Raw genomic sequence first — 144,179 nt, 5'->3', positions numbered from 1 at the left:
CACCGTCCCATAAAAAAATCAAAAAAAAATTCCAGAGTGCTCGTCAACCTTTCTGAGAAAGAAGGATATGTAAATGCCTGTCCCGGCTCACCCTGCATCATCGTGAAGTCAGTGGGCGCAATTTGAAGAGCAGGTTTCTTAATCGAAGCTCGAACAATTCTGACAACTCTTTCTAAAGTGAAGCTTCGGTCGAAGTCGCGAAGTCCTTTCGCTGCCCCTAAAAAGTTGATTCTTGCGCTAGTAATTTTTTCCCGGCCCTCTCGGTTTCTCATTTTTTATGACCCCCATTGTGAACTGGACTCCAGTATATATCTATCTCCATTGTTGCATGTTTTCAGACTCAACCTAATCGATCACTCTTTGTCTCTTGCGCAGTTAACTAGCTTAATTATTATCTTTTGCTATATGATATTTAATACTTTCATTAAAAAATGCTCTAGAGTTATTTTTCCGAGTGAAAACAACTCTGATTCATTCGTTCTTTCCTCCACGCGTTTCTCATTCTGGCTTATTTCTTGCTTGCTGCGAAGTATGTCTTCTCGCAAACTCTCTCGTTTGATTTCAACAGCTCTTTCTATTTCACTTATCCAAGTCGAAACCTCATTACGTGGTTTTGTTTGGGATGACTAGGAAAAATCTATTTGGAGCTGTTTCAGATTACGGCGAGGGCACACTCTAGTTTGTTTACATATGGATTGACCGGCTATTCAAAAAGGCACCATATGAAACCAAAATGAAGTTTGAAGATATCACAAACTTGCATTTCTCAACAGCGAACTGAACCAACTATAAAAAAAACAATACCAAAAAACATGTTTTTTCCAAAAACAACGCAGTAAAATGATTTTTACAATTTAAAAAACTTTTCTGCCTCACCCTGGTTAGTTGGCGGTGTAGCGGATAGGCATATGTGCCTATTAGCATGCGATAATTGCTTTAACAGGGTGAGCTTCAGACTGTTGCAAATTTTTCCTGATTTAAAAATGATAGTCCTACTTGTTTCGGATTTTCATTTAGTCTTAGATAAATCTGATTTTCGGCGAAACTTTGCTTCGACCAATATGCTATGACATAGGTATAGGATCTGATTCACTACTCTCCCCTATGGTACGGGTATCTTAAAACGGATCTCCCGCCTCTCTAAAGAATGAGTTAAACAGTTAAGCCAATACAATTTTGGCACCTTGTAACGAATGTCTTCCCCCATATTGCAATAGGGAGAGTGTTGACAAGATTCTAGTTACCTTTGATCAAAAATCCTAATTTTAATTTCATTTCATAGTCTTGAAAATGTCTTTCTTCTTCGTCTTTCAATTCTCATATTTTAAATTTCCATCTTACATTGAGATAGGACAGATACAAAACACGCTACACGTTTGCTTAAGGTGACCAGCACAACACACAGTTTATCATATGCAACTAAGGGCGCCCGCCAATTCACTTGCTGCCATTTATTTGCCACTCCGATGCACAGATCAAAGAAAAGCCCGCATATTCACACAACACAGAGCAGCACAGCAAAAAAACTCAACAGGACAGCCAAAAACATTCTCAAAATGAGTTTAATCAAACTGCAAACAACTTTGTAATGCTGTTGCTTTTGTTCACCCATCTTCTCCATGACCCTCGACAAGGCCTTGTCCATTGATATCCCCTTGTTGATCAAGTGTGCCATGAATGATGGCGTCGCTCTGTTTGTGGCAGACAATTTCGTGCTAGTCGAAACTCTTTCCGCATACCTTTGTCTCGAAGTTTCATCGTACTTCGCTCCCACCTCTCTCAATGTCATTCGTCGCTAGGTGGCAGATGTCGCTGTTACTCCAGCCTGGCTTCCAAAACTGGCTGTTGCCTAGAAATCACTTGAATACTGCATTGTATTCGAAGCCGGACTAAAGGCTTTGACCGAGCCAAACTGATTGGAACAGCAACTTCCCGTGGTAACGGGCATCTCCTCTCCCTGGGTCAAACCGATAAAACTCAGTCAGCTGTAATCTATAGTAATCTTCTTCTTTGTTCTGATCAGCTGCTTTGTGAGTGTCAATCTCATTGCGAGCTCACCGTCCCATAAAAAAATCAAAAAAAATTCCAGAGTGCTCGTCAACCTTTCTGAGAAAGAAGGAGATGTAAATGCCTGTCCCGGCTCACCCTGCATCATCGTGAAGTCAGTGGGCGCAATTTGAAGAGCAGGTTTCTTAATCGAAGCTCGAAAAATTCTGACAACTCTTTCTAAAGTGAAGCTTCGGTCGAAGTCGCGAAGTCCTTTCGCTGCCCCTAAAAAGTAGATTCTTTCGCTAGTAATTTTTTCCCGGCCCTCTCGGTTTCTCATTTTTCATAACCCTCATTGTGAACTGGACTCCAGTATATATCTATCTCCATTGTTGCATGTTTTTTGGATTCCTTCTTGATAGGTAAATAATGACCCTTCCCGATTCGGACTCATCGGATTGACGAATTAGGGTTCTTTTGGTTTTGAGACCCTCCGGATCGAAAAAAGGTATCCCTCCATTTTTTTCTATATCAGACCCCTCAGGATTGAGGAACACGGACCCTCACAGACTGGTAAATAAGGGTCCTTCTGGATTGGGACCCTTTCGGATTGGCAAAATAGGGATCCCTCCGGATTGGTTAATTTTTTGACCCTCCGGATACGTTCGAATATATCAAGACACCTCCGGTTACGATCCTAATACTCTTGATGTTTAAAACTAACCAACTGGGAAGGATTTTTTCCGGTACCAAAATAAAGTGCTTATTTTATATAACTCCTTTAACTGGGAATGGTGTGTTAGTAGACTTATCTGCCGTCTTCGTGCAAAGTTTTGAGGATCTTGATCATTTTTTTAATGGAAACCAAGTAGAAAAGCCTCAGTCAATCGTTGCTACCCTTTTGCAGTGGTATAAAAGCTTTCGGAGCATTTTTCTATGAATCGGGAAGGGTCTACTTTTGATACCGGTCTTTTTGTGAATTTTTTGTATAAACAATTTTGTGGTATTTTCTTTCTCCAAAAAATGATAAAAAAAACAAGAAAACTTATTAAATTTCTAATCTAACGGTACAAAAAAGAACAAAAATCGAATTCCGACTCTTATTTTCTAGTAAGATATCCGCACAGAATTTAATCAGTTGTTGCGGCTATGTTACTTAGATTACAATATAACTCACTTATTTTGGATTTTCATCGGTATTAAAATATAGATATTTAGATTTTTGTTTGTTTCAAAATATCAAGTTTTTGAACTAAATGTCGGTCTGTTAATGGCTTGTTGAAAATAAAAACAGAATAGAAGTATTAATACGGGTAGTAAAAGTGAGTGGTATACTAATAGTAACATATTTCTCGGAGTAAGTTCAAAATTTGAATTAGGCTCCTTAAGCGGAATTTCGCAACTCGGTGAGAAGTTACTTCAATCCAGTCATTTTTGTGCCGCATATAGGTTTACATTGCACTTTCTGTAATAAAAATGACACAAAACTGTTTAACGATCCCAAAAAATTGTTGTTGTTGTTGTCTTTGTGGTTTTTTCTGCTGCTCCTTGCACTGGATTCGTCTTCTCCTTCTATCAGTTGACCCTCTCGGATTGATTGAAACTTAACCTAACGTGCTAAAACACGCAAATAGCCCTTTAGTACAGGTTCAAAAGAAGACACTACACTTTGATCGTTACAATCAGGTTTGATATAAGTGAAAAAAACTAACAACAACAAGCGTCGGCCTATTTGTGGCAGACAATTTCGTGCTAGTCTAAACTTTGTCCGCATACCTCCGTCTCGAAGTTTCATCGCACTTCGCTCCCAACTCTCTCAATGTCATTCCTCGCCAGGTGGCAGATGTCGTTGTTACTCCAGCCTGGCTTCCAAAATCACTAGAAATCACTTGAATACTGCGTTGTATTGGAAGCCGTTCTAAAGGCTTTGACCGAGCCAAACTGATTAGAACAGCAACTTCCCGTGGTAACGGGCATCTCCTCTCCCTGGTTCAAACCAATAAACTAGCTTAATTATTATCTTTTGCTATATAGTATATAATACTTACATTAAAAAATGCTCTAGAGTTATATTTCCGTGTGAACACAACTCTGATAAATTTATGACATTACAGCGTCCTTTCAATTCATGCACAGAATTGGTTAATTCTACCGCAATGTTCTACCTCTTCTACCACAATGTTCGCTGAAGTTTACTCTAGGTTCTCGGCTGGCTTGCAACTCTTGAGTTCATCCTGTCCCTTTTTTTCAAGGCGTCATCTAACCTGTCCATTTTGGGTGAAGTGCTTCTTGCCATCGTGACCTCTAGCCTAGTGTCAACAGTCCCGACAGCTTGCCCTTGTTGAATCCGATGTTGCTCCATATCTTCGCTCAACCGTTGTCAACCGTTCAGCTTCGCGAGTCATTCCCGACAAGTTATTGGCCTCGTATTCATTCGTTCTTTCCATCACGCGTTTGTCATTCTGGCTTATTTCTTGCTTGTTGCGAAGTATCTCTTCTCGCAAAGTCTCTAGTTTGACTTCAACAGCCTTTTCTATTTCACTCATCCAAATCGAAACCTCTTTACGTGGTTGTGTTCGGGATGATTAGGAAAAATCTATTTGGAGCTGTTTCAGGTTACGGCGAGGGCACACTCTAATTTGTTCACATATGGATTGGCCGGCTCACCAAAAAGGCACCATATCAAACCAAATGAAGTTTGAAGATATCACAAATTTGCGTTTCTCAACAGCGAACTGAACCAACTATAAAAAACACAATTTTTTAGGCAAAAAACTTGTTTTTACCAAAAACAACGCAGTAAATTTATTTTTACAATAAAAAAACTTTCCTGACCCACCCTGGTTAGTTGGCGTTGTAGCGGATAAGCATATGTGCCTATTAGCTTGCGATAATTGCTTTAGCAGAGTGAGCTTTCAGACTGTTGCAAATTATTCCTGTTTTAAGAATGACAGTCCTACTTGTTTCGGATTTTCATTTAGATTTAGATAAATCTGATTTTCGGAAAAACTTTGCTTTGACCAATATGCTGGACACAGGTATAGTATCTGATTCACTACTCTCCCCTATGGTACGGGTATCTTAAAACGGATCTCCCGCCTCTCTAAAGAATGAATTAAACAGTTAATCAATACAATTTTGGCACCTTGTAAGGAATGTCTTCCCCCATATTGCAATAGGGGGATTGTTGACAAGATCCTAGTTACCTTTGATCGAAAATCCTAATTTTTATTTCATTTCATGGTCTTGAAAATTTCTTTCTTCATGGTCTTTCAATTTTCCTATTTTAAATTTCCATCTTACATTGAGATAGGACAGATACAAAACACACTACACGTTTGCTTAAGGTGACCAGCACAACACACAGTTTACCATATGCGACTAAGGGCGCCCGCCAATTCACTCGCTGCCATTTATTTGCCACTCCGATGCACATATCAAAGAAAAGCCCGCAGATTCACACAACACAGCGCAGCACAGCGCAGCGGAGCATAAAACTCAACAGGACAGTCAAAAACATGCTCAAAATGAGCCTAATCAAACTGCAAACAACCCTGTAATGCTGTTGCTTTTGTTCACCCATCTTATCCATGACCCTCGACAAGGCCTTGTCCATTGATATCCCCTTGTTGATCAAGTGTGTCACGAATGATGGCGTCGCTCAGTTTGTGGCAGACAATTTCGTGCTAGTCGAAACTCTTTCCGCATACCTCTGTCTCGAAGTTTCATCGCACTTCGCTACCACCTCTCTCATTGTTTATTCCTCGCTAGGTGGCAGATGTCGTTGTTACTCCAGCCTGGCTTCCAAAATTGGCTGTTGCCTAGAATTCACTTGAATACTGCGTTGTATTGGAAGCCGTACTAAAGGCTTTGACCGAGCCAAACTGACTGGAACAGCAATTTCCCGTGGTAACAGGCATCTCCTCTCCCTGAGTCAAACCGATAAAGCTCAGTCAGCTGTAGTCTACAGTAATCTTCTTCTTTGTCCTTATCAGCTGCTTTGTGAGTGTCGATCTCATCGCGAGCTCGTTGACCCTTAAAAAATTGAAAAAAAATTCCAGAGTGCTCTTCAATCTTTCTGAAAAAGGAGGAGATGTAAATGCCTGTCCCGGTTCACCCTGCATCATCGTGAAGTCAGTGGGTGCAACTTGAAGAGCAGGTTTCTCAATGAAAGCTCGAACAATTCTGACAAATCTTTCCAAAGTGAAGCTTCGGTCGAAGTTGCGAAGTCATTTCGCTGCCCCAAAAAAGTAGATTCTTTCGCTAATAATTTTTTACCGGCCCTCTCGGTTTCTCATTTTTCATGACCCTCATTGTGAACTGGACTCCAGTATAACTCTATCTCCAACGTTGCATGTTTTCAGACTTATCCTAATCGAGTTATATTTCTGAGTGAACACAACTCTGATAAATTTATGGCATTACAGCGTCTTTTCAATTCATGTACAGCAGTGGTTAACGGATTATTGATAAAAACGCTTGCATTTTTGGATAAACGGAAAATTGAAAAAAATTTCCTCGATTAATTTTAACAGCTCTTTCTAGTTCGCTCAACCTGATCGAAACCTATTGCTCTTGTTCTTTCCTTTTTTCAATGACCTTTGTTCAGGCCTCATCCAGTGGTATCCCATTATTCATCAAGTGTGTCACGAGTGGTCGCGTCATCCTGTTCGTGACCGACTTTTTGATGCTAGTCGAAATTCGTTTCGTATTTCTCTCTCTCGAAATTCCACCGTTTTTTGCTTCCACCTCTCTCAATATCGTTCCTCGCTGGGTTGCAGAGGTTGTGATCAATGCGAGTCGAAATCTCATCACAAGCTCTTGCTCGAAAACGGGTAGAAAATTCATAGAGAGCTCTTCTGGAAACCGCAAAATCATGTCACTGCTCCACAGGAGTAGATTCGATCGCCGGTAGTCTCATCAGGGTCACTTTGATTTCAACTTCTTCAGGAACGTCGTTGTGGGCTGAGCTCCGGTGTAACTCTATCTGCACTCTATCACTGATTATTGCTCGTTCACTCAACCAGCCTAATTACCATCTTGTGCTACGAAATCGATGATACTAACACAGCACAATAATGTGTTCTTGAAATAATTGTACGAGTGACCACTTGTGGGATAAACTTAGGACAGTACAGCGTATTTTCATTTTAAGCAAAGCGGTGGGTAACTGATTTTTGAATAAAATGCTAGCATATTATGACGATATCATGTGTATATGAAAAACAGTAAGCTCGCTATCAGATTATGATGCAAAAACTATAAATTTATTCATTTTGAAAAGAAGAAGGAAAAACATATATGTGCGTTGCAATCACTCTGTCACAGTTTGATATTCGAACTGTTTCTAATGATTAGGCCTTCTCTTCTCAGTGCAGCATTAAGAAGATAAATGTTGATGGCAGTTATCTTTTATCTCGTATTTTATCTTTTATCTCGTATCTTTTATCTCGTATAAGTGAGCGTATTTTGTACCCCCCGAGTTTTGTAATAAGTATCTGCCTCGGGTTTGCCCGAACTAGGCTTACTAAAATTCTCAAGGCAGCCAGTTTTCCCACCAAAAAAAGTTTCGGATTCCAATCCGAAGTATTTCAACAGTCTCTTTTTTTGATGATTTGATTTAGAATCGCAAATCTTGGGGTTTGGTTTTGTATCAGTTTTAATTCAATGTCTGTTTTTTTTTTCAGTTATGGACAAGTCACAAGTGCAGGCTCTACTTTTTGTCGGTATGGATCGACTTATGTGTCCTTATATCCTAATAAATTTAATTAATTTTTATTAAGTGTACTGTTTTTGCCCTCCGGTGGCGACTTTTTCGTTTTACCTACGGTGAAAAGTTGTTTTCCACCATTCTGCATGGGCATAAAAGGACGCTTCCAGATTATGGCCAATCGGCATTTGCGAATGCAGATTTTTCCGGGTCAATTAGAAAAACTGGGGCCACTCCGGATCAACAAATACGTTCTTCTTCGGATTGGGTTCCTTCCTGATAGGTAAATAATGACCCCTCCCGATTCGGACTCTTCCGGATTGACGAATTAGGGTTCTTTTGATTTTGAGACCCTCCGGATCGAAAAAAATTAACCCTTCAATTTTTTTCTATATCGAACCCCTCAGGATTGAGCAACACGGACCCTCAAAGACTGGTAAATAAGTGTCCTTCTGGATTGGGACCCTTTCGGATTGGCAAAATAGGGATCCCTCCGGGTACGCTCAAAATTTTTAGACCCCTCTGGAACGACGAATACGGACACTTCGGGAATGAGACCCTTCAGGATTGGTAAATGAGGACTCTTCAGGATTGGTAAATGGGGTCTGGGGATACAGCCATGAGCTCACTATTTTGCATGTAACTAAGCTAATTTGCGCGTTCTTGCCGATAGCCCAAAAACATTACTGATTTTGTCGACCCGATGTTAAAGCACCACACACAGATCTGGCTTTGGTAGAGACGGTTAAAAACGTATGAATCTGTGTTTAGACGCTAACCAGTCGTTTCATAACCTAGCTTCATTTTCCGTCGATATGTACTTTCGGGCGAAAGTTACAAATTTTTCCGTCGAGCAGTTCTTGCTGACAAAGTTCGCCGATTGGAGATCCTAATATGAATTCTTCTTCTTTTTTTCGGGCTTATTTTTCCAAATTGTGTTAAAATTGAATTATACTGCGTACTCGTATTCGGTCCCAAAAACAAATTTCTCACTTTTTAGTTTTGAAGCTCAGGCCGTAAGTTTGTTCCATTTTTAGAATGTTTGTAAGGTCCTGGAGTACCGTTGTGCCATTCTGCCAGATGGCACAGCACAACCTTCCGGCGACGTAAAAAAGAACGACTAAAGGCCTTATTGACGAAAAAGTATTGCGAAGGAGGGTCGGAATATTCTAGAATTTTTATTTTTAAAATTTCGATTGGAAGAAGAATATTTCTCAGAAATACGAAAAACGGCCATTTTGAGCCGAAAAGTGACGAAAATCAGAACAACGACAGATATAGTGAAAAACAGTCGTACCAGAGACGGAAAATACGAAGCCTCTTATCGCGGCAACAACACACGATAAGGACCTTAGCAACAGATATTGGTGGAGAAGGAGGCTTCAGTGGGGGAAGAAACACACCACGGAACCCTCCCGGGACGCAAATCAGAGGAGATAAGAGCGTTATCGCCGGAATATCACGGCAGCGGAGGCTTGGTCCCCCAGAGACTGTTCTATGTGAAGGGACTGTATAAACTAACTTCATAGCTACTGGAATGTGATAGATCTCTTAATTAACACCGTTATTGTTTGATATTTCAGAATATGAGTAGCTAGAAAGAGGAAAGGGTCAATCCATCTCCAATGGATTTAATATAGAACTGTCACACAAAAACATATTAAAATAGGTTGTTTGAGCCGTGTTTTTAATGACAATCACGTAGTCTGAGGATCCGAGACTCAGCTATGTGGTTGTGTTCGCATGTAAACGAAAGCTGATCAAAAGTCGTTTGACTGATGGCCTAAAAATGGTAACTTTTTACTTTGCCCTAGACAGACCAGAAAATCAACTGGCAAGGTCGAGACGGTGAAAAGCGAGTAGGATTAAGGTAACTGACGCCTGCCAGTCGTTAATAGGTACTTTTTCTACGCTCCGTCACTGTGTAGTATTTGGGCGAATGTTACATAGACGTTTTTATGGCGCTCCTGGGTGGGCCTGTCAAAGGCATAAGACCATCATGATCAGCAAGCGTTTCAGCGACGAACCATCCGCTCCGGGCGTATGCCCAAGTTAGAGGCCTTAATGACCGTTATTGTACTGGGGGGAAGGTGCGTACCCTCCGTCCAGTACTATTTAGCTTTTTAACTTAGTTAACACCGAAAATTCCGGGGGCCGGAGGGTTAGGTGGGAAGTCATGAACCCGCTTGTCCCGAGGTCCCGGGACCAAAAACAATTAAAGAGAAAGCGTAAAACCAAACAAAAATAGTGCATAACCAAGAAAAAGCCAAAACTAAATTTATTTGAAAACAAAAAAGTACAAAAAACAGTAAAAAATCCAAAAAAGACCAAAAACAGTAAAAAACATAAAGTGACAGTTAATATATTATTTCCGGACGAGGTGTGATCTGACCTTCCTATTTGTTGTTGTTTCAGATTGATTTATATCGTTTCTGATAGAAAGATTGTGTGTTTTGGTGAAGGGTTGGATACCCTCCCTCGAGTGTAATTTGAGTGTTTAAGCACGTTAATGGTGATTTTGCCGGTGGCCGGAGGGTAGAGTGGCAAGCTGATCAACGTGTTCCACGCTCAACAGGGACATCAGGGACAACATCCGCAACGACTGTTGGGTATCGTTGAAGCAATTTTAGTATCGTTCGGGTACTATTTCATTAAAACTTAAGTGGTGGGGGGCACGATTGGCGCGGTCCGATTGTACCCTCCATCGATTACAAATTTCCGAGTTAAGGGTCTTAATTCGGGTTTTTTGGTGCAAAGGAGGGTATAGTACTATTCATTAACGACTACTAATAGGTTATTATCCTAATTACATATTACTTATCTCCTAAATTAGACCCAAAAAACACCCAATTTTGTCGAAAATCATCGAGTTTCGATCAAACTGTAGACCCCCTAATTTTTGGATATCCGAGCTTTCCCGAACAACAAAAAGCTTTTATATAGGGAGTAGCTACGTAGTTCGATCCTCCTAACTAAAGAAACCGCGTGAGAAAAGACTCAGTAGAAGTTGAAAAAAAACCAAAATTTTTCGGTCAAAATTTCGATAATTTTCTGAATTTTGTCAATCTGTTTCGGGGATCGAGTTTTTGAGTTTTTAGAGTTAGAGCAATAAACTTTTCTAGCATAACGTGCTCGGTTACTAGAGAAATTCTTGAGTAACCCTCCGATCAGCTCCGTAGATAGAGCTAACGACTTAAGGATCGGAAAAGGAAGGAATCGGAGGGTCCAAATTTGATATTTATTGGCCAAATTTTTGACTCCAAACCAATTTTGATCCGGTTTTTTTGCACTATTCCAGTGCCGTACAGGGCTACTACGCTCGTTTTAATTATTTTTAGGCACTTTCGATAGGAATTGCGGAAAAAGTTTCTCAGAACCTATATAGGTGGTGAAAGAAGGCCATTTGGACAAACACGTTTTTGGCAATTTCTCAAAGACTAGTCATCCGATCGGGATAATTTTGGTACCATAAGTCGACATTTTGGACCACTTTTCCGGACTGCAACCGTGTTTGGGTTGATAATCTCGAAAAAAAATTTTTTTTAGAATTTGTTGGTTCGGAGGGTCCAAATTACAGGCAACCCTCCGAGCGGCAGAAAATTTTATCAAAACATCTTTTTGTTCAACTGGGAAGGTTGACCGTGTCAGCCAACCTAGTTTTAAGTCAGGTAGACCGCTTTTGGAGACTTTATTGCGGTAACATAACCTTTTTTCTTGATTTTCGAGGAACCCTCCGAGGTAACCCTCTGGAGTCAGCTAAGGCCCTTAGCAACCCTCCTTAGTGGAAAATTTCCACGAGGTTATCCAAAGAAGTTAAGACAGCCCCCTGATAGAGAATTTAGCTTGTTTTGACGCTTCCTGAAGTCAATTGAAGGCCCTTCTGAGTGAAGCTCAGAAATTTGAAAATTTTGGAGGTACCCTCCGAAGTAACCCTCCGGAGCATATTAAGCATCTTATTGACCCTCCTTAGTAAATTTAGGGGGACCCTCCGAAGTGACTCGGGTGGTTAAGGTACCCTCCGAAGTAGGCTAAGTGTCTTAACAACCCTCCGTAGTAACCCTCCGGAGTGTCTTAAACCTTCTAAACAACCCAAAGTTAGAAACTTGAGGAAATCTTCTGTGGCAATTTGGGAATAGGAAAATATCCATTTAATTTAAATCATATTAGGATATTAGGCGCGCTTATTAGGATCATAAGAGCCCATTTTGACCCGGAAACTTGTGATCAACTTTGGATTCTAGATCGGGTGTATCAGAATTACCCGAACAAAATTTTTTTATTGTAATTTTGGTTGTGTGGTTGCCCTGAGCTACTTAATAGGAAAGTTCGGGCAATCCGGGAACTAATAAAGGAATACCTCGGTGAGTGTATTAGGCAAATACACACTCACTTGAGAAGAAAAGTTGTTCCCCACTCTCGTGCACTTGGAGCAGTCCGGGTGTGGGAGAGCTTTTTCATAGACTTTGGAAATTTTCGATCAGAGGTTGCCTTGAGCCGTTTAATAGGACAGCTCGGGCAATCACAGGGCACCTAAAAGAAGACTTCGGTGGGTGTATTAACCAAATACACACCCACTTGAGAAGACTGTGTCCTGGGCTTTGTTCTTTCGGATCGTTCCGATTGAGGGAAGTCTTTTTCTTTAAGACTAAGTTTTATTGATCTGTTTCTGAGTCATCACTGCTTTTTATCAAAGATTGTTTAATTTTAACAAAGCAGTGACTTGATAAATTGTGTGGCGATAAATTGATACTGACAAAAGGTCGCTGTCACCTGTAGGATATTCTTATCTGATTATCTATTGTGTTTGGTGTGTTGATTATATCTTGTGAAAATTTTGTGATACTGTTATAATATACGACAGGGTTGAGCTAGCATTATATCAATACTGAGCAGGCCCTGTGTGTGTGTAACTCTAACGGAGTCACTAATATTGTCATTGAGAAATCTAAGAGACACTCTTGATACTTACGAGATCGAGGAGGCAGCGTTAAGTAATTTAACTTGAATTTGTTTGCGGTACGTGTGCACCGCCATTAAATCATACGAAAATTGTTTTTGTAACAAAGCATGCAGCGCAGGGACTCGTTAGGATCGACTACTAAGATTCCCAGGCTGAGTAAGGGCAGCACGCGAAAATTTAAAACTAGGCGTAGCCAGTCCTCGTTTAGCAGCGCCTCCGACGTGTTTGCCGAAAACGAATCGACTAAAGGTCAACCTGATCTTTCAGTGAGCGAAATGAGATTGAGGAGCGAGAAAAACATCGATGGCGATCAAAGGCGGAGCGCCGAAACCGGAACCGCGAGCGAAACGCTTGTGGACCCCTTTGACGAGGAAGAACAGACGCTCATTCGACCCGACTTTGAGCCGAGCGAGGACCTCGAGCGGGAGGAAGTCGAGAGGACGGAGGAGACCTCGGAGCGTTCCGAGGTCGAGCCGCGAGAGGAAGTCTTATTCAAGGGAATGTCCAAATCGGAGACCAAGAGTCACAGGTGGAGAGGAGAATACTCACATTCGGCTAGTACCCACTCATCTCTGGCCAAGCAGAGCAACAACGCAATGATGTCGGGTATAAGCCCGAGTGAAGAACAACCGGGTTCGAAGGCCAAGAAGAGTTGGAAGTCATTGTACGACGAGCGCATGGCGTCACTACCAACTGTAGATTTAACTTCCAGTTATGACTACCCGGAGACATCCCATCCGGATGTGAACTTCACACCGTGCCCAAGGAACGATAAGAACAGGAAGGCGTCATCAGCCTCGCCGACCAGGCCCATGTCAGATGGGATAACGATGGGAGCGTCATCAACCTTCGACAGATTAATGACGTCCATGAGCAAGCAAAAAGGCGGTGCGTCATCAAGCACCAGGCTGCAGCCGCAGTTGACCTCATCTTCTCTGGGACTAACCCCGTCATTTGGGGCCACTGGCGACATAAGTGACATGTTCGCTGGCGTAATGAATGGTCTGGATGAACTGAGACGGGACATGACTAAAAGAATAGATCAGGTTGATGAGAGAGCTCACAAGGGTCAAGAGAATCTGAGAGATGAACTAACGCACGTGAAGTCGCAGGCGAGGGTTGATCAAGCTCAGTTGATTCGCAACACCGATCAATGCCTGGCGGAGAGCCTGGCACAGGCAAGCAAGGAGTCATACGAAAGAGAGGCTAGGATGACCAGAGAGATCGAACGATTGTTGAACGATCATGATAGTACCTACGCCCACACGATGACTAGCCTTGAGAAGAGGTTAGATGCAAAGTCTGACTTAATGATGCGGAAGCTTGACGCGATCCTGAATGGGAGTAGTTGGCAGGAGCATTCCAACCCAAGGGAGCGCTCACGCCATGCGAATGTTGGAGATGGTACGGGCAGCAATGCCAGAGCCCAGCAAGGCTCGAGTACGAACTACGAACCTAGAAACAAGGAGCGGCCAAGGGCAGCCCCGCAGAGGCCTGGCTGGACGAATCCAGTCGCGCCGGAGGCAGATGCCACCCCGGAGACAAGGTTGCCAACCGTGCCACAAGTCAGTTCAGTACCATATCTGACTACAGTCTCACAGGACACAACGATGTATGCCTCGATGTTTGAGCCTCTGAACAGATCTCTCGAAACATTCATCACCAAGCTCTCGAAGTCAACCGAGAGAGGAGAGAGGTCAAGAAGGACACTGAAGAAGCCGAAGTCATATAAAGACGAGTCAGACGGCTGCAATGATACTTGGATAGAGGTGATGAAGTTACACTTTGAGGAAGAGAATCTCTCCAAGAAACAAGAGTGCAGCGCGCTGACGAGCAACCTGGAGGGTACTGCATTAAGTTGTGTAATGGCGAAAAGAGCCAATGAGAGAGACAGCGCTCGCAAGATATTCGACATCCTGCTGAATCGTTTCGGCTCTGGAGTACAAGGGCACCAGGCTATGGTGAAGTTCGAGAAGAGGCGTCAAAGAGATGAAGAATCAATTGATAAATTCTTGGACGACCTTGAATTGCTCAGGAGGAGAAGCAACCCGGATGAGAGAATATCCGAGCGAAACTTGGCAATTGCTTCGAAGTTCATGGATGGAGTAAGGAGTGAGGAGTTGAAGACGATGTTGGCCACTCACTTCACCCTGTCGCTTGACCAGGTACCCACGCCTGACGACTTGCGTATGAAGTCACGCGAGTATTTACTCATAAAACCGAGGGCGCAAAACCGTTACAGCAATTATGGCAACTATAGCGGGACAAACACTGGTGCGAATTCCAGTTGGTACAAACCTCGCGATGACATGGACAAGAGGAGGTCGTGTGCGAATTGTGGTTCGATGGACCATCACATTTCTGCGTGTTCTGCATACAAACAGAACATGAAGGCCATAGGCTACTTTCTCGAGGACGCCGACGCGACCGACGAGGATCATGAAGAGTACGTCAGAGGGCTCATCATGAAATATGGTCCGAGGTGTTTCTTCTGTAATTTGGAGGGACACTTCAAGTCGGATTGTACTCAATTTTGGGACGCAGTAGCGGACGCGAAACATCCCCGCCACGAAGAGGCGCTTTCGGGTATCAAGGCTAGTCGAGCACGTCTGATGAACGAGGCTGAATCTCGGAGAAAGGAGACGACACCGAGCACCTTCACGACCAAAAAGGTTAAGACATGGCCTGACGAGGTGGTAGCCTCGAACCTCGAAGTGAATATCAACTTGAAAATCGAAATTTTAAAAATAGAAAATTTCACAATACTTCGACCCTCCTTTCAAGCACTTTTTTGCTGTTAAGGCCTTTTCTCTCTGATTCGTGCTTCGTCGGAAGGTTGCGCTGTGCCAATCTTGTGAGAAGTGGATCCAGATTGGCACAGCGCAACCTTCCGACGAAGCACGAATCAGAGAGAAAAGGCCTTAACAGCAAAAAAGTGCTTGAAAGGAGGGTCGAAGTATTGTGAAATTTTCTATTTTTAAAATTTCGATTTTCAAGTTGATATTTCTCAGAAAGACGAAAAACGGCCACTTTGACCAAAAAAGCTGATAAAATCAGAATAACGCCAAATAGTGTGAAAAACGGCCGCACAAGAGACGGAAAATACGAAGCCTCTTATCGTGGCAACAACGCACGATAAGACCCTTATCGGCGGATATTAGTGGAGAAGGAAGCTTCAGTGGGGAAGGAATATTCCACGGAACCCTCCCGTACCACAAATTAGAAGAGATAAGAGCGTTATCGCAGGAATATTACGGGAGCGGAGGCTTGGTCCCCCAGAGACTGTTTTATGTGAAGGGACTGTATAAAATTGACTGTGTAGCTACTTGGATGTCGTGAAACTTTAAATTAACACCGGTATAGTTTGATATTTTAGAATATGAGTAGCTAGAAAGAGGAAAGGGTCAATCCATCTCCAATGGATTTAATATAGAACTGTCACACAAAAACATATTAAAATAGGTTGTTCGAGCCGTGTTTTTAATGACAATCACGTAGTCTGAGGATCCGAGACTCAGCTATGTGGTTGCGTTCGCATGTAAACGAAAGCTGATCAAAAGTCGTTTGACTGATGGCCTAAAAATGGTAACTTTTTACTTTGCCCTAAACAGACCAGAAAATCAACTGGCAAGGTCGAGACGGTGAAAAGCGAGTAGGGTTAAAGTAACTGACGCCTGCCAGTCGTTAATAGGTACTTTTTCTACACTCCGTCACTGTGTAGTATTTGGGCGAATGTTACATAGACGTTTTTATGGCGCTCCTGGGTGGGCCTGTCAAAGGCATAAGACCATCATGATCAGCAAGCGTTTCAGCGACGAACCCTCCGCTCCGGGCGTATGCCCAAGTTAGAGGCCTTAATGACCGTTATTGTACTGGGGGGAAGGTGCGTACCCTCCGTCCAGTACTATTTAGCTTTTTAACTTAGTTAACACCGAAAATTCCGGGGGCCGGAGGGTTAGGTGGGAAGTCATGAACCCGCTTGTCCCGAGGTCCCGGGACCAAAAACAATTAAAGAGAAAGCGTGAAACCAAACAAAAATAGTGCATAACCAAGAAAAAGCCAAAAAAAAATTTATTTGAAAACAAAAAAAGTACAAAAAACAGTAAAAAATCCAAAAAAGACCAAATACAGTAAAAAAAAAAATGTAAAGTGACAGTTTATATGTTATTTCCGGACGAGATGTGATCTGACCTTCCTATTTTTTGTTGTTTCAGATTGATTTATATCGTTTCTGATAGAAAGATTGTTTGTTTTGGTGAAGGGTTGGATACCCTCCCTCGAGTGTAATTTGAGTATTTAAGCACGTTAATGGTGATTTTGCCAGTGGCCGGAGGGTAGAGTGGCAAGCTGATCAACGTGTTCCACACTCAACAGGGACATCAGGGACAACATCCGCAACGACTGCTGGGTATCGTTGAAGCAATTTTAGTATCGTTTGGGTACTTTTTCATCAAAACTTAAGTGGTGGGGGGCACGATTGGCGCGGTCCGATTGCACCCGCCATCGATTACAAATTTCCGAGTTAAGGGTCTTAATTCGGGTATTTTGGTGCAAATGAGGGTATAGTAATATTCATTAACGACTAATAATAGGTTATTATCCTTATTACATATTACTTATCTCCTAATTAGACCCAAAAAACACCCAATTTTGTCGAAAATTATCGATTTTCGATCAAACTGTAGACCCCAAAATTTTTGGATATCCGGGCTTTTCCGAACAACAAAAAGCTTTTATATAGGGAGTAGCTACGTAGTTAGATCCCCCTAACTAAAGAAACCGCGTGAAAAAAGACTCAGTGACAGTTGGAAAAAACCAAAATTTTTCGGTCAAAATTTCGATTATTTTCTGAATTTTGTCAATCTGTTTTGGGGATCGAGTTTTTGAGTTTTTAGAGTTAGAGCAAAAAAAATTTTTGTGTAAGGAGCGTGCTAGCATAACGTGCTCGGCTGCCAGAAAAATTCGTGAGTAACCCTCCGATTAGCTCCGTAGATAGAGCTAACGACTTAAGGATTGGAAAAGGAAGGGATCGGAGGGTCCAAATTTGATAGTTATTGGCCAAATTTTTGTCTCCAAACCAATTTTGATCCAGTTTTTTGCACTATTCCAGTGCCGTACAGGGCTACTACGCTCGTTTCAATTATTTTTAGGCACTTTCGATAGGAATTGCGGAAAAAGTTTCTCAGAACCTATATAGGTGGTGAAAAAAGGCCATTTGGACAAACACGTTATTGGCAATTTCTCAAAGACTAGCCAACCGATCGGGATAATTTTGGTACCATAAGTCGACATTTTAGACCACTTTTCCGGACCGCAACCGTTAATGGGTTGATAATCTCGGAAAAGAAAAATTTTTTAGAATTTGTTGGTTCGGAGGGTCGAAATTACAGGCAACCCTCCGAGCGGCAGATAATTTTATCAAAACACCTTTTTATCTAACTGGGAAGGTTGACCGTGTCAGCCAACCTAGTTTTAAGTCAGGTGGACCGCTTTTGGAGACTTTATTGCGGTAACACAACCTTTTTTCTTGATTTTTGGGGAACCCTCCGAAGTAACCCTCCGGAGTCAGCTAAAGCCCTTAGCAACCCTCCTTAGTGGAAAACTTCCACGAGGTCATCCAAAGAAGTTAAAACAGCCCATCATAGAGAATTTAGCTTGTTTTGACGCTTCCTGGAGTTAATTGAAGGCCCTGCTAAGTGAGGTTCAGAAATTTGAAAATTTTGGAGGTACCCTCCGAAGTAACCCTCCGGAGCATATTAAGCATCTTATTGACCCTCCTTAGTAAATTTAAGGGGACCCTCCGAAGTAACTTGGGTGATTGAAGTACCCTCCGAAGTAACCCCCCGAGGTAGGCTAAGTGTCTTAACAACCCTCCGAAGTAACCAACCGGAGTGACTTAAACATCTTAGCAACCCTCATTGTTAGAAACTTGAGGAAACCTTCTGTGACAATTTGGGAGACGGGAAATATCCATTTAATAAAGACCATATTAGGATATTAGGTGTGCTTATTAGGATCATAGGAGCCCATTTTGGCCCGGAAATTCGTGATCAACTTTGGATTCTAAATCGGGTGTATCAGAAGTACCCGAACACGAAATTTCTTTGATTGTGATTTTGGTTGTGTGGTTGCCTTGAGCTACTTAATAGGAAAGTTCGGGCAATCCGGGAACAAATAAAGGAATACCTCGGTGAGTGTATTAGGCAAATACACACTCACTTGAGAAGAAAAGTTGTTCCCTACTCTCGTGCACTTGGAGCAGTCCGGGTGTGGGGGAGCTTTTTCTTAGACTTAAGAAATTTTCGATGAGAAGACCGTGTCCTGGGCTTTGTTCTTTCGGATCGTTCCGATTGAGGGAAGTCTTTTTCTTTAAGACTAAGTTTTATTGATCTGTTTCTGAGTCATCACTGCTTTTTATCAAAGTTTGTTTAATTTTAACAAAGCAGTGACTTGATAAATTGTGTGGCGATAAATTGATACTGACAAAAGGTCGCTGTCACCTGTAGGATATTCTTATCTGTTTATCTGTTTTGTTTGGTGTGTTGATTATATCTTGTGAAAATTTTGTGATACTGTTATAATATACGACAGGGTTGAGTTAGCATTATATCAATACTGAGCAGGCCCTGTGTGTGTGTAACCCTAGCTGAGTCACTAAGATTGTCATTGAGAAACCTAAGAGACACTCTTGATACTTACGAGATCGAGGAGGCAGCGTTAAGTAATTTAACATGAATTTGTTTGCGGTACGTGTGCGTCGCCATTAAATCATACGAAAATTGTTTTTGTCACAAAGCATGCAGCGCAGGGACTCGTTAAGATTGATTACTAAGGTTCCCAGGCTGAGTAAGGGCATCACGCGAAAATTTAAAACTAGGCGTAGCCAGTCCTCGTTTAGCAGCGCTTCCGACGTGTTTGCCGAAAACGAATCGACTAAAGGTCAACCTGATCTTTCAGTGAGCAAAATGAGATTGAGGAGCGAGAAAAACCTCGATGGCGATCAAAGGCGGAGCGCCGAAGCTGGAACCGCGAGCGAAACGCTTGTGGACCCCTTTGACGAGGGAGAACAGACGCTCATTCGACCCGACTTTGAGCCGAGCGAGGACCTCGAGCGGGATGAAGTCGAGAGGACGGAGGAGACCTCGGCGCGTTCCGAGGTCGAGCCGCGAGAGGAAGTGTTATTCAAGGGAATGTCCAAATCGGAGACCAAGAGTCACAGGTGGAGGGGAGAATACTCACATTCGGCTAGTACCCACTCATCTCTGGCCAAGCAGAGCAACAACGCGATGATGTCGAGGATAAGTCCGAGTGAAGAACAACCGGGTTCGAAGGCCAAGAAGAGTTGGAAGTCTTTGTACGACGAGCGCATGGCGTCACTACCAACTGTAGGCATAGCTTCCAGCTATGACTACCCGGAGATAGCCCATCCGGATGTGAACTTCACACCGTGCCCAAGGAACGATATGAGCAGGAAGTCGTCGTCAGCCTCGCCGACCAGGCCCATGTCAGATGGGATAACGATGGGAGCGTCATCAACCTTCGATAGATTAATGAAGTCGATGAGCAAGCAAAAAGGCGGTGCGTCATCAAGCACCAGGCTGCAGCCGCAGTTGACCTCATCTTCCCTGGGACTAACCCCGTCATTTGGGGCCACTGGCGACATAAGTGACATGTTTGCTGGCGAAATGAATGGTCTAGATGAACTGAGACGGGACATGACCAAAAGAATAGATCAGGTTGATGAGAGAGCTCACAAAGGTCAAGAGAATCTGAGAGATGAACTAACGCACGTGAAGTCGCAGGCGAGGGTTGATCAAGCTCAGTTGATTCGCAACACCGATCAATGCCTGGCGGAGAGCCTGGCACAGGCAAGCAAGGAGTCATACGAAAGAGAGGCTAGGATGAGCAGGGAGATCGAACGATTGTTGAACGATCATGATAGTACCTACGCCCACACGATGAATAGCCTGGAGAAGAGGCTAGATGCAAAGTCTGACTTAATGATGCGGAAGCTTGACGCGATCCTGAATGGGAATAGTTTGCAGGAGCGTTCTAACCCAAGGCAGCGCTCACGCCATGCGAATGATGGAGATGGTACGGGCAGCAGTGCCAGGGCCCAGCAAAGCTCGAAAACGAACTACGAACCTAGAAACAAGGAGCGGCCAAGGGCAGCCCCGTCGAGGCCTGGCTGGACGAATCCAGTCCCGCCGGAGGCAGATGCCACCCCGGAGACAAGGTTGCCAACCGTGCCACAAGTCAGTTCAGTACCAGATCTGACTACAGTCTCACAGGACACAACGATGTATGCCTCGATGTTTGAGCCTCTGAACAGATCTCTCGAAACATTCATCACCAAGCTCTCGAAGTCAACCGAGAGAGGGGAGAGGTCAGGAAGGACACTGAAAAAGCCGAAGTCATATAAAGACGAGTCAGACGGCTGCATTGATACTTGGATAGAGGTGATGAAGTTACACTTTGAGGAAGAGAATCTCTCCAAGAAACAAGAGTGCAGCGCGCTGACGAGCAACCTGGAGGGTACTGCATTAAGTTGTGTAATGGCGAAAAGAGCCAATGAGAGAGACAGCGCTCGCAAGAAATTCGACATCCTGCTGAATCGTTTCGGCTCTGGAGTACAAGGGCACCAGGCTATGGTGAAGTTCGAAAAGAGGCGTCAAAGAGATGACGAATCCATAGATAAATTGTTGGACGACCTTGAATTGCTTAGGAGGAGAAGCAACCCAGATGAGAGAATATCCGAGCGAAACTTGGCGATTGCTTCGAAGTTCATGGACGGAGTAAGGAGTGAGGAGTTGAAGACGATGTTGGTCACTCACTTCACCCTGTCGCTTGACCAGGTACCCACGCCCGACGATTTACGTATGAAGTCACGCGAGTATTTACTCATAAAACCGAGGGCGCAAAACCGTTACAGCAATTATGGCAACTATAGCGGGACAAACACTGGTGCGAATTCCAGTTGGTGCAAGCCTCGCGATGACATGGATAAAAAGAGGTCGTGTGCGAATTGTGGTTCGATGGACCATCACGTTTCCGCGTGTTCTGCATACAAACAGAACATGAAGGCGATAGGCTACTTTCTCGAGGACGCCGACGCGACCGACGAGGATCATGAAGAGTACGTCAGAGGGCTCATCATGAAATATGTTCCGAGGTGTTTCTACTGTAATTTGGAGGGACACTTCAAGTCGGATTGTACTCAATTTTGGGATGCAGTAGCGGACGCGAATCATCCCCGCCACAAAGAGGCGCTTTCGGGTGTCAAGGCCAGTCGAGCACGTTTGATGAACGAGGCTGAATATCGGAGAAAGGAGACGACACCGAGCACCTTCACGACCAAAAAATTAAAGACACTGCCTGACGAGGTGGTAGCCTCGAATCTCGAGGCAGAGTCGTCTAGCCCACTCAAGGTGGATTACGGCCTGGCGGCGAGGACAGCGCTGCAGAATGTCAAACAGGACCTATCCACGAAAGAAATGGAGCAATGGGTGAGGTCGGAGCTGGAAAGCACAGATCTTCGGGAAAGTTTTAATGTTCTGGGTAAAACGACGAAAGTAGAAGACAAAGAAGAACCCAGGAAACAAGGACTAAAACTGAACTTTATATCTGGTAAAACTTTCGGCATGACGAGGGAGGGGACCAAAATAATGTTCATCATCTCAGTTGCAGGGAACCAGGTGGTCAAGAACTTGAGTGAACCATCCGAGATTACACTAGTCCACCTGGACATCTATGCCGACTACCTGAAGGAGAAGGATCCCAAACTGGACTCCAGGGTAGTGCGAGCGCTGCTCACAACGGGAGGTCCGAAGCTGATGAAAGTGGACGGACATTATATCGATGTCCATGGCCCTTACCCGATCCTGATGAATGTGGATGGCATCAATATCTACACGAAAGCTCACATAACTGATGCGAACGATCAGATTGGCCGGATATACATTGGTCAAGAGGAGCTGAAGGTTAGACGAATCTGACACAACGCGATGCTCGAACAAGATGCGGTGCATATAGGTTGCGAGGCCGATCTGGCTGCGCACGTGCTGGACGTGCAAGGCAGACAACTTTCAGTAAAGGGACTGCTAGACACGGGAGCAGTGGTTAGTATCATGCCAGTCAAAACTTGGACCGACATGGGTTTCGAAAGGTCGGATCTCATACCGACAAACATCAGGTTGGCAGCTGCCAATCAGGGAGCGATCTATGTGACTGGACGAACCCCGATCATTTCACTGCAGCTCGGAGGAAGACATCTTTGGATGAGCTTCCTAGTAGTGGAGGCTTTGGACGAATCCGATCAGTTCATCTTAGGAAGGGATTTCGTGCGTAACTTTGACGTCAATGACGGGTTGATTAGGATCAAGGATCCTGAGAGAAAGTATGAAAAGAGACCCCTTAATAAGATCTTAATTAACCAGGCCAAGGTGCCGATTTTTCTGGATCGAAAAGTTAGATTAAAACCAAACCCAGCCGTAGTAGCGACGTTTAGGATGAGGAACTTGAATGAACTCAGCAATGACAGACAGGTGTGTCTGGTACCATATCCAAACAGTAGAAGCTCGGCTATTTTAGGAAGAAGCTTCTCACTCACTCAGAGCGGACTGTGTGTGAGTGTGTTATTGAACACAGAAGCAACAACAGTGACAATACAGAGGGGAAAGAAACTTGGCTACGCTTTGCCTCTGAACACAGACTTTCAGAGTGTGGAGAACTCGAAAAAGTTTGATGTAACTAAATGTCCATTACATGCGAACCAAGAATGTATAATGAAAAGAGTGAATGAATTGAAATCTTCTAGGAAATTGTTTTCAATGAGGTCGGAAACAGATGATGGGCTGTCTAGTTGTTCCAACTTTCCTGAGAGGCCGACGGAAGCAGAGTTAGCAGCGGATAAACCTGTCCTACCTGAGATAGAACATCTGAAGGGTAAAATATCAGACAAGGAACTAGATTCGCTCAGAGCGGTGCTAAATCGGAACGCAGACGTTTTTTCGAAGCATAAGGCCGACATAGGTTGTTGTAATTTTGTAGAACACGAGATTGAGATAGAAGAGGGCTCGGTACCTCATAGTGAAGGGGCGAGAAGAATGACCCCAAACAAGTCAGAAGCGTGTAGGAAGGAGATCGAGATGTTAATGGAGTACGACATGATCGAGCCGTCGAAGTCCCCATGGGCTTGTGGCGTGGTCATGGCGAAAAAGAAAGGGGGACAACTCAGATTTTGTTGTGATTTCCGTTATCTGAACGCAGTGACTATAAAGGACGCATACCCGATTCCCCGCATCGATGAGAGCCTATCCAAGCTGGGAGACGCGAAGTTCTTCACGACGTTGGATTTGGGCTCTGCGTTCTGGCAAGTGCCACTCAGAAAGCAAATATCGAGAGAAAACAGGCTTCGCGTGTGAGCTGGGATTGTTCCAGTGGAAGAGGATGCCATTCGGATTGTGCAACGCGACGGCCACATTCCAGCGACTGATGGCCCAGGCACTCACGAGCGTCACTAAGAAATACGGGAATCTCATCATGTGTTATGTTGATGATGTCGTGATTGCAACACCAACCTTAGAAGACCACAAAGAGAGGTTGGAGGAGGTGTTTTCTTGCATGAAGCAGGCGGGTCTGAAATGTAAACCCTCTAAGTGTGAAATCCTCAGGGATTCCATAAAGTATCTGGGCCGCCTGGTTGACAAACATGGAGTGAGACCAGATCGCGAAGCAGTTGAAGCGGTGCTGACCTGGAAGGCACCTAAGACAGATACACAGCTAATGAGTTTTTTGGGATTCGCTAATTATTATCGAGAGTTCATCAAGGGGTATGCTGACAAAATATACCCCATGCAGAGGTTGATGAGAAACAAAGGCAAAAAGTTCACTTGGACTGATGAGGCACAAGTTTCATTTGAGAACATCAAACGTGAACTTTGCGAGGCACCGGTCCTCGGCATGCCAAAAGAGAATGGGATATTCGTGCTGGATACGGATGCATCAGTGGTTGCGATATCGGGCATACTTCACCAGGAGCAGGAGTGGAACGGAAGAACGGTTCTTCGCCCGATAGCCTACGGGAGTAAAGTCCTGAGTGATACTGAAATGAAGTACGGCGCACCAAAAGCGGAGATGTTTGCGGTGATCACTTTCGTGGAAAAATATAGGGCTTACTTGGGGAGTGCTCCCTTCAAGTTACGTGTGGATAATCGTGCCCTTGCCTGGCTGAAAACCTATTCGATGGACCAAAGTTATATTGGTCGTTGGATCGTGCGCCTGGATGGATACCACATGATCATAGAGCACCGTACCCGTGACAAGCACCAGAACGCAGATAGCCTCAGTAAAAAGACAAAATTTTATGAGCGCCTCGAGGAGAAACAGGCTAACCAATCAGAAATCAAAGACGGATTTTCCTTTCTGGACAAAGAAACCTACGACAAACTGCCACTTACTAGGTGGTTAGACAAGTCAGGGCATCCTATACCCGGACACCCTGACCTTCCAGTGGAGACGGCTGCGGAGATAAAGCTTTTAGCCAGAGGCGAGCCGGTTCCGTTGGATCTGCTAGTCCGATCCAACTTGGTACAGCAAAAACTTACCAGACTAGGTATAAACAGCATGGCTCTATTGAACAGGACGGTGAACGTGGCGCCGGACGTCATGGGCAAGCTCCGTGACTTGTTGGACAGGGAAGTGGATAGGCATGATCGTGAGTGGATGGAGACCATGCAGTGGTTGGCTGTCACCGAGAGAACAGAGAAGAGGCCAGTGTCCATTCGCAGCCGAGGCGTTGAACGGGATTGCAGGTCGATAGTCAACCAACTGGTGAGCTCGATGCCGAAGGAGGTTTTATTGAGAACTTCGTTGACTGAATATGGAACACTGAATCAGAACCAAACCACTGAGGAAGTCAGGATCAGGTCGAAATCTAGCTCCACGAGGAGAGTGCATTTCACGGATGCAAAAGAAGAATACGAGCCGAGCCCAGATTGTTCGTCCGTGAACGAGACAATGTCCGGGGAGTCTGATACCTTCGAGCCAGTCAAGGACGACTCGTCTGAGGAGTCAGACACCTTTGAGCCTATGCAGGACGACTTGTCCGGGGATACGTTGACGAGACCACCCAGGGGCAGAATTTTGTCCGGGGAGTCGGGTTCGAAGCGACCGATGGACAGAGTTTTGTCCGGGGAGTCGAGAAACATCTCAGACAACTTGGAATATGATGTTGGGGAATCAGTCGACTCAAGAGTTGACTCGAGGCCCCAGTTCTGGGACAACACGTCTGAAACAACTTCCAACTCCGATATGTCAGAGATCGCAATCCACTCCTTATTGGTAGACTGGAAGCAGCGTGGGCTGGACCGAGAAACACATCAGGATCCAGACAGGGACAGATACAACTCAGATGAAGAGGGCACTGTGGTAGATAATGCCGCAGACGAGCTCGAGCTGATAGCAGTTTCGAAACGCCCAACCAGATTGCTGCCACATGGTACGGTCGTCCATACCAATCTGGAACCATCTGTGCAGGAAGCGACGCCATTGAAAAAGATATGGTGTGTCAAGTTGATGGACGATGCTCATGCTGCGGAGATAATGAGTGGGCAAATGAACGTGGTAAAGACGTATTTGAAAGCCAGGTACAGGCTGTCGGATCTCCTAAGGGCTCAACGAAATGATAGAATGACGAGCAGTCTGAAGAGATGGAATGAGAATGGAGCACCTGACAAGGGAGACTTGGAAGAAGACAGCTACCTGCAAACGGAAAGAGGAGGACAAGGTCTTCTATAATTACAATTCAATAGTGTTACCACAGTTGTACCAGACCGAATTGCTCTTTCGCTCACATGATCAGATGGGCCATCAAGGCGTGGACAAAGTGTATAACAGGATACAGAAACGATTCGAATGGCCGGGATTGAAGAAGGCTTGTGAGAAGTGGATCGCAGCATGCCTGTCATGTCAGCAGGCGAAGGATCCCAGGAAGCTAAGGTTTCCCCTATAGTCAATGGGGTTTTTCCACCCTGAATATGAGGGGAAGAGGACAGCACCGCAAACGTACGTGCGGGATGTTATTAGAAGACAGCAGGACCTCAATGACTTATGCAGGAGGAATACGCAACAGGCGCAAATTAGACAAAAAAGGAGGTTTGATAAAAGGACAGCTGATGCGAAGGCCTACTCAGTTGGCGACTACGTCTGGGTGTTCCAGGAAGTGGTTCCACCAAAAGGAACCAAGAAATTATTAAAGAAATGGCGTGGTCCATTTCAGATAACAGAGGTGCACCAAGGAGGTCGTTTTTATCGATTGAGCACTGGAAGAGCAGCTCATTACGAGAATATCAAACCACACAATGCCTCGTCAGAGGATTGGTGCATCCCAGCGGACATGCAAGAGGGAGACTATTTGATAGTGGATCCTGCTTGTGAAGTGAATGAAAGGGGTACTGGCGACAAGAACGACGGGAATGAGGTGGTGGACGATTGCGATCTACCACTGGATCTCGAGTTGACCGAGCGAGTAGAGGTGGACGATGAAACTCTACCTTATGCCGAAGAAGACTGGGACTGCCCGGAACAAACCGAAATTGACAAAGGAATACAGCCTGACTTTCCTCTCACTATGGAAAAACGCCAAAGCAAGAGAGGAAAAAATCAGAAGAAATACAATCCGTACGGCGAGGATTTCGTTGTAGACAGGATAGTTGTAAGTGATGTCATAGACTCGCTGGTGGGACTGGACGAAGTGGCGATGCTAGAAGAAATCGACCTGGTGAATGATATGGATCAAGATTGGATCGACGATCGATCAGAAACGGAAGTGGAGTTCGAACCAGAAGCGGAACAGACTCGTGAGCAAGAACTAACAAACTTGCGCGTGCTCGAATGGCTCCATGATCTGCCGACAGATCCAAAAGAGACGATCCTGACGATTCAGGACGTCGATAGAGACGGCGTCAAATACATCAGTCATGACAATACCGAGTCCAACTGGGTCGCCCCAGATGGTCCTCTACGTGTTCCACAATCCAACCTCAATCTCCTAGACTCTGGGCGATCGACGGGGACGTCGATGGATATTTTTGTCCGGGAGTGGGGGTAGGACTGACCCACACCGAAAATCTGATAATAAAAAAATTGAAATCGGCAAGAGAAACCGGAGAACTAGAGACAGAGGGCGAGAATGCTAAAAAACCACCTTTTGGACGAATCTTTGAATCGTATTTTGATCTACCGAACCATTATTCGAACAATATCGTCATAACGATAGCGATTTCATACTCACGGAACGCACGTGCGCCATAGCGATAACCGCGGACGTAAGCTTTAAAACAGCACTAGCGGCTGACTTCAAGAGAGAGTATAAAAATATCGAGTTTTTGTGGAAACAGAGGCCTGGTGTGGGAGGGATGATAGCGCTGCCCCCTGTTGCATCACAGATACCAGGGAAATATTTGTGTTTCCTGGTTACCAAGGCCACTGATAGGCAACACGTGGATCCAAAGAGCTTGGTATTGGCCTTGACTCGACTTAGGGATTTTTTAGTTGAGAGAGGAGTGACCTATCTCTCGTTGCCAGTATACGATCCTAATAGGGGAAAGCTACATCCGAGAGAGTTGTACGCACTTGTACATGTGATATTTTCAGAGATTGACATAGAAGTTTACTTACATAAAAAATACTATCTGAGCATATGCTAAGAATTGCGCTCGGCGATAAGTGGTTTTTATTAAGTTATTCGATAGGAATTAGAGTCAAGTTTTAGGTTAGGTTAGATTTTAGGTACAGTATTAGGGATTATGTTTTTATGTGATAGTATAGGTGTGTGATGTTTATGTGTTTATGTGTTACGTTATTCGTGTGATATGTTTTATGTTTGTGTCATGAAAGACCTGGGATACTCCAGGTCATCAAGGTGACAGCGCACATTCGTGCTACTCTGACAAAGGTAAAGGTGGACGATCCACCTTGGTGCTAAATTTTTAAATCAGAATTGAAAAAAGAATTTCAATGGAGAGTTTTAAAGAATTGAATGATGTTGTATCCAAAAATGATGGTTCTAAGTCGCGACTTTTAGATTTTAGATCTTGATTGATCGAAAATTGTTTACTGAACACTGAATCAGACGAGACAGAAAGAAATTACACGACACGACAACAAGAATCAAGACGATAAGAAATGGGTGACACGAACGAACTCATGGAATTCCTCTCAGCGAGTCTAGGAGCGACTCTAGACGAGATCTATCAGCGGCTGATCGATTGTGATTTCACACGAGAAGACCCGGGGTTGGCGATGTTTGTGGTCGCGCTCCTTAATGCACTAGGACGAGAGGGTCGAGGGAATCGCCCTACGGAAGTCGTGTTGATGTTGGCCTTCGGTGAGTCCGGGACCGCCGAAAGAGGCCGAAACCGACTGATGAGATGGAGGCGTGGAGAAATGTCTGGCCACGACATGGCTCGTGAGCCAGGACTAGGTGAGCAGAGGGACCACCGGCTAGGTGAGATGCCCTTACCAGTCCAACCGGCGCAGCCACTCATCGGAGCGAAGAGACAACGTGATGGGCCAGGCCCGTCACATTCAGTCGACTCTCCTACAGCTGCTTCTCCTTTGAAGAAAGTGAGGGTGAGTGAGATAGAGATCCAGACGTCGGAGACGATCGAGACGCTTGAAAAGAAGGAGAAAGATCAGAGCGAGCTGTGTGCCAAACTCCAGGAGTATAGGGCAATAGCTCGAGAAAGAGACGAATGGAAGAAGAAATACGAAGATCTTCAGGTGGCTTATAAGGAGGATGAAATCAAGCACCTGAAGGAGCTGTATATGGCGAAGGTGAGCCAAGTGTCACCGGAAGTCCTGGCGAGCATGAGATCCTCGGAGGGATCCAACGACACACGCCCCGGGAACAGCTCAGGAGCTGTGTGTATCGAGAGAGCCCGAGGCTCCTCAGCAGACACGACTGTCTGCTTCTAGTCAAAGGTTCACAATACCAGACCCTTCTGACACTTACCTCGCCCCTCAGTTCCAAGAATCGTTTAACCAAGTGGCCAGAGCGACAATGGAGGAGATCAACCGGACCACTGGACAGACATTGGGTAGGATCGTTCCTTCCCAGCGTCGTGATCAGTCATCAAATAGCTCGGAGCGAGCACCCCACACGATGGTGCCCTCGGGGACTGCGCATGGCAGAACCTATCAGAAGTCCCGCGTGGTAGATATCAGGAAGAATCTGATGACACGGCACCAGTTCACGCAAGTAGCTGCGGAGCATCCTCGAGCTTGCCTGAATGACATGAGCTGGAACCCCGCTACGAGCGACCAGGTGATTCCCCCAGGGAGTCGCCACCTGATCATAGGAGACAGTTTGGTGAGGGATCTCAATGAGATCTTCGTCTATGGTCAGACAACCACTTTGTCCTTTGGAGGAGCTTCAGTGGCCCAGGTCATCAAAATGATGGAATTCCAAAGCGAGGATCACATGGATACGCTGGTGATAATGCTAGGAACTAATGACGTCTCGAGAGCCCCAGTGACTCCCGAGTGCAAGTGGGAGCCTCTGCTGGTATGCCTCCTGAATGAACTGAAGGAGAAGTACAGGCCCAGGTTTGTGGTGCTGTGCACGATACCACAAAACCCGCTGATGGGCACCACAGTGGCAGATTTCATGAACGGCAACGTGACACGGTGGAATGAAATGATCCGTAATCTGGTGAGAAATAACCCTGGCGAGTTGCGACTTCTGGATCTCGAAAACACGCTGCGCATGATTGATCATGTTGCGCTTACCAAAGATGGGATACATTTCAACACCCAACGAGGGAAACACTGGATGAATGATGTATTTCAGACGCAATTGAGAGAAATGGAGCAGGAGTCGAGGGCGACCAGTTCTCTGGCTCGGACCAGCTCAACGACCGGAGGAAGTAGAATAAGGGCAAGTGTGCCCGAATCCCTCGTCAACCGCCTAGGGCCCTTGGCAATGGAGACGGTTGTAGCCGCACCCACCGCTCCTAGCTCAAACGTGAGAGAGAGGCTAGGGACTGCTCCTCCTCCCAGAATACAACCGCTTGAAAGCCGACTCGGCAGATCAGTGGTTCAGAACAGAAATAACTCCCAGACCGTGTCTAGGAGGAACGATCCGCCCGCCACGGCGAACCCTGCTCCAGCAGCAGGACCGTCTACGAGCGCCGTGCCTGCGGAGGGAGTTGAACCAGGCAGCCTGCTGCTTTGGAATCGATCAGACCCTAGTCATTGGGGACAGTATAAGACGGACATGTCCACGAAGCTGAACATGAATACCCTGACGTGTCGGGAGGACGCGATGAGAATGATTGGCGGAGAAAGTCCCACGGTGTCGCGATTGTATCGGATACCAGGCGTGGATTGGCTGCTAGCAGAACAGGAGCAGTTCAGCTCTACGACTACGCTCCGACATGCAGACTTGAACGGGTTGCCTCAGGACAATACCTTTGGACCTTTGAACACACGATCCCTTACGGACGTCAGACAGAGAGCCCGGGAATTGACGCCGCCTGCTCGAAGGGGCAATTTTCAGACAGAGAACAAGCCCAATAACAAGCATCATAAGATGTACAGGCAGTTCGCTAAACCACCCGGTCAGACGCCTGGCGAGTATTCGAGGGACTACCCCCGAACGACTACGGTAGATGGAGATGAACAGAGATATGGGAAACTGAAGGCCCCAATAGGCGATGGCCTGTTCGCAGCTTACGATCCCTTAGAGATGAAAGCTGCAAAGTATCTGATCGTGGCCAGTTCCGACTATCTCTATACGCCCCGTTCTCTCTTTTGGCCCGACGTGATTTTCTTGACGGCACCTAAATTGGACTGGGGACAAGCAATCGGCATGATGATAAGTGTGCGAAGGGTGGTCAGTATGGAGCCGCAGGTGATAGTTGTTGCAGGCTCAAATGATCATCTGCAAAGCAGAGGCTTATTGTCACGTCTGACGGATGGGTCGATCCCGAGTAACGAGGTCATAGGGGAGGCGATAATGACACTGCTCTCGGCGATGGCTGAGGTAGAGGCAGCAGCAAGACAACGCTTCACCATGAATGTGGTGAAGGTGATCTTTGTATTGTCACCAGGGTACGCTGCATTACCAGAACCCCTTCAATTTGTATACACAATGGTCACAACAATAGCCGAGGGGAGGTTCAATGTAATAATTCCTGCCCCAAACAGAGTAGTGGACCCGGACAATTACTACCCGTCCCGATCTGAGCTTCCCGCCGTTTGGGCTGACATTTCGAATGCCATACAGGGGCTCAGAGATTGTAGCACAACTCGGTTGGTGCTAGATGAAGTTCTGGGGTTGGAGCTGTCCAACTTTGCCAGATTGCTGAAACTAAGACCAGGGGTGGATGACGATCATCTGTTAGTACAACAGGTGGCTGATGATCTCTGGTTCAGACAGATGGATCAGGCCGAGAATTAGCTGGGCATGACAGTAAGGAAGAACATGACAGCAGCCGAAGAAGATCTCATGGCAATGGCTTTGCGCACGAAGCCGCACAACAACATATGGTTCTACTTGTCACCGAGGCTGTGCACCTTGGGTGAGGACGCGTTCGAGCACGCGCCGGCAGTGATAAAGGAGATACACGTGTACCTGAAAAACCTGTTTGATGCCCGGGAGTTAACTGGGGGCATGATGTTGAAACTAATGCAGGACGTAAACACGATGTCACTGGACAAGTTCCAAGCTGACGTGCTAGCCACGAGGGCACAGTACGAACGATCGGATGCTATCTTGGGAGGAATGGGAGTGGGATGGACGCCATCCTTCCTATCGACGTGCTATCCTAGGGCATCCCGGAACTTGATTGCGAGTTTTGACAGAGACATCAGGAATTTATCGATTGGCCTGGTATTAGCCTTGTACGTGACATTTGGTCACGAAAATTTCGTGAAGGGGCCGGCGAATCTCTTCACCCAAGCGTTAGCAGATTTGAGATTGGACGGACTCCTGACTCTGATTGCCATGACCTACGGTCGACTGGGTGATTTGCTTGTGCTGTTACGTTACCCTGAACAACTACAGGGACCGAGTCGTGAGTTCAATGCACAGTTGGAAACCGCCTCACACAGGAAGATGAAGGATTGGAGGATACTCTTGCTCCAGTACCTCCTGCATCAGAATAGGAGTATCGCAGGAGAGGACAAGGTGGCAACAGGAGCGAGTGAATGCAATCAGTATTGTGGCATGCCCTTGCTGACAGATCTGACTAAAATGATGCAGATCGATCCGCTGGCTCTGGTCAATGGTCAAAGGGAGTTCGTCACGGTGATTTACGGACCTGTGATGTCATATGTGTTCTCAGACGTGCAAGTGAAGGCATACAGGAACTCGGTGTTATATGTCAACTTAGTCTCAGTTGTGGATTGTGCTGTGCTGAATTGGGTGGAACAGAAAGAGTTGAGAGGATTGGCTAGCGACGACAGGCTATTTGGAAGAATAGCGGAGCCAGGTTGGATGTTGATGGATTTCAACAACCACTTCAAGTGCCGAATGGGCCGTGAGGAAATTTCTCACATCCAGTTTAACCCGAAGCTTTGGAACTTAAGACCAGTAGTGAAGGATACAGGAGCGGCTATGGGAGTGCCACTCTTACCAGAGGCCTATGCACACGCTAAAGACAACCAGCATGCGTGGCTTTCTGGGTCCAGGCCGCTGCCGGACCAATGCCCTCGATATCCACCGATAAGGAGGATGTTGTTGGGAGTCACATCTCCCATCATTGCCCCTCGCATCGGAGCAGCTCGTGATGCAGAGAAGATAATGTTGAAGTGGAGTGAAGGGATGGAGCCGCGCTTCATTGGCTGGAATGTTGCAGCCGCGCACACGTTTGACTTCTCATTTCCTGATGCTTGGAGTAGGAAAAAGATCAAGGCACTACCTTCCAGGAGACCAGAGGTCTCGGCCGAAATGTGGAACGAAGTGTATTCTCCCACAGATGACTTATCAAGACTGAAGTGGTCAGGAGAAGTGAAAGTAGTGATGATGGAAGTGGCAAAGGAGAGCAGAGGAGGCTCATATATAACAATAGAGGACCTGGCACCACATGGCGAGGAGTCTGTAGAATTCCTGGTGAATGATAAGTTGTTTTATCATGCATGAGACATGACCGTACCGGCTCGGCCGGACTCGGGCACAGACTCACGACAAGGACCTTCAGGACCCAGGCCGAAACCTGATGCAGGTGATGATGAATTGATGGATCAGGACGATGACGACGACGACATCGAGGGAAAGACGGGAAAACCGGGTGAGACAGATCTGGGAGCGTTAGAGAGAGACTTGCTAGAATACCGGTTTAGTGAAGACGACGATGGGGAAGTCGATGGGAGTCTATTGCTAATGACGCCATCGTCTTTCATGTCCCCTACAAAGGAGGCGTCGGCCGACTTATTCCCGATAGACCCAATGAGCCAGGCGAGAGAATGCCGAAGCAGGGATCCGCAGAGATTGCTCCATGAGTCACCAAGGAGGAGAAAAATCGAAGAATCAATGAGGGTATCCTTCCTGAGCACGCTGCCGGAAGAGGAATGGGAGAGATATCAAAGTGAGTTAGAAAACAAGACAGGGGCAACTTGGAGCCGAGTGAGTTTCATGGAAAGATCATGGGAAGTGATAAGGCGATATGGGACGCAGTCCATAATGAAGGTGGGATTGAACCAACCCATCATGCGTGAGGTCCTGGAGAAAATAGTGAAATCCATGGAGTCGGATGTTCTGACCGAGTCAGTAACAGAAGACAGTGCCGATGATCAGCAGGTTGCAAAGAAATTACCTGTTAGACGAGCCAGGAAGGGGCTGAAGCGACTAAAAGGGAAACAGGAAGTCGAGCCATGAACCCGAGAGTGGTGAAGTCGAGAGCCAGCGCAGTGGTGACCTCTCTAACGGGCGCAGGTCGTTCAGGCGAGAGCGGGCAAGGAGATGGTGCAACGCTGACAGGGGGAGAAAAAGAGAATCTGATACCCCCTATGCTCTTGGCAGGTCTGACCACGACTGCCGTAAGATCAAAGAAAACAGCACGAACCCTGGCAGATACTAAATTAGAGATGGAGATCATCAGTCAATGTGGATCTGGAGGACTTGAAGATTACAGGCCCTCGCGGACCAACATAGCCAAGTTGAAGCTGGAAGGACAACTCGACGTGGTCGAGTACAGTCGAGTTACTGTGCCGGAATCAGTCCATATAGGAGATCCAGCAGGAGGTTATGTGGAGATGTTGAAAGCGAGAAACTCCGCGAGAGGGCACCTGATGGCTTGGAGCGAGAAGCGAGCCATGCAGGAATATCTGAAAGAGCTCACGGAGAATTCAAACTTAAATCGAAAAGAATACGGCACGGTAATGTCCTCTGAAGCGAATGAAATTGGATTGGAAAAACTACTAGAAATCTCCTGGAGGGCGGCCCTCCAGAGATACTTCGACGAGGCGATGCATGCACCTGCTACGGTGGCAGCATACCTGGCTCATCCTTGCGTGAGAACTGATCTGCAAGTACGGTTGACTTGGTGCTTGATGGACCTCAAGAGGGCGGAGTATGAAGCCAGTAATGATTCGAAATCACGGGAACAGGAGCTGGAGTTGATGGAAGCTCTGCGAGCGTTGATTTCGAAAGACGATTCTGCGATAGCATGGGCTAAGCGTAAGGATGCCCTTTGCTTTGTCAGGTTCGTGGTGGAACTATATCAAGACATGCCGTTGACTGTACCAAACAAGGAGTCGAATGACATGGAGAGCTATCGCAAGTTGGAAGAGGTGAGAAGATATTCCAACAAAGAATTGAAAGTGAGCCGGGAGTTGATTGAAGCAGTCAAGGGACAAAAAGAGTTTGCAACACTAGGGAAACTGAAGTCGTTCCAATATGTGTCTGGCATACCGGGGATGGCGTATAACCCCTTCGTGAATGAAGAAGCCAGAGAAGCGTACTTCGACTATGAGCAAGTCATAGTACTCAATTTCTGGGTTGAACGTATTAAAGAAACTGGGATGCTGATGGTGAAACAACCCAAGCTGGGAATTATCTTGGAAGAACGAGTGGTCGAACCCTCGGTTCCCGAGCTAAAGGGGCAAGTGAGTTTTGATTGTGGTTCTTGGGACGGTCCCTTGAAAACCAGTCTAGTGACGAAGTGGGAACTCATGAAGTCTTCGTGGTGCCCTCATCCTAATGCCGGTTTAATCTGGGACATGACGGCGGATATCACGTTGGACCTAGATGATGACGCGAGTTTACATGATCTGGCCATGATACATCATCTGCTGGCCATGAGATTGACGAAGCGGAAGAGCAACCCATCCACGGAGCTGTCCGAGGAAGGTCCATCGAGTAATTGGTTGAAGCAAGGCACATGCTTGGCTCAACACAGTGGGATGGAAGGACATGTTTGTAACCTGGGACACTGCCTGGTTACGCTGAGCGAGCAGCATCGGCAACTGGCACGATTGTACGGAAGACTGAGCATGTCGGATAAAAGTGGTATGGAGTTGGTCGCGGACTGTCATGGGGTGACGGACGTAAATTTGATCACAGCCTTGGGATTTTGTAGCATGACGAGTTCGATTGAATCGCTTGAGCGCCTGGAGCGTGCCCATGAGCTAGTGACGTCCCTCAGCGTGGAAGTATTCCCTGGAGCATTGCAGACGGAGCAGAAGATCGGAGGCTGGAGAGAAGCTCTGGAGAACGAGATGAATCTGAAAGATAGTGAGGCCTATCATAAACCGACTGGTTCAAAGTATCTGGTGGGTTCAAGCTCCGTACCATATTGCAGTATTAGATATCCTACACACATGGTGGTGATGGATGCGAGGACACAGCAGGTATTGATTGATCAACTTTTCTCTGTGCCAAAGTGTGTGAGGTTGGCCAGAATGTCGGAGAGGTCATATGATTTGTTGGCAAAGATCTTTCGGGCAGTCCCGAAGATATCTGAAGGCGAGTTGCAAGACGTAGTGGGCGAATAGTTTCTGAGATTAAACGAAGGCAATGTGAGTGAGTTCCAGAAACAGAAAGCGAGTGGAGTGTTACCCACTGAATTCCCCACCATAGAAGAGAAAGACGACTTACACAGAATTCTGATGGAGGTGGAACAGTTGCTGGGAGCCTCAGGGTATCGGACCCGAAGGAACATAGTGAGAACCCATGGGGAGTATCCTTGCCACTGCCTGGCGCAGACGTTGTGGTACCCCAAACGCGGGAATCTGATGCTAGTATGGGACGTGGAGGAGTTATACTCTACGGGGTTGCCCGATCAGAATAAACAGGTGTCAATCGTGGTGGTTAGTGCCATGCTGGCAGTGAGATGGTTGGAGGCTAACGCGGACACAAGTGAACAGGAGACGGCCGTGCCGACTCCTGAGCAGCTGAGCAACGTGAGGATGAGTCGTGAATTGGATCTTTTCAGAACCACCTGCAAGGTTCTGAGAATACATAAAGTCATTGAAAGAATATGGTCAAGGCAAGGATTGATGCCTTGGTTCCGTGCAGTGATGACATCATGGATGTATGAACGCGCGAAGCGTCACATGTCGAGGAACACGGAAGCCTATCAATCTTTCCAGCTAGATATAGGACCAGGAGCCTATAAGAGAGCATTCCTGACGCACAGAAACGCGGTCAACACGGCGGTAAAGCGAGTAGCTGGAGCGCCTTGTGTGACTGAAGATGAGAAGAAAAAGGTCTTAAGAGCTGACCTAGAACGAAATGTGAGCCTATGTCTTCACAACAGCTTTTGCAGAAACCGGGAGCAAAAGGTTAATGTTGACTTGCTACCTTGTTGCAAACCGAGGCTGTTGGAACAGGAGAGTTGGGGCACGGCCCGCAACTCCATGGACATGCTGGAGAAAGTATTAGAAGACAGCGAAGCTGAAGATCAGGATGGAGAAGCGATGGAGTGAAGACGAACAAAAAAGAGAAGAGAAGGAGAAAAGAAAACTTGATTGTCTTTGTGTGCTAAAACTTAAACCAATCAACCAAGTTTTGATTATTGAACTTGTTAAACTTTTTGTTTTGATTTAGTTTGGTCAAACCAAACTTTGAAAATTGTTACAATTGTTAAATTGTTGAAAAAGAAATTTTAGTTATGACTATTTATGTATGTATATATAGAACATAGGTGAGTATATTTACCTATTTAAACACGATTGAAGTTTTTAACCTGTGTAAGACACGAATTCACTGTGTGGCGACATGGTAAGTTTGAGTAAACTCGCTCGAGAAGGGTGGGTAACTCAATAACTTTCCTAGCCACAGAGTTTCTTAGTTTTAATATTGAAAGGACCGCATAAATGACTGATTATATTTGGTGAGTGAAGTTAAGTTAATTTTAACGGGTGCGTGGCCGTGCCACGTCCCACTTTTTAATCACAAAGAGCGAAAAGAAGTTTTATGGCAAGACGACGTAAGTAGTCAGAAAAGAAATTTTATCTAGGACACTCCTCATGGTGCAAATTTTGTGAAAATGTTGAGAGGCAGTGAGATGTAGTACGATGCCATTTGTGAACACGTAGTGAGTTGAGGTGGGGTAGATAAATTTCATTTTCTTATGCGATTTGTAAGATTGATTACAGAAAACTGGAACACTACTTGACGATAACCCGGTGTTATGCGATCAATAGGGACATTGATAGGGAATTGTCCGGGGAGTATGTGCCATTCTGCCAGATTGGCACAGCGCAACCTTCCGACGAAGCACGAATCAGAGAGAAAAGGCCTTAACAGCAAAAAAGTGCTTGAAAGGAGGGTCGAAGTATTGTGAAATTTTCTATTTTTAAAATTTCGATTTTCAAGTTGATATTTCTCAGAAAGACGAAAAACGGCCACTTTGACCAAAAAAGCTGATAAAATCAGAATAACGCCAAATAGTGTGAAAAACGGCCGCACAAGAGACGGAAAATACGAAGCCTCTTATCGTGGCAACAACGCACGATAAGACCCTTATCGGCGGATATTAGTGGAGAAGGAAGCTTCAGTGGGGAAGGAATATTCCACGGAACCCTCCCGTACCACAAATTAGAAGAGATAAGAGCGTTATCGCAGGAATATTACGGGAGCGGAGGCTTGGTCCCCCAGAGACTGTTTTATGTGAAGGGACTGTATAAAATTGACTGTGTAGCTACTTGGATGTCGTGAAACTTTAAATTAACACCGGTATAGTTTGATATTTTAGAATATGAGTAGCTAGAAAGAGGAAAGGGTCAATCCATCTCCAATGGATTTAATATAGAACTGTCACACAAAAACATATTAAAATAGGTTGTTCGAGCCGTGTTTTTAATGACAATCACGTAGTCTGAGGATCCGAGACTCAGCTATGTGGTTGCGTTCGCATGTAAACGAAAGCTGATCAAAAGTCGTTTGACTGATGGCCTAAAAATGGTAACTTTTTACTTTGCCCTAAACAGACCAGAAAATCAACTGGCAAGGTCGAGACGGTGAAAAACGAGTAGGACTAAGGTAACTGACGCCTGCCAGTCGTTAATAGGTACTTTTTCTACGCTCCGTCGCTGTGTAGTATTTGGGCGAATGTTACATAGACGTTTCACCCGTTAAAATCGCAGGGCACCTAAAAGAAGACCTCGGTGGGTGTATTAAGCAAATACACACCCACTTGAGAAGACTGTGTCCTGGGCTTTGTTCTTTCGGATCGTTCCGATTGAGGGAAGTCTTTTTCTTTAAGACTAAGTTTTATTGATCTGTTTCTGAGTCATCACTGCTTTTTATCAAAGATTGTTTAATTTTAACAAAGCAGTGACTTGATAAATTGTGTGGCGATAAATTGATACTGACAAAAGGTCGCTGTCACCTATAGGATATTCTTATCTGATTATCTATTGTGTTTGGTGTGTTGATTATATCTTGTGAAAATTGTGTGATACTGTTATAATATACGACAAGGTTGAGCTAGCATTATATCAGTACTGAGCAGGCCCTGTGTGTGTAACTCTAGCGGAGTCACTAATATTGTCATTGAGAAATCTAAGAGACACTCTTGATACTTACGAGATCGAGGAGGCAGCGTTAAGTAATTTAACTTGAATTTGTTTGCGGTACGTGTGCATCGCCATTAAACCATACGAAAATTGTTTTTGTAACAAAGCATGCAGCGCAGGGACTCGTTAGGATCGACTACTAAGATTCCCAGGCTGAGTAAGGGCAGCACGCGAAAATTTAAAACTAGGCGTAGCCAGTCCTCGTTTCGCAGCGCCTCCGACGTGTTTGCCGAAAACGAATCGACTAAAGGTCAACCTGATCTTTCAGTGTGCGAAATGAGATTGAGGAGCGAGAAAAACCTCGATGGCAATCAAAGGCGGAGCGCCAAAACCGGAACCGCGAGCGAAACGCTTGTGGACCCCTTTGACGAGGAAGAACAGACGCTCATTCGACCCAACTTTGAGCCGAGCGAGGACCTCGAGCGGGAGGAAGTCGAGAGGACGGAGGAGACCTCGGAGCGTTCCGAGGTCGAGCCGCGAGAGGAAGTCTTATTCAAGGGAATGTCCAAATCGGAGACCAAGAGTCACAGGTGGAGGGGAGAATACTCACATTCGGCTAGTACCCACTCATCTCTGGCCAAGCAGAGCAACAACGCAATGATGTCGAGTATAAGCCCGAGTGAAGAACAACCGGGTTCGAAGGCCAAGAAGAGCTGGAAGTCTTTGTACGACGAGCGCATGGCGTAACTACCAACTGTAGGTTTAACTTCCAGTTATGACTACCCGGAGACATCCCATCCGGATGTGAACTTCACACCGTGCCCAAGGAACGATAAGAACAGGAAGGCGTCATCAGCCTCGCCGACCAGGCCCATGTCAGATGGGATAACGATGGGAGCGTCATCAACCTTCGACAGATTAATGACGTCCATGAGCAAGCAAAAAGGCGGTGCGTCATCAAGCACCAGGCTGCAGCCGCAGTTGACCTCATCTTCTCTGGGACTAACCCCGTCATTTGGGGCCACTGGCGACATAAGTGACATGTTCGCTGGCGTAATGAATGGTCTGGATGAACTGAGACGGGACATGACTAAAAGAATAGATCAGGTTGATGAGAGAGCTCACAAGGGTCAAGAGAATCTGAGAGATGAACTAACGCACGTGAAGTCGCAGGCGAGGGTTGATCAAGCTCAGTTGATTCGCAACACCGATCAATGCCTGGCGGAGAGCCTGGCACAGGCAAGCAAGGAGTCATACGAAAGAGAGGCTAGGATGACCAGAGAGATCGAACGATTGTTGAACGATCATGATAGTACCTACGCCCACACGATGACTAGCCTTGAGAAGAGGTTAGATGCAAAGTCTGACTTAATGATGCGGAAGCTTGACGCGATCCTGAATGGGAGTAGTTGGCAGGAGCATTCCAACCCAAGGGAGCGCTCACGCCATGCGAATGTTGGAGATGGTACGGGCAGCAATGCCAGAGCCCAGCAAGGCTCGAGTACGAACTACGAACCTAGAAACAAGGATCGGCCAAGGGCAGCCCCGCAGAGGCCTGGCTGGACGAATCCAGTCCCGCCGGAGGCAGATGCCACCCCGGAGACAAGGTTGCCAACCGTGCCACAAGTCAGTTCAGTACCAGATCTGACTACAGTCTCACAGGACACAACGATGAATGCCTCGATGTTTGAGCCTCTGAACAGATCTCTCGAAACATTCATCACCAAGCTCTCGAAGTCAACCGAGAGAGGAGAGAGGTCAAGAAGGACACTGAAGAAGCCGAAGTCATATAAAGACGAGTCAGACGGCTGCATTGATACTTGGATAGAGGTGATGAAGTTACACTTTGAGGAAGAGAATCTCTCCAAGAAACAAGAGTGCAGCGCGCTGACGAGCAACCTGGAGGGTACTGCATTAAGTTGTGTAATGGCGAAAAGAGCCAATGAGAGAGACAGCGCTCGCAAGATATTCGACATCCTGCTGAATCGTTTCGGCTCTGGAGTACAAGGCACCAGGCTATGGTGAAGTTCGAAAAGAGACGTCAAAGAGATGACGAATCCATAGATAAATTCTTGGACTACCTTGAATTGCTTAGGAGGAGAAGCAACCCGGATGAGAGAATATCCGAGCGAAACTTGGCGATTGCTTCGAAGTTCATGGATGGAGTAAGGAGTGAGGAGTTGAAGACGATGTTGGCCACTCACTTCACCCTGTCGCTTGACCAGGTACCCACGCCTGACGACTTGCGTATGAAGTCACGCGAGTTTTTACTCATAAAACCGAGGGCGCAAAACCGTTACAGCAATTATGGCAACTATAGCGGGACAAACACTGGTGCGAATTCCAGTTGGTACAAACCTCGCGATGACATGGATAAGAGGAGGTCGTGTGCGAATTGTGGTTCGAGGGACCATCACGTTTCCGCGTGTTCTGCATACAAACAGAACATGAAGGCCATAGGCTACTTTCTCGAGGACGCCGACGCGACCGACGAGGATCATGAAGAGTACGTCAGAGGGCTCATCATGAAATATGGTCCGAGGTATTTCTTCTGTAATTTGGAGGGACACTTCAAGTCGGATTGTACTCAATTTTGGGACGCAGTAGCGGACGCGAAACATCCCCGCCACGAAGAGGCGCTTTCGGGTGTCAAGGCCAGTCGAGCACGTCTGATGAACGAGGCTGAATCTCGGAGAAAGGAGACGACACCGAGCACCTTCACGACCAAAAAGGTTAGGACATGGCCTGACGAGGTGGTAGCCTCGAACCTCGAAGCAGAGCCGTCTAGCCCACTCAAGGTGGATTACGGCCCGGCGGCAAGGACAGCGCTGCAGAATGTCAAACAGGACCTAGCCACGAAAGAAAGGGAGCAATGGGTAAGGTCGGAGCTGGAGAGCACAGATCTTCGGGAAAGTTTTAATGTTCTGGGTAAAACGACAAAAGTAGAAGACAAAGAGGAACCCAAGAAACAGGGACTAAAACTGAACGTTATATCTGGTGAGACTTTCGGCATGACGAAGGAGGGGACCAAAATAATGTCCATCATCTCAGTCGCATGGCACCAGGTGGTCAAGAACTTGAGTGAACCATCCGAGATTACACTAGTCCACCTGGACATCTATGCCGACTACCTGAAGGAGAAGGATCCCAAACTGGACTCCAGGGTAGTGCGAGCGCTGCTCACAACGGGAGGTCCGAGGCTGATGAAAGTGGACGGACATTATATCGATGTCCATGGCCCTTACCCGATCCTGATGAATGTGGATGGCATCAATATCTACACGAAAGCTCACATAACTGATGCGAACGATCAGATTGGCCGGATATACATTGGTCAAGAGGAGCTGAAGGTTAGACGAATCGGACACAACGCGATGCTCGAACAAGATGCGGTGCATATTGGTTGTGAGGCCGATCTGGCCGCACACGTTCTGGACAACTTTCAATAAAGGGACTGCTAGACACGGGAGCAGTGGTTAGTGTGATGCTAGTCAAAACTTGGACCGACATGGGTTTCGAAAGGTCGGATCTCATACCGACAAACATCAGGTTAGCAGCTGCCAATCAGGGAGCGATCTATGTCACCGGACGAACCCCGATCATTTCATTGCAGCTCGGAGGAAGACATCTTTGGATGAGCTTCCTAGTAGTGGAGAAATTGGACTAATCCGATCAGTTCATCTTAGGAAGGGATTTCGTTCGCAACTTTGACGTCACGATCGATCTCAATGACGGGTTGATTAGGATCAAGGATCCTGAGAGAAAGTATGAAAAAAGACCCCTTAATAAGATCTTAATTAATCAGGCCAAGGTGCCGATTTTTCTGGATCGAAAAGTTAGATTAAAACCAAACGAAGCCGTAGTAGCGACGTTTAGGATGAGGAACTTGAATGAACTCAGCAATGACAGACAGGTGTGTCTGGTACCAAATCCAAACAGTAAAAGCTCGGCTATTTTAGGAAGAAGCTTCTCACTCACTCAGAGCGGACTGTGTGTGAGTGTGTTATTGAACACAGAAGCAACAACAGTGACAATACAGAGGGGAAAGAAACTTGGCTACGCTTTGCCTCTGAACACAGACTTTCAGAGTGTGGAGAACTTGAAAAAGTTTGATGTAACTAAATGTCCATTACATGCGAACCAAGAATGTATAATGAAAAGAGTGAATGAATTGAAATCTTCTAGGAAATTGTTTTCAATGAAGTCGGAAACAGATGATGGGCTGTCTAGTTGTTCCAACTTTCCTGAGAGGCCGACGGAAGCAGAGTTAGCAGCGGATAAACCTGTCCTACCTGAGATAGAACATCTGAAGGGTAAAATATCAGACAAGGAACTAGATTCGCTCAGAGTGGTGCTAAATCGGAACGCAGACGTTTTTTCGAAGCATAAGGCCGACATAGGTTGTTGTAATTTTGTAGAACACGAGATTGAGATAGAAGAGGGCTCGGTACCTCATAGGGAAGGGGCGAGAAGAATGACCCCAAACAAGTCAGAAGCGTGTAGGAGGGAAATCGAGATGTTAATGGAGTACGACATGATCGAGCCGTCGAAGTCCCCATGGGCTTGTGGCGTGGTCATGGCGAAAAAGAAAGGGGGACAACTCAGATTTTGTTGTGATTTCCGTTATCTGAACGCAGTGACTATAAAGGACGCATACCCGATTCCCCGCATCGATGAGAGCCTGTCCAAGCTGGGAGATGCGAAGTTCTTCACGACGTTGGATCTGGGCTCTGCATTCTGGCAAGTGCCACTCAGAAAGCAAGATCGAGAGAAAACAGGCTTCGCGTGTGAGCTGGGATTGTTCCAGTAGAAGAGGATGCCATTCGGATTGTGCAACGCGACGGCCACATTCCAGCGACTGATGGCCCAGGCACTCACGAGTGTCACTAAGAAATACGGGAATCTCATCATGTGTTATGTCGATGATGTCGTGATTGCAACACCAACCTTAGAAGACCACATAGAGAGGTTGGAGGAGGTGTTTTCTTGCATGAAGCAGGCGGGTCTGAAATGCAAACCCTCTAATTGTGAAATCCTCAGGGATTCCATAAAGTATCTGGGCCGCCTGGTTGACAAACATGGAGTGAGACCAGATCCCGAAGCGGTTGAAGCGGTGCTGACCTGGAAGGCACCTAAAACAGATACACAGCTGATGAGTTTTCTGGGATTCGCCAATTATTATCGAGAGTTCATCAAGGGGTATGCTGACAAAATATACCCCATGCAGAGGTTGATGAGAAACAAGGGCAAAAAGTTCACCTGGACTGATGAGGCACAAGTTTCATTTGAAAACATCAAACGTGAACTTTGCGAGGCATCGGTCCTCGCATGCCAACAGAGAAGGGGATGTTCGTGCTGGACACGGATGCATCAGTGGTTGCGATATCGGGCATACTTCACCAGGAGCAGGAGTGGAACGGGAGAACGGTTCTTCGTCCGATAGCCTACGGGAGTAAAGTCCTGAGTGATACTGAAATGAAGTACGGCGCACCAAAAGCGGAGATGTTTGCGGTAATCACTTTCGTGGAAAAATACAGGGCCTACTTGGGGAGTGCTCCCTTCAAGTTACGTGTGGATAATCGTGCCCTTGCCTGGCTGAAAACCTATTCGATGGACCAAAGCTATATTGGTCGTTGGATCGTGCGCCTGGATGGATACCACATGATCATAGAGCACCGTACCCGTTACAAGCACCAGAACGCAGATAGCCTCAGTAAAAATTCAGAATTTTATGAGCGCCTCGAAGAGAAACAGGCTAACCAATCAGAGATCAAAGACGGGTTTTCCTTTCTGGACAAAGAAACCTATGACAAGCTGCCACTTACTAGGTGGTTAGACAAGTCAGGGCATCATATACCTGGACACCCTGACCTTCCAGTGGAGACGGCCTCGGAGATAAAGCTTTTAGCCAGAGGCGAGCCCGTTCCGTTGGATCTGCTAGTCCGATCCAACTTGGTACAGCAAGAACTAACCAGGCTGGGTATAAACAGCATGGCTCTATTGAACAGGACGGTGAACGTGGCGCCGGACGTCATGGGAAAACTCCGTGACTTGTTGGACAGGGAAGTGGATAGGCATGATCGTGAATGGATGGAGACCATGCAGCGTTTGACTGTCACCGAGAGAACAGAGAAGAGGCCAGTGTCCATTCGCAGCCGAGGCGTCGAACGGGATTGCAGGTCGATTGTCAACCAGCTGGTGACCTCGATGCCGAAGGACGTCTTGTTGAGAACTTCGTTCACTGAATATGGAACACTGAATCAGAACCAAACTACGGAGGAAGTCAGGATCAGGTCGAAATCTAGCTTCACGAGGAGAGTGCATTTCACGGATGCAAAAGAGGAATACGAGCCGAGCCCAGATTGTTCGTCCGTGGACGAGACAATGTCCGGGGAGTCTGATACCTTCGAGCCAGTCAAGGACGACTCCTCTGAGGAGTCAGACACCTTTGAGCCCGTGCAGGACGATTTGTCCGGGGAGAGGTTGACTAGACCACCTAGGGGCAGAATTTTGTCCGGGGAGTCGGGTTCAAAGCGACCGATGGACAGAGTTTTGTCCGGGGAGTCGAGAAACATCTCAGACAACTTGGAATATGATGTTGGGGAATCAGTCGACTCAAGTGTTGACTCGGGACCCCAGTCCTGGGACAACACGTCTGAAACAATTTCCAATTCCGATATGTCAGAGATCGCAATCCACTCCTTATTGGTAGACTGGAAGCAGCGTGGGCTGGACCGAGAGACACATCAGGATCCAGACAGGGACAGATACACCTCAGATGAAGAGGGCACTGTGGTAGATAATGCCGCAGACGAGCTCGAGCTGATAGCAGTTTCGAAACGCCCAACCAGATTGCTGCCACATGGTACGGTCGTCCGTACCAATCTGGAACCATCTGTGCAGGAAGCGACGCCTTTGAAAAAGATATGGTGTGTCAAGTTGATGGACAATGCTCATGCTCCGGAGATAATGAGTGGGCAAATGAACGTGGTGAAGACGTATTTGAAAGCCAGGTACAGGCTGTCGGATCTCCTAAGGGCTCAACGAAATGATAGAATGACGAGCAGTCTGAAGAGATGGATCGAGAATGGAGCACCTGACAAGGGAGATTTGGAAGAAGACAGCTACAAAATCCTGAAGCAGTTCTACCTGAAGCGAAACGACTTGTTGTACCTGAACAAGGACGAAATCGTAGCCTGCAAACGAAAAGAGGAGGACAAGGTCCTCTATAAATACAATTCAATAGTGTTACCACAGTTGTACCAGACCGAATTGCTCTTTCGCTCACATGATCAGATGGGCCATCAAGGCGTGGACAAAGTGTATAACAGGATACAGAAACGATTCGAATGGCCGGGATTGAAGAAGGCTTGTGAGAAGTGGATCGCAGCATGCCTGTCATGTCAGCAGGCGAAGGATCCCAGGAAGCTAAGGTTTCCCCTACAGTCAATAGAGTCGTCAGGTTTCAACGAAGTGGTGCAAATTGATCATCAGAAAATCTGCATGACAGCAACGGGCTATAATCAGGTGCTGGTAATGATCGACCATTTTACGAAGTATGCGGAAGCAGCACCCTGCATGACAGCATCGGCGGAAGAAACATGTGATCATTTGATAAATGTGTGGATAGCGAGGCATGGCTGCCCCATCACGTTCCAATCGGACAATGGCAAAGCATTCGTGGGCAATCTCACGAAGGAATTGATGAAAAGGTCGCAGGTAGCGCAGGCCCACTCGACCACTTATCACCCGCAAACGAATGGCCTAGTCGAGAGTCAAAATCGCACACTGGTATCCATGCTGAGAGTCTACTGCTCGCGTTACATGGATGACTGGGACAAGCACTTGCCGCAAGTGATGGGTGCTTACAACAGCACGGAGCATTCCACCACGGGAATAAGTCCGCACATGATGTTAACGGGTCATGAAAAAGCGCTCCTGTTGACGTTTTTCTACCCTGAATATGAGGGGCAGAGGACAGCACCGCAAACGTACGTGCGGGATGTTATTAGAAGACAGCAGGACCTCATTGACTTATGCAGGAGGAATACGCAACAGGCGCAAGTTAGACAAAAAAGGAGGTTTGATAAAAGGACAGCTGATGCGAAGGCCTACTCAGTTGGCGACTACGTCTGGGTGTTCCAGGAAGTGGTTCCACCAAAAGGAACCAAGAAATTATTAAAGAAATGGCGTGGTCCATTTCAGATAACAGAGGTGCACCAAGGAGGTCATTTTTATCGATTGAGCACTGGAAGAGCAGCTCATTACGAGAATATCAAACCACACAATGCCTCGTCAGAGGATTGGTGCATCCCAGCGGACATGCAAGAGGGAGACTATTTGATAGTGGATCCTGCTTGTGAAGTGCCTTTCATTCACTTCACAAGCAGGATCCACTATCAAATAGTCTCCCTCTTGCATGTCCGCGACAAGAACGACGGGAATGAGGTGGTGGACGATTGCGATCTACCACTGGATCTCGAGTTGACCGAGCGAGTAGAGGTTAGAGGTGGACGATGAAACTCTACCTTATGCCGAAGAAGACTGGGACTGCCCGGAACAAACCGAAATTGACAAAGGAATACAGCCTGACTTTCCTCTCACTATGGAAACACGCCAAAGCAAGAGAGGAAAAAACCTGAAGAAATACAATCCGTTCGGCGAGGACTTCGTTGTAGACAAGATAGTAGTAAGTGATGTCATAGACTCGCTGGTGGGACTGGACGAAGTGGCGATGGTAGAAGAAATCGACCTTGTTAACGATATGGATCAAGATTGGATCGACGATCGATCAGAACCGGAAGTGGAGTTCGAACCAGAAGCGGAACAGACTCATGAGCAAGAACTAACAAACTTGCGCGTGCTCCAATGGCTCCATGATCTGCCGACAGATCCAAAAGAGACGATCCTGACGATTCAGGACGTCGATAGAGACGGCGTCAAATACATCAGTCATGACAATACCGAGTCCAACTGGGTCGCCCCAGATGGTCCTCTACGTGTTCCACAATCCAACCTCGATCTCCTAGACTCTGGGCGATCGACGGGGACATCGATGGATATTTTTGTCCGGGGAGTGGGGGTAGGACTCACCCACACCGAAAATCTGATAATAAAAAAATTGAAATCGGCAAGAGAAACCGGAGAACTAGAGACAGAGGGCGAGAATGCTAAAAAACCACCTTTTGGACGAATCTTTGAATCGTATTTTGATCTATCGAACCATTATTCGAACAATATCGTCATAACGGACAGCGATTTCATACTCACGGAACGCACGTGCGCCATAGCGATAACCGCGGACGTAAGCTTCAAAACAGAACTAGCGGCTGACTTCAAAAGAGAGTATAAAAATATCGAGTTTTTGTGGAAACAGAGGCCTGGTGTGGGAGGGATGATAGCGCTTCCCCCTGTTGCATCACAGATACCAGGGAAATATTTGTGTTTCCTGGTTACCAAGGCCACTGATAGGCAACACTTAGATCCAAAGAGCTTGGTATTGGCCTTGACTCGACTTAGGGATTTTTTGGTTGAGAGAGGAGTGACCTCTCTCTCGTTGCCAGTATACGATCCTAATAGGGGAAAGCTACATCCGAGAGAGCTGTACGCACTTGTACATGTGATATTTTCGGAGACTGACATAGAAGTTTACTTACACAAAAAATACTATCTGAGCATATGCTAAGAATTGCGCTCGGCGATAAGTGGTTTTTATTAAGTTACTCGATAAGAATTAGAGTCAAGTTTTAGGTTAGGTTAGGTTTTAGGTACAGTATTAGGGATTATGTTTTTATGTGATAGCATAGGTGTGTGATGTTTATGTGTTTATGTGTTACGTTATTATTGTGATATGTTTTATGTTTTGTGTGATAAAGGACCTGGGGTACTCCAGGTCATCAAGGTGACAGCGCACATTCGTGCTACCCTGACAGAGGTAAAGGTGGACGATCCACCTTGGTGCTAAATTTTTAAATCGGAATTGAAAAAAGAATTTCAATGGAGAGTTTTAAAGAATTGAATGATGCCGTATCCAAAAATGATGGTTCTAAATCGCGACTTTTAGATTTTAGATCTTGATTGATCGAAAATTGTTTACTGAACACTGAATCAGACGAGACAGAAAGAAATTACACGACACGACAACAAGAATCAAGACGATAAGAAATGGGTAACACGAACGAACTCATGGAATTCCTCTCAGCGAGTCTAGGAGCGACTCTAGACGAGATCTATCAGCGGCTGATCGATTGTGATTTCACACGAGAAGACCCGGGGTTGGCGATGTTTGTGGTCGCGCTCCTTAATGCACTAGGACGAGAGGGTCGAGGGAATCGCCCTACGGAAGTCGTGTTGATGTTGGCCTTCGGTGAGTCCGGGACCGCCGAGAGAGGCCGAAACCGACTAATGAGATGGAGGCGTGGAGAAATGTCTGGCCACGACCTGGCTCGTGAGCCAGGACTAGGTGAGCAGAGGGACCACCGTCTAGGTGAGATGCCCTTACCAGTCCAACCGGCGCAGCCACTCATCGGAGCGAAGAGACAACGTGATGGGCCAGGCCCGTCACATTCGGTCGACTCTCCTACAGCTGCTCCTCCTTTGAAGAAAGTGAGGGTGAGTGAGATAGAGATCCAGACGTCGGAGACGATCGAGACGCTGGAAAAGAAGGAGAAAGATCAGAGCGAGCTGTGTGCCAAACTCCAGGAGTATAGGGCAATAGCTCGAGAAAGAGACGAATGGAAGAAGAAATACGAAGATCTTCAGGTGGCTTATAAGGAGGATGAAATCAAGCACCTGAAGGAGCTGTATATGGCGAAGGTGAGCCAAGTGTCACCGGAAGTTCTGGCGAGCATAAGATCCTCGGAGGGATCCAACGACACACGCCCCGGGACAATAGCTCAGGAGCTGTGTGTATCGAGAGAGCCCGAGGCTCCTCAGCAGACACGACTGTCTGTTTCTAGTCAAAGGTTCACGATACCAGACCCTTCTGACACTTACCTCGCCCCTCAGTTCCAAGAATCGTTCAACCAAGTGGCCAGAGCGACAATGGAGGAGATCAACCGAACCACTGGACGGACATTGGGTAGGATCTTTCCTTCCCAGCGTCGTGATCAGACATCAAATAGCTCGGAGCGAGCACCCCACACGATAGTGCCCTCGGGGACTGCGCATGGCAGAACCTATCAAAAGTCCCGCGTGGTAGATATCAGGAAGAATCTGATGACACGGCACCAGTTCACGCAAGTAGCTGCGGAGCATCCTCGAGCCTGCCTGAATGACATGAGCTGGAACCCCGCTACGAGCGACCAGGTGATTCCCCCAGGGAGTCGCCACCTGATCATAGGAGACAGTTTGGTAAGGGATCTGAATGAGATCTTCGTCTATGGTCAGACAACCACTTTGTCCTTTGGAGGAGCTTCAGTGGCTCAGGTCATCAAGATGATGGAATTCCAAAGCGAGGATCACCTGGATACGCTGGTGATAATGCTAGGAACTAATGACGTCTCGAGTGCCCCAGTGACTCCCGAGTGCAAGTGGGAGCCTCTGCTGGTATGCCTCCTGAATGAACTGAAGGAGAAGTACAGGCCCAGGTTTGTGGTGCTGTGCACGATACCACAAAACCCGCTGATGGGCACCACAGTGGCAGATTTCATGAACGGCAACGTGACGCGGTGGAATGAAATGATCCGTAATCTGGTGAGAAACAATCCTGGCGAGTTGCGACTTCTGGATCTCGAAAACACGCTGCGCATGATTGATCATGTTGCGCTTACCAAAGATGGGATACATTTCAACACCCAACGAGGGAGACACTGGATGAATGATGTATTTCAGACGCAATTGAGAGAAATGGAGCAGGAGTCCAGGGCGACCAGTTCTCTGGCTCGGACCAGTTCAACGACCGGAGGAAGCAGAATAAGGGCAAGCGTGCCCGAATCCCTCGTCAACCGCCTAGGGCCCTTGGCAATGGAGACGGTTGTAGCCGCACCCACCGCTCCGAGCTCAAACGTGAGAGAGAGGCTAGGGACTGCTCCTCCTCCCAGAACACAACCGCTTGAAAGCCGACTCGGCAGATCAGTGGTTCAGAACAGAAATAACTCCCAGACCGTGTCTAGGAGGAACGATCCGCCCGCCACGGCAAACCATGCTCCAGCAGCAGGACCGTCTACGAGCGCCGTGCCTGCGGAAGGAGTTGAACCAGGCAGCCTGCTGCTTTGGAATCGATCAGACCCTAGTCATTGGGGACAATATAAGACGGACATGTCCACGAAGCTGAACATGAATACCCTGACGTGTCGGGAGGACGCGATGAGAATGATTGGCGGAGAAAGTCCCACGGTGTCGCGATTGTATCGGATACCAGGCGTGGATTGGCTGCTAGCAGAGCAGGAGCAGTTCAGCTCTACGACTACGCTCCGACATGCAGACTTGAACGGGTTGCCTCAGGACAATACCTTTGGACCTTTGAACACACGATCGCTTACGGACGTCAGACAGAGAGCCCGGGAATTGACGCCACCTGCTCGAAGGGGCAAGTTTCAGGCAGAGAACAAGCCCAATAACAAGCATCATAAGATGTACAGGCAGTTCGCTAAGCCACCCGGTCAGACGCCTGGCGAGTATTCAAGGGACTACCCCCGAACGACTATGGTAGATGGAGATGACCAGAGGTATGGGAAACTGAAGGCCCCAATAGGCGATGGCCTGTTCGCAGCTTACGATCCCTTAGAGATGAAAGCTGCAAAGTATCTGATCGTAGCCAGTTCCGATTATCTCTATACGCCCCGTTCTCTCTTTTGGCCCGACGTGATTTTCTTGACGGCACCTAAATTGGACTGGGGACAAGCAATCGGCATGATGATAAGTGTGCGAAGGGTGGTCAGTATGGAGCCGCAGGTAATAGTGGTTGCAGGCTCAAATGATCATCTGCAAAGCAGGGGCTTATTGTCACGTCTGACGGATGGGTCGATCCCGAGTAACGAGGTCATAGGGGAGGCGATAATGACACTGCTCTCGGCGATGGCTGAGGTAGAGGCAGCAGCAAGACAACGCTTCACCATGAATGTGGTGAAGGTGATCTTTGTATTGTCACCAGGGTACGCTGCATTACCAGAACCCCTTCAATTTGTATATACAATGGTCACAACAATAGCAGAGGGGAGGTTCAATGTGATAATTCCTGCCCCAAACAGAGTAGTGGACCCGGACAATTACTACCCGTCCCGATCTGAGCTTCCCGCCGTTTGGGCTGACATTCCAGAAGAGGAATGGGAGAGATATCAGAGTGAGCTAGAAGGCAAGACAGGGACAACCTGGAGCCGAGTGAATTTCATGGAAAGATCATGGGACGTGATAAGGCGATATGGGACGCAGTCCATAATGAAGGTGGGATTGAACCAACCCATCATGCGTGAGGTCCTGGAGAAAATAGTGAACTCCATGGAGTCGGATGTTCTGACCGAGTCAGTAACAGAAGACAGTGCCGATGATCAGCAGGTTGCAAAGAAATTACCTGTTAGACGAGCCAGGAAGGGGCTGAAGCGACTAAAAGGGAAAACAGGAAGTCGAGCCATGAACCCGAGAGTGGTGAAGTCGAGAGCCAGCGCAGTGGTGACCTCTTTAACGAGCGCAGGTCGTTCAGGCGAGAGCGGGCAAGGAGATACTGCAACGCTGACAGGGGGAGAAAAAGAGAATCTGATACCCCCTATGTTCTTGGCAGGTCTGACCACGACTGCCGTAAGATCAAAGAAAACAGCACGAACCCTGGCAGATACTAAATTAGAGATGGAGATCATCAGTCAATGTGGATCTGGAGGACTTGAAGATTACAGGCCCTCGCGGACCAACATAGCCAAGTTGAAGCTGGAAGGACAACTCGACGTGGTCGAGTACAGTCGAGTTACTGTGCCGGAATCAGTCCATATGGGAGATCCAGCAGGAGGTTATGTGGAGATGTTGAAAGCGAGAAACTCCGCGAGAGGGCACCTGATGGCTTGGAGCGAGAAGCGAGCCATGCAGGAATATCTGAAAGAGCTCACGGAGAATTCAAACTTAAATCGAAAAGAATACGGCACGGTAATGTCCTCTGAAGCGAATGAAATTGGATTGGAAAAACTACTAGAAATCTCCTGGAGGGCGGCCCTCCAGAGATACTTCGACGAGGCGATGCATGCACCTGCTACGGTGGCAGCATACCTGGCTCATCATTGCGTGAGAACTGATCTGCAAGTACGGTTGACTTGGTGCTTGATGGGCCTCAAGAGGGCGGAGTATGAAGCCAGTAATGATTCGAAATCACGGGAACAGGAGCTGGAGTTGATGGAAGCTCTGCGAGCGTTGATTTCGAAAGACGATTCTGCGATAGCATGGGCTAAGCGTAAGGATGCCCTTTGCTTTGTCAGGTTCGTGGTGGAACTATATCAGGACATGCCGTTGACTGTACCAAACAAGGAGTCGAATGACATGGAGAGCTATTGCAAGTTGGAAGAGGTGAGAAGATATTCCAACAAAGAATTGAAAGTGAGCCGGGAGTTGATTGAAGCAGTCAAAGGACAAAAAGAGTTTGCACCACTGGGGAAACTGAAGTCGTTCCAATATGTGTCTGGCATACCGGGGATGGCGTATAACCCCTTCGTGAATGAAGAAGCCAGGGAAGCTTACTTCGACTATGAGCAAGTCATAGTACTCAATTTCTGGGTTGAACGTATTAAAGAAACTGGAATGTTGATGGTGAAACAACCCAAGCTGGGAATTATCTTGGAAGAACGAGTGGTCGAACCCTCGGTTCCCGAGCTAAAGGGGCAAGTGAGTTTTGATTGTGGTTCTTGGGACGGTCCCTTGAAAACCAGTCTAGTGACGATGTGGGAACTCATGAAGCCTTCTTGGTGCCCTCATCCTAATGCCGGTTTAATCTGGGACATGACGGCGGATATCACGTTAGACCTAGATGATGACGCGAGTTTACATGATCTGGCCATGATACATCATCTACTGGCCATGAGATTGACGAAGCGGAAGAGCAACCCATCCACGGAGCTGTCCGAGGAAGGTCCATCGAGTAATTGGTTGAAGCAAGGCACATGCTTGGCTCAACACAGTGGGATGGAAGGACATGTTTGTAACCTGGGACACTGCCTGGTTACGCTGAGCGAGCAGCATCGGCAACTGGCACGATTGTACGGAAGACTGAGCATGTCGGATAAAAGTGGTATGGAGTTGGTCGCGGACTGTCATGGGGTGACGGACGTAAATTTGATCACAGCCTTGGGATTTTGTAGCATGACGAGTTCGATTGAATCGCTTGAGCGCCTGGAGCGTGCCCATGAGCTAGTGACGTCCCTCAGCGTGGAAGTATTCCCTGGAGCATTGCAGACGGAGCAGAAGATCGGAGGCTGTAGAGAAGCTCTGGAGAACGAGATGAATCTGAAAGATAGTGAGGCCTATCATAAACCGACTGGTTCAAAGTATCTGGTGGGTTCAAGCTCCGTACCATATTGCAGTATTAGATATCCTACACACATGGTGGTGATGGATGCGAGGACACAGCAGGTATTGATTGATCAACTTTTCTCTGTGCCAAAGTGTGTGAGGTTGGCCAGAATGTCGGAGAGGTCATATGATTTGTTGGCAAAGATCTTTCGGGCAGTCCCGAAGATATCTGAAGGCGAGTTGCAAGACGTAGTGGGCGAATAGTTTCTGAGATTAAACGAAGGCAATGTGAGTGAGTTCCAGAAACAGAAAGCGAGTGGAGTGTTACCCACTGAATTCCCCACCATAGAAGAGAAAGACGACTTACACAGAATTCTGATGGAGGTGGAACAGTTGCTGGGAGCCTCAGGGTATCGGACCCGAAGGAACATAGTGAGAACCCATGGGGAGTATCCTTGCCACTGCCTGGCGCAGACGTTGTGGTACCCCAAACGCGGGAATCTGATGCTAGTATGGGACGTGGAGGAGTTATACTCTACGGGGTTGCCCGATCAGAATAAACAGGTGTCAATCGTGGTGGTTAGTGCCATGCTGGCAGTGAGATGGTTGGAGGCTAACGCGGACACAAGTGAACAGGAGACGGCCGTGCCGACTCCTGAGCAGCTGAGCAACGTGAGGATGAGTCGTGAATTGGATCTTTTCAGAACCACCTGCAAGGTTCTGAGAATACATAAAGTCATTGAAAGAATATGGTCAAGGCAAGGATTGATGCCTTGGTTCCGTGCAGTGATGACATCATGGATGTATGAACGCGCGAAGCGTCACATGTCGAGGAACACGGAAGCCTATCAATCTTTCCAGCTAGATATAGGACCAGGAGCCTATAAGAGAGCATTCCTGACGCACAGAAACGCGGTCACCACGGCGGTAAAGCGAGTAGCTGGAGCGCCTTGTGTGACTGAAGTTGAGAAGAAAGAGGTCTTAAGAGCTGACCTAGAACGAAATGTGAGCCTATGTCTTCACAACAGCTTTTGCAGGAACCGGGAGCAAAAGGTTAATGTTGACTTGCTACCTTGTTGCAAACCGAGGCTGTTGGAGCAGGAGAGTTGGGGCACGGCCCGCAACTCTATGGACATGCTGGAGAAAGTTCTGGAAGACAGTGACGCTGAACAGCAGGATGAAGAAGCGATGGAATGAAGATAATGAAGATGATGAACGAAGTGAACAAGTGAAGACGTGAGCAAGAAAGGAAGAGAAGGAGAAAAAACTTGATTGTCTTTGTGTGTTAAAACTAGAACCAATCAACCAAGTTTTGATTATTGAACTTGTGAAACTTTTTGTTTTGATCTAGTTTGGTCAGACCAAACTATAATGTTGCAATTGTTAAAATTGTTGAAATTGTTGATTTTAGTTATGGCTATTTATGTATGTATATGAGGAACCTAGGTGAGTATATTTACCTATTTATTCACGACTGAAGTTTTTAACCTGTGTAAGACACAAATTCACTGTGTGGCGACATGGTAAGTTTGAGTAAACTCGCTCGAGAAGGGTGGGTAACTCAATAACTTTCCTAGCCAAAGAGTTTCTTAGTTTTAATATTGAAAGGACCGCATAAATGACTGATTATACTTGGTGAGTAGTGTTAAGTTAATTTTAACGGGTGCGTGGCCGTGCCACGTCCCACTTTTTAATCACAAAGAGCAAAAAGAAGTTTTATGGCAAGACGACGTAAGTAGTCAGAAAAGAAATTTTTTGTCTAGGACACTCCTCATGGTGCAATTTTTGTGAAAATGTTGAGAGGCAGTGAGATGTAGTACGATGCCATTTGTGAACACGTAGTGAGTTGAGGTGGGGTAGATAAATTTCATTTTCTTATGCGATTTGTTAGATTGATTACAAAAAAAACTGGATAACTACTTGACGATAACCCGGTGTTATGCGATCAATAGGGACATTGATGGGGACTGTCCGGGGAGTATGTGCCATTCTGCCAGATGGCACAGCACAACCTTCCGGCGACGTAAAAAAGAACGACTAAAGGCCTTATTGACGAAAAAGTATTGCGAAGGAGGGTCGGAATATTGTAGAATTTTTATTTTTAAAGTTTCGATTGGAAGAAGAATATTTCTCAGAAATACGAAAAACTGCCATTTTGAGCCAAAAAGTGACAAAAATCAGAACAACGACAGATATAGTGAAAAACAGTCGTACCAGAGACGGAAAATACGAAGCCTCTTATCGTGGCAACAACACACGATAAGGACCTTAGCAACAGACATTGGTGGAGAAGGAGGCTTCAGTGGGGGAAGAAATACACCACGGAACCCTCCCGGGACGCAAATCAGAGGAGATAAGAGCGTTATCGCCGGAATATCACGGGAGCGGAGGCTTGGTCCCCCAGAGACTGTTCTATGTGAAGGGACTGTATAAACTAACTTCATAGCTACTGGAATGTGATAGATCTCTTAATTAACACCGTTATTGTTTGATATTTCAGAATATGAGTAGCTAGAAAGAGGAAAGGGTCAATCCATCTCCAATGGATTTAATATAGAACTGTCACACAAAAACATATTAAAATAGGTTGTTTGAGCCGTGTTTTTAATGACAATCACGTAGTCTGAGGATCCGAGACTCAGCTATGTGGTTGTGTTCGCATGTAAACGAAAGCTGATCAAAAGTCGTTTGACTGATGGCCTAAAAATGGTAACTTTTTACTTTGCCCTAGACAGACCAGAAAATCAACTGGCAAGGTCGAGACGGTGAAAAGCGAGTAGGATTAAGGTAACTGACGCCTGCCAGTCGTTAATAGGTACTTTTTCTACGCTCCGTCGCTGTGTAGTATTTGGGCGAATGTTACACGTCAGCTATAATTCCATCATCTCTAAATACCACATGTTAATTTTTGACTCCAACTTTTTGATACTATCTGAATTGTTTCCGCAAAAAAGGATGGGGCTTCAGGATCACCTTGCTGAGTTCCGTCTTCTGATATTATAATAGAGCTTACAATAAAAAAAGATATTTAGTTTTACTATACGCGCAATGGGTAAATTTGGACTGTTGGGGACGAATTGAAAAAACATGATTCAACATTTTCAGCATTTTCTCGGTTTAGAGAGTTAAAGACATACTTAAAATCTTGTTTAAAAAAAAACAAAGCATTTTGGATTGTTGTCGAGCTCAATTAGTTTTCAAAACAAGGTTTTTCTGCCACTCGTTTAGTGCCGCATCCGACCTGTAGGTTTACGTAAACATTTTGTCGCTCAGAGAGCGCCTTGCTTCCAGCGCATTTAGACGCGATACGTCTCAGCGTGTTGCCTGTGGCAATTGGTCTCAACCCTCCGTCTATCTGCAAGAGGGCGATAAGCTTTGCACCTAAAAAGAAAGGTAGTATTGAGGTTTGATGATTTTAAGTTAAATTCAGGCTATTCCGGGAAATTAAAGCTGATACACAGACACTCATAATAGTACATTACTGTTGTTTTCAAATAGCAGAGAAAATTGACCCTTTTCCGCAGCTCCTAGCTTCTCATGATCTGAAAAAGAAAAAGAACTATGATAATTTCAAATTAAGTTCATTTCATTCCGGGAAGCTACAATTTGTTAAACTGATACTTCTCCAGTTCTACCAGAAGCCCTTCCGGATTCTTCCACTTCACTTAAAGGAATACGCGAAGTCTTGGTTAAAAAAAACAAAGCATTTTGGAATGTTGTCCCGCTCAATTAGATTTCGAAACAAGGTTTTTCTGCCACTCGTTTAGTGCCGCATCAGACCTGTAGGTTTACGTAAAAATTTTGTCGCTCAGAGAGCGCCTTGCTTCCAGCGCATTTAGACGCGATACGTCTCAGCGTGCTACCTGTGGCAATCGGTCTCAACCCTCCGTCTATCTGCAAGAGGTCGATAAGCTTTGCACCTAAAAAGAAAGGTAGTATTGAGGTTTGATGATTTTAAATTAAATTCAGGCTATTCCGGGAAACTCAGGCTGATACCCAAACACTTATAATAGTATATTACTGTTGTTTTCGAACAGCAGAGAACATTGACCCTTTTCCGCAGCTCCTAGCTTCTCGGGATCTGAAAAAGGAAATGAACTATGATAATTTCAAATTAAATTCATTTCATTCCGGGAAGCTACAATTTGTTAAAATAATACTTCCCAGTTATACCAGAAACCCTTCCGGATTCTTCCATTTCACTAAAGAAGCGCCTTCTTCACTATCAGGAAGGCTTTTAGTTCTTCTTCTCAGCGTCCCGATTCGTGAAGTAGGGCAAGTAACGACTAGCTTTATATTCGTTACAACTCAGAAGTCTTTTCTTCCAGACTTCGTTTCGCCCAAGTAATTTTTTATTTCGAAATTTGTTTTAGCGCTGACTTCTGAGAAAAATCTTGTGGAATCAAAAAAAAATTTTTTGTATAATTTTGAAATTTGCTTATCCGTTCAGTTTTATCCGTGCACAGCAACCCGCTATACTTAGTCCTAGGCTGACAAACTATCACTTATAAAATAGTTTTCCGGGAAATATTTTTTTTTGCAAAGAGTTTTGTTTCATTAATCGCTGAAATTAATGAAACATTGTTGTGCTAAACTTTTAAATAGAATTGTTATGTTTGATGTTTGTGCCTATTTGTGGAGTGCCCTCTGAGGGACTTTAGAGACAGGTCTGTCAAGTAGCTTTCTGTGAGGAGGGGGGAAACTGGAACTGGCTTGAAGAGTCTGGTGGTGCACCGCTGGAACTACTGAGCTCGGGTGAGATTATTCCTTGTTTTTGGTTTTTGTAGTTCGATTCTAAAAAATAAATTAATTTAATTGTCTTTTATTTATTTTATTCGCTGATTTATAAAATTGCCACTAACCGCTTATTATGGGTTAGTACAGTCCCCTACAATCCATTCAAAATCATTTTTTACCTTTAGGCTGCGTCAAGATGAGGAAAAACAACAAAGAGTGTACAGGCAAAGATTGCTTAAGACCTTCAGTACTGATAAATGGGAATGGATGTGATTGTTGTTCTAGTTGGTATCATATCAGTTTTGTAAAAGTTTCTCTTAGCGACTCTATGAAAATCCAATGCTGTCAATGTTCTTTATGCATTGATGTAAAATCTGTTAATAAAGCAACAATAGGTAGTGATTTAGTTCTAGACAATTAGGTTAATACAGCCATCTCAAATGTCCGAGTACTCAAGAGAGTACCAAAAGACTCGCGTGGTCCCTTGGCGGAAAGTCAGTCGGACAAAATAAATGACATCTTCTACAATTTAGAAGATGTCCCAAAATTGCTAATTTTTTTAACGTCGTTCTTGTTTGTTTTTGGAGCGACCGAAAAGAAGTGGATGCAAGCAGACCAGAAGCATGAGCTATTTGAGAAATAAAAAAATTTCATCAAATGACGTGTCACCTCTAAAACCCCATTCCCAAGTTTCAAGCCCGCCTTTGAGTGACCTCGAGCAGAGAACAAAGCTAAAAAGTAGTAAGCTCGATGAAGGAAATATAAAGGGAGGGTTAAGGCTTGCTGCTTCGGATGACAAAATTGCTCCTTTTTCAACTGATAACTATGAAAAAATGTTGTCTAAGCACCCTCAGCGAGCCAATTTTGCAGCTCCAAATCCAGAAAGTTTAGATTTTTTCGTAACCTAATTCGACCTATACAAAGCTATAATGTCCTTTCCGAACGGATCGGCAGCAGGTCCTGATAAAACAGTTCCTCAAAACTTTGAAGATCTTGTTAGTAAGTCAAATGGAATAGCAGGACTTAATTTTCTGAAATCGCTTAATTAGCTGATAAACCTCATTGGAGATGGCAAAATACTCGAGCTCCTAACACCTTTCCTTTTGGCGCAAAGCTTTTCGGCGTCATAAAGATAGACGGAGGGTTGAGACCGATTGTCACAGGCAACACGCTGAGACGTATTGCCTCTATATGCGCTAGAAGCAAGGCCCTCTCCGAGCGACAAAATTTTCGGAAACGTTCAGGTAGAATGCGGTACCAAACGAGGAGCAGAAATAGCTGCACACTCTTTTCAAAACCTAATTTAACGCGACGAAAATCCGAAATGCACGGGTTTTTTGAAACTAGTTTTTAAGAATGCCTTGAAATCTCTAAATAGATAATTAATGCTGAATCACGTTTTTTCAAACCGCCCCCGATTGTATAATTACACCCATTGCGCGTATGGTAAACCTAGTTACCTTTTTTACGGAAGCTCTGTCATAATGTCAGAAGAAGGAACTCAGCAAGGTTATCCTGAAGCGCCACTCCTTTTTGCGGAAACAATTCAGACACTAGTCAAACAGTTGAAAATTAACATCTGGTTTTTAGATGGTAGAAATTTAGCCGACGACAATAAGATATTACTCCGGGACCTTAAAAACTTTTGAAGTTGGCAAAAAAATACGAACTGAGCTTGACCAATGAGAAGTGCCAATTTGTTTTTAGGGACCGACTACGCGTACACAGTATAATTCAATTTTAACACAATTTTGAAAACTATGCCCCAAAAAAAAAACAAAAGAAGAACTCCTCATTTTAGGATCTCCAATCGGAGAACTATGCCGAAAAGAATTGCTCGACGAAAAAATAAAAGAGCTTGAAAAAATCCCGAATGTCATTGACAAACTAGACGCCCATTGTGGTATTTACCTCCTGAAAGTTTGCTTTAGATTGCCGAGACTCCTATATTTTTTGCAAAATGATGTTATGGAACGCTACGACAAATTACTAAGAAATTCGTTATGCAAGGTGACTAATGTGAAAAAGGATGATAACCAGTTTTTACAAGCAGTTCTCCCGGCAACTAAAGGTGGCTTGGGCGTTTCTTCCGCTCGTCTACTAGCTTTACCCGCTTTCTTAGCCTCATCAGTAGGAGCAAAAAATGCCTTAAGCAAAACCTTTGGTTTGGAGCATGGGGAGGGAACCTATGATGATGCGCTTATACGGTAGTTTGAACTTGGAAAAATTGAAATGGCTCCGGAAACTGAAATCCAAAAAAAGGACAGAGCCAATTTTTGACAGCGAAATTGCAGACTTGATTTTACGACTCGAACCAACGGACGTTAAAAGATTCAACGCAAATGCAGATAGATTTGGCTCCCAATGAGTGACCCTCATCCCGTCAAAAAGTTAAGGTTGAAACTGTCGAAACAACAACTCCGAATTGCGATTGGACTTCGATTAGGCTCAAAAATATGCGAACAGCATAAATGCGTGAGCGGAAAAGACGTTACCGGAGATGGTTGGCTTGGTCTTTCTTGCCTCAAAATTGGAGGAGATTCTCTGGGCATTCAAACCTGAATGCCCTTATGAAGCAGAGTTTATCTTATTCTAACATTCCGTCTGTTTTAGAACCACGAAACCTCTACAGGACCGATCCGAAGGAACCAGACGGTTTGACGCTCGTTCCATGGGCTGTTTTTAAGCAGCTCTTCTGGGAAGTAAAGGTAGTAGACTTCTTAGCCCCTAGTAATATTAGTAACGGGTCTGTTTGTAACCCTGGTACGGCTGCCGCTGAAGAGGAAGAGCAAATAAATGACAAGTATAAAGATCTAGTAGATGATGAGTATCTTTTTTAACCGCTAGCTTTTGAGATTTAGGGCGCGGCCGGCCCCAGCACAATTTTTTTTCGGCAAGCTTTGTAAGAACATAAGCATAAGCACTGAGGAACCCAGAGCAGGCAGCATTTTAAAGCAGAGAATCTCCCTGGCATTACAGATTGCAAACGCCGCTTGCGTACTCAGAACAATAAATGACAAATGTGACATTCGACCAGAATGTGAAAAATGCAATCTCTGCAGAATTCGAATTTTTAGCAGCGAGCCTTCCGGATTGGTGATTATTAAGAACTAAGAACGTTATTGGAACGATTGGCCAAACGGTGAGGGCTGGAATATTCTGGTATTTTAAAATTTCAAAAATTCGAATTATGACGTCATATTTCTGAGAAACGTCAGAAACGGCCATTTTGGCTAAAACAAAAAAGAAAAAGAGAACAACATTAGCTGCGCTAACAACAACTACGGAATTGAGATTGGAAAACGACAACTAGTTACAGAGTAACAGAGAACACTCCGAGTTGCAACTATTGTGCTGCTACAATAGTTGCAAGGCCGTTGCGAACAACGGTGAAGGGTGAAAGACGGCCTTCCGGATTAAGAGGAAATCAGGATTAACGAGCTTGATCCAGCGGATTCATCAATCCGGAAGGGTAAAGGAACTGAAACTTTTATCCTGTTACATAAACTTTTAGCTTCCTGTCATGTCCTGACTTGAATTTAATTGATATCTAGATTCATTTTGATAAGGATGAGAAGCTAGGAGTTGGGGGAAAGGGTTGATCCACTTCGATGGAGATGATGATTTTTATCTACTGAACAAAAACAATAGTAATATAATAAGTAGTAGCCCTGTTTTTAGGAGTGACCTCGTGGTCTGGGGATACTGAGACCCAGCCATGAGCTCACTATTTCTGCATGTAATCTAGTTAATTTGAGTGTTTTGACCGAAGCCGAAAGTAGTAACGTTTTGTCGACCCGATGTTAGAAAGACCACCGAAAAGTACTGGCTTGGTAGAGACGGTGAAAAGCATGCAAGGCTCTGTTTAGACGTTAGCCAGTCGTCTTAAGACTTAGTTTTGTCTTCCGTTGATATGTATCTTCCGGGCGAATGTTACATAGATGTTTTTATGGCGCTCCTGGGTGTTATTCTTTTTAACATCATGACCGGCAGAACCGTTAACGAGCACTCCGTGCCGAGCGGATGCTCACATTAACGCCCTTATTAGGCCTAAACCGCCGGGGCGGAGGGGTGGTTCGGAGCGCGGAAGCCCTCCGGATTACCGTGAATAGCTTTTTAACTTAGTTAAGACCGAAAACTCACGAACCAGGAAGGGTGGGGGGATCGGCCATTCCCTCGTTCCCTGAGAGGTTCCTGACCAAAAACACTTAAAGATATATATAAAACCAAACAAAAAGTAATATAGTACCCAAGAAAAACAAAAAACATAAAAAAATAACCGAAAAAACCAAAAACAGTAAAAAAGTAAAAAATCAGTAGAAATCATCCCCCCAGACAAGATGTGATCTGACCCCCCCGTTTGTTGTTGATAGATATATTGTTGTTACAGGCATTTATATCAGTCAAGATCGTTACGATCAGTTTTTTAGCCCGTTTGTGAGGCTTGTACTGTAGGGTTATTTGAGCATTTAAGCACGTTAATGATAAATTGCGCTCAATCCGGAAGGGTCAGCTGATTTGCGCTCAATTCAGAAGGGTCTTGGGAGAAGACTGATCCGGCAAGCAGTACAAGGAGCAACAAGAAGAGGCTCAACGACAACAACAATCGACTGTTGGGTATCGTTAACAAGTTTTGTATCCCTTTTGGTACAGAAAATTAAAATAGTAATCTGTGGGGGGCTCGACAGTGCTGCACTGTAGTGACCCTTCACCGAACTGCGAATATCCGAGTTAAGCACCTTAATTCGGATATTAAACAAACCCGGAGGGGTATAGTATTACTATTATTATTACTTATAGAGCCTATATTAATAGTCTTATATCGTTTTTCAGTGAAAAACAACGAAAACAGACCGGTTTTTAGGGTCAAAATAGCGATATTTTGATCCCCCCACAAGTCGCGATTTTTGAGATATCGATAATTTTTGAAACGGAAAAAAGCGCTAAAGTAGTGTGTTACATCGTAATTGCACTACCACAATAGATAGAACCGGTTAAGTTTAGTTCGGAAGTGGTTGGAACTATTTTGGAACCAAAAAACCGAATTTTCGTGATTTTTGAGAAACCGAAACAATAAAAATTCAGAAAATTTTTTGAAATTTTTGAGTTAGAACAGTAAAAATAGTTGTTCGGACAACGTCCACTAGTGAATCTACAAGTTTTAAAACCCGCTACCCGAAAGCCTTCCCGGTTGCAGAGTAATCGAACTTAACGTGTTTGATTTGGTGGATTCATCAATCCGGAGGGGTACAGGTAGCATAGTTTTTCATAAATTTTTTCAGCAAAAGCGTTTTAGATCGGGTCTTTTGCATTGAAATAGAAGAGTATAGGCCTTCTGAGCTCGGATCAATAATTTTTAGGTCGAAAGGACCAGATTTGCGGAAAAAGTTAGGCGGAACCTATAAGAGAGAAAAATTTTTGAGTTTAGAAAAAAGACGTTTTGGTTAATAACTTTGGAACTACTGGGCATATCGAGTTGATCTTGGTACCAATAGATCAGAAATTAGCTGAGCTTACTGATAGGGACAAAGTTTTTTCGGAAAAGTAAGCGTGAAAATTTTTTGAGATTGTTTTTAGCAAATTCCTCAATTTGGAAGGGTACACCCTTCACGTTTTACAAAATTTTTTTTAGAAAAGCCCTTATACCCCTACCAAAAGGTAATAGCGGTTGAATAAAGTAACTTTAGGCTGTTCTAGACGAAAAGGGAAGGCTAAAGGCACAGCAAAACCTTAATCGAGCCGAAGTTAGGCGAGCGATAAGACCCTTCACCGTTAGTGTGAATTGTCAAATAAGAGGCTTAACTTCAATCCGGAAGGGTCTAGGAAAGTAGTACATACCCTTCCTAGTTTATTGAAAGAGCAAAATTGCATTGGAGAATGTATCCGGAGGGGTATAGGTTAAAAGTAGGAAATCTCCGAAAAGCTACTTTTACAAAACCGGAGGGTTCCCAATCCGGAGGGGTCAAAATTTTTTTTCAAGTTAGGAGGGTTCCCAATCCGGAGGGGTCTTATAGTTGCTAATTCGGAGGGGTCCAAATCCGGAGGGGTCTTATATTAATTAACTCAGAGGGGTCCCAATCCGGAGGGGTCTAGATTCTGCCAGTCCGGAAGGGTCCTATTTGTGCCAACCCGGAGGGGTATTATTTTATTAAAGGACTTAGGTAGGCGAAAGAAAGACTAAAGTGAGAGGTATTAGGTTATTAGCACACAGGCTAGGGATCAGTGACTGCACTGGTAACTTGCCTTTCAATAAGAACCAGACCAAAACAAAACAGGTCCGAACTCGGATATTCGCGACACTAAGTCTAAATTAAAAAGAGCGTGATTCATTGGTGTGGATTGTAACATAATACGTTTTTGGGAAAAGTGACTGCCCTGAGGATTTTAGTAGGTCTAGCTCGGGCAGTCCGTAGGCAGATAGGTAACACAGTACTCGGTGGGTGCAATAGACACCCACTTGAGAAAATTACTGCCTTCAAAGTTTTGTCTGTTTGGTGTAGCACCGAGCAGGGAAAGCTTTTTCTTTAAAAGACAGGTTCGACTATTGTACTGCGACCGACTAAGAGTACATTACACATACGTTTTTTTCATAGAGGTATTCACAGTTTGACATTAAATATATATTTTGTTTTTTGATTTTAAATCAACATAAATTGTGCTTGATTGGGTAGTGAGTACACTATCTTTTAAATTGACTGATAACATCATATTGTGCTAGTTTTCAGATCTTACCACCGAAATAAATTTTATACAAACTGTACTCTGATAACATACAGGGATTCGTGGCAACTATTTAATAGAATCTTGTGAAAATTATTGTGTTGTGTCATTATTATTGTTAATAAAACTATAAGGTATCTAGCAATCGGGTTAAGTATAGGCATTAATAAGTGACAAATAGAGAATGAGTCTAGACAAGTCAAGGATACCAAAACGAGGTAATAGCTTTAGGAAATTCATACCTGAAAAGCAAAGAAAAACGATGACCGATCCTTTTGTGGATTGGATCAAGCGATCCCGGTCCGATAAAAGGGAGACGGTTTCAGGCAGAATGGTTGAAACGAGAAGTCAGAAGACCTCAGAGGAGCGAAAAGAACTGTTAGAAGTGGAGGTCAATACGGACCATACCATGAACGACAACCAGGAAGTAAATGGACTGGAAGGGAGAGGCAGAAGGCTGGCGAGTGAATCTATTCCGGTAGAACAAGGCCATGATTTTGCCACTTCCACCGGGACATTGGATCGAGAGGAGATGTCGGAACTGTCCGACATCTCAACTGAAGTAACGGCAACTAGAAGATCTCCGACAGATAACACTATGATGGCAGGCGGAAATGGGAAACAAACAACGTCATCATCATTCTAAGAAAGAATGAAGAACACCTTCGGAAACATCTTTCCATTCAGCATGGGAGGAGGAGCAGGAAACGACGGTGAATCCCAGGAGGAAGAGGATGAAGAGGAGCAAGGGGACTTTGGATCTCAAGTCAGCCTCAATAGTTCGATCCAGGAGAACGAGGCATACGTCGGAAGAGAGACTGGAACCATGGACAAATTTGGTGTAGTGACAACGATAAGCAAAGAGGCAAACACACCGGGCCAGTCAAAAGACTTCGCGATTATGACAAGTTCAGAGCCACAGACTGGAGAGAGTAGAACCAGAGGGCTAGGCAACGCGTTAGTGGATCCTGAAATAGATAATGAGAAGACGTCGAGACAGAGAGTCAAGGCCCGGATCTCGACCAGCACGAAGCTACCTGGGACCGACAGGGTTACACCGCCACTAGTGACGCCACTCGTGGATAACGGGGCAGCACTAGAAAAAGCTTTAAACAACATAGTGGACAGTTTAGGAGAACAAAACGAGCAGATGTCAATAAGGATGAGTGAACTAGAAAGAGCAGTTCACATTGAAAGAGAAAGTCTGCGGGAAGAAATAAACCGCAATAGACAGGAAGTTGGCAGGAGCGAAAAACGCTTGAAAAAAAGAACGGACGAGCATATGGCGAAGAACTTGTCGCGAATGACCAGAGAGGCGGAACAGCGAGAGTTACGCTTAAGAGACGACATGGAGAGGATAAGAATTCAGCAAGAGCAGTCTCTTGGGACTCTTGACACAAAGATAGACGCCATGATGGAGCGGCGAACTTAGGCTATCATGGATAGGTTGGACGGGCTACTAAGCAGCAAGAGTGGACCAAAAGAAGGAGAACCGAACTCGGGAGGTCCCAGCAGGGAACCGAGGGTGAACTTCAATGAACATCAGAAGAGGAAGACGTATGGATCCACTAGAGGCAGGGGCAGTTCATCAAGCTATGCCACAAGGGGTAATGGAGCATGGGGCCCGAACAGTAGAGCAAGTTCAACGGGGAACAGACAGATCTCTAACGAACGACCAACGCAAGGCACACATGCGACTGGGAGAAGTGATTCCGGCAACAGGGGGCATGCAAGCCCGAGGAGGAGTCATGTGGGCCAAGCGGGAAACACTCACGGTGATTCGGTTTGCAGGGATGCACCGCGCACAGAGCCTTCGACGAGGTGTGAGGACACTCAAGCAGGACACTCAAGGGATGCTACGGCAATGGCCACAGCATTTGAACCCCTAAACAGGTCTTTGGAGACATTCCTGACAAGGTTATCAAGAACCAATGAACGCAGTGAGAAGTCCAGAAGAGACTTTAAGAAACCAAGATGCTACAAAGACGAATCTGATGGCTGTATTGATACCTGGATAGAGGTAATGAAGCTGCATTTCGAGGAAGAGGACTTGTCGGAGAGAAAGGAATGCAGCGCGCTCACCAGCAACTTAGAAGGGACAGCCCTGAACTGTGTCATGGCCAAGAAGCAATATCAACGTGACACTGCAGAGAAAATCTTCGAAATCTTGTTAAACCGTTTTGGATCAGGGGTGCAGGGGCACCAGGCGATGATGCGCTTCGAGAAACGGAGGCAACGAGAAGATGAAACGATAGACAAGTTTCTCGATGATTTGGAAATGCTGAGAAGACGCAGCCAACCGGATGAGTCAAACCGAAGGATGAACCTGGCCGTAGCCTCGAAATTTATCGATGGTGTGAAGAGTGATGAACTTCGTACGATGCTAGCAACGCATTACACACCACTATCAACCAATGCGCCAACACCGGAGGAGTTGAGGCTCAAATCAAAGGAGTATCTTTTGTTGAAACCTCCTTCGAGATCTGGATATTACAAGAACAATTATGGCAATTTTAACAACGGACCAGCAAACCAAGGGAACGATTGGTACAAACCGAGGGATTATATGGACAAGAGACGCTCTTCTGCTAATTGCAGTTCAACGGACCATCATGTGTCAGCATGCCCAGCTTACAAACAAGGCATGAAAGCAATAGGCTTTAGCCTCGAGGACGAAGATGCGTCAGAGTTAGACCACGAGGATTTCATGAGAGGAGTAATTGCGAAATTCGGCCCGAGGTGTTTCTTTTGCAACTTGGAAGGTCATTTTAAATCAGATTGTCCGCAATTCTGGGATGCAGTGGCAGACATAAAGCATACAAGACATGAAGAAGCTTTGTCAGGAGTGAAAGCCAGCAAGGCTCGACTTTTGAGTGAAGCAGAGGCACGCAGAAAGGATAAACCTCAAGAGCTGGCGGCAAAGAAAATGCAAGCGGTAATAGAGGAGACACGTGAGCCGGAACCAGCAACTGCGGCTCACGACTTCAAGGTCGATTATAAGGCAGCCGCGAGGGATGCTCTAAATGGAGTGCAGCAGGAACTAGTGACGAAAGAGATCGAACAAAAAGTGAAACTTGAACTGGAGAATGAAAAACTTCAGGAGCAACTGAATACCTTCGAAGCAACGGAGTTCGAGGAAACTAAAGCACCAAGCAGTTTGAGCATGAAGCTTAATGTGATCTCCGGTCAGAGGTTCGGCATGGTGCCGCAAGGAACCAAGATACAGTCGATAATCTCAGTGGCTGGAAATCAGGTGATCAGAAATCTGAGTGAACCATCCGAGTTCACTTTGATGCATTTGGACACATATGCAGATTATCTGAGGCAGGTGGAGCCACGCACCGAGTCGAGAGCTGTGTGAGCACTACTAACGACGGGTGGCCCTCGCATGAAGAAACTTCATGGACGCTACCTAGAGGTCTATGGGCCGTATCAAGTAATGCTGAATGTGGATGGAATCAGTATTTACACCAGGACTTATGTAACAACAGATGATGACCAAATGGGGCAGATCTATTTGGGAGAAAAGGAACTCAAAGTCCGCAGGATAGGCCATGACGCCATGATGGAACAAGACGCAGTACACATTGGGTATGAAGCAGATGTGACCGCACATCTGCTCGACACCAACGGAACAAAAATCGGAGTCACAGGGCTTCTGGACACAGGAGCGGTAGTGAGTGTGATGCCGATAAAAACTTGGGAAAGAATGGGCTTCACGCGGGAAGATCTAATTCCAACGAATCTCCGACTGGCCGCCGCCAATCGAGGAGCTATCTACGTGGCCGGAAGAACACCAATAACGGTCCTCCACATGGGAGGACGGGATTTTGGATGAGCTTCCTGGTGGTAGAGAATCTGGACGACGCCGACCAATTCATCTTGGGCAGAGATTTTGTCAGGAATTTTGACGTGATGATTGACTTGAACAACAGTCTGATACGGATTAGAAACCCGGACCGGAAGTATGTTAAGAGACCAGTTAATAGGATAATAACAGACGAAAACAAGGTACCAATTTTTTTGGATAGAAAAGTAAAATTACAACCAGGACAAGCTGTGGTAGCAATTTTTAGAATGAGAAACTTGAATTCGTTAAGTGATAGTAAACAGGTTTGCTTAGTACCGAATCCAAATAGTCAGAGTTCGGTGATTTTAGGCCGGAGCTTCTCGGTAACGCGAAACGGACTGTGTGTCAGTGTGTTGTTGAACACACTGGACACCACGGTTTCAATCCAGCGTGGAAAGAAGCTTGGCTACGCTTTGCCGATGAGGACCGACTATGAGGAGACACAAAACTTGAAGCAATATAGTGTGAAAGATTGTCCTTATCACGCCAATAAAGAAAAAATTTTGAAGAGGATTAATGAATTAAAATCTATTCATAAATTGTTTTCAATGAAATCCGAAACGGACGACGGCTTATCAAGCTGCTCGAATTTTCCGGAACGCCCCTCGTCATATGAACTAGAATCTGACAAACCGGTTTTGCCAGAGATAGAACATTTAAAAGGGAAAATAGGTGAGGGATATTTCAAAAAATTACGGACCTCCTAAATCGGAACGCAGATGTATTTTCAAAACATAAGGCGGATATCGGTTGCTGTAATTTCGTCGAACACGAAATCGAACTAGAAGAAGGCGCCGTTCCCCATAGGGAAGGCGCAAGACGAATGACGCCTCACAAATCGGAAGCGTGCCGAACGGAAATAGAAATGTTGCTTGAATAAGACATGATAGAACCCTCGAAATCGCCATGGGCTTGCGGAGTAGTAATGGCGAAAAAGAAAGGGGGGCAGCTTAGATTTTGTTGCGACTTTCGTTACTTGAACGCGGTAACGATAAAAGATGCGTACCCGATACCGCGAATAGACGAGAGCCTATCTAAGCTTGGTGATGCCAAGTTCTTCACCACATTGGACTTAGGTTCTGCCTTCTGGCAGGTCCCTCTGCGAAAGAAGGACAGAGAGAAGACCGGATTCGCGTGCGAGTTGGGATTGTACCAGTGGAAGAGGATGCCCTTCGGCTTGTGCAATGCAACGGCCACTTTTCAAAGACTGATGGCTCAGGCCAAGAAGTACGGGAGTGACCAAGAAGTACGGGAACCTCGTGATGTGTTACGTGGATGACGTAGTCATAGCGACACCGACCCTGGAAGACCACATTGATAGGCTCGATGAGGTCTTTGGATGCATGAAAAGAGCATGATTAAAGTGCAAACCATCGAAATGTGAAATCCTTAGGGACTCGATTAAGTACCTAGGAAGAATGGTGGATAGGCATGGTGTGAGGCCGGACCCGGAAGCAGTGGAAGCAGTGTTGACATGGAAAGCCCCAGAACGGACACACAGCTCCTGAGCTTCCTAGGGTTTGCCAATTACTACCGAGAATTCATAAAAGGATATGCGGACAAGGTGTACCCGATGCAGAAGCTGATGCGCAACAAAGGGAAAAAGTTCGAATGGAACGATGAGGCACAGGTTGCTTTCGAGAACATAAAGCGGGAACTGTGCGAAGCGCCAGTGCTGGGCATGCCTACAGAAAAGGGCATGTATGTTCTCGACACAGACGCATCGGTGGTGGCCATCTCAGGAATCTTGCATCAAGAGCAAGAATGGAACGGAAGAACAGTTCTCCGTCCCATTGCATACGGCAGCAAAGTCTTGAGTGACACAGAGATGAAATATGGCGCACCAAAAGCAGAAATGTTTGCAGTAGTCACCTTCGTGGAGAAGTACCGAGCATACTTGGGGAGCGCTCCCTTCAAGTTACGCGTGGACAACAGAGCGTTATCCTGGTTGAAGACCTACTCGATGGATCAGAGTTATATTGGTAGATGGATAGTAAGATTGGATGGCTACCATATGATAATCGAACATAGGATGCGTGATAAACACCAGAATGCTGACAGCCTCAGCAAGAAAACTGAGTTCTATGAGAGATTGGAGCAGAAGCAGGCCAATCAGGCGGAAATAAAGGAGGGATTCTCGTTTCTGGACAAAGAAACTTATGAAGCGCTTCCCTTAACGAGATGGTTGGATAAGTCTGGACATCCAATTTCAGGGCACCCTGAGTTACCTGTAGAGAAAGCAGCCGAGATAAAGATCCTATCCAAGGAGGACCCGGTCCCCTTGGATCTATTGCTGCGCTCGAACCTGGTCCAGCAAGAACTCTCTCGCATGAATATAAACAGCCTCTCATTATTGGATAAAACGGTGCAAGTCACACCACAAGTGATGCGGATGCTGGGTGGATTGTTAGAAAGAGAAGTGACCAGAGATGACCCCGAGTGGACAGCTGCAGTGGCATCGCTAACAGTCAGTGAGAAAATGAAGATCATGCCGTCCAGACGACAGCACGAAGAGAATGAGAGGGATTGTAGGACAATAGTTCAGCAACTAGTATCCTCAATACCCCAAGAGATTTTAACCAGTACTTCTTACGGACAGAAAGAACAGGGAAGCAGCAAGCGAAAGAAAACCGTCACCTTCGTGGACCAGGATAAGGAAGGTAAAAAAGGTAGAACAAAATCGGCTGCAAGACTATTTGTCCGGGGAGACGAATGATGAAAAGAACCAGCGATCACAAGATCAACACCCGGGACAAGAAAATTTGTCCGGGGAGTCTGAGATAGACAAGAAAATTCCTGATGAGAAACAGGACCTAGAGAACAAGATTTTGTCAGGGGAGTTCAGATGGATGCGAAGAAGGCACAGACATGATCTGGAGGAGCGTGCAGTCTCCAGCACAACCTCTTCGACGGATGATGATTCCCGAAACTCAGGAATGGACACCTATTCAGACAGGAACTCGAGTTTGGGATCAGAACTGTCAGAACTAGCGATACACATGCTACTAGTGGAAACTCGGGCAAGGGACCTGGACAGAGAGGTGTATCAGGATCCTGACAGCGATCGCTACCTTATACCAAGCGAAAGAGTCTTTGACAACGCAGCGGATGACTTAGAAACGATAGCGGTATCGAAACGTTCGATAAGCCTGTTGCCGCAGAAAGAGGTAGTCAGGACTGATCTTCAGCCGTTTGAACAAGAAACACAACCGTTGGCGAAGATTTGGTGCGTTAAGATGGAAGAAGACACACATCAGCCCAATGAGCTGAATAGTCAGATGAGGGTCATGAAGACATACTTGAAGGCGAGATACAGACTCTCGGACCTTCTAAGAGCGCAGAGAAATGATCGCATGACAAGCAACCTGAAAAGGTGGATCGAGAATGGTTCTCCGGATAAAGGGGACCTCGAGGAAGATAGTTATCGCATCCTGAGACAATACTTCATGCAGAAGGAAGGGAGGTTATATTTGAACAAGGACGGGATCGTGGCTTGCAAAAGAAGAGAGGAAGACAGAGTCCTATACAAGTATAACGCGATAGTGTTACCGCAACTCTATCAGACAGAACTATTATTCAGGTCACATGATCAGATGGGCCATCAGGGATCGACAAAGTATATCAGAGGATCCTGAAGCGCTTTGAGTGGCCTGGGATGAAAAAGGCATGCGAGAAATGGGTACCAGCATGTCTGTCATACCAGCAGGTCAAGGATCCAAGGAAGTTTCGATTTCCTTTACAATCGATAGAGTCGTCTGAATTCAACGAGGTGGTGCAGATAGATCACCAAAAGATATGCATGACAGACAATGGTTATAATCAGATGCTGGTCATGATAGATCATTTCACGAAGTATGCAGAGGCCGTGCCCTGCATAACTGCCTCGGCGGAAGAGACATGCGACCACCTGATCAATACGTGGATAGCAAGACATGGTTGTCCGATGACGTTTCAATCGGATAATGGAACAGGTTTCGTAGGAGAGCTTACGAAAGAGCTTATGAGACGCTCACAAGTTGCTCAGGCTCACTCCACGACATACCACCCTCAGACGAATGGCTTAGTGGAAAGACAGAACAGGAGGTTAGTGTCGATGCTGAGAGTATATTGTTCCAGGTACATGACTGATTGGGACAGATACCTTCCACAGGTGATGGGAGCATATAATAGCACGCAACACTCCACCACTGGAGTCAGTCCACACATGATGCTAACTGGACACGAAAAATCTTTACCATTAACCTTCTTCTACCCAGAATATGAGGGAAAGAAAACGTCCCCACATGTCTACGTGAGGGATGTGATCATACGCCAACAGGAGTTGAACGATTTGTGTAGACGAAATACTCAGCAGGCACAGGCAAGGCAGAAGAAAAGATTCGACAAGAAAGCAGCTGGTGCAAAGGCTTACTCGGTGGGAGACTACGTATGGGTATTCCAGAACGTTATACCACCGAAAGGGACAAAAAAGATCCTGAAAAAATGGAGGGGACCCTTCATGATTACAGAGGTGCATCAGGAGGGACGCTTTTATAGACTGATTACTGGCCGGGCCGCCCACTACGAGAACATCAAGCCACACAATCCATCGACAGAAGACTGGTGTATACCTGCAGACATGGAAGAAGGGGATTATCTGATGATGGATCCTGCTTGTGAGGTCAATGAAAAAGGCACCAGGGAGAAGAACGATGGAAACGAAGTCGTAGAGGAAGGTACGGATACACCGCTGGACCTGGATCCAAACGAACAGATCGAAGCGGACGATGAAACCTTACCCTACGCAGAGGAAGATTGGCAGGATCCCGAACAGATAGAGGTTCCCAAGAACTTGGAACCGGATCTTCCGTTCATCATACAGACTCGTCAGAAGGACGGGATGAGACCAAGAAAGAAATACAATCCTTACGGTGACGACTTTGTAGTGGATAGGATAGATCTAAAGAAGATAGTGGAGGAAGTAGTGGGTCTAGAGGAAATAACTGTGTCACAAGACATTGACATAGTCGATGATCACGACGATGAGTGGGTTGACGACTGGTCGAAACCCGAGGTAGAATTCGACGACGAGCAACAGCAGTCATATGAACAAGACTTGACGAACCTGCGTATCTTGGAGTGGCTGAATGAAACGACCTCGGATCCAGAGGAGACCAGCATCACGATTCAAGACGTGGATCGTGGAAGCATGAAATACCTCAAGACCGAACGAGAGGATCCTTCCTGGGCTGCCCAGGAAGGACGACTACTCATCCCAGCTTCTAACCTTGGCTTGATACCCGGTATGCGATCGACGGGGACGTCGATGGATATTTTTATCCGGGGAGTGGGGGTAGGACTTACCCACACTGAAAACTTGATAATAAAAAAATTGAGAATAGCGAGAGAAACAGGAGACTTAGAAGCAGAAACAGGCGAAGAGCCTAAAAAACCTGACAAAGGCAGGGTAGTTGAGTCATATTTTAACTTACCAAATGAATATTCAAGTAACATAATACTAACAGACAGTGATTTCATACTCACAAACAGAACATGTGCGATAGCAATCACAGCAGACATGAGTTTTAGGACAGCGTTAGCGGCAGATTTTAAGAGAGAATACAAAAACGTGGAATTCCTTTGGAAGCAAAGACCAGGGATAGGGGGCGTGGCAGCCTTACCTCCGGCGGCGTCGCAGATACCGGGAAAATACTTGTGCTTCTTGGTAACGAGGGCGACGGAGAAGCAGCACGTGGACCCAGAGAACCTAGTCTTGTCTTTGACGAGGCTGAGGGACTTCCTTGTCGAAATGGACGTGAAGGAGCTCTCGCTTCCAGTGTACGATCCAAACAGAGGAAGACTGCATCCTCGGGAATTGTACGCGCTTGTACACGTGATATTCTCTGATACGAACATACAAGTATATCTACATAAGAAATATTACTTAAGTATAGGCTGAGTGATGTGCGAGAGAGTGTTAGGCCAAAGACTAAGTTGTATGTAAAATGTGATATGTGTGTTATGTTATGTTATGTTATGTGTTAGATTATTAAGATCATGGGTAATTAGGGTTTAGTGACCATGAACAACTAAATGACGATCTTGGGAATAGATCAAAAGTTTGGACTGTCCAATCTTAGGTCGAATTCCAAAATTTTAGAAACCAATTGGTTTTAATAAATTTTAGGATAAATATCTTTTTATCTGAACTGTTTTTAAACAAATTTTAACGATATATGTTAAAGTGAAACAGACAAGTGTGATATTTGTGACTTCTTTTCTAGATCCTGATTGATCATTTAATAACTCACTTGAGTCAAATATCGAATCGAATCAAATCAAACTTGAAAGAATAGAATGGACAACTTCAACTTGGATGAATTAAAGAACCAGGAAAGGGACGATGCGATCAAAAATGGTGATTGATAAAATCAATGCGATGAAAATGAAGTTAGGCAGCAGAGTGATGCCGAGGAGAGTTGGAAAGACGAAGGTGGATTCAGAAATATCGATGAAAGCTGGTAACTCAGCGAAAAGGAAACGAGTTGAGGAGGTCATGGATTTGGGGCAAGGTGACTATCAATTGCCTGGCACAGATAGAATATTAACTGATATAGCGATGTGCCACCCATTCTCATGGCGGGGATAAAGTCAACCGGTTATAAATCCAAAAGGAGTGACCGCACTCTGACTGGAGCAACCTTAGAAATGGAAATACTCAAACAATGTGGAGAGAGCAAAATGAAAGACTTCAAGCCATCTCCCATGAATCATGGAAAGGGAAGTGTCGCAGGACAACTAACACCAGTGGAATACAACCGACTGACAGTGTCGGAGACTGTGTCGATAGATGAACCCACCGGTGGATACATGGAGATTTCGGAATACCGAAACTCGGCTAGAGGGTATGTAATGGCCCTGGAAGACGAAAAAGCCATGGAGGGTTATCTAGAAACGATGTTGCAAGGCACCACCCTCAAGCAGAAGGCGTACGGGACTTTGGCGTCGTCTGACATTCAGGCAGAATCGATCGAGCAGTTGGTGAGCCTTCCATGGAAAGCAGTAGTGTTGAGGTATTTCGAAGAGGAAATGAGGACTATGCCAAGGATACATGCTCTCGTGGCAGTACCTTACGTAGGAACAGAGTTACAACTCAGGTTCGCCTGGTGTATGATGGGACTGACTCGCGAAGAATATGACTCAGAAGAAAGGAAGAGATCAAAAGAGGAAAAGGTTTTCCTTATGACGAATCTGAGGGATCTGATAGTCCAGGAGGGAGCAGCAGTAGCGTGTGCGAAGCGGAGAGACGCTCTCTGTTTCATTCGATTCCTGATAGAGCAGATTTCAGTATCTGCATTAAACACTTGTGTTAAAATTTTGAGGGAAGGCGATGAGCGAACGAAAGCCTTATTCTTGCTAGCACTGCTGGATATGCAGCAAAGTAAACCGATGAGGGTGAACATGAAAGAACCTGAGGAGTTAGAACCCATGAAAAAGATAGACGAAATCAGGAGATTCTCAAACAAGGAGCTGAGACTCACTAAAGAATCTATGGGAGCATTGCCGAAATCCAGTGAATACTGTGGACCGATCAAGAAGAAGTCGTATGGCTACGTATCCGGGATCATAGGGATCGCGTACAATCCTTTCCTGAGTGAAGACATACGCGATTGCTTCTTCGATTATGAGCAGGCGGTGTTGCTAAGATTCTGGACGTCCAGAATTGTAACGATTACGAGCGTTAACAATCCACAGGCCAAATTGGGACTGGTCTTGGAAGAAGAGGTGACTGCACCTTCAGTACCAAAATCCGATAAAAGAGTGGAGTTTGGGTTGGGATTCTCAGATGAATTACTGAGAACGAGCTTGATGACAGTGTGGGAATTGATGAGGCCATCATGATGTCCTAGTCCCAACGCTGACTCTATATTACCGGCGACACAAGACGTACAGAGGGAACTGAATGCAGACTGTAACCTGCGTGACCTCAACATCATATATAATGTGATGATAACAGCCTCTAAGAGCAACGGAGAAGATAAAGTGGAGTTGCCTGGCTGGGGACCAGAAGACTGGGTCAAACCTGGTAGCTGTCTGGCGGAAGTCTGTGGACTGGAGGGTCACGTTTGAGGAGGTTTGGACTGTGTGAAGACCCTGGAGAAACAACACAAGCAATTGACGGTATTGTTTGGAAATGTAGTGATGAAAGCTAGAACAGAAACGGAACTGATAGCAGATTGCCATGGAGGAACCGATGTGAATCTAGTGACTGCACTAGGATTCTACAGCATGTTTGGTTCTTTAGAGTCACTATTGAATCTAGAACAGAATCATGAGATGGTCACAGCCATCAGTGTAGAAGTATTCCCAGGAGTTCTACAGACTGAACAGAAATACATAGGGAAATGGAGGGAAGCAATCGAGACAGAAATGAACATCACACACAGCGAGACTTATTGTAGACCATCAGGAGCACGATATTTGGTGGGTTCAACGTTGGCTCCAATGTGCAAGAGCAGATACCCTGTACATTTCGTGGCTGTGGACGTGAAGAGTACAAGAACGATCGTGGATCAAGCCTTCTCAGTGCCAAAGTGTGTGAGATTTGCGAGAATGTCTGAAAAGTCTTACGAGTTACTATGTAAGATGTTCTCAGCAGTTCCAGAGAGAACCAAAGAAGAATTGGAGTCAATACTAGGAAAGAAGTTCATAGGATATGTGAGTGGGAACTTCAGTGACTTTGAGAGACAGAAACAGAGAGGATCAACTGTCACAGATTACAATGCAGTAGATGAGAATGATGAAGTCCACCGAGTGATGATGGAAGTGGAACCATTGCTGGAAGCTTCGGGAAAACGTAATTGGAGGAGCATCATGTTGACGCATGACGAGTTTCCTTGCCACTGCTTGCTGCAGACCTGGTGGTATCCCAAGCGTAGTAATCTGATGTTGATCTGGGACTCTGGAGAGCTGCTCTCCATGGGTTTACCAGATTCATCACAGCCCGTAACGATAGTGATAGTGGGAGTTATGATGGCAATACGATGGCTGGAAGCTCATGTGAGAGAAAATAACAGACAGGAGGCACCGACGAGAGAACAGTTGCGGAAATTAGATTGTCTAAAAGATTTAGATCTTTTTGAGACAATGTGCAAAGTTCTAAACATTCCGATGGAAGTGAAGAAGATATGGGCAAGAAAACGATTGATGCCATGGTTCAAAACTAACATGACTGCATGGTTGTACGAGTATGCGAAAAAGCATATGTCGAAGCACGGCAGGGTGTACAGTGAATATCAGCTGGACATTGGAGCAGGAGCTTTCAAGCGAGCTCTCGTGACTCATCGGAATGCAGTGACCACCGCTGTGAAAAGAATTTCCAGGACGAGTGAACGTAGTGGAAAGGAGAAGGCAGAGATGCTGAAAGAAGATTTGGAGAGAAACGTGACGTTGTGTCTCCACAACAGCTTCTGCAGAAACAGAGAATCTAACGTGGATCCCCTACCTTGTTGTAAACAGAGGGTGGAAGAGCAGAAGTAATGGAGGACGGCTTCCAGCAGCGTCAGGATAGCTGACGACGTGTTACAAGATACGGAAACTGAGAGTGCAGAGTCAGTATCACAGGAGGAAGAAATGGAACATTGACGGATGACCGAAAGAAGAGATGGAATTAGAAGAATTTAGAAGTTTTAGAACTTCTAAACGACAAAAAAGAAGAAAACAAAGGAGTGATGAAGAAAAGTTGAAACTCAGAATTGTTTTATGTGTGTCAAAAACTCAAGTGAGAAACCAAGCAACCAAGTTGTAATTGAAAACTGAAACATTAAGTTGAGTTTTGAAATTGTTGCATTTATAAATTTGCATTTTGATTTTGAGTTGAAGTGGCTTTAGAGACACTCACTTACTATTTATTTAGAAAGGCTTAAGTGAAGGAGTATATTTAAATATTCCAGCCTGCATGACTGTTTTTAATCAGCTAGGAGAACTGATCACTTTGTGGTGACATGGAAGGCTTGAGTAATCTCTCGAAGAGGGAGATTGTTTCATTGTTCTTTCTAACCACAGAGTTTCTTAGTTTTAGTATTCAGGACAATAACAAGCAAGATTTCCGAAGGGAAAAGCGTAGTAGGATAATTTTAGCTTGTTGGTTGGCAGGACTGTCCTGCAAGCCAACACTTTTTAAATCTAAGAGAAAAGTTTTAATCGGGACATTGACATTGGAAGTCAGAAAATATGTTTTATCTTAAGTCATATCCTCGATGTGCAGATTAATGAGAGAATTTGAAGGCTATAGTGATGTAGTATGATGCCATTTATATTCTGCAGTGAGTCGATGTGACGTGGATAAAAGTAATTTCTTGCATTTTGTAAATTCTGTTCGATGACACTGTAACCATTTTACGAACATTGCGTGATTCAATGAGGACATTGACCGGACTGTCCGGGGAGTATGTGACATTCGAACAGAATGTGAAAAATGCAATCTCTGCAGAATTCGAATTTTTAGCAGCGAGCCTTCCGGATTGGTGATTATTAAGAACTAAGAACGTTATTGGAACGATTGGCCAAACGGTGAGGGCTGGAATATTCTGGTATTTTAAAATTTCAAAAATTCGAATTATGACGTCATATTTCTGAGAAACGTCAGAAACGGCCATTTTGGCTAAAACAAAAAAGAAAAAGAGAACAACATTAGCTGCGCTAACAACAACTACGGAATTGAGATTGGAAAACGACAACGAGTTACAGAGTAACAGAGAACACTCCGAGTTGCAACTATTGTGCTGCTACAATAGTTGCAAGGCCGTTGCGAACAACGGTGAAGGGTGAAAGACGGCCTTCCGGATTAAGAGGAAATCAGGATTAACGAGCTTGATCCAGCGGATTCATCAATCCGGAAGGGTAAAGGAACTGAAACTTTTATCCTGTTACATAAACTTTTAGCTTCCTGTCATGTCCTGACTTGAATTTAATTGATATCTAGATTCATTTTGATAAGGATGAGAAGCTAGGAGTTGGGGGAAAGGGTTGATCCATCTTCGATGGAGATGATGATTTTTATCTACTGAACAAAAACAATAGTAATATAATAAGTAGTAGCCCTGTTTTTAGGAGTGACCTCGTGGTCTGGGGATACTGAGACCCAGCCATGAGCTCACTATTTCTGCATGTAATCTAGTTAATTTGAGTGTTTTGACCGAAGCCGAAAGTAGTAACGTTTTGTCGACCCGATGTTAGAAAGACCACCGAAAAGTACTGGCTTGGTAGAGACGGTGAAAAGCATGCAAGGCTCTGTTTAGACGTTAGCCAGTCGTCTTAAGACTTAGTTTTGTCTTCCGTTGATATGTATCTTCCGGGCGAATGTTATAAAAATAACTATCAACGAACTTTTTTATTTGTAACACTTGTATATTATATTTTCTCTTGTGTGGAGTTGCATGCTCTTATTGAAGAAGCGTTAATTGTTAGGACATCAACACTTGTTATCTTCTTTTTTCATTATCACTTCCATATTTAGAAAATTCGAAGGATTTTGACTGGAAAACGTGATGAAGGGACTCCTGACTGTAACCTCGGTTACTATGATACTTTTGACCTTCTGATTTTTAAAGAAAAAACAAGAAAAAAAAATCGCTGAAATAATGAATGATTAAGCCTTTTTCTTCTTCGCCTTCTTTACCTCCACCTTGTGAAGATAGTATTTGTGTTCTAGATTGGAATGATTCCCTATTCTCATTGAGTGTGAGAAAGTATGAAGAATGATAGGTAATATGGTAGCTTATTTGATTGAAAAGAGTGCACTGAACAGAGTCAGCTCAGAGCACAACGTATCCAAGAGCAGAACGACGGCAGTAAAGTTTTGATATCGAGTACAAAACTCACTAAAGCAAGGCTCACTTTGTCATTAAGCATGACTGTTTTCTTTAAGCTCTGTATTCGAATGTTTGCTTTACCTTTGCGATAAGCACGGGTATTGTAATCGGGTACTAGACTTTTTCGCGTAAATTACTTGTTCACAGAATGGTCAAAATTAGAAATGGTAAATTAAATTCCAGCTCATGATAATTTCAAATTTCTTTGCGTCTCCGGTACACTTGGTTTCTGGAGGTAACGAGTGCGCATAGGACGGCAAAGTTCCTGGTTTTGAATCTGACATGACCTGTTTTTTTGTTCAATTGGTAAATAGTCCATTTCAAAAAAAAAATCGCCGGCCCATTATTATCGGCTTATGTTTTGTCGGCTTAGTTGCCATATTGTAGATTTTTTATTTTGGCTGTTTTACATTAAAGTTGCTTTTAGTGTTCTGATTTAACTCTGCTGTGTGTAGTTTTAGTGACCTTGAACTCGTATATTTTCTTCTTTTTTTTTTTTGCTGAAACACTTTATTCTACCCAAATGATTTCGGCCTATTTTTGTTTGGCTTAGTGGCATAATTACGAGTAGTTTCAACGGAAACAGCTTTTATGCTCACCTCTGGATCGCACACAACGCTTAAAACTAATACAAATTAATAGGTCAAGTTTTTCATTACATTAAATTATTTCTGTTTTTGTTTTTTTTTTCCTGTTTTCGACTCTCTCGATAGACTTCGGCCTATATTATATCGATAATTGGCCTCATTTTGCGTGTTTCTACGAGCGAAAAATTTTTTTTGTGTGCGAGGCTGTGTTGAGGTTGAGGGGGACTTAATAACTTCTTAGTCTTATTTTTTTCGACTTTTATCCTTTTTTGGGCCTTATAGATTTCGACTCCTATTATATCGTCTTTTTGCCTCATATTAGGTCATTTGATAAACAAATAAAGTTTTTTGGTTTTTGTTTGTTAGGGGGACTTATTAACTTTTCATAAATCTTAAGTCTTGTTGCTTTTTGTGGCTTTAAGGGTTCCTGACAATTTATTTTTGGCTTTGTTAACGCTGGAAACATTATCTTCCGATGCTTATTTCACATTCTATTGTCTGGGCATGTTTTTGTTTCAAAACTAGCATTATTTTTTTTGATAGATCTAGTTTTTTTGATAGATCAATTTATTACATGCAAAATTAGTGTGGATGCCTTCAGTTTGTTATATTCCTAACTTTTACTTGCAAAATTGTCTCTATTTTTATTTGATGCCATTGCTGCATAGCATTGGCAATTTGTTAGCACATGTTGCTGCTTCTTTTGTGACTTGTGTTTGCCCTTTGTTAAGCGTTCGTGGCCAAGAGGGCAGGGTGTGAGACTCCAACTGTCGAGGTTGCAATTTTGAAGCCCATCCCTAGCAAAGTTTTTCGAATCCAATACGTAGCAAATTTTAACTAATACAAGCCTGTTTTTTATTTTTTTTTAATTTCATTTTTTATAGATTGTCGTGTTCGTGCTAGTGTTTGCGAAAAGCGACTTGGCTTCTGTGTTGATGAATATAGTTAGCATAGCACAATGAGTGCACGCAGTGCGAGAACTGATTAAGTTTCTGTCACTCTTGCTGATTTAATTCATGTTGACTATCTAGATTTTGTTAATTCTGTTGGGTTGTATGCTTTTGGACCGTTCTTCTCTGGGCCTGCCTCCGATTTTGAGCAATCACCTGTTTTGACGTTTGTATTCAAATTTTTTCAGTGAACAGGAGTTCGGATTTCCCGAAATGGATACGCCTGCCAAAGTCAAAGGGCGTGAAAGAAAGCCATCCAAGGTAAGCTCAGACATTTTTTAAAAACCTAATGAAATGTCAGTGTTTTACCGTCTTTTATTAAGAGTCGATGATCGTATTTCAGACTCTTATGTAGCCCGCGATGATTTTTTTCTTTCATTTTTTTTCAGGAAAAGTCTTTAAAATTTCCCAATTTACTTTTTCGCGATTTGAAGTTTGATTGCTTTTTAAGTTCACTTCATTTACTTTGTTGAAAGGAAGGCAAACTGCTAACAGAGCAAAAGTGTAAAGTTCAGGAAAAAGGTGATCGACTTTAAGTATCGAAAGTAGAATTTAATTTTCAGATTTCCCAGCGAAATAAAAATTTTACTTATTGAACCAGTTTTCTCAAATTGGGTTCATTTTACCAAAAAGTGCCAATCGTAAATTGTTCCAAAAATTCAAAGAGCGTCAAATGTATCTTTTTTTCTTTGAAATTCGAAAGTTGAGATTTTTCAAAAGACCTGTCATTATTTTTCTGTTTACTTACGTTAATTGACTTTTTTCCAATTCTGTTGGCTGTTTTGCCTTTAGGTTTTCGAGATAGTGGAGCACAAAGCCGAGGTGATGGCAGATAGGACGATAGCGCCTATAGTTTCTAGAATATACCACGAGAGCTGGATTTACCGCAAGGGCTTCTGGATTTTTTGCTATTTAGCGTGTTGGACAATATTCCTAGTAACAACGTATGCATTATGGGTGAATTATAGACGGTACGACACAAACGCCGAATTATCAGTATCTTTTAGCAAAGAAATAGTGTTTCCTGCGGTAACAGTATGTGATCAAAACAGTTTGAACAAATTTAAAGCTACTGTCGCCAAAGACTTTTACGATCTCTCCCAAGCAGATGACGCTTTGTGGGTGAGTGTTTTCGAAATCTTGGCAAATTCATCTGATGTCGATTTTGACATCAACCTACAGCCAAGCCCTTGCTCCGATGATGAGTTCCAATGTGACAGCGGAAACTGCATTGATCAATTTTTTTTGTGCGATAACTATGCAGACTGCATCACTGGCGAAGACGAACGTAATGAACTTTGCGCGAACCGCTACAATACATTCGGTGATCTAACATCTATGCAGAAAACGCAAACATGCCCATTGGCGTTAAACGCTTTGTATAATTCTACCGATTGGAGTGGGTCCCTCAAAAATGTGACCCATTGCTGTGACTGGAAGAACTCAACCGGGTAACTGCTTTAAATTACTAATATTGTGTTAATTTTATATATTTAGCCACTAGGGTAGAGGCAAGATTCAATTACCCTATATCTCATAAAGTTATTTTTACTTTCATGTGTCAATATCCATTTATTGATAGTTTTGTCTGCAGTTCTACTGTAAGTATTAATTTAGTTAACGAAGGTGGGCTTTGAGAGCATTTAGGTGGTATAAGTCAACTAAATTGGAAGGTTTATGAGGATGTCTTGTTCAGCTAATCATTTATCTTCGTGGTGATAATGTACGAGCATTCAGATTGTCAGGTAATATGTGATTCTCCTTTGAAATAAAATGAAGCGGTCAGTGAAATGAAGCATAATTACTTTAACATTCAGATAAAAAGATAGTATATCCGTGTTTTTTGAGATGTTGTATTAGTTCTTGGTTTTGATTTTAAAACGCTTTCTTACAATTTTTCCTGGTGCCGAGTTGAATTTTTGTTTGCAAAACGAATTGGAGCCGTAAAGCAAAACAGGAATCATCATAGGTTTATAAAAATTTAATTGAGTCATGAATACCCTCGTATTTTTGAATGGTTAAACTAGGTGTATCTTTGCTGCTGCAGGGATGAGCAATAGTTTGGGACGAGGAACCCTTGTGTGCACATTTTCTGACATTTTAAATTAAGTTGGGTTCTGTAATCTGTGTAATTTTCGTTTAAATTGGATTGAAGTGTTTTTTTTTCTGTCAACTTAAAAATTTTTGCATCATCTGCACAAATTAGGGGAGTTCTGGATGTACACCAATTCGTAAGTGTAAATAGATGAAAAACTAGATGAAATAGTCTTGATTTACACCACTGCTAATGTTTTGATCGTATTACACTTGCGAGAGCAAGTGTCCTGTAGTCGTTAATTAGATCTTCTCACCCATAAACAACCTTTTCTTACAAATCTATAAGAAATCGAAGTTGCTTTATTAGTGATCCTTAATATATTCGAGTCTTCTCCCCTCTTGGCCTAGAGATAACGCGGTTGCCTGCGCACCCTAGGGTCTGGATTTGCGTCTCGGCCAGACCTTGTTTTTTTCAGTATGAAAAAAATTAATTTTTCGTGGGAAATTTGAATTGTCGGAGATATTAGCCTCCCATCGGGTATCTCTCTTGTACTGTCAGCAGTTTTCATCATATTCGCAAATGTATTGATTTAATCTTGTAATTTTAAAAATTAATAGGCCTGATTTTGTATATATTTTTGATTTTCGATTTTTTTCTTAGAAGCTATATTTGGCCTAAATAATGTCAACTTATGTTTATCGGCTTAGTTAAACAAGGGCAGTAAATGACTGGTCAATGAATATTCAAATGTCCGGCAAGTTTGCCTAGATAGACAAAAGAAAATTAATTTTATGTAGACCTAGGTTTCAAAGATAGTTCTTGTTTTACGATTTAAGTTTTTGTTTGTTCTATCGCAAGTGATGCGCAGCACCTAATTGAAAATTAGACGGAAAATAATTGGAAACAATAAAATTAGTTGCAAAAAGCAGTCGAAGCGGTCACTAAGTAGCTTTAGCCGAGCGGTCACTAAGTTCACAACAAGAGAGTAGACGCCCATTGAGACTAAAACCGATAAAATGCGTTAAGCTCCGCTTTGCTTCACTGAAAAACTTAATTCCACATCTTTTCTTATGAAAGCAGTTTCTTAAGACAGTTTTTGTTTTAGACTCATGGGGCGTCTACTCATTATGGGCTTAGTGGTCGTATTTACCGAGCGTTTGTAAAAGCGTAATCTATTATTATATATGTAAATGCGGACTTCGCCATCTCGCCACGTCTTAGCTTTTTCAACGTAATGTTTTTGCATGTTTAACGAAAGAATTTTTCACGCTTGAGCTGTATGGTATTTTGCAATAATTAAGAATTATTTTTTCAATTTTCCAGTTCGAATTCAGTGTTTATTTCACCGAGTTCAAAAATGAGCAGCCGAATAATGGGATGATTTCATAGTTCTACCAGGGGTTGCGAATTTGGCTTCCGATTGTGAATGCCTAAATCCTTTTATTGTACGAGATAAGGCGATTTTTGTGTTTTTTTTTTCAAAATGAGTTTTTTTATAAAAAAATTTCAAATTTACATCCTCTAGTTGGTTGCTCTCAGTGAAATCTCGAGGATTGCGAATCTTGTCTTTAAATATGACTGCTCAAATTCTTTTTGTTATCGAAATTTGATGTGTTTTATTATTTTTTCAATTTTTCAGAAAAATTAGATTTTGTAAATATCAAGATTTTAAATTCCCAACCTTATAATTGTGTACTGTGAGGGTACTCTCAAGAATTCCAAATTGGAAATCTTGAGTCCAAATGCGACTGCTCAAATGCTCTTAATTTCCAAGATGTTACATTTATGTTTTTTTTTTTCAATTTGTTCAAATAACTTGAAAAGTGTCACAAAATTTGACGTTCCCATCTCTATAGAAAGGCTCTGTCAGGTTTTTCTCGAGATTTGCAAATTTTGCCTCCAAGTATCACTGCTCAAGTCTTCGTAGTTTTCGAGATATGACTTTTTTGTAACTTCATCAAAGTTTCTCAGAAAACTTACTTTTTCAAGTTTCCCAACCCTGTAGCTGGGAGCTCTCAGAGCTTGCAAATCTTTCCTTTAAATATGACAGACCAAATCTTTGTAGTTTTTCAGATATGGCGCTTTTTGTAATTTTTATTTCAAAAATGGTTCAGAAAACTTATTTAATTTATTTTAATTTGAATCTCCCAATGCTTTAGTTTCAGAAAAGTTATGTTTTATTTTTTTTTAAATTTATAATTCCCAACTTTGTAGCTAGGGGCTGTCAGAGTACTCTAGACGTTGCAAAATTTTGCCTCAAATATGACTGCTCAAATCTTTCTTAATTTTCAAATATGGGGCTTTTTGTGATTTTTATTTCAAAAATGGTTCAGAAAACTTATTTAATTTATTTTAATTTGAATCTCCCAATGCTTCAGTTGGGTACTGTAAAAGTTCTCTCAGTAGTTGCAAATGTTGTGTCTAAACGCGACTGCTCAATTTCCGAGATGTTGCGTTTCTTAATTTTCATAATGTTTAAAGAATTTTTACAATATAGTTTTATATTTTTTACATTTACATTGTTACACGTAAGTCATTTTTAATTCAATTTTCATTGGATACAGTCGCTTTTCAGCCATCGGGAGTTATTCACAAATTATGAAAAGGTTTTTGTTGGCGTTGATCTTCAGCTTCGATTATGTAAGTTAATAGACTCTGGATCTGTAGTAACTAGAGTCATATTTAATTCAATTTTTTTGGAACTTCTTTTAAGTAAGTTAATCGTAAATTAAGTAAATTAATTTATATTACAGAGTCGATTAACTTACATAAGAAAAGCTGAAGAGCCACGCCATCAAAAGTCTTTTCATAATCTGTGAATACTTTCGATAGCTGAAAATCGACTGTATCCAATCAAAATTGACTAAAATATGATTTTTTTTCTACAAATTGCGGTCTATGAAATGAAAAATGTAAGGGAAAATTAACGTGCGTTTTGAATTGTCATTTCAAATTGACAAATTATAAAAATATGCTTTGTTTGCTTCAACCTTGCGACCGCCGTTAACTTTTGGTCATTTTTTGATTTTCAAATTGCAGTTGGAGATGAAATTAATTTAATTTACAGTTCCCTCACTTGACTGTTTTTTCTGGCAGATACCTTCAGTCATCATCACTTATGAATACAAGATTAGATCTCTTGAGTTTTTTTCTTTTTGCGTTGTTGCATAGTAGTTAGCGTGACCAGACACCCGCGCCACAAAAACCCAGATATTTCCGGCCCAGACATTTCTACCCTACAAGCAATCCGGAACTGACTGCTTTTGGGGCTGAAATGACTAGAGCGGAAGTGACTGGGGCGGAAATGACTGGGAACCAGTGATTAGATACTCAAAGGTCAATTTTCCCAAAAATCTGGTAGGATTAGCTACAATTGACTTGACTTGAAACCATTTAACAGCATCGATGGGTTGTGCGGGACAGTGTCTCTAGCAGCATCCGAAATTTTCGTGATCAGTCTTCAATTGAGTATAGCTTCTATCTGACAAAGCACTGTGTAGGTATCATCTATCTATATCTATACTATATTTAAATGCTAGTGACGGCTATCTCCCCTGTTAAAGCTTAACAATTTTTCAAGTTTAACGAAAGAATTTTTCATGTTTAAGCCATATCATATATTGCAATGCTTAAGAAAACATTTCAATTCGTTTTCCGCAAGGTCATTAAAAATTCTTGTAGTTACAAATTCGCTAATTCATATGACTGCTTAAATTCTTGTAGTTTTCGAGATGACGTTTTTTGTGATTTTTTCAGTTAAAATTATCAAAATATTAAATTAATATTTTTTAATTTGAAATTCCTTACCCTGTAGTTGGGTGCTGTCAGGGTACTCTCAGGAGTTGCGAGCCTTGCCTTCAAAATTGACTGCTCAAACCCTTGTGTTTTCTGAGATATGACGTTTTTTGTAATTTTTCAAAAAATTTTAGAAAACAACACTTTTTTTTCTTCAAAATATTAAATACCCAACCCGATAGTTTGGGGCTATCAGAGTACTCTCAGGTATTGCGAACCTTGCATTCAATTATGACTGCTCAAATTCTTGTACTTTTTGAGATTTGACGTCTTTGTGACTTTTTCGAAAGTTTCAGAAAACTTGAATTAATTTTTGTATTCAAAATGTGAAATTCTTTACCCTCTATTTGGGAGCTGTCAGGGTACTCTCATGGTATGCGAATCTTGCCTCCAAATATGACTGCTTATATCCTTGTAGTTTTCGAGATATGACGTTTTTAGTGATTTTTTCAGCAAAAAATTATCAAAATATTAAATTAATATTTATAAATTTGAAATTCCTTACCCTGTAGTTGGGTGCTGTCAGGGTACTCTCAGGAGTTGCGAGCATTGTCTTCAAAATTATCTGCTCAAATCCTTGTTTTCTGAGACATGACGTTTTTTGTAATTTTTCAAAAAAAATTGCCGAAAAACTTTTTTTCAAAATTTGAAATTCCCAACCCTGTAGTTGGGGGCTGTCAGAGTACTCTCACGGGTTGCGAACCTTGCATTCACTTATGACTGCTCAAATTCTTGTACTTTTTGAGATATGACGTTTTGTGATTTTTTCGAAAGTTTCAGAAAACTTGAATAAATTTTTGTATTCAAAATTTGAAATTCTTTACCCTCTGTTTAGGTGCTGTCAGGGTACTGTCATGAGTTGCGAATCTTGCCTCCAAATATCACTGCTTATATCCTTGTAGTTTTCGAGATATGAGTGAGGTTTTTTGTGAATTTTTAAAATTTTTTTTGGACAACAACACTATTTTTTCTTCAAAATATTTAATACCCAACCCGATAGTTGAGGGCTATCAGAGTATTCTCAGGTATTGCAAACCTTGCCTTCAATTTTAACCGCTCAAAGCGTTGTAGTTTTGGAGATATGACGTTTTTATGCAATCCTTTTTCAAAAAAAATTCAAAAAACTTGTAATTTGTTTTCAAAATTTGAAATTTGCATCCTTGTAGTTGAGGGCTATTAGAGTACTCTCAGAGTGTTCCGAACCTTGCCTCCAATTATGACTGCTCAAATTCTTGTAGTTTTCGAGATTTGACGTTTTTTGTGATTTAAAAAAATTATCAAAAATTTAAATCAATATTTTTAAATTTGAAATGCCTTACCCTGTAGTTGGGTGCTGTCAGGGTACTCTCAGGACTTGCGAGTCTTGCCTTCAAAATTGATTGCTCAAATCCTTGTAGTTTCTGAGATATGACGTTTTTTGTGATTTTTAAAAAAAACTGCCGGAAAACTTAACGAAATTTTTTTTTAAATGTGAAATTGCCAACCATTTAGTTGGGGGCTGTCAGAGTACTATCATGGGTTGTGAACCTTGCATCCAAATATGACTGCTCAAATGCTTTTACTTTTCGAGATATGACGTTTGTTGTGATTTTTTTTTCAAAAATTTTTTCAAAAAACTCAAATTAATATTTTCAAATTTTGAAATTCCCTTCCCTATAGTGGGGTGCTTCAGAATACTCTCAGGAGTTGCGAATCTTGCCTCCAAATATGAGTGCTCCATTCCTTGTAGTTTTTGAGATATGACGTTTTTTGTGATTTTTTTTTTTAATTTCAGAAAACCCAAACAAGTTTTTTTTCTTCAAAATTTTGAACTCCCAACCTTTTCGTTGGGGGGCTTTCAGAGTAATCTCACGGGCTGTGAACCTTGCATCCAAATATGACTGCTCAAATTCTTTTACTTTTCGAGATATGACGTTTTTTGTGATTTTTTCAGTTAAAATTATCAAAATATTAAATTAATATTTTTAAATTTGAAATTCCTTACCCTGTAGTTGGGTGCTGTCAGGGTACTCTCAGGAGTTGCGAGCCTTGCCTTCAAAATTGACTGCTCAAACCCTTGTGTTTTCTGAGATATGACGTTTTTTGTAATTTTTCAAAAAAATTGCCGAAAAACTTAACGAATTTTTTTTCTTCAAGACTTGAAATTCGAAATTCCCAACGCTGTACTTGGGGGCTGTCATATTACTCTCACTGGTTGTGAACCTTGCATCCAATTATGACTGCTCAAATTCTTGTACTTTTCGAGATATGACGTTTTTTGTGATTTTTCAAAAATTTTTAGAAAACAACACTTTTTTTTCTTCAAAATATTAAATACCCAACCCGATAGTTTGGGGCTATCAGAGTACTCTCAGGTATTGCGAACCTTGCATTCAATTATGACTGCTCAAATTCTTGTACTTTTTGAGATTTGACGTCTTTGTGACTTTTTCGAAAGTTTCAGAAAACTTGAATTAATTTTTGTATTCAAAATGTGAAATTCTTTACCCTCTATTTGGGAGCTGTCAGGGTACTCTCATGGTATGCGAATCTTGCCTCCAAATATGACTGCTTATATCCTTGTAGTTTTCGAGATATGACGTTTTTAGTGATTTTTTCAGTAAAAATTATCAAAATATTAAATTAATATTTATAAATTTGAAATTCCTTACCCTGTAGTTGGGTGCTGTCAGGGTACTCTCAGGAGTTGCGAGCATTGTCTTCAAAATTATCTGCTCAAATCCTTGTTTTCTGAGACATGACGTTTTTTGTAATTTTTCAAAAAAAATTGCCGAAAAACTTTTCAAAATTTGAAATTCCCAACCCTGTAGTTGGGGGCTGTCAGAGTACTCTCACGGGTTGCGAACCTTGCATTCACTTATGACTGCTCAAATTCTTGTACTTTTTGAGATATGACGTTTTGTGATTTTTTCGAAAGTTTCAGAAAACTTGAATTAATTTTTGTATTCAAAATGTGAAATTCTTTACCCTCTATTTGGGAGCTGTCAGGGTACTCTCATGGTATGCGAATCTTGCCTCCAAATATCACTGCTTATATCCTTGTAGTTTTCGAGATATGAGTGAGGTTTTTTGTGATTTTTTAAAATTTTTTTTAGACAACAACACTGTTTTTTCTTCAAAATATTAAATACCCAACCCGATAGTTGGGGGCTATCAGAGTATTCTCAGGTATTGCAAACCTTGCCTACAATTTTAACCGCTCAAAGCGTTGTAGTTTTGGAGATATGACGTTTTTATGCGATATTTTTTCAAAAAAAATTCAAAAAACTTGTAATTTGTTTTCAAAATTTGAAATTTGCATCCTTGTAGTTGAGGGCTATTAGAGTACTCTCAGAGTGTTCCGAACCTTGCCTCCAATTATGACTGCTCAAATTCTTGTAGTTTTCGAGATTTGACGTTTTTTGTGATTTAAAAAAATTATCAAAAACTTAAATCAATATTTTTAAATTTGTAATGCCTTACCCTGTAGTTGGGTGCTGTCAGGTTACTCTCAGGAGTTGCGAGTCTTGCCTTCAAAATTGATTGCTCAAATCCTTGTAGTTTCTGAGATATGACGTTTTTTGTGATTTTAAAAAAAAAACTGCCGGAAAACTTAACGAAATTTTTTTTTAAATGTGAAATTGCCAACCCTTTAGTTGGGGGCTGTCAGAGTACTCTCATGGGTTGTGAACCTTGCATCCAAATATGACTGCTCAAATTCTTTTACTTTTCGAGATATGACGTTTGTTGTGATTTTTTTTTTCAAAAATTTTTTCAAAATTAATATTTTCAAAATTTGAAATTCCCTTCCCTATAGTTGGGTGCTTCAGAATACTCTCAAGAGTTGCGAATCTTGCCTCCAAATATGAGTGCTCCATTCCTTGTAGTTTTTGAGATATGACGTTTTTTTGTGATTTTTTTTAAATTTCAGAAAACCCAAACAAGTTTTTTTTCTTCAAAATTTTGAACTCCCAACCCTTTCGTTGGGGGGCTTTCAGAGTAATCTCACGGGCTAGGAACTTTGCATCCAATTATTACTGCTCAAATCTTTGTGGTTTTCCAGATATGATGTTTTAGTGATTTTGTCAAAGTTTTTCAGAAAACGAAACTTTGATTTTTTTTAAATTTGAAATTCCTAACCCTGTAGTTGGGTGCTGTCTGGGTACTCATAGGGGTGGCTAATCTTGCCTCAGAACATGACTGCTCAAATCCTTGTAGTTTTCGAGATATGAGCATTTTTTCTTCGATTTTTCCAAAATTTTCAATTAACTTCGGTTTAGAACTATTCTCAAAATTTAAATAGTTTGTTAAATATCAAATTACCAGCCATGTAATTGGGTGCTGTCAGAGTACACTAAAAGCCTGCAGATGTGGTTTCCAATGTATGCGGTTTTTCTTGAATTTTCAAAAATTCGAAGCACCGGAGGTGCGTTACACGCTAGTCTAGTTTTAGTTTTCCTCTGTTGTCTTTTGATATAGCAGTTTCATAGACTTCCCAGCAACAAGCAGTTTCACATAGACCTCCGAAAGTGGTAGCTTTTGCAGATGTTGTAGTCCTTATTTTTGATTCTCAGAAGGGTATCTTTTTTCATCAGTAATGGCTTTTTGTCATTATGGGCATCTTTGCCTTTCTAATTTTCAATATCTGAATTTAATTGATAAGTACATCTGAATAGTTAGGTAAAAAAACATTTTGGCTATTTTTATCTAGGGTTTAAAATTATCTTCTAATAATTTAACAGTTATCGTAGCAGTTAAGTTATTTAAGAAGAAAATCCGAAAAGAGTCAAGTGAAACCGCTAAAAAAGTCCGCTTTTCTGTTTAGGAAGTTCGATGTAGTGCTTCCCCCATGGGCTGTATGCGACGGGTATTATCACTGTACTGACAAAAGTGATGAAGCGTATTGTGATTTTGCTAACGACTTCAGCGTGTGTCCGCGAATGTCAAAGAGTGAGTTCATCTGAACCTGAAACTTTGGCCATATGTCTTTGTTGCTAATTTATCGAAATGTATGCTTGTTCTTGTTTTATCGGCTTTTTTGGAAGCTTTGTGGCAGCTATAAATTTTATATATCGCCTCGTGGAGCCATCTGATAAGGGCGATAAGTTCTAATTAGGAGTAGTAGTGTTTTCAAATCAGGTTTTGACTTTTATTATGACCCTGCGAAGATGAAATTTTGTGGAAATATGAATTGACTAGACTTCAAAATCATAGTTTATTTTGTTTGTTCAATTATTTTCTCGATCTTGAAAAATTTATCGAATATTTTTTAATGAAAGAAATATTTTTATTTCAATTATATGAAACATTTTGAAAAGGGGTCTTCTTTTTCGTTGGCTATTGTCATGTACTTACGTATCGGCATTATTATTTACACTTGCGAACTTAAGTGAACGTTAGTGTAAAAGTACGGCCATTGGTTTTTCTAACCTAAGTCGCAGGTATTGGTGCTACTTTTAATGGAACTTATACTACTGTTTGATAGCATGTGAATAAAAAGTATAGCATGATGTGAAAAAAGCTGTTTGTTTCCGACAGCATAACAATAATAAAAACTCGAATTCAGAAATTTTTTAACTCAATATATTTCGCAATTTTTTGAGATGCATGGTTTATACATAATGTGACTTTCCACTTTCCTGTTTATTACATGCAAAGTTAGTGTGGATGCCTTCCGTTTGTTATATTCCAAATTATTACTTTGTGTCTATTTGTATTTGGTGCTACTTTGCTGCATCGCATTGGCAATTTGTTAGCATATGTAGCTGTTATATTTGTGACTAGTATTTGTCTATTAACAAGCGTTCGTGGCCGAAAGGGCAGGGCGTGAGACGCTAAATCTCGAGGTCGCAGATTTGAACACACCACGAGCAAAGTTTTACTAATTCGAGGCTTATTTCTATTTTTTCTTTATTCACTTTATCAAGCTGCTGTTTTGTCGTGTTATCGCTAGTGTTTGCCACAGTTTTGCCTCTGTGTTTATTTTTGTTATAGCTTTGTGAAAAAGCACCAGGCAGTAATAGCCCTAGAAAGTAACGTTTAGTTCATCAGCTTTCTGTTTTGTCGACGGTTTGTACTTCGCATATAACATAATTTGCGGAAAGTTTTTTTTCTGATTTTAATTATTTTTTCAAGGAAATAACTCCACTGACAGATTTCCCAGAGTAGATCCTACGTGTTCCATATAAGTTGAAATCCAATGACGGTTTCTGCGCATGTTGCCTAAGGTGGCTACGCACATGGAATCAGCAGACAGATTGTTTTGCGTAGACACCCTGAGCCCCTAGAGGTACCGCTCATGTTTGGAACGACAAAGGTGCCTAGTATGATTCCAACCGGGAGCCAATTTTTTTCTTAAAATAAATTTTTCTTGGTAGTGCTTTTTTCGGACTATGGTTCGCCTGCTTAATATCATCGGCATAATTTCCATAGCATGGGTTTTTCAGCTGATATAAGCAATTTATTTTATCATTGAAGTTGGTTTCATTTTTTTTCGTGTATTTTGTAAGTTTACCACTTATGATTTTGCACAATTCCTTCTCTTCAGTTTTTTTAATGCTTTTGTAATTCCTTTTCGGCTACAATGGTATCTTTTTATGTTTCGGGTCAGTTGCTTCATACAATGTCGCTTAACCAGCGAAACTATAATAGGTTTCCAGTGAGGGGATTTAAAGCTTTCGGCTCAGCGGTCTATCCGTTTTTAGTGGCTTTTTTAAAGTTTTACTTCAAGTGCTACTTTTAGCGGCCAGTTTGAAGTAAGAGGCTGCATTGGCACTACATTTGCACGTGCTTTGATAACCCTCAGATTTGTAATGAGTTGTGGATGCGTTTTGAATTCATCAATTAAAGCCACGGAGGTATTTGTTTCATACAGCAGTACAGCAATAAAATGACCTTTTCAGAAATTTCACTACTCAGTATACTCCGCGAAGTTTTTGAACTGACCAATTTGAATCACATTTGGGTGCGCACTTTCCAATTTGTTGCATGCAAAACATGGGTAACTTTACTTTATAATATTGTAAATTTTTACTTGCAAAATTCGTGTTTTTGTCTTTAAGCTTACAAAGTTTTGCCGTTTTCTCGCATGTGGTTAGGACGCTGCAGCTTCGACTCTGTTTTTTCTTTATTTAACATTGGCAGTTTTGTTTCTCCACTAGTTTCCCTCAGATTATTGAACTTCAATCCAGAGAAATAATTAATCATTTTCTTTGAAGTTGTTTTTTATCAATATTTTAAAAACCCCGCGGTTTCTATCTTTTTAAAAGTCGATGAACGTAGCTCAGACTCTTATATAGGTAGGTCGTGATGAATTTTTTTTTCAGGAAACTTGTTAAAATTTGTTCAAACTCAAATTTACTTTTTTGTGGTTTGAATTTTGATTTCGTTTTTAAGTTTCGTCCAGTTCCTTTGTTAAGAGGAAGTCAAACGCCTCTCCCGAACAGCAAAAGTTTAAAGGCCACGAAAAACTTCTAGTTCGAAACTTGATGAATTTTATCGAAAAAGTGTCAATCATAGTTTGTTTTAAAAATTCAAAGAGCTTCAAGGCCATGCTTATATTTTTTGAAATTTGTTTTTTTTCCTATAAACAAGTCTGTATTTTTTTTCTGTACGACGTGCGTTCATTGAATTTTTTCCAAATGTCTGTTGGCTATCGTTTTTTGTATCGATTGAAGTTTGATGAATATCGCCTCACCTGCTATTATAAGAAATTAAAACCGCTGTCCTGAATACTGAAGAAAATTTTTAATATTGTTTCCGTGATAGCACCTGTCTATCTATTTTGGTTCTTGTTTGGACCCTCAGACTTGAGTAATTGACCTTTAAAAAAGGGTTCAATCTCTTGATATCAATCTTCATTTTATTTTCACAATAATCGCTTTTAATATAGGATCAGTTCGTTTGTGGTAACTAATTTTGCGTGGAAGAAAAATTTTTAAAAAAAGCACCCGACGACAAAGTTTTACCTTATTTTCATTGATCAGAACAAAAAATGAGTATTTTTGTTCGATCTACCTGAGTTCAACATTTTTCTAATGGGACACTTCTTTTTGATTTCATAGAGTTCATGCATACGATTCAACTGTCTTGCGGGTACTTCTATCCCGCTCCAGTCTTGTCCGCGTGACCTGTGACCTTCGGGGCCTGAGACTCTCAAATTTGCTTAAAATTTTCACTAACAGACATATTTAGAGGGCATCGGCACTAGTTTTGTCGGCTCAGCTGCCGCTTCGTAATTTTTTTTCAAAGTTAATTTATCGCTAGCTATTGTGTTTTTCATCGTGGTATCTCAAAATGAACATAATTTGTAATAGAACGATTCAAAAATTGATTGTTCAAAATAAATCTTTAGTCGTTATTTTTTTTAAAATATTTGTTTTTGCGACATGGAGTTGTTCGTCTTATACTCTGTGAGCGAGCTTGCCATGTGACGTTTGTCTTGTATCGCCATTGGTAATGAAGCTCAGCTGTTGACTACTTGTTTCATCAATTTGAGATTTGTCAATTTTAGTTGAATTACAAAGCGACCAGATTGTGAAGTTGAATCCGGATAATAATTTGTGCATGGATCTGGCCCCAAGTGACTTCGTTTGTTCCCGCTGGTGCAAAGATAAGTGTCTGGAAATGTTTCAAGTGTGCGATGGGACTGAAGACTGCCCCAACGGATTGGATGAATCAAGATGCGTGTCCGACATGGCCAGTCCAACAAATAAACCGCCAATCAACGAAACTGCATTCGTTGACAATGGTAAGATTGATTTATCTGAAGTAAAAACATGAAACTACCAAGAGACCAAGTTAAGTTGTTATATTTTGAACGGCAAAGAGTTAACTAGATTCAATCTGCGAACTTTTTATACGTTTTTTTGTCATTACACATGCACAGCGTAGTGTGATACTACAAGGTCAACTTTTTCTAATTTAAGTCGGACATATTGGTGCTTTTTTGTGGCGCCCAAAGGCTTATATAGCAATGTAATAGCATTTCCCCTCACATTCGATTATTAAAGGCTTAATTTAACTGCTGATGCATTTTCAATTCATCAAATTAAATGAAAAAGCTATTTATTTCACACAACAGCACAATTATAAAAACTCAGTTTCAGAATTTTTCCAACTCAATATGATTTGTGAAATTTTTGAAATGCATAATTGTGCAGTTAAATAAATTGGTTTTATACTTTCTAACTTAGTGTGATTGCCTTTTGGCTTATAACCAGGCCCCGGATTTTTTGTTAAATAACTAATTTTCGTATTTACCTGGAGTTAGTTTCGTGGAAATTGGAGGAAAAAAACTAATCACAGAGATGCGCTTTATTTCAACTATTTCTGTTGAAATTTTCCAGAAAACCGACAATACTACTTTAAAAACTGTACGTCAACATTGACATCTGCACCAAGGTTTGATATCACAGGTTGGGGGAGTTTTTAGATGGTGCAAATTACAAAACTGAAAAATTAAAAACTTCAGCTACCGCAAATTTCAGTCTTGCTAAATATTTTTAAAGCCGTAATTAATTTATTTTCAGGTAGTTCGATCGTTTTTACGGAGCCATTTAGTTAATTTAAAACTATTTTTTACTTAATGAAATCCAGGGCCTGCTTATAATATTCCAAATTATTAGATGCTGATTTTGTTTTTCTGAATATCAAAGTTCTCTTTTACCGCTTGTTTGTGAAGTTGCCGCCCATTGCTCAATAATAGTTTCCAGTGTGTCAAATCTTTGAGATCAATTAGATTTTCAAGAAAACTTGGTCATTGTTTTTTATGAGACGATTTTTTTAAAATAGCTTTTAAAGAGTCGATGAACGTAGTTCAGACACTGTTTATATATGTCACGTCGATTTTTTTCGTTTTTTTTTCAGGAAAATTTTTGGTTAAAAAGTTTTTAGTAGTCCAGAAGGTAGTTCAGACTCTTATGTAGGTTGCGATGTTTTTTTTCAGTTGCGATGTTTTTATTTCGCTGGTAAATCTAAAAATTCAATTCCACTTTCGAAACTAGAAATTGATCACGTTTTTGTGATTTTTACACTTCTGCTCGTTAGTGGATTTTGCCTTCCTTTTAACTAAAGAAAATTTGAGCTCACTTAGATTTTCAACAGTAAACTTGGTCATTGTTTTTTGTTTAAAAGTTTTGAAGATTCGGTGTACGTAGTTCAGACTTTTATATAGGTCGCAATGATTTTTTTCAGGAAAATTGTTCAGGCTCAAATTTATTTTTTCGTGGTTTGACTTTTGATTTTTTCTTTAAGTTCAAATTATTTCTTACGTTAAAAGGAAGGCAAGTTCCACTATCGAGCAGAAGTGTAAAAATCACAAAAACGTGATCAATTTCTAGTTTCGAAAGTGGAATTGAATTTTCAGATTCACCAGCGAAATAAAAAAAAAATAGCCATTAATCCAGTTTTCTCAATTTTAGTAATTTTTATCGAAAAATTGACGGTCGAAGTTATTCTAGAATTTCAAAAAGAGCTTTAAGGGCATCTGTTTTTTTCTTTGAAATTTGAAAGTGAGATTTTTTTTAAAACATGTTGATATTTTTTGTTTAATTGCGTTGACCCTTTTTTAAATATCTGCTGGCTATGTTCCCAGAAATTTGTATCAACTTATTACCCTCTGTCGCAATGGATACCCTCTGTCTCTTATCGATAACATCTCCGACGATAACATCGGTAAAAAATTTACTTGGCTCCGGCTACCTTTCCCTGACAATTTTGGCTTAAAGTTTCTGTTTTGGGAGTTTTTTATTTGTTACCGTTCGGCCTAATAGCGAAGTTGTTTAACAGTAAATTTCGGTTGAGAAAGTTAGTTTGCATAGTTTTTTTAACTTATGTTGCAAGCATCAGGTGCTTTATTTACATTTGATTCTAATTTTGAGGGTGAGCGGGCTCCAAAGAAACCTTGGTCAAAATCCTTTAAAATTACTCAAGTACAGCTTTTTACGCTTGCGATTAGCAAGCGTCATCAAATCGGAATGAAGACTTTTTCGGGTTAACAAGTAATTTAACAAAATAACTTGAATTACTTATGATGCTGACAGGCTCAATTTCATAAAAATTCTAATTCAACTACTGTGTAATTTAATTTAAGTAATTTAATTACTACAGGGTAAATTCAGGGGGGCTTGGAACTTTTGGAAGGTTTTTTTTAAAACAAAAAATCAGTTTTTTTTTCGACTTAACTGCTGTCTGCTCAAAGGGGGTCAGCCTTGTTTCCGCTTCGAAAAGTTTGTTCAGTAGCTAATTTGAATTTCAAATGTCAAGCTTGGCATGTTCTTGTTTGATATAAACAGTTATTAGGAAAGTGTTTGGGATCGGGTTTTGTTATCTCCCAATTTTTTTCCCGAAAACCCTTCTGCAGGTATTAAAAAAAATGGTATCTATAGATACAATTACTGCCTTCGTGTGTGTCTGCATACTCCCCTGATCTCTTTGCTTTACCCCTTTCTCTATAGTTTTCGATAAGTCTGGGCGAATATTTGACCTTATATTTTGATTTTTTTCGATTTTCTCAAAAACCTTCCAAATCTGAGATTTGAGTTTCAACGAACAGAACGGATTTGAAAAACCTCCCTTTTTCTGACAAAAAAAATTTTATCATATTTCCCAGCGAAATAAAAGCTAATACGTATTGATCCAGTTTTCTCAAATTGGGTTAATTTTTACAAAAAAGTGTCCATCATAAATTGTTATACAAAATCAAAGAGTCTTAAGGCCAATTATTTTTTTCTCTCAAAATTCAAAATTTGAAGGCTCTTAAAAAACAATTTATTTTTTTTTTCAGTTTCATTGGGTTCCCTACTCTTTTCTTACTGCTAGTTGGCTGTGTTTTATGAACGCAGTGAAGACACTTAGATAGGTAGTGGTGTTTTGTCTTTAATTTTTTTCAGGAAAATATCTTGAAGTTGATTTTTCGCGGTTTTACTAATGATTTTTTTCATTTCAAATATATTTGCTAGAAGAGAATTTACGCTCACCCATTACGAAAGTGAAATCGGAACAAAAAACGTGATTGTTTTTAGGCCCATAAATGGATTTCAATTTTAAGATTCATCGGCTGATTCAGAAATTATTTATTGGCTATTGACGTAGTGCTCTCAAATTGGGTTAATTTAATGAAAGAAGAACCATCATAAAAGATTCTTATAACTTCGAAGAGCTGCAGCATAATATTTTGGTGACCGCTCGACTAGCATAAAAGATGGAAAACATGAAACTGTTTTGACCAGCATAAATTTGAAAGCTATTTTTCTCAGAAATACAAAACGACAAAAAAAGAGTCGTGTCAAATTGAAACTTGCATTTCTGAAAAATAGAAACAAAGAAAAATTAATATCAGCAAGCAAATGAAAATTCTTTGTCACATAAACTTTGATCAATCATACCCCGACCCATAGGGGTGGGGTTGGGGAGCGTACACTCATCCACACCACTCCCCCCGAAGGATTCGAACCCCTGACGACCCAAAAGGCTCCCCTTTGGTAGTAATTTAAGAAATCCTTTTTGCTTAAGTAAAGCATGTGTGATAGTATGAACTCTCTTTTTTCCAACCTAAGTCGCAAAAATTGTAATTTTGTTGCGACTCAAATATCGTTGCGACAAAACGTTCATTTTGAAAGTGTTCATTTTGATCAATAACCAGCTATTAAGTACAGCCAATACACAGACTATTATATTACAAATAGCACTTCAGCTTCAATCTATCACGGATCTGTAGCGTAGGGGTAGGGAAGGAGAACCGCAACAAAATAAGAGGGTTCGAAATTGGGCAGGGTCGGATTTTTTAATGAGTTTTTAAAGTATACTACTTAAAATGAGTCCGGTCTATAAATTGTTAGTTGGTATATTTGATTATTTTTTTCAAATTGACTGGAACTGCTAATGTGTCATAATTGGCTTGCGTCACCTAGCAAGCTTCACCTAAGAAATTTTGTAGACTAAAAGTTTTACTCGTTTAGTTTTTCTCACTAGAGTTATCGGTCATACTTTTGGTTTAATATGCGAAATGCAACTTTGCCTCTGTATTAAGAAATTTTTGGCCTGTTTTTTCAAAAATCCGCTTCCCCCTCGAGAAAATCCTTGATCCACCCCTTCCCCGACTTGAAATAGCTTGAACCGAACACTGGGAAATTGGGGGGGGGGGGGTGTGAACGTGGTAGGAGGGTAGGAGGGGTGTAAACGTGGGAGGGTGTGTGAACGTGAGGGGAGTGTTGACCATGGGGGATGCGAACGAGGTGGTGTAAGATTAATCGATTATTATCCATGAATCTCCAGTGCGGAAATGAATTGGCTATTGTTTAATGGGTGTAGTTAACAAGCTCCAATAATTGTAATTTTGACAATATTTGAGTTTTACTATGTTTCGATTTTTATGCACCGCCAATATTTTTTCTCTTAAGTTCGAAAGGGGAAAATGTTTTAAGATAAATTAAAGTTATTTTTAATTGAGATAAATTAATGGTTTTTGTCAAAAACAATTAATTTATCTCAATTAAAACGGACTTAAATTTATCTTGAAACATTTTCTCCTTTCGAATTTTGGAGAAAAAATATAGACGAAGTATCTACTAGCATAAAGCTCGACTAGCATAAAAATTTGGAAAGAGTTTTTGTTAATTGTTTGTTTCAACATGACGTATTTCTAAGTTTTTAAAGTTTGTCACTTTTTTGTTTCCTTGTTCATTGACACTTTTCAACTGTCTGCTGACACTTTCCCTGATAAATTTAAATATTTAACAACAGCTGCTGTGCAAGTAGCAATGAATGTTCCGTCAGCACTGGTTGAGAAGGAAATTCAAAACTTGACATAAAAAATTCGAAAAGATTTCGATTTCAGAAATTCTTGTCCAAAATTTCCGGTTTTTTTTTAGAAAGAATTATTGAAGCAGGTGAACAAATATAGGAAAGAGGGCTAATTAATAGCTAATATAGCTTTTAAATTATTTTAGAATCAGCTTGTAATTAAATTTCTGTCAATTTTTAGTTCTAATTTAGTTTGGAAATCGAAAAATGTTTATTTTGACACTGATACAACTTTTGAATGAACGTGTTTCGAGCTTTTTCGAAATCCTAACCGAAAGACGGCTTAAGGGGCTTAGTATGATATCAGACTCGGCCCTGATAACAATCAGGAAGAAAAAACGGATCTCTAAACTATTCGCCGCATTTTGAAAAAATCCAAGGCCTATTCGGTATTCTGGACTAAGAAAAAAAACGTTTTCGCCATAATGCGTCACTATCAGCTACTTTTTATACCATATGAAACAGAAAGTTTATGAAAACTGTTGAAACCGAGTAAGCACTTGAGAGTATGTATGTACAAGCGTTGCCCCATCGAAAAGCGTTGATTCATTGATTCATAGGTGGAAATAACAAATAGGACCAATTTTCCTAAAAATTGGGCCCGAGTTTTCTTAAAGAAACAGCACCATATTACGTCTGCTGAAAAGTAAAGCAAACTTTGTTTTGTCCACATCATTTTTCACGCTAGGTCAACCCATTTTGAGAGAACGCATTTTCACTTTCAAATTAAATGCGTTTTCTCCGGATAATTTAAATCAGCACTGTTTGTACATCTCAGCTGAAAAACTTTTGGTGAAACATCCTCGCTATTTTTGAATTGTCGTCTCGCTAGTTCATTGTTGTGTCCGCGTTAAAAAATGAGCCTTAAGAAACATCGTAGCTAATTAATCGCTGGAAAAAATTGAATATTTTTAATTATCTTGCAAAAGAGGGAGATTCGTTACTAGGTACAAAACTTATATGCTTAATCGTTGAATTAACTCATTATACGGGTGGCGATTCGTTACCAGGTACCAAAATGGGACTCGACAAAACGCTATGCTCTCTCCATCCCCAGGGAGGTGGTCGGAACAGAAATTCAAATGGGAGGTTGCTAAGTCGATCGAAGCTGAAATTTGTAGTTTAAAATTGTGGAACCTCTTATATTTGATCGGTTTAGATTATTAAATATGTGAGCTGAATGAGTTTGTATGGTATTCATATTTGGGCTCTTTTTAGCATGGAGTGCAATTGACTCTTCGCCTGATATGTCTTCAGAAGCAGGAGTGTTCATTGCAAATAATTTGTCACTGTATGAGCAGCTCACATTGTAAGTATGTTTCATTTCATTTCAGTATTTTGCACAATCTCGACAAATTAGAGTAAGAATACATTGATAACCAGTAGTGTTTACAGCAGCGGGGATGGGGTTATATTTAGCTGCTATTTTTTCTCTTCATGTCCCATATCTCATTCACGTTCCATGATTAAAGTGAGTTGGCCACTAAATTCATTGAAGAAACATGCGAATACTAGTTTCGAGGTATTGTGGATAAACAGTGGCTCTAAGTACTGAGGGTTTAGCTGTAGTCCCGCTGCCCTTCAGTGTTCTTCTGTAATGCCTGTTTTTTGCTTCTGTTTTACGTTCAACCACCTGTATTTAGGTTGTACTGTCGGCTTGGTTGGTTATGCGCGTAATACGACAGCTCGCAACAAAAGACAACTCGCAACAAGATATTGTTTGATGTGCAGGCAGCAAAGAGTGTTCCGACTACATTCATAAAGAAACGGACGAAAATTGTTTTCCCCTTTTTTCATCAAATTAGTGTCTTTTTTGTGCGTGGTTTGATGCGAGCACTAAGAATGCGTTCGAAGTTAGTAAATTAGACAAATAGGACATAAGTGTCTTCAAAAATTGAATAAAAATACAGTCGGATGGTTACGCTTGAATTAGCAATCGTTATAAAATCGGAATATCTTTTCGGGTTAACAACTTGATTAACAGAACGATTTGAACCACTTGGTATCTTGGTTCAAAATTAATTCAAATCTCAAAGCGTCGCCTGCACACTTAGTGTGGAGGTTATGAATACGCTTGGGGCAGCTAAGGTCATGGGTTTGAATCTGACCAGGACCGGTTTTTTTCAACTGGGAAATTTTCCTTTTCAAAAAGACTGTCAGCTTATTATGTCTGCTTGTGTTTTCTCGGCTTAGTTGCCACTTCTTAGATTTTTTTGCTCTGCAGTTTCATTAGTTGCTTTATGTTTTCATGTACTCCGATTTATTTTATTTTATTTTGTTCGCTTGAAAACTTTTCGGACTAAATGTTTTTGGCTTATGTTTTATAGGCTTGCTAACCTAATTTTGGGTCGTTCGAGGGAGCCATAATTTGAATGCTTTTCTCGTGATTGCTCAAAACGTTAAAAATCTCAAGAATCGAGTTCAAAGTTTTTGATGACAATTTAATTTTCGCTCGATATTCTCAATGAATTTTCATTAAACGCTATCCAATGTGTTTCTGGACGTGTTTTCCGCACGGAAAGCCTCATTAGAGACAACTTTTTAAAGTTTTTTTTAGTTGTGTTTTCTCCTTAAAATTTTCGTTTTGGACTTAGTGTCTCTCCTTTCCTTTCTTTCTGCTAGATTGCAATGCTACTTTTGTGTTATCGCTTTGCTTCAGTTTTCTTTAATATTGGTCTAGGGGTAACTCCGCAGCCTTTGCGTCCTAAGTTCTGGTGTTTGTTGCTCGACCGGAACTTGTTTTTTTTTTCAGTATGCAATTGAAAAAAAAAATCGGTTTAAATTGAATTGGCAGACTTTCATTTGTCTGCTCAAGTTTTGCCCTCTTAGTTGCCTTTCACGGAGTTTGCTTGTGCTGTAAGCAACTTTCATACTTTCATTGCCAGTTCAAGTGTTGTTCATTTTAATGTCAGGGGAGAACTTGAAAGATTTCAGGTTTATTTTCATAAAATTATTGTTTTTTTTTTCGGCTCAACTGGTGCCTGCTCAAAGATTGTCGGCGTAGTTGCTACCTTTTTGATGTTTCTTGTGCTGTAAGTAATTTCATTGTAGTTGCAATTGCAAGTGTTGCTCATTGTCGCTTCAGGTGGGACTTTTTATAATCATATTTTGTGTCAACTTGTGTCTGCTCAAAGATTGTCGACTCTTTGTAAGTTTTGTTCCGTTGCTAATTTATTACTCAAATTCTGGGATTTTTGTATGGAATGAATTTCTGTTGATACATATCGAGAAATTTAAAATTTTGGTAGGCCTATTGTTTGAATTTTACAATTTTTGAACTTTTTTCGACTTGTGTTTTTTTTAAATGTTTTTGTTGCATCACAGGTTGTGCGAAGCTCTGCTTAGACTCTGTGTAAAAATGCATTTTCATGCTGGCTGTGTAAAAGTTTTTTAAGCTAATCAAAATTTTTGAGCTTTTCTTTGTCTGTGAATTCATGAGCTATGAAAGGAAATATGAACTGTTTTTTTTTTGCGGTTTTACTTGAAGGTTTTATCCTCGGTTAAAATTCATGTTCAATTAACGATGGACAAATTAGAAACATCTGTTGTCGCCATCAATCATTTTGTCAGTTTTGTTTTTCTAGCAATTACAATCAAATCCTAAAAAATCAAGAGCACAACTTGAAAATTTTTTTTTCTATTCTATAAGTTCGGAGGTTATTGTTCAGACCCGACCTTTGGAAATGGGGAGCAACTCTGTATTCGGTTGTGTTGAACTTTTTTTTGATTTTCCACGCAAAAAAAATCAGGTACCATAAGTATTCATCGTACTGGTTGATAAATATATCATATTAAAGCCCTTACAACAGCCGTGATTCGAACCACAATTTAACAATTCAGAAAGTTTTTCCCGTGTCGAGAAAAACTGGTTTGCAATTTTTGATTTTTCGTCTTATTTCGAGCGAAAAAAGCGAACGAGCAGTCTTACTTTAACTGCTTAAAAGCTTACAATAGCTTAATTTAAATTGTAAAAACTTAGTTTTACTTGAGTAACGTTAGTTAACTTTGAGTTTTTAAGCGCCTTTTTGGAATCAAAGTTTTCACTAACTCAAAAAAAGCTGCAAAAATTGAAAAAAAAAATTATTTTTCATATTTCAGGTAACTTTTTTTTAAAAAAAGTTGTATTTCATTTTGCTTTGGTTACTATGACTGTCGAATATACCTATTGTCTAGTTTTTTTTGTTCAGCTCGTTTTATCACACCACGCCGATAAAACGACGAAAATTTGAAAAGACTCGTTTTATCACACCACGCCGATAAAACGACAAAAAAAAACTAGCATTGTCCGAGAGTCGGACCGCTGCGATAGGGGTTATGAGTCGCCTTCCTTTATAGAGCTGGCTCGATCTCTGCAATGTTCAAACGGATCATCTTAAACAATTTGTATTAAAAAGAAGAGACGATTATCTGACTCCCGTTTTTCTTGCCCCATAACTAATAGATCATCGGTATGAGGGCAGAAAGTTAGATCTGAACAAACTGTAAAAAAACAATGAAACATGTTTTTTATTTAATAAGAAACGTTTTTTTTCCTCAACCCTGGTAACCGGCTATCCTTGCCTGATAATTCATTTTTCCCATTCATTTTCTCTGACTGATGATTGGTAATTTTTCGTTGAACATTTTGATTGCAAGGAATGTTTTGCTCTTGCTTTACGAGCACCCTTAAAGGTTTTTCTCACACTTCAATTTAAAAAGTCAAAGTTGGAATGAAATGAATTTGTTTTCTTTTAATTGTTTTTGTGTCGATGAAAAAAGAGAATTTGTCGGGTCGTGTTGTTTGTAAGGAGAAATTTTTGAAGAATTGAAGGCAACTTACCCTCTCCAATTAAAAAGGCATATTGTCCAAAAAACCTGAATTTCTTATGAATTCGAAAGCCAATGATAAGTTTTAAACTTCCCAGTCGAATATAAAAAATATGTTTTCTCAAATCATAGATTTTGGAACTGAGAAATTTTAAAGGTGATGTATTTTAATTTATAAGTTTATCAATAAAATGAAGTCACTTCTCAGTTTCTTTGAGTTCATGGACACTTTTTCAACTGTCTATAAGCTCTGTTTGAGCTATGGCATAGATTTTCAAATTGTTTCTAGTTGCAAATGATTTTTGTATAAATTAGTTATGGTATGACTTTTTTTTACTTAACCATCGTTTTTCGTTAGAGCTTTGGTTTTTACTTTTTAGCGTTAGAATTGTGATATTCACGTTACTGTATCAAAAGCGCCACTTGGCTTTTGGGAAATGCGCAATGTTTTCATTAAATTGACGTTTCAGAACAGCCCAGAAAGATCCCTACTACTCTGCTGTTAAAAGCAAACTGGTTCCAAAAGAGAATTCAATTGCTGATTACGGAGTGCCTAGAGAATCACTTATCAAATTGTGCTCCTACAACAACAGGGCCTGTTCCGGGGCATTGGGTAAATTCGACTACTTCTGGAAGTCTTGGAAACATACAGTATATGGAAACTGTCACACCTTCAACCACCTCCTCACCAATTGTGAGTAAGCGTTACGTAACGGACTGAATAGCTAACTTAATCGGACAGAGTATTATGTAAAGTAGCTGATTTTTAATAAAAGGGAGGGTACAAACAAGCTCTTGTCGTCAGAAATTCGGATCGCATCATTGTTGGTGAGAGCTAGGGGCGTTCCAAGACAATGCATGCTTTGCTTATTTTACCGAGTCAAACTTTTAATGTATGATTCTCGTATAGGGAAATACTTTAAATCGACATTTGGTCTCACAGAACGTTTGAGCAAATCGGAGAAATGTCAAGGTCAGTTTGCCGAAACAGGTGGTGTTCATATCCACAAGTGTTTTCATCTCCGGCAACACTCAAGTTTCTCTTGTTTAATTGCAAATTTTTAATATCTGGAAATGAGATAAGGCTTAAGTTCAAGTTAGTGCAGAAGCTTATATACACTAGTGGAGAAAGTTAAAAGCGAAATTACGTTTTTACTCTGAAAAAAAGCTTAATTTATAGAAATACCTTCTCTGAAAGTATCAGTTTTTGATTGGAAGCTCTTACCAGTTTATTTCAGGGAACAAAATGCCATTTGTTGCTCTTTTTTTAAATAGGTTTTCGATCGAAGTGAACACTTTTTGAAAAAGTGGAATAGGAAAAAATAATCATGGGATATGACATATTTTGAACGAAAAAATTTCATTGTTAACTATGACAACTTTCCTCAACTCTGTTGTGTCTCAATATTTCACACTACGAGAAACTTACTGCAAAAAAAATCTGGCCCTTTTTTTAGACCATGAATAAACTGGTAAAGACTTCAAATCAACAAATGATATGTTCAGAGAGGGTAGTGCAGGTCATTTGTTGTCGGTCGATGTAGCAATTTTGTGAAAGTTGTCCGAAATGTTCCTTAAAATCAGGCATTATAGAGATTTAACGCCTGAATTTGCGTGTAATTTTGTCTACTAGTGTATGTCGTGATGATTTTTTTCAGAAAAGGTCTTGTAATTTGTTCACGCTCAAATTTTTGATTTTTCGCGGCTTAATTTGTGATTTCTTTTCAAGTTCAGTTGATTTCTTTTGTTAAAAAGAAGGCAAACTCTTCTATCGAACGGAGAAATTGTAAAAGTTACGAGAAACGTGAGTGGATTCCAATTTCGAAAATGGAGATAAATTATCAGATTTCGCAGCGGAATAGTTTTATTTCTTCGTCTAGTTTTTTCAAGTTGAAATCATTTGACCAAAAAAATTATCAGTCATAATTTGTTCTTGAAATTCAAACAGATTGAAGGCCATATTTTTCCTCTGAAATTCATAAACCGAAGTTTCCTTGAGTTTATTGACTCTTTTTCTATTGTCTTTTGGTTGTTTCTTTGTTTAAATGGCAAAACTGTTACCTCAAGCAGTTTTGTTTTAGAGAGTGATTTACTTGCTATCAGATTTTTTTTCTTATGTAACTCGCAAAAAAAGTGTTCATAAGAGTGTTCATTTATTTGGAATTTCCACTAGCATGGGAAATTGGATAGCATCTGTTCTCAGCTTTATTTGTGGCTAGTGTTTGGTGTCGATTAAGCTTCCCTGGCTGAGCGATTAGTGTGTGAGTCGCATAATCTCTAGGTCTCAGATCGAATTCGAGACGTAGACGAATGTTTGCTAATTCGAGGCTTGTTTCTACTTTTTCTTATTGCACTTTATATTGCTGCTTTTTGTTCTCGCTAAGTTTGCGAAGCGCAGTTTTGCCTCAGTGCTTGAATATATTTTCCTACCTTTTAGACAAACGGACACTACAGTGAGTTAATACTTCACCGACAAATTGTTCGTATAGAAATCATTTCAAGGTCTGTTATTAGTTCAAAAGCATTCGATGCCTATCGTCTCGACATCGGACTGAATGTCTTAAAATAGAATTAGATGTTCTAAGATTCAGACTGAAAAAGAAGTCATTTTTTGTGTAAACGAGATTCATGTTGTTAATATTAATGCTATGGACATTTGCTGTATAGTATTCGCAGTTTAATAGGATGTATTTTCTAATTTGTGAGGAGCGTATGTTTCGGTTATCTTAGCGTCCGTGCAACAGTCAAGACTAGTTTTTCAAAGCCAGAAATCTTGTCATGAAACCAATTAATTAAAAACAAGAAATATTGGTTTCTATTTAATTATTTAATCTCGCCTTTTCGCCATCTCGTGACGCCTTTGGTTGCCGTTGGTTCAACAATGATACGATTTTTAGTTTCACGAGAGAATCAGAATAAAATCAGCAGCACCGGCTATACTTCAGGACTGCATGTGACTTTATCCGTTGATGAAGATGCCTATATCCCACTTATGTCCCCTGGAGTAGGAGCCATAATCGGGGTAAACCCGCACTACGAGCATCCCCAGCCTGAATATAACACAGTTCTCGTTAAACCAGGAACTGGAAATTTGTTGTCTTTGAAAAAGAATACGATCTCTAAACTAGGAGGCCTATACAGTGGCTGTATTACAGAATACCCTGAGTTTGTGAAGAACAATGAGATGTATTTGAGCGCTGAAGTGAAGCCATTTTTGAAGTCGTACGATTTGCATTTTTGCATACAGATTTGTATGGCGTTGCAGCCTTTGGCGTGCGAAACGGGCGCGTGCAGGTAATGCTATTTTAAGTGTAGTAGTTTTTAAATTTCATAGAAGTTGAAATTTAGATGAGTTTATTTTTAACCATTTGCCCGAGAAAGGTGCTCGGTGAACTGCAAAATACACAACAACACATAAAACGAAGTGAGGACCTTAATTGGATCAATTGCGCAACCTTCCCCCCCCCCCCCCCCCCCCGCGGCTTTAACAAAGTTAAATCTTACAACACACATTTGCATTAAAGACGGCTTCAAAAGTCGACTTTAAATGCATCAGTTTTAGTAAATTTTTCACTCTGAAAGTAGTTATGGAATTTTTGTATTGTGAATTTTGATATTCCGCATTCGTTGGAGAATCTGGCTGATGATTTTGCTCATGATTTCATAACATTCAAAGTATCCCACGCGATTGATCCCCTTCTTAAGTCGTGTGGTTTTCTGTTTTGAAGCAGTGAAGGTTTGTTCACGCTCAGAGTTTTTTGTAGGCTTAGCTTTTGGTTTCTAAATAGACTGAAAAACCTAATGAATTCTAATTTCAGCAAATAATCAACGTTTATATAAAATATCGATAGTTTTTTTTTCGTTTTCTTACGTTTATTGACACTTTACCTAGTGCCTGTTGACTTTGTTTGGTTTTTTCATTCGCATAAGGTCTGATTTAAGGTGGGCTTATCTAAATGTTAATTTCTCTAATCGCCTGTTTTAGGTATGGATACATATTGGACCGAGCACGTGAGTAAATCTTTAATAAACTTCTTGTGGCTTCATGAATCTCTTTTTTCATGGATCTCTTTAACTATCCCCCCGGGTACCTATTAACGAATATCCCCCTATAAAGAAATAATTCAAGAGTTAAGCAAAAACTTAGTTACAAATATGCAAAAGAGGGAGATATAGTTAAAGAGATTCGAGTTCATCATAAGTAAATGGTGTTTTTGAATTATTTATAGCTTCTTTTCAGTTTTAAAGAGTCAAACTATTCCGGACTGTGACTTGACTAAGCGAGAACAGTTCGATTGTTATCAAGAGGCTAAGGAAAGAGTGACTAATTCTTCTAACTGTGGATGCGTTCAAGGGTGCAATAGAGAAATTTTCAGTCAGTTCTTGTCGTCAAGTCAGTTTCCAGCTAAAGCATACGTGGTAAGTTCTTTTGTGATGAAAAGAAAATTGTTACAATAAAAATTTTGAATTCGGCTTAAATGATATCATGCCGATCAATCGAGAGACGTTTTAGCTCTAAAAAAACTAGATCTGATTAATTGACGAGAGTAGCCGGTTTTTAAAAGAAATGAACGTAACGAGTACTCTTATATAGGTCTTGCTGATTTTTTTTTAGGAAAAAGTTTTAAAATTTGTTCACTCTCAATTTTGATTTCTGGCGGTTTGACTTGGGCTTTCTTTTTAATTCCAGTGCATTCCACTATTGAACAGCAAAAATAAAAAAGTCACGAAAAACGTGATCGACTTCTAATTTCGAAAATGAAATTTATTCACCAGATTTCCCAGTGAATGAAAGTTTTACCTATTGATCCAGTTTTCTCAAATTGGGTTAATTTTAACAAAAAAGTGCTCATCATAAATTGTTTTAAAAATTCGAAGAGCTTTAAATTCATCTAATTTTTCTTCCAAATTGAAAAGTGGAAGATTTTTGAAAAAACAAGTCAGTTTTTGTTTCAGTTTCTATGCGTTACCTACTCTTTTCTAACTGTCAGTTCGCTATGTTTTTTATTTCACTTTATAAAGCTGCTGCTGTTTTCTTATTCTGGCTCTGCGAAGCGCAGCTCCGCCTCTATGTTTATGATCATTATAACTTTGTGGAAAATTACGGGGCAGTAATAGCCCAATAATGGTGGGGCACCTTTACAGCTTTTTGATATCATGGGCTTTGACATTCGAATAGTAATAAATTAACACACTTGATGCATTTTTAAAAAAGCTATTTGTTTCAACAGCATCACAATAATAAAAGTTCGATTTCAGAAATTTTCTATCTCAATATATCTCGCAATTGTTTGAAATGCTTAATTTATGCATAATGTGGCTTGATGCTTTGCGATTTGTTACATGCAAAGTTAGTGTGGATGCCTTCATCGTGTTATATTCCAAATTGTTACTTGCGAAATTCTGTTCCTTTGTATTTGGTGCGACTTTTGCTGCATCGATTGACAATTTTTTTAGCAGATGTAGCTGCTTTGTTTGAGACTAATCTTTGGCGATTGTTAAGCGTTCGTGACCGAGAGGCGTGAGACTCCAAATCTCGAGCTTGCTGGTTTAATTTCAATACGAAGCAAATTTTTTTAATTCGAGGCTCATTTCGGTTTTTTATTTCACTTTTTAAAACTGCTTTTTGTCTTATTCTTGCTAGTTTTTGCGAAGCGCAGCTTCGTCTCTGTGTATTAAAATAACTCAGAATTTTTCAGCCACAGGATTTTTTGCAAAGAAGTAAACTTTTTGAAGTACTTCCGTTTTTTGGTTAGCTTAAATAAATAAAATTAGATAAGATTCCATTTTTATCTATTCCTCATAAGGAAAATTAGTCTATGATGAAAAAATCAGATGATTTTTTGTCACTGAGAAAGCTTCTGTAAAGTATGTTTTTGGAATTCAAATCACGACTGAAATCAACTCTTAATCCACGTTAATTTTTTTTACACGTGCGAAAGTATTGTCATAGTATGAGTCCTTTTTTTTCAAAGCAAACACGCAAATAAAATAGTCCGTTCGTGGCTCGCTTGCGATAATCACGATCTGTAGAATTGGAAATTTCATAGCATCTGTTCGCTGTTTTATTTTCAAGCGACCTTGGCAGTTTGAAGGACGTGAGACTCCTAATCTATAGGTTGCAGTTTCAATGCCGCACCAGTTTTAAGAAGAGACGATGAACGTATTGAAGACTCTTACGAGCCTTGACGTATATGAGCCTTGATGATTTTTTTTTGCAGGAAAATGTCTTTACTTTTGATCAAGTTTTCTCAAATGGAGTTAAATCTATCAAAAAAGTGTCATAAAATGGTTTCAAAATTCAAATAGCGTCAAGCCATATATGTTTACTTTGAAATTCAGGAATTGAAGTTTTTTTTCAAAAAAAAAATAAGTCCGATTTTTTCTGTTTCCCCATGTTCATTTAATCTTTTCCAAATGCCTGTTGGCGTTATTTATATTAGTGGCATTGTTGCTGAATGGCATTGGCAGTTTATCATCATCTGGAGATGCTTTATCGGTGGCTTCAACTTTAGTGTTAGTCAACTTCCAATGGCATGTGGTATAGATGCGTGGACGTGAGACTCCAAATTTTGACAAATAGCTGATTTTTATTGTTCAAGGCTTTTTTCAGTTTTCCTTTTTTACCGTCGCGTTTTGGCGTTTTCTCTATTGTGTTTGCGAAGTGCCGCTTCTCCTCTGTGTATATATCTATTATCATAGTTATTTGCCATCTCTGTGGGTAATCAGATAAAGACCTTCTTTGTTGAAACTGGTTTGAAAGCAAACGCTTGCTGTTACTAAATAGTTTCGTGTGCTCTGTTTTCCGGCAAAATTGCCACTCAAGTTTCTTCACATATTTCCGTCCTTTTAGAAACAAATTATAGAAATTTTCTATAATTTGTTTCTAAAAGGACGGAAAATATGTGAAGAAATTTGAGTGGCAGTTTTGCCGGAAATCTATAGGTTGCAGTTTCAATGCCGGTATTGAAGACTCTTACGAGCCTTGACGTATATGAGCCTTGATGATTTTTTTTGCAGGAAAATGTCTTTACTTTTGATCAAGTTTTCTCAAATGGAGTTAAATCTATCAAAAAAGTGTCATAAAATGGTTTCAAAATTCAAATAGCGTTTTATTTTTCTTTCTTGCACTTGTTCTCGTTTAGAAGTATTGTCCCAAAAAACTTCCGATTTTCCCTCAGAAAAGCTTTTCACTGGTAGTTTCTGAGTTTTACCAGTGAATTGCTAGTTTCATATTATAGAAAACTTGCAAGATAAATCCAACGAAGAATTCTTTACAATTTTTTTTTGTTTTCCTCCATTTGAAATACTCAGTACATTTCAAGTGGTCGGGCGGGTTCACACTTGTGAATGAGCTTTTGAATAAGACTCAAAAACGGCGGATCATGCTTCTGAATGAGTACCAATAAAATACCTGAAGCCAGTTAGTCTTCTGCCCAGCTAGCAGTTCTCAGCTTCTAGTCTTCTGCCCAGCTTGCAGCTAAGAGTTTTCAGCGTCTGCCCAGCTAGCACATGATGTTCCAAGCACGTATTTAAAGCGCTTGTTTTGATACAACTTCTTAAATTCTTTTTTTCTTGTCTTCAGTACAAAAAGCCTGACAAATTGAAAACTAAAAAAGTATTTTTGAACCATTTTCAATTGAGGTCATTGAGCAAGTTTTTGAAAAGTCTTTAGCTAAATAGTACATAAAAAGGGTTTATAGACTAAACTCATTTGCTAGTTTTCCATTTGAAACATCTCGTAAAAAAGTCCATTATATGCCCTAGAGTTATGCCCTAAAAAGTCCATTATATGCCCTCGTGATTTTTTTTCAGCAATTTCGAGATGTATTTTTTCCACTAAATTGTCTCGATTTCCTTGTTTTGATTAATGAACATAGTGAAGACTCTTATATAGGTATTTTTTTTTGTTTTTTTTTCTCGGGAAAAGTTCGTAAATTGCTCTATTAAGTAAAGATGTGCGTTCATACATATTAATGCATTTAGGTATTTGTGCTTTTTTTGAGTTCAATTGAAATTAATGTGCTGAAAAATACTGTCACGCATTTTTTTACTTCAACGAGCAAATGAACGAATCTTTTCTTCATGTTAGTGTCGTTTTCTCGGCAATTGTTTAGATATAGGGTTCCAATTTTGACTTTTGCTAGATGAAATTATTTGAAAGTTGACCTTAGACAGTGTCTCATAACTAGTTATAGATATTCTTCCTAAAAAAACATCCTCGCAAACAATATAAGGATTTTGAATTATTTGTCTCATATTAGTTTTTTGCGACAGATAACAGATTTGAAAAAATTACCTTGCCCGGCGTCGAAAAACGGTCAATTCTGTTTTGACGAAACTTACTTTGGTAGTTCTTGGGGGCTTATACTAGAAATTTGGACAAAATTTACCCACGACATAACTGCTGATAAGAATCCTGTGCACGGACTGGAGAGTATTTTTCCGATTTATTTGCTGGAATAGTTCTTTTGTTGACTTATTTTGATCCTCAGCGCGAAATTATTCGTAATTTTCAAGTTCTTCATCGCCGGACCAAGTAACTTTTTCAATACTGTTGTTTGTCGCTGTAGGTGGGATCAGGTGTACTTCAAGCTCATCGGGTGCCCAAAGAACTTAAGTTGCGCCCTATAATTCACATTCCCGATATTGTTTTCGAGGATGTTTCTACAGCCTGAACACCTAAAACTAGTTATGAGATGCTGGCTAATTTACGCCTTGAAACACAAATTTCAAAATTTTGGACCGGCCTATACCTTCCAATTAGCATATGTCAAAATTTGAATCGTTGCTGAGAAAACGACAAAATGTGAAGAAAAAATTCGTTCATCCCAGAAAAAAAACTCGTTGAAATCAAAAAGTTGCAACTTCTGTGTCCCGTGACTGTACATAAATAGCACTCTCCAAATACGAACGTGAAAATTGCGCAAAAAAACGTGAACAACTTCTAGTTTCGAAATTGGAATTGAATTTATAGATTTCCCAGCGGAATAAAAACTTTCTCAAATTGGGTTAGTTTTATATAAAAAAGCACCAATCGTAAATTGTTCTTGAAGTTCAGAGCTTCAAGGACATATACTTTTTCTGTAATTTTCGAATTTGAAGTTTTTCAAAAAGTAAGTCAGTTTTTCACAAAGCAAGTCTGTTTCCTTGTGTTCATTACTCTTTTCCAAATGTAAGTCGGCGATGTTCATAATTTAAATTCGGATATATAGTTTTTGAAGTCGGATTAGTTTGCAATCTGCAACTGTTAATTCTTTTGTCTAATTTAATAAGCTATTTAAATACGATCATATTTAAGCTGTAATCTTAAGAACTTTCTTTTGATGATGTGAAACTGTCCAGTCAATAGACTGATTCTGGTGCGATATGGGGAATCAACAACATTCTTCTTTTGTTCTGATTGCACAGCATGTCTTGTGTCTTTCATATCGGAGGGCTTAGGGTAGTACCGGAGCCAATAAATTAAATTGTGGATTATTGATGTTATTGATCGTCTAATGACTGGTCTATGACAAAGTGAATAGCTAGACGATGTAGGTGGTAACAGCAATACTAAACAAGGTCAAAGTCGTACTAGAAACCGAGATATACTTGAATACTTTTTCTAACCCCCCTTTGAACTATTTTGAGATATCCATTTTTGGCTGACGGACTCCAAATTTTTTCTAACGGAGCCGTTGGCGCCAATTTATACTAATTTTGATGGGGGAGCGCGTGCCGAAAAAACGCAAATTTCTTGGTCAAAAGTTTTCAAAAAGTGCATAAAAACGCTATTTTTAGCTTGTTTTTTTTTTCAAAATTTTGTCTGCGGCGCAGAACATTTGGCCAAACCAGGTTTTTTTTTTAGTACTTTGGGAGAGCTCGGAAAATCAATTTAGTCGACTTACAATTGTAAAAAAAAATTTGAATATCCGACCCCCCCCCCCCCCCCCCCCTCGAAAAAATCCTAGATCCGCCACTGCTCAAACTGTTTTTAAAATTTTCATGAAGGAGGTGATGTACCACTTAGTTAGATATTGTGGTTATTGTTTTTTTTCCATTAAACTGTCTGAAAAGTACTTCACGCTCAAATATGACTTTTCTCAGTTTGACTTTTGGTTTCTAAGCTCAATTCAAATTGATTTGCTGAATGGAAAGCACACATTGGTCTCCAATGAAAAAAGTGTAAAAGCCGCGAAAAAAAATGACTAACTTATGGTTTCGTCGATGAATTTAATTTTCAGCAGCTCTAGCGGAAAAAAGAAAATGCGTTTTGGACCAGTTTTTTTTAAGTGTGATAATTTTATGAAAGAAATTTGAAAGGGCAAAAAATTTTCACACAATTTTTTTTTCGGGTTCGTTGACGCGTTGCAAAATTTCTATAGTTCGTTGACGCGTTGCTAAATTGCTCGAAGTGTCTGTTGTCTAGTGCCTCTATTTGAAGGTTCAGCTTTCCAGTACATTGTGAATGTCATGTCGAATGTTGGAAGAATTTGAGATTTGTATTTTTTTTGCGGTATGTTTGAATAATTTTTAAAAATTCAAGTAAAAAGCTTCTTTTTGCTGCGTACTTATTACGTATCCGATTATGGCGCTCTATGCTGGCAAGCGTTATCAAATCGGAAAACGAATTTTTGTTACGGCCACTCTTAAAGAGGGGGGAAGGAACTGTGGATTCAGGTCGGTAGTTTTTCCAGCCAATAATGCCTACCTCAAAGTAAACTTGTAAGGGTTCAAAGATGGTATCATATTCAAGAGCTTCTGGTCCGTCATTTGGAGTCTAAAAAGAAAGTTTGGAAAAATTCTCCCAGTGTCGAGAAAAACTGATAACTTAAGGAAAAATTATTTTCTCAAATATATTTTTTTCGTCAACCTACATATTTCATTATTGTTTCAGCATTTTAAATAGCCGTTCGGTTCGACCTTTTTAAAATTTGATTATAGGTTTGGTTGAATTTTTTTCTTTCCGTTTTTTTGGATTGAAAAATTACATTTATATCAGATCGATTATTTATATCAATATTTGGCTAACTGTTATCACGACAAAAAGTCTACAAAGTGGCACTATTGGAATTGCATTTGTTCGTATAATAATTTGCGTGTTTAAAAAAGCAAATTTTAGGAAAAAGTCTTTAAACTTTCAAATAACTGCAGAAGTGCATTCATTCACATTGATGCATTTATGAATGCCCTTAGGTATATGCGCACTCTTTGAGTTCAATTCAAGTGCATTTGCTAAAGGTTAGGCGAAATTCGCCCTCCTACTGCGAAAGTTTCGAAAGTGGAATTGTATTTTCAGATTTCGAAATAAAAATTTTACTTAGTGATCTAGTCTTCTCAAATTGGGTTGTCAATCATAAATTGTTCTAGAAACGCAAAGGACTTCAAAGTTTTTTCTCCGGAACCCGCTTTTTTCTCCGAAACCCGAAATATTTTTTTTTTCAAAAAACAAGTCAGTGTTTTTCTGTTTTCTAGCGTGCATTGACTTTTCCCCACTTTCTGTTGGAAACTTGTTCTTTATGTTTTTGTACAATCAATGACTTAAAACGTCGGATTCTGCGCATGTAGCGCAGATCTAACCTAAACGCCGGATTGATTTTCCTATTGGTGCCAGTAATCGTACTTGAAAAAGGTTTGCAGAAGTTGTGTTGTAATACTTTTTGATTAACATTTTTCTTACTAGTTTTTTCAAGTTAATAGATCTGATGATTTTTCTGCAAATCTCGGGACAGCAATATTTTTAAACATTGTTTGTGTATTTATTTTTCTGAAACCCCATTTTCACCTATCTTTCGGGGTGGAATATTTGAATTAGCTTCTTGAATGAACTTTTCGAATGAGGCTCTCTGAAACTGTCTCGAATTAAATGTTTGTTCGAGATAATTTCGTGTTTACTGTAGCCTTTCGAAGTTGAAAATTTTTCTAATTTTTATTGCAATCATTTTGGTCTGACCATAGTGTGGCAAGTTTTGTGATATTTTGTGAGAAGTTTTATGAAGCTCAGCTTCTCTAAGTCTTGATTTTTAGAGCTCCTTTTGTGCTTCGGTCTTTGATATGCAGTCCCTGGATGACAAAAATGATTTTAATAGAATTTCATAACTGTGGCGCAAGTATTTCTAGAAAAGTGTCTGATATTTCTACTATTAGCGTTTTTTTGTTGCATGGAAGTATGTGCCTAGCATTTTTGCATGCTATGAAAGTGTGCGAGTAGAATTTTCTCCATATATGGAACTGGACGACTAGCATTGGTTTTGTTTAGTTTTGTTTTTTATGAATGCAGTCCATAAACACAAGAACCATAATTTTCTCGTATGATATCAAGGTAAATGGAAAGTATACCAAAGATAAAATAAATTTGGAGATTCGCCTTGGAAGTTAGTTTGTGAAATTCCGTTCATAATTTTTTATTACCCTTGCGATAGCAAGGGTATTGCAATCGGGTACTAGACTTTTTTCCCGTAAACAACTTTAGTGTGCTTCTGTACTCATCTCTAGAGGTTCCTTCTGAGCGTTCCCGGTCCACTTAAAATTCTCAGAGTTCCCAGCCTACTTAACCTGGAGGTAACAAATTCGCCTGGTACGGCAAAGGTCCTGCGTTCGAATCTGACTGGGACTGGTTTTTTTTTCAAACGGGAAATTTTCCGTTTAAAAAAATTGTTGGCTCATTGTTTGTCTACTTATGTTTTGTCGGCCTAGTTGCCGCTTCGTAGAACTAGTTTTTCTTGCTATGTGCAATTAAGGTTGTAGTTTCTCTTAATGTTTTGATTTACTTCTGCTGGTAATTTCTTGTCTTGTATTTTTTCTTTTTTTTCTTAGTTTTTTTTCTGTCCAAATGATTTAGTCTTCTCAAATTGGGTTGTCAATCATAAATTGTTCTAGAAACGCAAAGGACTTCAAAGTTTTTTCTCCGGAACCCGTTTTTTTCTCCGAAACCCGAAATAATTTATCGGCTTAGTGAACTTATTTTGAGTCGTTTCAAGTGAAACGTAGTTTTTGTTTTTACTCACATCTGGATCGCACATTTTGATAAAGACTTAAGTTTTTTATGACGATTTTTCTGCGGTTTTGTTTTTTCTTTTTTCTTGATGGCGGATATCGCGTCTGGTGACCAGCGAAAGAAAAATTGTGTGAGCGTGCGTGTTATGAATTCGAGGGGACTTGATCATTTTTTTTATGTCTTAAAATTTTTGAATTTAATTTTGACTTTCCTTTTAGTCGTCTTAATTGGTTTCGGCCTTTCTTATATTGGCTGAGTGGCCTCAATGAAAGTTTTTTTGCTTGTGTTTGTTGAGGGTGAGAGGACTGGTTAACTTTTTAGAATTCTTAAGTCTCGATGTTTTTTTCGGCCTAAAGGGTTTCTGCTAAGGTATTTTCGGCTTTGTTACCGGTTGGTAAATTTAATTTCCTTGCGATGATAAACTCACGTTCAATTGCCTTGTGTAATTTTTGTATCGCAAATGGTGCGAAGCTCAGCTTCGCCTCTGTGTTACGCTCGCGATTAGCAAGCTTTATCAAATTAAAATATAGACTTTTTTCGGGTAAACAACTAGTTGAACAAAATCACTTGAATCACTACAGTTCATTCACATGCACTCTCTTCATTGACGTGCTCTCACGCTCAATCTCCCTTAAATCTGGCACAGAGGTAGCAAGTACGTAATAACTAATTACTGTAATGTAGTTTCATGGGGACTTTGAATTTTTCAATGTTTTTTTTTAAACAAAAATTAGTTTTTTTTTCGGCTCAACTGGTGTCTGCTTAAAGATTGTCGGCCATGTTTCCGTTTCGTAATTTTTGTTCAGCTATTAATTTGAATTTCAAATGTCTAACTAGGCGTGTTTGCCTGGAATTTTTGTTTGATAAAAACAAGTTTTTTGAAAGTGTGTGTGATTCGACTTTTTTAGTTGACTCTTTGAAATATTTTGTCACTTTTTGCAATAATAATTTAGGCTATAGATTTCCCAATGTATTAAGATAGGGAATAGGTTTCCCAATGTATTAAGATACGAGGTTTCAGATGGTAAGTTTCAGATGGTAAGTTTCAGAAAATTTTTTAGCCTATCTTACAGTGAAATTAGTCTGAAGACCCATATGTATTAAGATAGGGAATAGAGCATCCGGTCTTCAAGCTATGTATTAAGATTGGGTATAGAGTCTACAATGTATTAAGATAGGGAATACCGATGGTAAGGTTTCAGTGTGATGGTAAGAGAAAGAAAAACGAAACTTTTTTGGTTTTTTGTTTATTTTTTTCGCAAAATTTTTGGCGCGCGTTATCTAATTGGGAACAATTAATTGTTAATTACGTGTAGAATTAAGGTTTTGTATATAGTTTTTTTGGTGCATGGTAAGTCAATGGTAAGAGTTTTTGTGCAAAAACTTGGAATTTTTATCAAATTAAAATTTTTTCGAAAAAATTCAAAACACGATAAGATTAGCTATTATTTGACCAAATTTATGAATGCAGTCCATAAACACAAGAACCATAATTTTCTCGTATGATATCAAGGTAAATGGAAAGTATACCAAAGATAAAATAAATTTGGAGATTCGCCTTGGAAGTTAGTTTGTGAAATTCCGTTCATAATTTTTTATTACCCTTGCGATAGCAAGGGTATTGCAATCGGGTACTAGACTTTTTTCCCGTAAACAACTTTAGTGTGCTTCTGTACTCATCTCTAGAGGTTCCTTCTGAGCGTTCCCGGTCCACTTAAAATTCTCAGAGTTCCCAGCCTACTTAACCTGGAGGTAACAAATTCGCCTGGTACGGCAAAGGTCCTGCGTTCGAATCTGACTGGGACTGGTTTTTTTTTCAAACGGGAAATTTTCCGTTTAAAAAAATTGTTGGCTCATTGTTTGTCTACTTATGTTTTGTCGGCCTAGTTGCCGCTTCGTAGAACTAGTTTTTCTTGCTATGTGCAATTAAGGTTGTAGTTTCTCTTAATGTTTTGATTTACTTCTGCTGGTAATTTCTTGTCTTGTATTTTTTCTTTTTTTTTCTTAGTTTTTTTTCTGTCCAAATGATTTAGTCTTCTCAAATTGGGTTGTCAATCATAAATTGTTCTAGAAACGCAAAGGACTTCAAAGTTTTTTCTCCGGAACCCGTTTTTTTCTCCGAAACCCGAAATAATTTATCGGCTTAGTGAACTTATTTTGAGTCGTTTCAAGTGAAACGTAGTTTTTGTTTTTACTCACATCTGGATCGCACATTTTGATAAAATCTTCAGTTTTTTATGACGATTTTTCTGCGGTTTTGTTTCTTCTTTTTTCTTGATGGCGGATATCGCGTATGGTGACCAGCGAAAGAAAAATTGTGTGAGCGTGCGTGTTATGAATTCGAGGGGACTTGATCATTTTTTATGTCTTAAAATTTTTGAATTTAATTTTGGCTTTCCTTTTAGTCGTCTTAATTGGTTTCGTCCTTTCTTATATTGGCTGAGTGGCCTCAATGAAAGTTTTTTTGCTTGTGTTTGTTGAGGGTGAGAGGACTGGTTAACTTTTTAGAAATCTTAAGTCTCGATGTTTTTTTCGGCCTAAAGGGTTTCTGCTAAGGTATTTTCGGCTTTGTTACCGGTTGGTAAATTTAATTTCCTTGCGATGATAAACTCACGTTCAATTGCCTTGTGTAATTGTTGTATCGCAAATGGTGCGAAAATCAGCTTCGCCTCTGTGTTACGCTTGCGATTAGCAAGCTTTATCAAATTGGAATATAGACTATTTTCGGGTAAACAACTAGTTGAACAAAATCACTTGAATCACTACAGATCATTCACATGCACTCTCTTCATTCACGTGCTCTCACGCTCAATCTCCCGCAAATCTGGCACAGAGGTAGCAAGTACGTAATAACTAATTACTGTAATGTAGTTTCATGGGGACTTGGAATTTTTCAATGTTTTTTTTTAAAGAAAAATTAGTTTTTTTTTCGGCTCAACTGGTGTCTGCTTAAAGATTGTCGGCCATGTTTCCGTTTCGTAATTTTTGTTCAGTTATTAATTTGAATTTCAAATGTCTAACTAGGCGTGTTTGCCTGGAATTTTTGTTTGATAAAAACAAGTTTTTTGAAAGTGTGTGTGATTCGACTTTTTTAGTTGACTCTTTGAAATATTTTGTCACTTTTTGCAATAATAATTTTTTTGCTTGAAATTTTTCTGCCAATTTTCAAAAAACGGTATCCAAAGAAAAACTTACCTTATTGTGTGCCTAGTAATGAACGTAGTGAAGACTCTTAAATAAATCTTGCTGATTTTTTTCAGGAAAAAGTCTGAAAATATTGATGCACTTAGGTATATACTTACGTATATATATATCTGAGATCTGGGTTCAGTCCAAAGAACTGGTTTACATACGCGACTGCACCCAAATTTTTTTGACTCAAAAAAAAACTATGGCCCTCGGAAAAGTCAAAATTAAGTTTTTTTGACCGTTTTTTGAGGTTTTATGACTTTTCTCGAGAATTACCCTGCCAAACCTCGGTTTTTGTGTTCAATCGTAGTATTAGTTTGGGTGAATTTCTTCTGCTTTTTCGGCTACGCCATTTTTTCATGAAACAAAATAACGTCAACTTTCTGTCAACTCTCGGAAACGTCAACTTTCTGATTTGTTGACCGTTTTTTCGACTTTTCTCGATAACTGTCCTGCCAAATCTGATAGCATAAGCTTAATCGACACAACAGGTTGCTGGAAGTTTAAGCATATAATTTATTACGCCCAGTTGTTTTAGAAAAAGTTATGGTATCTAACTAGTGAAGGTTTTTGAACTTTAACCGTGTCGTAGAAACTTTTTGAATTTTCTTGAAAACTACTCGATCAAAATCTAGGGAAAATGTCAATCGAAAGAAGCATTTGCGCATTTTTTTCCTGCAAAAGCGGCTACTCTTTTGTAAGATAAAGGTTATGTCTTTGCGAAAATTCCAAAATCTCAAAAGTTTTCTTTCTGCACATTTATTTTAGTACAGAAACGACCAAGGTTTTGGGCAAAGTCCAATTTTTGAAACTACGCATGTCCAACATCAATTTTTTAAAACGTCAAAGACGTACCCCAAGCTGTAGCTAGGCTATAGGTGTCCTCTATCGACACATACGAAAGTTTTGGTTCACTTATTTTTTTAAAACATTTTTCATGCTTTTTTAGACTTATACTTTCATGTTATGTTGCATCGCAAGAAGTCCGAAGCTCCGCTTCGCCTCTGTGTCGAAAATCGTAATTAAGAGTCAATAAATGTCTTAAATATGTCGTGAGTTTTTTTAAAAAGTGGCTTGACTTTTGATTTTTTTATGCTCAGTTCAATTCCTTTGTTAAAAAGAAGACAAACTCTACTATCAAACAGCAATAGTTAAAAGGTCTCGGAAAACGTGATGGACTTCTAGTTTCGAAAATGGAATTTAGTTTTCAAGATTTTCCCGCGAAATGAAAACTTTGTTTATCGATCCAGTTTTTTAAAGTGCGTTTTTTTAGCAAAAAAAAATGTCAATCATTTAAGTAGTATAGGTGGGGGCAGCCGCCGGGGGGGAGGGGGGGGGTGCGGACCTCCATGTATTAACATAGGCTATAGAGTATCCGGTCCACACCCTATGTATTAACATAGGCTATAGATTTCCCAATGTATTAAGATAGGGAATAGGTTTCCCAATGTATTAAGATACGAGGTTTCAGATGGTAAGTTTCAGAAAAATTTTTAGCCTATCTTACAGTGAAATTAGTCTGAAGACCCATATGTATTAAGATAGGGAATAGAGCATCCGGTCTTCAAGCTATGTATTAAGATTGGGTATAGAGTCTACAATGTATTAAGATAGGGAATACCGATGGTAAGGTTTCAGTGTGATGGTAAGAGAAAGAAAAACGAAAATGTTTTGGTTTTTGTTTATTTTTTTCGCAAAATTTTTGGCGCGCGTTATCTAATTGGGAACAATTAATTGTTAATTACGTGTAGAATTGAGTCTTTGTATATAATTTTTTTGGTGCATGGTAAGTCAATGGTAAGAGTTTTTGTGCAAAAACTTGGAATTTTTATCAAATTAAAATTTTTTCGAAAAAATTCAAAACACGATAAGATTAGCTATTATTTGACCAAATTTATAAGATAATCCTACTTTCTATCTAAATGAAACAATAATATTACTTTCTATCTAATTGAAACAATGCTGAAACCTGCAGAAACTTTGAAAAAATTCAAATTTTTTGAGAAAAAATTGCAAAAATTTCAAGTATTTGGAAAAAATTGCAAAAATTTCAAGTATTTGGAACAAACTGCAAATTTTTGGAAAAAATTGCAGAAATCTCATAATTTTGGTTAATGTTTTGTTGTTTTTGATCTACTTTTAAACATACTTTTACGTATTGATTTTAAAAATAAGCTTAGACTGTAATTAAATTGGCATTATGTTGAGACAATGATACAAAATTTTGAATAAAAAAAAGACTTTTTCCACAATTTTTTCTCAAAATATTGAAATACAAAGAAGTTTACCTTAATTTGAGCTAAATACTTGGTTATACAATGCTCTAAACACTGAAAAGAAGGTTCATAGTAGCAGAATCAATATTGAAACTTCCGGAAAACAGTGAAATTAGTCGTAATTTTTGAAGGTAAAATGAAAATTAATCAAATTTACATGAAATTTTCCATTTCGAACCTTTTAATTTGGTTTTTAACTGTTTGTTTTTGTCCAGTTCAGGGATTATTTTTAGGAATCTCAATTCAAATGAACATTAAGGGCAATATTCTATGAAATTTTAAATCAAACTCCAGGATTCAACTCCTCATTTTTTTCTCATTGAATTACCCAAATTTGTACAAAAATTACAACTTGTGAGAAATTTTTTATGTTGAAAATTAGAAATTTCAGATTATTCATAAAAAATGAACAGTTTATTGCTAAAATTGTTTAAAATGGGATAAATGTTTCTTAAAAATCTATTCGATATTGGCTCAAATTCAACAAAAACTTCTTCATAACTGATGATTATCTCTGTTGCTTCTGCAACATAACTTTCAAGATTTTCCGTCGAGTTTTTCCATGTTTTAAAGTTATTCTTGCTTTCTGTTTAATACATGTTTTCACTATTGAACTCACTTTAATAGAAAATTTAGTCAAAAGAGGAAAATAGTATCAATTGAACGAACAATTTGCTGGCAGAGATGAAATTAGAACTGATACCGTATGATTATTACAATAAAAAATGTTAATATCTTCCTCAAGGTTCCCCTGTTCAGTTGCTATCGTAAACTATTTAAGCAAAAATACACATTTTGGGATCAATAACTATCACTTTTTTTACTCGCTTTTTTTCTTAATTTATGACGGAAATTTTCTCAAAAATATCCAAGTGAGAAAGAATTGGTGCTAGTTAAAGCATTCAAAAATATATGTACAAAATGAGAATATAAAGGTGTATTTTTACGATCTAAGAACAAATTAGGAGCAGCTCTATTAGTTATAATCTGAAAATCTCCGGAAATACGCAAGAGAACCTAGTTCCTAACATCTACAATATAAAAACTTCTGAAAGAGCGAGTCTCAAAAAATTGATTTAGCAAAGCAAATCAAGGTGCAAACTGGAACAATTGTGTAATTTTCCGATTTTTATTAAGAAAAAAACTCTATGTAGTAGAAATGTAGTAATGTATTGTATATAGTGTTGTATATTCTATGTAGTATTGTGTATGTATGTAGCAAGGAAAAGTAGATCTTGAAAGCAAGTTTTCGATTTATGCTTTATGTATCTTCTTCCAAAAGATGTCGAATTGGGTTTGCTTCTCAAAAATTATCCTCAAAACATTTGATCTTTCATATAAAGTACCTAATATTTCAAATGATAACAATTTTTTCTAATGAATTACGCATAAATATAAGACTTTGAGAGTTTTTATGTCGGATTTTTTCTCAAGATAGACTTTATAAGCTAAATTTTAGTAATCTCATTTTAGCATTTTCTTAGTTTCTGCTTCATCTACTATCTACCAAATGAATCCATTTTGAGCAAATTTTTACTTGAAAATTGAATTTTAGATGGAAAAATGTATCGTTTCAACGAACGTTCAATAATCCGAAGCTGAATTAATACCATAAATCCTTTACTAAAAAGCTTTAAAGGATTTTCTCAACCTCATAACTGTATAATGCTGTTTTAAATCTGAATTTCTATTTTAGACTAAATTTTTAGTTGGAATAATGTATATCATTATCTTGAAACTTTCAAACTTTAGCAAAATATACATTTTTTCTAGGTCATTTATCAATTTCTTTTCTGAAATCATCAAAAAATCAAAAGAAAAACATAATTCATAATAAGTCAAACCACATTATCTGCTTAAAAAGCTCTGCTCTATGAACACTTTTATAAGCACTAAACAAGGAAAACTTTAAAATAGTAACTACAAAAAACCTTTCAATTAGTTGATGTTTTCCAAATATCCAAGTTTTACAATTTTTAGGCGAATACTTAAATACTCATTAGCATATGTTATGCACTTTACTACAAATCTATCACAACAAAATCTCCGCAAGCTTGCAACCAAGGGAGTTTTTACTGTTGATTAAATGTTTTCGGATCGAGTTCCATGGAAAGCTTCACGACGATTTGAACTCGATTTTTGCTGTCTTTAACATTAATCAAAACCTTTGAATAAAAAAATAAATGACAGTTCAGGTAATGTAATGAAAACACTGTATAATTACTGACTAGATTTGTTACAATTGCTGAGACTTTTCAGATTCAGTAAAAACTAATAATCATAGTAATTTCTAAGTTTTTCAAAAAAAAAACTTAAAAATTTTACCTTCTTCTGAAGTGTGTTTGGAGTCTGCTGAGCACATAATTTAATATTATGCTGAGAATGCTTCTTCTTGAAATGATTAGCGAGTTCCTCGCTGCTATAAGTATAAAAATTACAGTTAGAACACTTCAAAACACCACATGTTCTACGATGTCTTGATGCATCTTTGTGAGTGTTTTCCCTGCCACATTCAAGACATGCAACTCTTTCGTTTCTATTGAGTGAAGGCATCTCAATAGTCATGAAAAATTAAATGGGAGATTTAAAATGTACCAAATTTTTAGATAAGGTGAGTTGAATAGCCTCAAAAAATGAATAAAAGTAAATAAAAACAGCAAACTTATTAACCAATTGTTTTTAACGAGAAAGAAAATCAGAATGGATATGCTTTTTAGCCTAGCTGAAATAAAAATCATTCATTCTAACCATGGAATTTTTAAAATTATCAACCAATCAGAATCGAGCATTAATTACAAGGAAACTTTTATCTTTTCTGATATCAACCAATCAGAATTGAGCTTCAATAGTCATGTGATTTTCGACAAATTCAATGTCCACCAATCAGAATTGAGCTTCAAAAACCATGTAATTTTCAACAAATTCAATGTCAAACTATCAGAATTGAGCTTCAAAAGTCATGAAACTTTCAAGAAATTTAATGTCAACCAATCAGAGTTGAGCTCTTCTTCTCATGAATTTTTCAACAATTTCTTTAAAATTTGTAGATTTTGAGGATACTTTCACAGACATTATTTGTATTAATAACCAATCAGAATGAAGTAATCACAGATTTTAAAAAACTTTGTAGATCAGAACCAGACTATGTTTATGAAACTTCTTAATCAATAAATTTTATTGAATTTTTCCAACATAACTAAGATTTGAAGTTTGATACTCTAGTGGGGATAAATGAGATTTCTTGTCTAGTTTATATTGTTTTTTTTCGATATTCAATTCAAATTTTGAAATTTCGATCAAAATTTTTTCGATTTGTTCTATTTCTAACCAGTGAAAAAAGAAATTACCAAAATATACGTTTTTTATCGTTTTCTTTTTGGTATATTGTAGTATAAACAACCGGAAGTCTATTAAATTTGGATAAACGATCAAAAGATATTCTGACAAATCTGGATTTTGTATTTGTATCAAATTCAAAACAGTAATCGAATTGATGTTCCTTATCTCCAATTTCTGTTTCATAGGCTCTTCCATTGTTTTGTTTTTTACTGATCGACCACCCAATCTGAGTTACCTCTTCTAAATAAAAACATTGTTGATAAATCTGACAGTACTCTTCTTTTTTGTAATCTCCTCTCCATCTTTTTAACAAAGCTATTGAACTTTCTGTGTTTCTATACAAATTAAAACTAATACAATCTCCATCAACTTCATCTGTCCACCACTCTTGTAATTTTTTTGTAGTAGTTCAATTTTAAAATCTGATAAATGTTCAATTCAGACATTGAAAACGCTTTTGATGGAAACATTTTTCTTACTGAAATATATGAAGAAACTTAAAAAACTCGAATTGTTTTATCATTTTTAAAGTATTTTGTAGTAACAGTCACCGTAAATATTTTTTAATTATTTAGAGTCTAATTAGCTTCAAGGAAATTCATGTAGCCAATAAAAACCTCAAATTAAGGCAGAAAAAAATTGAAAACAACCAATGAAATTCAAAAAATCTTTAAAAAAATAATGATAATGTTTTCAACTAAATATACATTCTTGTTTGTAATTTTCTTAAATTGAGGCAAAATTTAGCTAAATTTTGATGAAAACAGTTATTAAATAAATTTATCTGTAATTTCATAAACAAATACTGGAAAATCATTTCATAATTGGTTAGTGTTATGTCAATTTCGATTAAATTGTATGTTTTGTCTGACTTTTCCTCAGATATTATAGCTCTAAATATACACTTTAGTGAGAAAAAATAGTTTTGAACCAATAATATCTCAATTACCAAACATGCAAAACATCACAAAGCTTTACTGAGGTTTACAATTATCAACAAAAATAAAGTCTCTCAATATTTGGGACAGTTCTTTGAATTCATTCAAAGTATAGTTGACATATGCAACTTGCTTCAAGTCTTCATTTTCCTTTGCAGTGAAGAGTCGAATCTGAATGTCGGGTAACTTGCTCACGTTGTACTTCTTGATTGTGACACACACCCTCCTCATGTTGTACGTTGCTATTTCATATACTCTATTACAGATGTCGAGCTCCTGATCCATAGTTGATTCTCTGCCAGATTTGGCTTCATATATAGGTACGAGTCCAAGATTTTCAGCATCGTGAATAACAGTATTCCGTATTGCGGATATTGCTTCTCCTTCTTTTTCACCAAGATAGAATTGCTGTCTTTTTTCGAGTTGTCCCAACTCATTTTTCTTGAATAGTTGAAAGCAGGGTTCAAAATAAATTTTCCCTTTGTAGGATTTTTGGGACCAAGCAAATCTCCCAATTCTTGTTTGATTTTTTGAGAATTCAATGTAATTGGGACTTGTGTCTTTTCTTGAGTACATTTTTCAATAGGAGAACAAACTGATCAGATGAAGAGAAGTGAGAGAAATGATTTTGAGATTAAATGAAATTAGAAGTAAACAATATGAGTCATTCACTTAACCATAAAAGGAAATAGAACTATGATTGAAATTTTCAAGTGAAATTTCCAAATATGGAATTGTGTAGGTGCTAGTGTTCCTATATAAATCCACAATTCTCAGCAAAAATCATTGTTCCAGATGGCTGCAGCTATGTGTCAAGCTCTTCCCAGCTTTTATTCAGATTATTGTCAAAAATCGCTATTTAATTCCGTTTCCAGTGATTTGTACGAAAAATATATAGTACCCAATTATTTTTGTGTCTCTACCCACAATTCTTACTGTTCTTTGGAAAATTGTAAGTTCCACATACTTCTGATTGGTTCATCTTTCGATTAAATTTTACAACGATTGGGTAATTTTCATTTCACATACCAAATTATCGATTGTCTTTACACTCTGTACAAATACAGATTTTATTCGAATGTCATTTCATCAATTGGCGAAGTTTTCAATCAACTTGACCGCGCTGTTCATCACAATTTGAAATGGAAAGGAGCAGAAAAAATGCCAAGTGTTGCAAAGAAAAGACTGTTACAAACGTCACTATTTATGTTCTAACCAGAAACTAGCTTCCACACAAACTATTGGTTCAGCTTTTCTAGAAAGAGTTCGTAAAGTACAAAACTCAAAATATGAACCTGATTTGTTAAAAATAATTGACTGTTTTATTGATGGTTATGGATTTGTAAATAGTGATCATGTCAATTTTTCAATAAAAAACATTTGATAATCCATCTTTTTTCTCTCATATGTTTACGAAATTACCAAAAATTACCAAAAAAAAAGCTCACCGATGTCAAAAAAAAATTGCAAAAAGTTTTTCAAACAAGTAAGAAAGATTTGTTTGACAAGCTGCGAAAAGTGTTTCACCTTTTTCAACTAGATGCAAAAAATGTTTCACTTTTTTCGACAAAATGCGAAAAGTGTTTCAATTTTTTTGACAAGCTGCGAAAAGTGTTTCACCTTTTTTGATAAAATGCGAAAAGTGTTTCAATTTTTTTGACAAGATGCGAAAAGTGTTTCACTTTTTTTCGACAAAATGCGAAAAGTGTTTTACTTTTTTCGACAAAATGCGAAAAGTGTTTTACTTTATTTCGATAAAATGCGAAAAGTGTTTCAATTTTTTCTACAAAGTGCTAAAAGTGTATACAAGGTGCAATATCGATTAGGTAACTTTTTACTTGTGTACAATTTTTTTAGTGTTTTTCCGAATATGTGTGCAAAAATTAGTTCGGAGCTCTAAATTAAGTTCTAATTGTTTTTCAATGGTTTACCTTGAACCTCTCATCTATTCTCATAATTAAAATGAAATTGAAGAAAATAATTTATTACAGAAAACGAAGTCAATACCAAACAACCTTTATTTACAAAAATATTTAATCAAAGATCTGTCGAGCAGCAGAAGAGTTCTGGAGGTTCTCTATAGAACGCAGAGCTGGACGAGGTTCCATTGCTGGTGGTTGTTGTGGAGGAGTGTTTTGAGGCGTCATTGTTTCTGAGAAACCCTCATCTTCATCTATTCTGATGGGGTTTTCGACTGATCCTTCCTCCTCCCAAGGAAAGAGGAAGTCGTCGACTGGTTGAGCCACAAATCTTGAGTCCGGAATCTCGGGATAGTTCATTCCCACATGATCAGAAACTTCCCCCATCATTTGCATTGTTCCAAGTTGGTTCTCTGTGATGGGAACTTGCATCATATGATGTTCGTTGAAATCCCTTCGCATCACTTCCACCATGTGCCAGACTTGGATTGGGATGTCCATTCGTGCCAGAAAAACTCCAGAGACTGTTTCTCGCTTTTGAATTTGTACTAGATCAGGCGAAAATTCTACAGAGTACATGAGGTTGCTGTTTTACACTGAGAAGATCATTTTGAGCAAAAAAACTGAGTTAAAGAGTAAAAACAAGAAAGAACTGATAGAAGGGTGGCTGACGGAAGATAAGTTGAAATTAAGGTATTTAGAGTTGAGAGAGGAGGTAGTTGACGGTAGTTAAGTTGAAAATAAAATGATTTTTAATTAGGAGTTAGGGGTACCTTCAACTCGACTGTGTGGGTTTGACCAATCAGAATTGATTTTCCTTATTTGGATTGTAGTCGTGTCCAATCAGTTTTCAGCTTCCTTTTATGGCGTTCTTGGATTAAAGTCGTATCAAATCGGAAACAAAGCTCCATTTTGGATATTGTCGTTTCCAGTCACAAAAATGTTCATTTTTGTTCTAGTTGTCGTATTCAATCAGAGAAATGATTAAGGACTTAAATCTTCCAAATAAGTAAACATATACACAAAAGCAATTGCAAAAATAAATGACCAAAAGTTGTTTGCAGTAAAAATAAGAAATATTGCTGATATAAGTAACAAAAGAAAGAAAATTAACAAAAGTAACATCTCTGCAACTTTTTTCTTCAAGTTAATTGAATTTTTTGTATGTAATCAATTAAAAATTGCTGATTTTTGAGTAGATAGTCAAGTTCTTTAATTTTTATGTAAATTTGGGAGGATAACTCAAAGTTGACGAATTTTTCAAAGCAAACTTCTGGAAATCTGATTCCAAAGCGAATCAAGCAGGATTTTGAACTTTGAAAATCCTTAAAGAAATGAAGGAATAAAGAACTTTGCTGAGGTGTTTTTACAAATTTGGGTTCTGGATAGGGGATAAAAAGAGTTTTTGATATATTATCGTACGACTTTTTGATCAATTTCAAATTCTCGAGAATAAACAAAATTTCTTTCCTTGTGAGGTGTAATTCAGCCGTAAGTTTAAAACTTTGATACGCAATATGTGAATCAAAAGTAAACTCTTTGATTGAGTAAGTTTCTCTGAAGAGACCTTTACTTAGTCGGATAACTCTATTTTGTACAATAAAGACGTCCAAAAAATTATGAAAAAAGTGAGAGTCAACATCTATTTCATCAATAAGAAAATCAATTGGAATTTTTTGTTTTTTCTTATAAAGTAACTCGAGGAAGCTCAAATGTTTTTTGAAAGACATTTTTCAAATAATGATTAAGGTTTTTTATAAAATAATAAACAGTTCACTTTTAGAAAATGCTGGATTCTGATTGGTTGATTTTCCACAAGGAACCGTAAATAAAACTTATTTCGTTTTGATTTTCTTTACGTTAAAAGCAACCGCTCTTTACTTTGTATAACTACTTGAAATAAATTTCAAATATTTTTAACAATTCAAAGGAAGTATAAAAAGTTTAATAATTTTTTTTGGGATATTTTAAATCTCCCACTTCGATATGTACCAAGTTCCAATTCCTTTATATTGAGACTTAAAAATTCTCCCATTTTTAGATGCCATCGCTGAATAGAAATGAGAAAGTGAAATGCGAGGATTGTGGTAAAGAGTATAGGAGGGCCGATGCTGCTCGACATGGCAAGAGTTGTGTGCGAGGAGTTATTTCTTGTCCGGAATGTAATTATTGTACTTACAACCAGCAAGAAATGAATTTCCATGCGAGCAAGAAGCACGTAAAGTCAAATCCAAAGTCAACAAAGTGTGTATCGTGTGAGAAAGAATTTGCAAGCTATTATTCACTTCAACAGCATTGCAAGAAGGATCACGGAATGAAAGCTAGAAAAACGAGTGATTCTGTCGCTGATTTGAATATAATCTTGGAAAACGAGGAGGATAGTGATCAGCTACGAGATGAGTTGAATGCCTGTCAACACTTCTTGACAGATACTGAGATGGAAAATGGACGCCACAAAGTATTCAATTTTCAACTTTCAAAACTAGATCCTAATCTAGTTAATGAAAAACTGGATCAAGTCTTTGAAAAACTTGATTGTGCAGCAAAAATCAACATTGCCCTGGGATTTGTGTTACGTAATATAGAAACAAGCGAATATCGTTATTTCTACGCTCATGAAAATAACACACACTTTGATAAATCTATACTACTTTGTACTAAAGCAGACTTGACAACTATAGAGAACAAGGTCAATAAGCAAGATATCATTGAAATTTGTACACAAGAGAGACAAAATACGAAATGGCGATTCAAGCTGATCACTAATGTGACCATTTTTGCAGCCTTACTGAAAAACGTACCTATGGGATGTCCAGATTCTGTGATTCCCGAACCACTTCTGAGGAATAACCATGTTAATTGTTTGATTTCGAATCAAGACACAAAACAACCATACAATGACAATTTGTGTTTGTTTCGAGCGCTTGCAGTTCATTTACATGGAACAACTGGTCTTGAAACATCCATTTTCAAGATCTTCAACGATTTTCTGGAGAAATCGGGTTGTGATCCGAAACAGTTTTGTGGAGTTTCGATGGATAATTTACCAGTAGTTGAAGATGTAGTAGAGAAAAACATCTTTATCTACGATATCAACATTGAAGATGGAGACTTCGTGGGAGAATTAGCTCGGAGAAGTATCGGTAAATATGAGAAGACAGTGAAACTTCTACGATACAACAACCACTTTATTTACGTCAATAACATCGACAACTTCTTCAAATGCTTCCGATGCCCAACTTGCGATACATTTTTCCACAAAGCAGACCACTTCAACAAGCATCTCATACGATGCAAAGATCGAATCAAAAACATTTACCCCAAAAATGTTTATACTCTACGAGAGACGTTATTTGAAAAACTGGATGGGTTCAATATTGAGTACACAAAAGAACAAACCTTATTCAAAAATGTCGCTATTTTTGACTTTGAATCAATTTGCGTACCATCCGAAGAACTAAACCCAACCGAAACAATAACTTGGATCGGGAAGCATGAACCCATATCAGTGTCAATTTCATCCAATTTGCTTGACAAACCCATTTTTTTGTGTGACAAAGATCCACAATCCCTCATTATTGACTTTGTGGCAAATTTGGAGTTGTTAGCCGGAAAAAATAAAACCGAAATGCGATCAAAGTTTCTGGAAATTGAAAATAACATCAAAAAGCGATTACACACAATTTTCAGCATACTTAATGGACGAGTTAGTTTCAACAAGATTGAAGCAAGAGAGTACGAAGATGAATGTATCGAGAATGAGGAAGAAACAGACGCATCCACTCAATTTCTCAGGATTCAAAAAAATCAATTGATTGATTTGATGCAACATCTAGAGAGATACACCAATACTCTACCAGTATTTGGATTCAACAGTGGTCGGTATGATATGAACCTCATTAAATCATACCTCATTCCCTACCTTATCAACGAAAAAGAAATTGAACCTTCAGTTATCAAGAAAGCAAACGACTTTGTTTCCTTCAAATTTGGAGATGTTCAGCTTCTGGACATGATGAATTTTTTGGGTGGAGCTACTACCTTAGACTCTTTTCTAAAAGCTTACAAAGCCAGTGAGCTGAAAGGATACTTTCCATACGAGTGGTTTGATACTCCGAACAAGCTTGATGAACAACAACTACCCTCGTATGATGACTTCTACAGCAAACTGAAGAATAGTAACCCTCTCGATAAAGAGTTTGATGATTATCAAAAACTTCTTAACACTGGGATAACTGAAGAGCAAGCCTTGAAAAAACTCGGTCTCAAAACCAAACCAGCTACGGGATTGGAAAACTACAACTACCTTAAATCTATCTGGGAACAGGAAAAGATGACAACATTTCGCGACTTTCTACGGTGGTATAACAACAAAGATGTTGTTCCTACCCTTGATGCTATGCAGAAAATGATTGAATTTTATCATGACAAAGGGATAGATATGTTAAAGCTCGGCTGCACACTACCGAATCTAGCCAACATCTGTCTACACAAATCAACCGACTATAAGTTTTACCCATTCTTTTCGAGTGATAGTGACTTGCTTGAAAAAATACGGGAAGATATGACCGGTGGTCCCTCAATTGTTTTCACAGGGAAAGCAGTAGCAAATGAAACCTTTATTCGAAAATCAAAAAAATTGTGTAAATCAATCGTTGGGATTGATGCTAGTCAACTCTATCCTTATTCTATGTGTCAGGATATGCCCACAGGTTTGTATACGAGATGGGACTACGATGAAGAAACACAAAATTTCAAGGCAAGGCAAAATTGAGTTCGAACATTTGAAAATATGGTCATGTCATACTTTCAAGCAACCAGAACTGAATGTAAAATTGTTACTACACTACAGGAAAACAGAAGAAAATTGATTGCTTTAGTGTTGATGGTTTTTGCAACCATTGTAAGACTGTCTTTGAAGCAATGGGTTGTTATTTCCATTTTGTCCTTGTCAAGAAGGTAGACCGAGCCTAACTGATGATGATATCAAACGAGGAACCAAGAAAAGAGAATTGGATGATCTTCGAAAAGACTACATTCGAGAAAAAGGATACTCTATAGAAGAAATGTGGGAGTGTAGCTGGTGGGATCAATTTAAAAACAATGTAGACGTGAAAAATCACGTTAGAACTCACTTTCCCTTCAAAAGACCTCTTTCTGCCAATTCACTAGTGCAAAACATTAGAAATGAAAAAATGTTCGGTTATGTGCAATGCGATCTGAGTGTTCCAGATGAGCTTAAAGCAAAATTTTCCAATTTCCCACCTTTTTTTTTTCAAAAATATTGATGTTTCCAGAAACGATATTGGTGAATATATGAAGACATATGCGGAAGAAAACGATTTGCTAAAACAATCGCAAAGAATGTTGATATCGAGCTTCAAATTGAACAACGGAACACTGATCACGCCACTTTTCAATTTTACTTGGATCTAGGACTACAGTGTACAAAAATTCATCGTTTTGTACAATACACACCGCATAAAGTATTCAACAGTTTTGTTCAGTCTGTTGTTGATGCTAGGCGAGCCGGCGATGAAAATCCATTATCTGGCGTAGTAGCCGAAACAATGAAACTTCTAGGAAACAGTTCCTACGGCTATCAAATAATGGACATATCAAAACATACAATGACAAAATATCTTGGAGACGAAAAAACCCACAAAGCTATCAATAACCAATTCTTCAAGAGACTTAATATCGTAGCTAAAGATTTGTATGAAGTGGAACTTGTTAAATCTACTATAGAGCATCGTGAACCAATAATAGTAGGATTTTTTATACTACAGTATGCCAAGTTGAGAATGTTGGAGTTGTATTATAACTTTTTCGATGAATTTTGCGATGTCAACAAATTCGAAGAACTCGAAATGGATACAGATTCCCTCTATTTGGCTTTGGCAGAAGAAGATTTAGATGATTGTATCCTTCCCAGCAAGCGAGCAGAATGGACTGAAAGGCGAAGCAAGGACTGTCGAGACGATTTCAGAGCAGTACTTGCTGTTCTAAACATAAGAAACATGACAAGAGAGAACCAGGATTGTTCAAGGAGAAGTTCAGATGCACCGAAATGTTATGCCTGTGTAGTAAAACCTATTGCTGTTACGATAGTAAAAGTCAAAAGTATAAGTTTAGCAGTAAAGGTCTGAACAAACGTGCATTAGAAGACTCTTGAGATGGACCAATGGCAAAGTATCGACAAGTACTGGATGAGGCAGTGAATTTGAAGTCAACGAATAGAGGATTTAAAACAATTAACCATGCAGTCGCAACTTATGGACAAACTAAAAAAGGACTGAGCTATTTTTACCCTAAACGGGAAGTTGAATGTGATGGAATACATACTAAACCTCTACATTTGTAAGAGATTTTGTAGTAAAATTGTATACGATGCTGTGAGTTAATACATTTTCTCTGTAATTAATCTTTTTTTTTTCTTTTGAAAAAACTCTTTTTAAACGCTTCGTTTGGGTTAACAGTATGTTGTTTTTTGATTGGAAAACATTTACAATCTGGAAAATTGGCTAAATCGAGCTCCAAAAAACTCGGGTGCCAAAGTTTTTTTTCAAACTTACCATCTGAAACTTTACCATCTGAAACCTAACATCGTAATACATTAGAAATCCTATTCCCTAATGAGTTCTTAATTCCCTACAAGGAATTTCTTATACATACGGAAATCTATACATGGGAAATTCGGGCGCCGAAAAAAAACTTACCATCTGAAACCTCGTATCTTAATACATTGGGAAACCTATTCCCTATCTTAATACATTGGGAAATCTATAGCCTATTTTAATACATAGGGTGCGGACCGGATACTCTATAGCCTATGTTATTACATGGAGGTCCGCACCCCCCCCCCCCCGGCTGAACTGCCCCAACCTATACTACTCATTTATGTTTCTTGAAGTGAGCTTGTGAGCGAAGTGTATTTTTACGAACCTTTTTCTTTTTCTAACCTAACTCGCAAATAAAAGTGTTTATTAAAAGTGTTCTGTTTTTGGTGGCTTTTATTGCAAAGTTCGTAGAAACTGTCCTCTGCTTTATTTGTGGCTAGTGTTTGTGGTTTTTTAAGCATCCGCGACTGACATGGTTAGTGCGTGAGATTCATTGCACTAGCCATCAGCGTAGTGTTTTTTAACCAACTTTTTTCCAACCTGCCTCGCAAATGAAAGTGTTCATTAAATGTGTTAATTTAGTTGAAATTTCAGTGTAGCGTTGGAAATTGCAAATTATCTGTCCTCTGCTTTATTTGTGGCTAGTGGTTGATACCTATTAAGCGTCCGTGGTCAAGTCTTTAGAGTGCGCGATTATTAATGTGCAGATCGCAGGTTCGAACCTCAGAGGTATGCGAATTAGTACTAATTCAAGCTTGTTTCTAATTTTTCTTATTGCTCTTCATAGAGCTGCTTTTGGTCGTGTTCTTGCTTGTGTTTGCGAAGTGTAGCTTCACCTCTGTCTAAAAAGGAAGGCAAACTTCACAATCGAACTGCGAAATTGTAAGTTTCACAAAAACAACGTGATCAACTTCTAATTTCAAATATGGATTTTAATTATCAGATTTCCCAGCAAATACCTTTTGATCCAGTTTTCTCAATATTTTTTTAAATCAAAAAAATGTCGGTCAAAAATTATTTTAGAAATTCAACAAGCCATCTTTTTCGTTGAAATCTGAAATGAGGTTTTTTCAAAACACAAGTCAGTGTTTTTTTTTGTGTTTACATGCGTTCATTGACTCTTCTCCAACTGTCTGTTAGCTATAATTTTTGTGTACAGTTTGAAAAACTTATTTTCATAAACTTGAGTGTTTGTAAATGGTGACCTGTTTTTTGACAGACTTTAAGTTCATCTTATGATATAAAAACAAAAAAAAAAGAATTCTAGGTTTTTGTGTGGATGTCAACCCGGGGATCTGTTTCTCTAGCAAAATTTCCAGCCCTGCAAATGGCTATTTTAACGATTAAGCATAATAACGTTGTACCCTGCAATGAACTACTCGCTTCCATTATTCTTTGATTGGGAAAATAGTTACAGATCAGGGCTGTATTAAGGAGCACTGAAACTGTTTATGCTTGCCATTAGCAAGCGTTATCAAATCGGAATGTAGACTTTGGTTGCTAATGAATTCAAATTTCTAAACGGCTCTGACACACTTATTTTGGAGGTAACGAATACGCTTGGGACGGCAAAGGTTCTGGTTTCGAATCTGACCAGGACCAGTTTTTTTAAACGAAATTTTCCGTTTCAAAAAAAAATGGCGTCTCATTATTTGTCTGCTTGTTTGGTCGGCTTAGTTGCCACATCTTAGATTTTTTTGTCTGCAGTTTTTTTGTAGTTGGTTTGTATGTTTTCATTTACTGCTGGAATTTGTAATTCTACTAGCCTTGACCTTTTGTATTATTTCTTTTATTATTGTTTTTGCTTGAACAAATTTTTGGCCCAAATGATTTCGTCTTATACTTTATCGGCTTACTAGCCTAATTTGCAGTCATTCGTTCGAGGGAAACATAATTTTTATTTTTCTCCGGATTGCACAAAACGTTAAAAATATCAGAATACAATTTTAAGTTCAAGTTTTTCATGACAACAGTGTTTTTCGATCAAAAATTGTCTTCGATTTTTCATTGAATGCTGTCGAAGGTTGTTCGTCATTCAACGCCGTCTGGACGTGTTTTCCGCAAATAGAACATCATTCCAGGCAATATTTTCAAGTTTTAATTCGTGGTTTCTATGTAAAGTTTTCTTTGGATTTAGTGGCGCTTCTTTCCTTTCCTGTCTGCTAGCTTGCAATGCTATTTTTGTGGTATCGTAAGTGATGCGAAGCTCCGCTCTGCCTCTCTGTTATATATTTTTGGCCGACCTAAATGTGAGCAGAGGAGAAGTTTGAGTGATTTGTTGAATGTTTAGTTGAAAAGCTGAACTGAACCTCAAATGAGCTGAAATATCTGTGCCGAATTATCTATTCTATGTAGTCGAAAAACGGGTTATTTTTACCCATGGGATAATTTAGTTTGAATTCCCTTGTTGAATGCCAGGGAAGACAGTGGCAAGGTTCGTGCTGTTTTAGAGTTGAAAACATTATAGTTGTTCAGTGGCAAATTTTGTTATTTTGCTGTTTTATGGTTGAAAATCCCAAAAAATTTTGTCGATGCATTGAAACAAAAACATAAATGACCACTGAATGTAAACCTGTCAATGAATTTTTCAGCCCTTTCTGCTCAACAGTATCCTGGAAACTGACGAAGACGTGTTGAATTTTAAGGACCACAACAAGTGGGCCCTTAATGTGGTGGAGGCGTTGAGAGATGTAAGAACCTCAATGACAGACGAAATTGCAGACAATGTCACGCGCATTCTTAGGTGGGTATCATTAGCGCTTCAAAATAAACTCATTTTTTATACTGGCTTAACAATTCAAATTTGGTCAAAAAAAATATATAAGTTAACGCAAAAAAAAACAAAAAAAATTGAGCGCAAAATATAGATAAGGGTAGCAGCAATCATATACGAAATATTTAGGTATTTTGTTGCACTCATTGTTAGTGGACTTATTGATTTGGTGTTATTGGCTTCGTTGTTGTAAATTATAATTGGACGCCTTAAAATAATTAGAATACACTAATATTCCTTCTGAAAAATAATTCTTCTTAACAAAGATCTTCTGTAGGAAATCAATGATCGACGTGAATGTGTACATGGACTCGCTTTACATCGACACAATTAAAGAATCGCCAGCGTATACAGTCATTGACCTCTTGGCGGATTTCGGAGGCAACTCGGGACTCTATGTCGGATTCTGTGCTCTGTCGTTATTTGAAGTTCTGGAGTTTATTTGGGACGTCACCTCGGCTGTCGTGAAACGCAAGTTACTCGGAATTGTAGCTTACTACGAACGCGACGACGATGACAATAAAAAGAAAAGGAAAAATGTCGAATCTGCGATCTGATCAAAGAAGTAATAATTATGCTAACAATCATGATAAAAAGAAGACAATTTCTATATTTTACTCGTAATGATAGAGATAATCTTGTCTATCCTGATCAAAAATCCTTAGTATCTTTCGAAACTCACTGCTTGATATCAATTTCACTGCCTGTTTCATGCAAACCGTTTACGGAGTGTTTGTTTGTTTGTTTGTTTTTTTTACTGATTGAATTTGTATTATTAGTCTAATTATTCATCACAGATTGAACTAATTCGCATCTTACAGGGTTGACTATAATTTATTTTCATAAAACATTTGTTTTTTATTCCAGCGAAACTCAGGCTTATAGTGAAGCAACTTACCTGTGGCAAGTCGATAAGATTTTAGGTAAAGAAGTTAAGTAGGCTTGCAATGAGCAAGGGTTATCAAATCGTAATATAGACTTTGTTCTGGTTAACAACTTGTTAAACAAAATCTATTAAATTATTTGTACTGATGATATGCTCGATTTTCTGAACATCATACCTAATCAGTGGCTTTAAAAGCTATTAACAACTAGAAAAAGCTGTGTTTAGAATTCTATCATCGGCTTAAGATCTGTTAGTTTGCGAATTATGCATACCACTCTGCATACACTATATATTTTCTATATGGCGATGCATGCTATTTTTTCCAATAAGATTTTCTGCCGAAAATTTCCAGTTGATTATCGGGTTCGGCTTTAATTCTGCCGGCTTTTTACTTTCTTTTGTTAACTAAAAGATTTCGCTGGTATTTTTAAGATCGATGAGAGTCTGAGACCATAAAATCCGAATTCTTAAACTCGGCCCCACCAGGGCCCTCTTCAAAAATTTTAACACTTTTTTTATGATTTTCTTGAGTTTCCTTGTTTTTTTTTCATGAAAACATCGTTCGAAATCCTTTTTTTTCTTCTATTTTTGATCGTTATGCTGTTTAAGAGTCGATGAATGCAGTGTCGATTTTGATTATTATTATTATTTTTTTATTTTTTTTTTTCGTTTTTTTTTCAGGAAAAGTCTTGCAATTTGTTCAGGCTCCGTTTTTTTGGGCGTTTAAATTAAGATTTATTAAGTTCGATGTTCCAGCTTGAATTCAGTGCTTTTTTGCCAAGTTTAAAGTTAGCAACCATAAAGTGGGATGCTGTCAGGATGACCCTTGGGGTTGCAAATTGGGCCTCCAAAAATGAATACCCAAATCTTTTTACTTGACGAGATACAAATATTCTAGTGATTTTTTCGAATTTTCTTGTTTTCATAAAATTTAGATTTAAAAATATCCACAAAAATTTAAATTCTCAATTTGTTATTGGGTACTCTCAAGTTACCTTCAGGGTTGCAAATTTTGCCTCAAAATCTGACAGCTCAAATCCTTTTAGTTTGCGAGATATTACGTTTCTTTTGTAATTTTTTCAATTATTTTCAAAGAA

The 144,179-nt window shown here is 40.5% G+C and overlaps 1 protein-coding gene across 1 annotated transcript; it reads left to right on the top strand.

Annotated features, from left to right (window-relative positions):
* The first annotated feature begins 82,042 nt into the window (after window positions 1-82,042).
* Window positions 82,043-143,046, top strand: LOC134851187 (uncharacterized). The gene is made up of 12 exons (XM_063867158.1): window positions 82,043-82,098; window positions 83,931-84,003; window positions 84,535-85,193; window positions 94,380-94,504; window positions 98,067-98,303; window positions 104,576-104,666; window positions 108,634-108,857; window positions 111,061-111,457; window positions 112,149-112,174; window positions 112,404-112,582; window positions 142,015-142,166; window positions 142,474-143,046. The coding sequence occupies exons 1-12, from the start codon at window positions 82,085-82,087 to the stop codon at window positions 142,751-142,753; spliced, it is 2,457 nt and encodes an 818-aa protein (XP_063723228.1). The 5' UTR covers window positions 82,043-82,084; the 3' UTR covers window positions 142,754-143,046.
* The last annotated feature ends 1,133 nt before the right edge of the window (window positions 143,047-144,179 follow it).

This window comes from Symsagittifera roscoffensis, chromosome 7 (genome assembly GCF_963678635.1).
Source record: "Symsagittifera roscoffensis chromosome 7, txSymRosc1.1, whole genome shotgun sequence".
NCBI classification, from domain to species: domain Eukaryota; kingdom Metazoa; phylum Xenacoelomorpha; order Acoela; family Convolutidae; genus Symsagittifera; species Symsagittifera roscoffensis.
Note: the sequence above shows the minus strand (reverse complement) of the source record. Positions and strands in the feature narration are given on the sequence as shown.

Bases quoted from the DNA above. Each gene is read 5' to 3' on its own strand.
- LOC134851187 (XM_063867158.1), top strand. The intron at 111,458-112,148 runs GTAATGCTATTT...CGCCTGTTTTAG, and splicing joins TGCGAAACGGGCGCGTGCAG to GTATGGATACATATTGGACC. The intron at 112,175-112,403 runs GTGAGTAAATCT...GCTTCTTTTCAG, and splicing joins ATACATATTGGACCGAGCAC to TTTTAAAGAGTCAAACTATT.